We start from the raw sequence: 121,896 nt of genomic DNA on the forward strand, positions 1-121,896 counted from the left end.
AGGAGTATGCCCAAGACCTTCCCAGATGGGAGAAGATAAACAAAATACCCCACAGTGTGGGCCTACTATGTGTGCTGGGGTCCATGTGGCCCCACTGTGTGCGTGGCTCCACACCAGATTTCTCTACCTGAATGCCACAATCATTTTCAAAATAACAGATAGGCAAGGATGGGAGATGGTGTAATTTTTTAGAGACTCATTTGCACTTTCTGATTTTTTTTCCCCACTGTTTTGACAGCCAAGTAAATGAAGGAAATTTAAAAAATAGATATACAGTTGTCAGATTGGTAGATGATAGACGGATAGCTAGATAGGTGGATAGATGACAGATTTATTTTCCCTTGATGGGAAGAAGTGGCGGGGGGGGTGGGGGGGCTCTATTGCCAAGGGAAACCGGTAGCCGGGGGGGCCCCTGGACCTGGTTACTATGGTAACCGGGCTGCGAAGCTATTTAGCTGTAGCTCCTGAGAGAGAAGCAGGGCAGAAATCAGCAGAAACTTAAGAGGACCAAAAGGGGCTGTGAGTTTTTAACTCTGTCCTGCCAGCCTGGCTGTGAGTGAATGTGTGCGCCTGGCTGGCTGTTACCACACTTAGTTCACACACCGGAGAGGCAGGAGCCAGGGTGCAGTATTTTAGAGACATCCCAGGAAGGGAGTGTTTGAACCCAATGTGTCTCAAGAGAGCCACGTGGAAAATATGGACTCTGTGGGGACTGCCCTGTTCAGAGGCAGACTCCACGACTCAGGTGACAATGCCCTGATCTGGACTGTGAGAGCTTTCTAGTCATTATTATTATTGCTATTATTAATATTATTATTATTATTACTTTTCTAGGTCTAGCACTCTACCAACTGGGTCATGCCTCCACCCGCCCCCGGGGGGATTTTCTGATGGAAGGTGTTCAGTGAGAAAGAGTTATCTGCAACTCATCGCCAAAAAGCTGACACGAAGCTATGATTCAAGTGGTAGAACCCAGACTTGTGAAAAAAAAAAAAAGCCCGGTGCAATGGCTCACCCCTGTAATCCTAGCTACTCAGGAGGCTGAGATCTGAGGATCAAGGTTCAAAGCCAGCCTGGGCACAAAAGGACCTGAGACTCTTATTTCCAATTAACCTCCAGAAACTGGGAAGTAGGGCTTGGCTCAAAGGTAGGGGGGTAGCCTTGAGCTGAAGAGCTCAGGGACAGCGCCCAGGCCGGGTTCAAGCCCCATGACCCACAAGGAAAAAAAAAACAACTAAGGGAAAACAGAAGACCCAGGGTTCAAGCCCCAGGACTGACACTATACACACACACACACACACACACACTATTGTGCAGTGTATGAGGCTTGCTGTGACGTTTCCATACACACATATAACTCTCTTTGGTTATAATCACTCTCTCTCTCCTCTTCCTTTCTTACCCCTCCCTTCCCTCTGACCCCTCCCACATCTCTAATGCCCCCCCCCTTCTCCTTCTAGGCCTTCTGTTCTGCCCCCAAATACTCCTGCCACTTCCCTACCCTTGTGTGGCCTAAGTCCATTCTTCTTTAGGGCTCAGTAATATTCCCGGACATTTCCTTGATCCATTTACCCACTGGTGATTCCATTCGCTGAGAATTCTGAATGACACACCTAGATACATGGGTGAGTCTGTGGGTGGCTGACTTGATTTTTGGGGGTATATATCACCCCCCAGACATGCAATCCTACAAAAATTCCATTTCATAGCTTGTGTGTGCATGTGTGCCAAAACTGGGCACCTTGAGCTCAGAAATTGAAACGCTACCACTTGAGCCATAGCCCCACTTCTAGTTTTGGGGGTTTTTTTGCTGGTTACTTTAAGGTAGTCACTCAGCTTTGTCTGCCTGGGCTACTTTGAACCATGATCCTCAGAATTCAATCTTTTGAGTAACTCTGTTTACAGGGCCTCACCACGGGTGCCTAACAATGTGTTGAATTGTTTTTTTCCTTAATGTGTTTCTTGGTCCTCTCTGCCTCTTCATGCGAGGAGAATCTATTCCATTCCAATGCCCGTTTATTGACTAGATTACTTCTCCTTTTGTTTCCTGAGTTCTTTAAGGCATTCCCGATATTCCTTTCCTGTTATGTGTATAGCTGGCAAAGATTTGTTTTTCTCCTAGCCTGTGGCTTGTCTCTTTTTTGGTCCTTGCTGAGCTGAGGTTTTCTGAAAAGAAACCTTCTCATTTCACTTCACTGAGGGAAGCTATTGTGCCAGCGGGGTTCAATACCCTTGAGTTAACTAACAACACGATATCTTATTTACAGAAGTTATTGATTTTTGCCTGTTGATCGGTGAGCTTGTGGCTTCACCGAATTCTCCTACTCTTTTTTTTTTTAAAGTTGATTCCTCAAGTTTGATAGTTGTACAAAGCCAATGGGGAAATAATACGATCACTTTGTTTATTCCTTCACAATTTTTTAAAAATTCTTTTCCTTGGGGCTGGGAGTTTGGCCTAGTGGTAGCCTGCTTGCCTAGCATGCACGAAGACCCGGGTTCGATTCTTTGGTACCACATACATAGAAAACAAAAGCTGGAAGTGGTGCTGTGGCTGAAGTGGTAGAGCTCTAGCCTTGAGAAAAATCGAAGGACATTGTTCAGGCCCTGAGTTCAAGCCCCACAACTGGCAAAAACCAAAAAACAACAAAAAAAATTCTTTTCCTTAAATTTGTCGCAGTAAAAACACATTCAGTGCCAGGGTTCTGGGAGGCTTCGGTCAGTTATCCCAGCTACTCAGGAGGCTGAGATAGGAAGATTGAGGTTCAAAACCAGGCTGGACAGGAAAATCTGTTATCTCTAATTAACTAGCAAAAAGCTAGAAGTGAAGTGGTGGCTCAAGTGGTAGAGCACCAGACTTGAGCAAAAAGTTAAGGGACAGGGCCCAGGCTCTGAGGTTAAGCCCTAGTACTAGTGTGTACTTTACCAGTTGAGCCATAGCTCCACTTCTAGCTTTTTTCATTGGAGATAAGAGACTTTCCTACTGGGCTGGCTTTGAACTGCCATCCTCAGATCTCAGCCTCCTGAGTAGCTGGGATGACAGACTTGAGCCACAGGCCCCTGGCTCAATAATTGCTTTAAATCAAGAATAATAATCAATTTGCTTTGGGGGGCCTTGAACTCCCAGAGAAGCCACCCCCGGCTGAGGACCTGTCTTGCCTCAGTGCACACTCATGTCTTTTGAGGATTTCTTTTTTTTTTTTTTTTTTTTGCCAGTCCTGGGCTTGAGCTCAGGGCCTGAGCACTGTCCTTGGATTTTCTCAAGGCTAGAGCTCTACCACTTGAGCTTCAGCACCACTTCCGGCTTTTTTTTTTCTATGTATGTGGTACCGAGGAATCGAACCCGGGTCTTTATGCATGCTAGGCAAGCACTTTAACCACTAGGCCAAACTCCCGGCCCATCTTTTGAGGATTTCTTATTGCTCTTCATAAGGGAAGTTCTTGCATTCCTTTCCAATGCTTCCTTGCCTTTGAAATTCACACCGCACTGGCGTAAAGCAAAAGTTGCGATGGGTTCTTAGTTCAATGAAGGAATGGCCCAATTCTCTTTTTCTTCAAGTTCCAGAGAGTGAAATTTGGGGTGAAAAGAAAGAATATAGAGTCCCAAGCATCCAGCAATAAGAAATGACTGGATATATTTACTCTTACTGGTTGGTGTGTGTGTGTGTGTGTGTGTGTGTGTGTGTGTGTGTGTGTGTGCAGGTACTGATATTGGGGCTTGAACTTAGAACCTGGATGCTGTCCCTTAGCTTTTTCCACTCATGGTTGGCACTCTATCACTTGAGCCACACTTCCACTCCCCATTTTTGGTGGTTAATCAGAAAGAAGAGCTTCACAGGCATACACACACACACACACACACACACACACACACACACACACACACACACCTACCACGTCCTGGTGCCAGGAGGGGATCTTTGGGAGGTAGTGGCAGGAGGCAGAGCCTTCTCAGCGGGACCAAGGCCCTAATTAAGGAGACCCAGTGGGGCACAGGTTGCAAGCCTGTCATCCCAGATACTCCAGAGGCTGAAATCTGAGGATCCCAATTCCAGCTAGGGCAGATAAAGCTGAGAGCTTCTTATCTCCCTTAAACCAGCCGGAAACCCAGACATGGACATGTGGCTCAAGTGCTGCAAGGCCAGCTGTGGGGAATGGAGTTGGGGCGAGCTGAGAACTCAAGGCTCCAGTACCAGCATAAAATGACAGTGAAAGACAGAGATGGAGAGGCAAAGAAAGGGAGGGAGGGAGGGAAAGGGAAAGAGAAGAGAAAGAGGCAGAGAGAGAGAGAGAGAGAGAGAGAGAGAGAGAGAGAGAGAGAGAGAGAGAGAGAGAGAGAGAGAGAGAAAGGAAGGAGGCCAGCTAGCCAGCCAGGTGGCTCATGCCTAGAATCCTAGCTACTCAGGAGGCTGAGATCTGAGGATTTTGGTTCAAAGTCAGCCTGGGCTAGAAAGTCCATGAGACTTATCTCCAATCAACCACCAGAAAACCAGACATGGTGCTGGGGGCTCAAGTGGTAGAGTGCCAGCTTTGGGCAAAAGATGTTCAGGGATAGCACCTAGGCCCTGAGTTCAAGCCCCATGATTGACAAAAAAAAAGGAAGGAAGCAAGGCAGGCAGGAAAGGAAGGAGAGAAAGAAAGAAGTTAATGGATGGATGGAAGACAGATAGACAGACAGACAGACATTCTACTGCATCTAGCTCCAATTCCCAGGCCCCCAATCATTATGTGTTTCTGTCAGTGTGGTTGCTGTGTGACATGCAGTAGATGATTCTGCAATTCATTTAACTACCCAGACACACCCAGTGAATAAGGGTGAACACACACACACACACACACACACACACACACACACGTTGAGAAAATGAAATTGAAAGGTCAGGTATGACCTGCTACCAACAGCCTGGGCCACATCGTGCCATGCAAGAATGATAAACACGGGGCCGGGAGCATGGCCTAGTGGTAGAGTGCTCTCCTAGCATGCATAAAGCCCTGGGTTCGATTTCTCCAAACCACATACACAGAAAAACCGGAAGTGGCACTGTGGCTCAAGTGGCAGAGTGCTAGCCTTGAGCAAAAAGTGTCCAAAGATAGTGGCCAGGCCCTGAGTTCAAGTCCCATTATAGAAGAAGGAGAAAGAGAAGAAGGAGGAGGAGGAGGAGGAGGAGGAGGAGGAGGAGAAGGAGAAGAAGAAGCAGCAGCAGCAGGGGAGGGGGAGGGGAAAGGGAAGAGAAGGGGGGAGGGGGAGGGGGGAAAAGGAGAAAGAAGAAGAATTTCCTCATCTGTTCTTCTCATGGCTACAGTCGGGAGGACATGGGGAGGGAAGCCCTTTCTGCAAGGTACACAGCCTACAATGTCTGCTTCCTGTTACTCTAAGGAGGACGGAGGAAATATTTGGGGGTCTAGGAAACCATAAACACCATCTTCCGGTGTGGAAGCATTCAAACATATGACTTCTTCAAAGTTCTGATCATGTGCCAAAAAAAAAAACCTTATTATTTTCCCCCTGGAGACTTCTTCGCATTGGGCATCTTACCATAGAAGTTCTGCCAACTTAGAATGTTTGGATCCAAATCTTTCTGTTGTCATTTAAATCTCTTCAAAATAATCCTTCCAGAAATTTCGGGCTGAAGGGTGCATTTGGACTGTGGGTGTATTTTCCATTCTGCATCTGAATTTCTCCCCAAAATGTTTAAAGGAAAATTTTATTTAAGTAACCTTGGAGGGATGCAGGGGGAGGAGTAACTGCTCTAAGATTTCCAAACTTCGGTTCCTTACAAGAGACGTAGGCAGAGAGATCAACTGGGTTCCAGAGAATAAAGATCTGGGGGGTTTTCTACACTATAACATAAGGAAGACAGCATCATAGTTATATATTGTCAAATGTTTCTGCCATTGTAATTCAGTTAGTGAGCACTCAGAAAACCAAACAAAGTATCAATACATCAGCCTGGCACTGGTGGCTCAGGCCTGGCAACCCAGCTACTTAGCAGGCTGAGATCGGAGGATCGTGGTTCAAAACCAATCCAGACAGAAAAGTCTGTGGGACTCTTTCTTTTTGCCAGTTGTGGGGCTTGAACTCAGGGCCTGAGCACTGTCCTTGGACTTTCTCAAGGCTAGAGCTCTTCCACTTGAGCCTCAGCACCACTTCCGGCTTTTTGCTATGTATGTGGTACCGAGGAATTGAACCCGGGTCTTTGTGCATGCTAGGCAAGCACTCTACCACTAGGCCAAACTCCCAGCCCAAGTCTGTGAGATTCTTATCTCCAGTTAATCACACACACACACACACACACACACACACACACACACATCAGTAGAGCTATGACTCAAGTGGTAGATTGCCAGACTTGAGCAGGAAATAACTCAGGGATAGCTTGAGTTCAAGCTCCAGGAATGGCGTGTACAGACACATGCACATGCACACACACACACACACACACACACACACACACACACACACACACACTGAGGTGTGGCTCAAGTACCTTGAGCAAAAACAAGAACCTTGAGCAAAAAGTCAAGTGAGAGTTGGATGCCCTGAGTCCAAAACCCAATACAGGCACGCACGCATGCGCGCACGCACGCACACAATGTCAATATGTCTATGATTTGTGTGTGTGTGTGTATGTGCTCAGACTTTCCTGCTTCAGCTACCTTTAAACCACAATCCTCTACATCTCAGCCTCTTGAGTAGCTAAGATTACAGGCATGAGCCACCAGCGCCTGGCGAGTTCTCTGTTTTGCTCAGCCCAGATCTTAATTATGGACAGATTCCTGGCTGCTAGCAACAGAGGTCGAATCGAACTAATGGAGCAGAAATGGAATTCAAATTCATTAAAAGCGACTTCCCAGCTCTGATGTTCCTAAATCAGTGTCCAGAATCCCTGCGCAGCACTGTTCTGCTGACAAGCCTGCACTGTCCCCCATTCTCTGTTCCCCCCAGACTCTCTGCTCCTGGCCAGCTGGGCAGCCGCTACATCTGAAGCAACAACTCCATTCATCGCACCCTCCGTGTGGGACAGTCTCTCACCATAAAACTCAAGCAAATGAGCTGGACACTGTAGCTCGCACCTGTCAGCACAGCTACTCAGGAGGCTGAGAGCGGAGGATCACAGTTTAAAACCAATCCAGGCCAGAAAGTCCATGAGACTCTGGTCAAAGTAGTAAGAGTGCCTAACCTTGATTGAAAAAAAAGCTGAGTAAAAGAGTCAGGCCCTGAGTTCAAGTCCCTGAACCTCCACTTCATTTGTTAATGACTTAATTAATATAAAATGTAATGAAGGAAGAAAACAAAGGTAAAAACATTCCCAGCAGGGAGTCTAAGGAGAAGTAAAAGTCACCACCACTCTTGGTGATGGAAAGCCACTTTTATGCAAAACGGCTTGCACATTTTTATGCAATTGGGCAACCAGCAGCCGTTGCCATGGTGATGAGCGTCCCCGTGTTGTTCTCACGAACCTACAGACAGGCCCAGGCAGCTGCGTTTATCTGGAGTCCACACTGCAGTCCAGGATTGGGCAGAGCACAGCCCGTGTAGAAAGTGGAAAGCCAGCAATCTGCCCTCCTCCTGCTGTGTCTCCTGTGGCTCCCCTGTCCTGTATGAGATGGAGAGAGCAAAGGCCACAGGTCACAGAACCAATGAGAAAAGTCTGGGGTGTCAATCTCGGTGTGGGAGAAAAAGTGGGGTGTTTTAAGTCTGAGGGGAAAATTGGAAAGTGGATGGGTTTCAAAGGAGGCAGACTGGGTGTTCTCAGTGAGTTTAGGCTTCTATTATCTAGAGAGAAGACAATGGCAAACTATAGTAGCTGTGGGTCCTTGACAAAGAAGGCACGCTTCCTGCCTGCCAATCTCCAGGCATATGCCAAACCCTGGCCTCAGTTTAAACCCGCACGCACGCACGCACGCACGCGCACACACACTCTCTTACATTTTTCTCTGATTATGCGCACTTCGTATTGAAATTTAAATTTTCTCCTTCTAAATCAGGAAGAGGAGAAAAATCCAACCCACAATATTCTAGGGAGAAACCATGAATATTCACCATCTAACTTTTGAAACTGGCATTTGTGATTCAATGAGAAAGGTGGAGGGAATAAGAATGTAACCGAGGGATTGAGTTCCTAACACTGGACGAACAAATGAGGTTTCATTAATAAAATGTGAGCCGGGCACATCCATTCTCTTGGAGATTGATTGACTTGGTGATATCCGTTGACATGGCCGAGGAATTGTAATTAGTGACGTGTTAGGGACTCTGCTTGTTGTTTTGCTTGTAGTTGTTCTTTGAGGTCTGGGGCCTGGGGATCATGAACTCAGGGCCTGGGGGTGAACTCGGGGCCTGGTGGTGATGAGCTCGGGGTCTGGGAGTGAACTCGGGGTCTGGGGGTGAACTCAGGGTCTGGGGGTCAACTCGGGATCTGGTGGTGGTGAACTCGGGGTCTGGTGGTGGTAAACTCAGGGTCTGGTGGTGGTGAACTCGGGGCCTGGTGGTGGTGAACTCGGGGTCTGGGGTGAACTCGGGGTCTGGGGATGAACTCGGGGTCTGGTGGTGGTGAACTCGGGGTCTGGTGGTGGTGAACTCGGGGTCTGGTGGTGGTGAACTTGGGATCTGGTGGTGATGAACTCGGGGTCTGGTGGTGGTGAACTCGGGGTCTGGTGGTGGTGAACTCGGGATCTGGTGGTGATGAATTCGGGATCTGGTGGTGGTGAACTCGAGGTCTGGTGGTGGTGAACTCGGGATCTGGTGGTGGTGAACTCGAGGTCTGGTGGTGGTGAACTCGGGATCTGGTGGTGGTGAACTCGGGGTCTGGTGGTGGTGAACTCGGGGTCTGGTGGTGGTGAACTCGGGGTCTGGTGGTGGTGAACTCGGGGTCTGGTGGTGGTGAACTCGAGGTCTGGTGGTGGTGAACTCGGGATCTGGTGGTGGTGAACTCGAGGTCTGGTGGTGGTGAACTCGGGGTCTGGTGGTGGTGAACTCGGGGTCTGGTGGTGGTGAACTCGGGATCTGGTGGTGGTGAACTCGGGGTCTGGTGGTGGTGAACTCGGGGTCTGGTGGTGGTGAACTCGGGATCTGGTGGTGGTGAACTCGGGATCTGGTGGTGGTGAACTCGGGATCTGGTGGTGGTGAACTCGGGATCTGGTGGTGGTGAACTCGGGGTCTGGTGGTGGTGAACTCGGGATCTGGTGGTGGTGAACTCGGGGTCTGGTGGTGGTGAACTCGGGATCTGGTGGTGATGAATTCGGGATCTGGTGGTGGTGAACTCGAGGTCTGGTGGTGGTGAACTCGGGATCTGGTGGTGGTGAACTCGGGATCTGGTGGTGATGAACTCGGGGTCTGGTGGTGGTGAACTCGGGGTCTGGTGGTGGTGAACTCGGGTCTGGGGTGAACTCGGGTCTGGTGGTGGTGAACTCGGGGTCTGGTGGTGGTGAACTCGGGATCTGGTGGTGGTGAACTCGGGGTCTGGTGGTGGTGAACTCGGGGTCTGGTGGTGGTGAACTCGGGGTCTGGTGGTGGTGAACTCGGGTCTGGGGTGAACTCGGGTCTGGTGGTGGTGCACTCGGGTCTGGGGTGCCCTCGGGTCTGGGGTGCACTCGGGTCTGGGGTGCACTCGGGGTCTGGGGTGCACTCGGGTCTCGGGTGCACTCGGGTCTGGGGTGCACTCGGGTCTGGGGTGCACTCGGGTCTGGGGTGCACTCAGGCCTCGGCGCTGTCCCTTAGCCTTTCATTCAAGGCCGAAGCTCTGCTGGGCCACCATAGGCCAGCCGGGCCACAGGGGCCATGCCCTCCCTCTTCGCTCCCTCCTCCAGCTCGGTGGACTGGGGCCACGGCTCCCGCTGCCCTTACACTGGATGGGAGATGGCGTCCAACCGCACAGTCCCCGGCGAGCAGCAGCCAGGCGACACATGCGCATGCGTGCATGGGGCCCATGGCGCATGCGTGCATGGGGCTCATGGCGCATGCGTGCGTATGTCTGTGTCTGTAATGCTCATGGGGCATGAGCGCCAGATGCCCACCGCGCATGCGTGGGAGATGCCCGCGGCGCACGCGCACGAGATGCTCCCGGAGCACGCATGCGAAGTGCAAGTCCAGCGTGTGTTCTGTTACCCGATTGCTCGAAGCAAGAAATCCAACTTTTCCCCAGATTCGGGAGGTGGAGCGCGCGGTCGGGGCTCAGCTCGGGGGTTCCTCGGCACATGTCCCGGGTGCCCGCCCTGAGCCCCACTTCTCTGTCAACCCTGGCTCTGTGGAGTCATCCACAGAAACTCCAGCCCCAGCCTCCCCTGGCCTCTGCCTGCCCATCACACCGTCCAGAGGGCCTTCCCATTGGTCCACACTTCTGTTTGTCCCGCCCTCCGGAGAAATCTTCAGCATCTGCTCCTACCACCCCTCCTGGGTCCAGCTCAGGCCACTTCCCTAGTGTAAATCATGATTCCTGGATCTGGAAAAACCTGTCTCTAGCTCTCCAGTCTACAATGCAGAGAGACAAGGCTGAGCCCCAGAGGAAGGAGGAGATGTAAAAATGCAGTGCTAAGGCCCTGTGGTCAGTGTACTCAGCTTTCACCACTAGAAAAAGAATCCTTCAGCTCAGAATCCTTGCACACTGAGCCCCAAACATCAGTCCAGGAGTCTTGCACATCTAATTCTGAAATTACCTGCTTCTTCCATTATTGTAACCTCTTGGGTAAATGATTCTCACTGCAACTTCATGACTTCCTTGGTGTAGATTGGGTTCAGCGACTCCTGCCTGTTCACTATTCCCTATCCTCTGGGCTCCACGCTGATTCTGCCTCTCTGTGGCACACCTCACCACCCTGTCCCCAGAGTGCCAGCCGGTGCGGGGAGGGAGGTAGACACAGCCATTTTCTCATCATTGCCCTCAGAGGGCAATTGGAGCAGTGGCTGGGGTTTTCTCCACGCCCTGTCCTGGCTGTGCTGTGCTGGCTGACTGGAGCTATTCTGAGCATTTCAGTGCATGTCACGGGTGAGCTGGAATTCGCTGGTGACGAGCTGGCAGATCCACTTACCCAATAAAGCTCCTGAAAGCTACTAATGAGGCCACAAGGAGACGGGAGACAGGAGCCCACGAGGATCAGGGCTTTGGTGTGAGGCATAAATATCTGAAAATGAGAATTCCTTGGAGCAGCCCTCTTGCTGGCACACTCAGTGCTCGATTACATAAAGAGCCATGGAAGCAGAGCGGTCAGCCCAGAACGCAGCCGTGGCTGGGCAGTGGGGCCACAGTCAGACACTGGTGGCTCACGCCTGTCACCCCAGCCACTTAAGAGGCTGAAAGCTGAGGGTCGCAGTTCAAAACCAGTCCAGGCAGGAAAGTCCATGAGACTTATCTTCAAGGAACCACCAGAGAGCTAGAAGTAGAGCTGTGGCTCAAGTGGTCAAGCACCAGCCTTGAGCACCAAAAAGGCACAGGGACGATGCCCAAGCCCTGAGTTCAAGAGTCAGGAAACAAAGAAGGAAAGAAGGGATTGAAAGGAAAGAGGAAGGAAGGAGGCAGGGGAGAGAGAGGAAGAAGAGAGAGGAAGGGAGGGAGGAAACGAGGAAGGAGTAAGGGAAGGGAAAGAAGGAAGGAAGGAAAGAAGGACAAAAGCGGGTGTTAGTACATACACACGGATGGATGGATGGATGGATGGATGGAGACAGATGGATAGATGATAGATCGATCCTATATTTATATTCCTCAGGAAGAAAATTACATCATTCCCAATGACAGAGCTGGAAAAAAACTATGTTCAATGAAATCAGCCAGGCTCAGAGAGTCAGATCAAACTCAGAAGACCTAGATATGCGTGCACGGGGTCACATGCAGACATACACACTGGTATTAAATAAAATGTGGCATGTATGAGACAGGATCCGGATGGTGTACGTCCTTGGAACAACTCACTCATGCTCTCACAACAGCAACAGCAGCAAGTGAGAGCTCATGGGATATGAGGGAGGGGGTGAGGTCAAACGGAGGGGGACAGATGGACAGACGGATAGAGGAGGGGTAAGTGGAGGCAGCCATTCTATTCAATAGACATTCATGAAGGGACTAGGAAAATTGAGGGGATGAGTGGGGTTGGGAGAAATGGGGGAAGAGTGAAAGGGGGGGGGCATTGTAGCCGGGCATGGTTGTTATCCAAGCTACTCAGGAAGCTGAGATCTGAGGATCCCAGTTCAAAGCCAGCCAGGCATGAAAGTCCATGAGACTCTTATCTCCAATTACCCATTAGAAAGCCAGAACTGGCACTGTGGCTCAAGCGGTAGGACAGTAGCCTTGAATTGAAAAGCTCAGGGAGAGCACCCAGACTGAAGAAGAGAGAGAGAGAGAGAGAGAGAGAGAGAGAGAGAGAGAGAGAGAGAGAGAGAGAGAGAGAGAGAGAGAGAGGGAGAGGTTGTACACACAAACTGATGGGTTGAATTAAAACTCCGTTGTACAACTACTTCAGAGAATTCCTTTTTTTTAAATAGGAAGCTCAATGCTGAGAGAACCCAAGGCTACAGTAATCTGAATGTAAAGTTCTCCTTTTCACCAGGCAACCCAATGAAGAATAATCCAGACAGAAATCTAGAGAGTTCCGTGGCGAAGCCTGCCATTCTTGGACTCCTGTTGTTGCCCGTGCTGTGTAAGTGAGCAGAAAGAGGCCATGGCTGGACTCAGAGCTGGAAACAACGCTGTGGCTCTGAAAGACTCTTACACGATCTCAATATACCACAGCCCTGGGGAACGGGGTCCCAGGAATCCAGAAAGTTTGGCAAATCAAATCAAATAAATAATAAGTGTGTGTGTGTAGGTCATGGAAACACTAAGCTCTCCTCTGCCCGCTTTTCTCTCATGCAGTTCTCAGAAATAATCCGACCCAGGAGCCTGAAAGCAAAAAGGGGCCATGTGACTGAATTCTCACCAGGAACCCTCAAAAGCAGTTGAAACGTTTGAATCAGAACTTTTCTTATTTTCTGCAATGGTGTCGGATGAAGAAATCGATTAATGACCCCAAGATTCTAGCATCTGGGCAAATGACCAGCTCACCATGGCCAGTAAAATCTCCTCACCATGGGCTGGGAGTGTGGCCCAGTGGTAGAGTTCTTGCCTAGCATGTATGAAGCACTGAGTTTGATTCCTCAGTACCACATACACAGAAAAATCCAGCAGTGGTGCGGTGGCTCCAGTGGTAGAGTGATAGCCTTGAGAAAGCCCAAAGACAATGCTCAGGCCCTGAGTTCAAGCCCCAACACTAAAAAATAGACAAAAAAAAAAACCCCAAAAAAACAAAACACTGCATCTGATCCAGAAAAACAACAAATGTTCCCCAAAGCTCACCTTGCTTCTGTGCATGTGTGTGCATGTGTGTGTCAGTCCTGGCCCTTGAACTTACAGCCTTGAGCTCTTCTTTAGATTTAGCACTCAAGGCTCTACCACCCAAAGCCATACCTCCACTTCTGACTGGTTATTTGGAGATAAGAGTCTTACAGACTTTTCCACGCAGGCGGGCTTAGAACCGTCCCTGGGCTCTGCACTCTCACAGCTCTGCCTGTCACAGGTCCAGACCCCGCACCCACAGCAGAACTCCCATACGGGTGTAATCTTCCCAGGAGCTGCCACACCCACCGGAAGTTGAAGAAGACACAGCAGGGACACCATCAGGAATGTCACCTAGCACAGAGAGACACGTGGGCTGTTCCCTTCAGCCACTTTCTCTTCCTAAGCCAGCTCTGACTCCTCTATCTGCCAAGAGGGCATACAAGACAGCACCCATGTCCCCAAAAAGGATTCAGTCCCCACCCCTCCCTACAGAGTGCTAGAAATGCCAGCTTACTTGGGCAGAAAGAGGGAAATTACTGGCTGGTTTTATGATCCAGGGTCTACAGGTGGCAAAGCCAACTGCCAGCAGTATGCAGCCTGGGTCCTGGCCTTGACCACCTCAGAATGCCCTGAGAATGGAGTGTCTTGGCTGTGCGAGGCTCAGCTCTGATTAGTTGACGATCTCAGTTCCATTGGTTGGTGTCAAAGGGATGCTGTATTCTGATTGGTCAAGCCAAGAGTTGGGGTCCACCCCAACTTTGCCCTGATGCTAAGCGAGTCCTCCTCTAGACACACCTAGAACCAAGAATCACATCCCTGGAGCACTCTAGAACCCCCCCAGAGCTGGGTCTCGTTGTGGAAGGAAGAATACTAAATAACGTGTTCTTTTAGTCTCTAAAACATCAGGAGTTCTTGACTGATTTATTTCTCTACTACAGTAACTTCTGCAGCCAGGAGGTTGAGATCTGAAGATCGAGGTTCAAAACCAGCCTGGGCACCAAAGTCTGTGAGACTCTTTTCACCAGTTAACCACTAGAAAACCAGAAGTGGGGCTGTGGCTCAAGGGGTAGAGTGGTAGCCATGAGCTGAAGAGCTCAGAGACAATGCCCAGGCCCAGAGTTCAAGTTCCATGACCAACAACAACAAAAAGAGATGCAAATAAGAGAGAGAATTTCTCATCTAAATGAGAACAAAATACTTTCACTAGCCCCTGCCTTACCTCCCTATTCTCCCAACATGATTCAAAAGGTCAGATTAGATTTGGGGGGCTAGGTCCCCTATAATCTGAGAGTCTCAGGAGGCTTAGATCTTAGGATCATGGATAGCTGGGTAGCAAAGTAGCAGAAATAGCCAGGAGTGGAAGTGTGGTTTCAAATAATAGAGTGCCAGACTTGAGTCAAAGAAACTAAGGCACAGGCCCCAGACCCTGAGTTCAAGCTCCAGAACTTGAACATTAAAATAATTCATTAATTTAAAAACACAGAAGAATGGAACAAAAAAAAATAAACTAGAATGTGAGCGGGCACCAATAATTCACTGTCTGCAATCCCAGCTACTCAGAAGACTGAGAACTGAGGATCAAAGTTCTAAGGTAGGCCAGGCGGAAAAAAGCTGTGAGACTCTTATCGCTAATTAACCACCGAAACATTTTTTTAAAGCTGGGGTTTTGGGATTTGTCACCTCTGAAAATATTGATAATGCCAAGGACGCCATGATGGCAACAAAAGGGAAGTCCCAGTAGACCAACCTGGCAAGTCATCTGACAATTCCATGGACACTGTGGTGGTTCTGCTGGAGGCCGTGGCGTCTTCCGTGGAGGTCAGGGCCCAGGGCCGTGGGTTCTCTAGAGGGGAAGTGGACCGAGGCTATGGTGGCAGCCAGTTTGAGTCCCGGAATGGAGGCTATGGGGGCTCCAGAGATTGCTACAGCAGCTGGAGCCAAGGTGGTGGCTATGGTGACAGAAGTTCCGGTGGGTCATACTGAGACAGCTGTGACAGTTATGCTACACACAGCAAGTAAAAATCCAATTGATCACTAGAAAATGGTACCTTGAGCTGAAGAGCTCAGGGACAGTGCCCAGGCCCAGAGTTCAAGTCCCACAACCCACCCCCCCCCGACACACACACACACACACACACACACACACACACAAAATCTATATTGTTTCTAGGGGTTTTGTGTGTACCTTTTGCTCTTTTTAGTGAGGTCACCCCCATGAAATTGGGTGCCCCTACTTTTGGAATGGACTCTGAATCCGCTCTGTCTGTTAGAAGCTGAGCAAGATGTGGCTTTTTCCAACTTCGTGTAATGTTTGAGTGTAGCATGGTAGAACGCTTTCTGGGCATCACAGACTGTGACAGAGCCCAGCCTGAATGCCCATTGTGCTGTGAGCCCTACAAAAGACAGGTAGATGGCCACCCGAGAGGTTCTTGAAGATGTTTGTGTATATTGTCCATTTTTTACTGGAAGACATATGCATCGCTGATCGATGTTGTATTTGCAGTGGCTCAGGAATTCGTGTACACAGTTTTCTTTGGCTTTACAAAGCCAGTTAAAAGATGGTGTGAAATGATGAACAAAAAAGTTGGAAGTGGAGCTGTGGTTCAAGTGATAAAGCTCCAGCCTGGAGCATAAAAGCTCAAGTACAGCACCCAGGCCCCAGGACCGATCAAAAGAAAAAACCACCACCATAACAACCATAGAATCTGGAGATAGTCCCAAATATAGGCAAAAATTGTACATGGTAAGTAGAATATTTTATAGACATGGCTGAGTTTAAAGTATTCAAACAAGTGATGTTTAGGACAACTTTCTAACCATTCAAGAAAAAAATGAGCCGGACGAGATGGCTTATGCCTGTGATCCTAGCTACTCAGGCTGAGATCTGAGGATCAGGGTTCAAAGCCAGCCCAGGCACAAAATGACCTGAGACTCTTTATCTCCAATTAACCTCTAGGAAACGGGAAGTGGGGCTTGGCTCAAGGATAGGGCAGTAGCCTTGAGCTGAAGAGCTCAGGGACAGTGCTCAGGCCGAGTTCTAAGCCCCATGACAAAAGAAAGGAAGGAAGGAAGGAAGGAAGGAAGGAAGGAAGGAAGGAAGGAAGGAAGGAAGGAAGGAAAATCAACCAAATGAGTTAAACTCATGAACAGGGGGAAACAATGAAACTAGCAAAGCAGACAAGGACGTATGGGCAAGAGTTTTCTACATTCACATTTCAATTTTGTCACAATCCAGAGACAAAAACGTATGACAGATACAGCAACGCAGGACTGCAGAGAGACAGAAACCCATCACAGAAAGACAAATACAGAATGCTCCTAGAAAAGATGCTAAGAGCACCGTACAGCATCACTACAGAAAGTGGCTCTCCTCTGCCCTTGTCTGTAAGACACGGGCTGCTACAGGGAACCTCAGTCTATCAGCCTGTAAAATGGGACTATTACCTTCCATTTGGGATGATAGCATGGGGGTGCAGGGGGAACCTCAGACCTGGAGGACAGTGCACAGAGAAGTTAGACAGGCCCAACCAGCCAGCTGTGGCAAATCACACTCCATGCAGTCCCAGCAAGAGCCATCCTGGTAAATGCTATCTTCTCAGCCAGCCCTTTGAAGCTCCTCCCCAGGGGCTCTGTCCCCTGCTTTGATTGGATGAGAATGATTGCATCAAGACCAATCACAGACTTCCCTGGTTTCTGCCTACAGACACTGGCTCAGGGCCCAGTGGGATAATTGAATTGATTGTCCCATCTCCTCTCTCCAGCAGGAAAATGTGGGACCCAGGCTAGCCAAACCAGCCTGGGTCCAGTCCATCTGAGCTTCCCAGAATTCCAAGACCAGCACATCCCATCCCCTGGCACAGCTGGCTGGGGAAGGGTGGAGGCCATGAAAGGCTTTGCCTGGACAAAGCTTTTTTGATTCTCAGCCCTAGGCCCAAGTCCAGCCTCAGTGGTTCTGATTTTACCAGGTTGGTGGGGGCAGGACAGGGGTGAGGGAAGAGGTTGCACACAGATGTGTCCAGATGTTTCGAAGCTGGGCGCTGGTGGCCCATGCAGGTCATTCGAGCCACTCAGAAGGCTGAGATCTGAGGTTCAAGGTTGGTGGCCAAGCCAGGCAGAAAAGTACATAAAACTTGTATCTCCAGTTAGCCACCAAAAATCTGGAAGTGGAGGTGTGGCTCAGCCTTGAAAGAAAAAGATGAATGAGGGCCAGGCACTGTGGCTCACACCTGTAATCTCAGGAGGCTGAGATCTGAGGATTGCAGTTCAAAGCAGGCCCCGGGAACTAAAGATCGTGAGGCTCTTATCTCCAATTAATCACTAGAAAATGGGAAATGAGGCTATGGCTCAGGGAGTAGGGCTTGACCTGAAGAGCCCAGGGACAGTGCCCAGGCCTAGAGTTCAAGGCCCACAACCCACAGAGGGGGGAAAAATAAAAGTGTCAACCTCCAGCAGGTTCTGTGTTAAGGAAAGAGAGAAAGAAAGACAGAGAGAGGAGAAAGAAAGAAAGAAAGAGGGGGAAGGGAGGGAGAGAGAGAAAAAGAAACAGAGGAGGAAGGGAAGAAGGAAAGAAGGAAGGAAGGAAGGAAGGAAGGAAGGAAGGAAGGAAGGAAGGAAGGAAGGAAGGAAGGAAGGAAGGACCCCAGCTACCGGCCTCAGCCTGGAGACCCGGGGTCCACGGGGGCCCCCGGAAGGCTGAGATCCGAGGGCCGGGAAGGGAAGCCAGGAGAACAGCAAATGCAAAAAGCCCACACGGGGCAGCGGCTCAGGTGGCAGAGGACCTGCCTTAGAGAGCTGCGGCGGGAGGTGGGGGGAGCCTGCCGGGCTCCCGGAGTACAGGAGGGCCATCCGGGTGTGCGTGCGTGCGCGAGGGTGCGCGGGTGTGCGCGGGTGCACTGTGCGTGTGTGCACAGGTGTGCATGGGTGTGAGCGGATGCCCTGTGCATGAGTGCACGGGTGTGTGCACGGGTGTGTGCGGGTGCACTGTGCATGAGTGCACGGGTGTGTGCACGGGTGTGTGTGGGTGCATTGTGCGTGTGTGCACGGGTGTGTGCACGGGTGTGCGTGGGTGCATTGTGCATGTGTGCACGGGTGTGCGTGGGTGCATTGTGCGTGTGTGCACGGGTGTGTGCACGGGTGTGTGGATGCATTGTGCATGAGTGCACGGTGTGTGCACGGGTGTGTGTGGGTGCATTGTGCATGAGTGCACGGTGTGTGCACGGGTGTGTGTGGGTGCATTGTGCATGAGTGCACGGATGTGTGCACGGGTGTGTGTGGGTGCACTGTGCGTGTGTGCACGGGTGTGAGCGGATGCCCTGTGCATGAGTGCACGGATGTGTGCACGGGTGTGCGTGGACGCATTGTGCGTGTGTGCACGGGTGTGTGCACGGGTGTGCGCGGGTGCACTGTGCATGAGTGCACGGGTGTGTGCACGGGTGTGTGTGGGTGCACTGTGCGTGTGTGCACGGGTGTGAGCGGATGCCCTGTGCATGAGTGCACGGGTGTGTGCACGGGTGTGCGTGGACGCATTGTGCATGAGTGCACGGGTGTGTGCACGGGTGTGCGTGGGTGCACTGTGCATGAGTGCACGGGTGTGTGCACGGGTGTGTGCACGGGTGTGTGTGGGTGCATTGTGCGTGTGTGCACGGCTGTGTAGACGGCTGTGCGTGGGTGCGTTGTGCGTGAGTGCACGGGTGCGCGTGTGTGCACGTGGGTGCACTGTGCTTGTGCGTACGTGTGTGCGTGCGCGCGTGTGCATGGGTGCATGGTGTGTGTGCACGGGCGTGTGCGCATGAGTGCTCGTGTGTGCCAGCCCGTACCGGGCAGGGCGCCCTGCGGCTCCGGGCCCTGGGCCTGCAGAGCGGAGCGGGGCGGCGGCGGTGCCTGGCAGCGCGGCCCCGGGCGCGGTGACGTCGCGGGATAAACGCCGGCGAACCGTGTGGGCGACGCGGAGCTAAAAATAAGAAGGGAAAATCTATCTCCAAGGCCTCACTGCGCCGGCGCGGCGCCCGGCTGCGGGCCGGCCTTGGTGCGCGGGGCGCGGGGCGCGGGGCGGGCCGGGGGGGGGGGGGGTCGAAAAACAGACAAACAGACAAACAGACAGACAAACAGAGGCCGAGGACGCGGGCTCTCCGAGCCGGACCTCAGGGCGCCCTGCGCGCGCGGCTCCCCCGCTCTCACCCAGTCCTGGATGGGTCCCCGGGGGCTGGGACGGTGACACAGGCGCCTCCACGAGTGATGATGATGATGATAATAATAATAATAATAATCATGATATAAGAAGGTATCAGGGCCAGTTTTTTTTGGGGGGGGAGAAAATGACAAGAGGAAAAAAGAAACCCACAAAGTATCTGGATCGGTTTTTTTGGGGGGACGCGCGGGGGGCGCCGGGGTTCCGTGGGGCTCCACGGACCCTGATCCACCGGGGCGCGCGTGCGCGGCGGGGAGCGAGGGCGGGGGAGGGGGCGCGGGGCGCAGCCCGCGCGCGGGGCCGCGTGCGTGTCCCTGTCCCTCCCGCGCGCCGCCCGGGCCTCGCCAGCGCCCGCGCGCGCCGGCCCTGCGTCTGTCCCCCGAGGGGGGTGTTTTGGGGGGGGAGGGGCAGGGGAAGAGGGGGGGTTGCGGGCGTGGGAAAAGTGCCGGGTGTCGTCGCCCCGGCTCCGGGGGCGGGGGGCGGAGCGCGCTGCGGGGGGCCGGGGGGCTCCGCGGAACCCAGAAGCGGCTGCCGCCCGGGGCATGGCGCGCGTCTAGAGCGCGGGGATCCTGCGGCGCAGCCGGAGCCGGAGCGCGGCGGCGGGCGGGCGGGCGGGCGGGCGGGCGGGCGCCGCGGGGTCCGGCGCGGGGAAGATGTGAGCGCGCGGGCTTCCGGCCGGCTCCGAACACCATGCAGAAGGGGATCCGGCTGAACGACGGCCACGTCGCGTCCCTGGGGCTGCTGGCGCGGAAGGACGGCACGCGCAAGGGCTACCTGAGCAAGCGGAGCTCCGACAACACAAAATGGCAAACCAAGTGGTTCGCGCTGCTGCAGAACCTGCTCTTCTACTTCGAGAGCGACTCGAGCTCGCGGCCCTCCGGCCTCTACCTGCTGGAGGGCTGCGTCTGCGACCGCGCGCCCTCGCCCAAGCCCGCGCCCTCCGCCAAGGAGCCGCTGGAGAAGCAGGTGAGGCGCCCCCCGTCCCCGCCCCGGGGCCCCCCGCGCGGCCGGCCGGGGTGGGGGGGGGCGGCGCTGCGGGCTGCGGCGGCCGCTCCATCCCCTCCGGGGACGCAGAGGCCCAGGGAGGGGGGGTTCCCCAAAGATCAGACCCCCCCCCCGAGGGGCGATCGCGACTCTGATCAGTTCTCCACCCCACCCCCAGCCTGCCGGCCCCAGCGGTCTGCGCCCCCCACACACACACCCAGCCCCCCAAACCAGGGACGAGTGGTTTAATTCCGGGCGCCTAGGCCGCCAAGGGCAAGGCCGGCGTCCTGGAGCGGCGGCCCTGCCGGGGGCTCTGCGGAGCTGGGCTCGGGCAGGTAGGGGGGGTGGTTGGTGTCTCAGGGGTCACCGGGTGTCAGGGGTCGACCCTGGTCAGAGCAGCCCACCCCAGAGCTCCACCGGCCCATCTCCTCCCCGCGCTGCAGTCCCTAGGGCTACCTGGCCGGCCTGGGCCTGCAGTGGGGAGGGAGGCGGGGAGCCCCACCTTCTGTGGGGAGGAAGGAGGGGTACCTGCATTCACAGAGTGAGAGCGTCCAGATGAGCCTAGAGACAGACAGATGGACAGACAGACACAGACACACACACACACACACACACACACACACACACACACATGGGTACCTGCATTCACAGAGTGAGAGCGTCCAGATGAGCCTAGAGACAGACAGACGGACAGACAGACAGACAGACACATCTCCAAAAGCATCCGGAGGACCCTGGCCATAAAAGTAAAGGATTGGGGATCTTACAATGTCACTGGACGAGACCTCACACTAGCTGGCCATTGCCTAGACCGACCTGGGGGAAGTCACAGAAAGAATTCACTTGTGCCGGGTCATAGCATAAATGGAGCCTACCCCAGCACCGAGCCCCCCCGCCCCCCACTTTGCAGTGCTGAGGAGAAAAAAAAAAAATCAGCCAAGATCTCACAAGCCATGGCTGCTTGCAGACTGATGGCTGGGATTTCTCACACACACACACACACACACACGACAGGGACAGCCATCTGAGTTCAGTAGTCTGTCTTGCTGGCCTTCTGGGGAGTGTGGAAAGGAAATATTTTGGGTGGGGGAGGGGGTGCGGAGAACCAGCCAGAAAGCCAGGCAGGTGAGAGTCCTCAGAGGAGAATAGAGCAGGTGGCTGTGACAAAGGCTGTTCCTCAAGCTTTACAGTGACAGCTCCTGGCCTCTCCTGCCACAGGCTCTCTGCCCTGACCTTCTTCACCATCGCAGACTTGCTCCTTAGCAGCGGCTGGCTGGTCTTTCCTAGCACCAGCCAGATGCCTCTGCATTCCTCAACACTGAGCAAAGCCCACAGGGCGGGTTAGGGGTTAGGAGTTAGGGTTAAGATTAGTGTTTGTTCGTATCCAACTATTCTATGGGCTCCCCAGCCTTCTAGACATGAAAACAGGCCTGAGAATGAAGATCAATTCTATTATGATTGTGTGATTTCAGTTATGAAGCAAAACTTCTCTGGATCTTTTTGTTTGCTTGTGATCTACGTGATTAAGATATGAATATCAACCTTCCTGAGGTTTGGGAAAATGCTGAATGACATAATGTGTATGAAAGGATCCTTGAAATACACTTCAGTGAGCTCTAGATCAATCTTCATTAAATCTGGATTATTCCCATCTGGGCAGGGTTATTGAAATCACCAAATGCTAATACTAGCAGGAATCTTAACGTGTATACAACCCCATCCCTGTCATTTTCCAGACTGCAAAACTGAGGTACAGAGAAGGGCAGGGATGTAGCTGTTAACACACAGATCTAGCAGAGTAAGACCCAGGAACCACACACCATCTAGGAAATCCTGAAAACGAGACCTTACATGCAGTCCCACTCATCTAGGCCTTGCCTGGGAAATAAGTCATGCTACCCATGAATCATGGGTAGAAGGTGAACTAAGAACATGGCCAGTTTCTGAAGCACACAGGTGTTCCTAAGAGAAGCCGGGCACGTAGTTTACACCTGTAATCCCAGCCACTCAAGATCCTGAGATCATGGTTCAAAGACATGCCTATAATCCTAGCTATTCTGGAGGCTGAGATCTGAAGATCATGAGTTCCAAGCCAGCCCAGTCAGAAAAGTCTGCGAGACTCTTATCTCTAGTGAACCAGCAAAAAGGTAGAAGTGGAATTGTGGTTCAAGTGGTAGAATGCCAGGCTTGAGCATCAAGTTTAAACCCCAAGACCAGAATTGGAAAAACAAAATAACTGGCAGGAAACAAGAGAGCAAGATTGGAGTAACTATTGGTCAGGTTTCCCAGTTCCAGAACATTCTAGTTAACCGCTCAAGCTCTTGTGTCTGCATTCATGTCATGTGGCTATGCAGCTGGTTTGGCACAGGTGGAAACCATTCATTCATTCTTTCCCCCAAGAAAACTTTTCATGAAGTCGGTGGTGGCAGAAACCTGTGTCCAAGTTTGGATCCACAGGAAGCTTGAGCCTCAAACCTGCTGGGCGCCTGAGATCCAAGGGTCTCGGTTCAAAGCCAGCCTGGGCAGGAAAAGTTGATGAGCAGAAATGCCAAGTGAGAGCATGATACCCCAGTTCTGACACATAAAATAAAGATGCTTGTTTGTTACCAACAGATGGTTTCTGGGGAGATTACTTGGGTTTAGTAAGGCATGATATTTACTCAGGTCCAAACTGTAAAGTGTAAAAACATGGTGTGTGTATGTGTGTGGATGTATTTGTGTGCTGGTACTGGCGCAGTCCTTAGCTTTTTCACTCAAGGCTCTTACCATGTGAGCCACCAGTCCACTTCCAGTTTTTTGATGGTTAATTGGAAATATGAATCACACAGACTCTTCTGCCCAGGCTGGTTTCAAACTGGGATTCTTAGATCTCAGCCTCCTGAGTAGCTAGAGTTACCACAGGTGTAAGCCAAGGTGTGGCACCTTGCTTTTATTTATTTATGTATTTATTGCCAGCCATGAGACTTGAACTCTGGGCCTACATGCTGTCCCTGAGCTCTCTTTACTCAAGGCTAGTGTTCTATGCTTTGATCCACGACACCACTTTTGGTTTTTTTCTGTGATTCACTGAAGTTAAAGAATCTCATAAACTTGCCTGCTCTGGCTGGCTTTGAACCACGCTGCTCAAATCGCAGCCTCCTCTGTGGCCCCCAGAACCTGGCCATATTCTACCCATAGTCCTTGAGAGCTCAAGAGGCTCAGAGACCGTGCATGTTCGCTGGCAGTGATGGTGTCAAAGCCAAGGAGCAAGCACATAGTAGGTGCACAGGAAATGCTCCTGGAGGTAGACTTGTTAATTCCATGTTCCCTTTCCTGAAGCTCTCATCCGGGACATGTACTTTGGTGCCTAGTAAAGAGAGTGCACAGAAAACCCCAGCGCCTGGCAGCATCAGGTTGGCATGCTGACATCCACAGTCCACAGCCAGGCCCCCTTCCCTCTGGCAGCTCCCAGGGGCCCTGCTGGCACAATCTGAGCTCCTGGCCCAGCTACACACACACACACACACACACACACACATGCACGCACGCACACACACACACGCACACACACACACACCCTGAGGCCTGAGTAAGTGGATTCAGAGCCTGCACTCAGCTTCCTAGAAACTAACCTCCCTTCTCCATTGCTGGCCTTGCTGGCTTTTCCAAGATCTCTTCAAATAAAGCTGGGTGCTGGTGGCTCACGCCCGTCATCCCAGCTACTCAGGAAGCTGAGATCCGAGGATCACGGTTCAAAGCCAGCCTGGGAAGGCCACCAGAAAATCAAAAGTGGAGCTGTGGCTCAGAGTGGTAGAGCAGAGGAGCTCAGGGACAGCTCCCAAGTCCTGAGGATCATGGTTCAAAGCCAGCCTGGGCAGGAATGACGCCTCTTCCAGCCCACTTAGGGAGAGGACCCCGGGACCCCTGCAGCCAGCTGCTGAGTCTGGTATGAGAGAAACTGAAGCCCAGGGACCTTCTGCACACCAGGCCATTGGTCTTTCCTATTTCCGGCCCTCTTTTACAGTCATTTCTGGTGGGCCATCCACAGGCTGGGGGGGCCTTATCCCCCTTCCCCCACTCCACTCCCCAGGGATGCCGACCGAGGGGTGAGTTATGAGGACCAGGACATCTCACAGCCAGTGGGTTGCATGGTGCACAGCCTGGCTGTCCACACCAGCCCCAGATACGCAGAGAACCCATCCTCTCCCCAGAGCCCTCGCAGCTCAGTGGTTGCCATTGAGGGACCATTGCAGGAGTCACCCGCTGTGGGGGGGCCCTCCATCCCGGCCTCTGTACCCCTTTGATTAGGAGTTCGGGCTGGTCCAATTCACTGTATAAAACAGCATCGGCCTTTGCTGCACTTCTCCTTTTTTATTTTTTTTTAATTTTTGACTGATACATAGCAAGAAAACATCATTCTTGCATTTTTGTGAAGCACAACGTTGCTGGTTTTTTTTTTTTTCACCCCCATCCTGAGTCTTGAACTCAGGGCCTGGGTATTGTCCTTGAGTTTTCCCAAAGCTAATGCTCTACCAGTTGAGCCACAGCTCTACTTGTCAGCTTTTGCTGTGTATGAGGTACCGAGGAATCGAACCCGGGTCTTCATGCATGCTAGGCAAACACTCTACCACTAAGCCACACTCCTAGCCCACAATGTGATGTTCTGATGTGCACATATGCACACTGGACCTTGAGGAGGTTGGTTGATAATTGGTACATTAACTTACGCTTTTTTTTGCTTACACTTTTAACTTAAAAAGAGTTGATTCCCACACTGGGACTTGAACTCAGGATCATGCATTCTTGCTTAGCTTTCTCACTCAAGGCTGGTATGCTACTGCACTTAAACCATGGCTCCACTTCCGGTTTTCTGGTGGTTCCTGGGAGAGAAGAGTCTCAGACTTTCCCCCCCAGGCTGGCTTTGAACCCAGATCCTCAGATCTCAACCTCCTGAGTAGCTGGGATGACAGACGTGAGCTCCCCATCATTTCCTTATGATGAAAAGACACAATTTTGGGGGTTCAGCTTCCTGTGTCCTCTGGCCCAGCCTCATCCACCCCTTGGCAAACAGCTGCCCAGCCCTGTGTCTACCTCTTACCCCCCTGTCTCCCCACAATTGAGAGTACCCCACTTCTGCCTGGATTGGTTACCAGTTGGCTACCAAATCTTCACACAGCTCCTTCCCCTCTGGCAGCTCTTAAGCTAAAATGTCACCTTCCCAGAAAGCTCCCCAGGAGCTAGCATGGTGGTACCTGAGTCCAGGGTCACGTCCCATGCATGGCTGGTCCCTTAAAGATCTCACTCACACACACACACACACAGCGCCAAGCACCAAGAGAAAAGCCAAAGCAGAAAATGCGCTTAGGGTTGATGAGATGACAGATGCAGGTGCCATTTGTGGGGCCCAGAAACAAAGGAGCAATGGGGTGGAGGGGCTGTGAGAGACTCTGTGTATGTATGCATGCGTGTGTGTGTGCGCATGCGCGCCCACTCTCGGGCTTGAACTCAGGGCCTGGTGCTCTCCTTGAGCTTTTCTCTCCAAGGCTGGTACTCTACCACTTGAACCACACCTCTGCACCTGGCTTTTTTTGCTGGTTCATAGGAGAGAAGAGTCTCGTGAGCTTTCCCACCCAAGCTGGCTTTGAACTGCCATCTTCACATCTCTGCCTCTTGAGTAGCTGGCTGATGGAGCTGCCACTAAGGGGCCCCTCTCCTGGAGGACTGGCTGGACCTGGGGGACCCCTGGGCATGGCAGCGGGAGGCTGGTGACCCCTGGCTCCCCAGTTCTGCCCCAGACCACAAGCTCAGGCAGCACCCACAGATGGAAAGGTCAGAGAAGTGGGCCGGGAGCCATGGAAGACACAGAGTCCCAGCGAGGCTGAGATGCTGAGGAGAAAGGGCTGTCCTGTCTTCTTTCCACAGACAGCTTCACTGGCCAGGAGTGGGGGACGGGAAGGGAGGAAAACAGGGAGACAGGAAAGAGGAAGAGGGGAGAGAGGGGGAGGAGGGGAGGGAAGAGGCAGCATGTGTGCAGAGGGGTAGACTGAGGCAGTAGCTGGGCAGGTAGCGCCCTATTGCCTGGAGCCCCAGTTGAGGCTGAGTGGCGTGGCGGGCAGGTGTGTAGCCGGGTGCAGTGGTGTGGCGGGCAGGTGTGTAGCAGGTGTGTAGCCGGGTGCAGTGGCGTGGCGGGCAGGTGTGGAGCAGGTGTGCAGCCGGGTGCGGTGGCGTGGCGGGCAGGTGTGGAGCAGGTTTGCAGCCGGATGCGGTGGCGTGGCGGGCAGGTGTGTAGCAGGTGTGCAGCCGGGTGCGGTGGCGTGGCGGGCAGGTGTGGAGCAGGTGTGCAGCCGGGTGCGGTGGCGTGGCGGGCAGGTGTGGAGCAGGTGTGTAGCCGGGTGCGGTGGCGTGGCGGGCAGGTGTGTAGCAGGTGTGCAGCCGGGTGCGGTGGCGTGGCGGGCAGGTGTGTAGCAGGTGTGGGGCCAGAGGAGTGGTGCCAGCTGGACAGCACTTCCTGGCCCCCTGGGGCCCACCCCACCTGCCGGTCTCTGGCCTGTCTTCTGCAGCAACAGCCAGAGGAGGGAGGTGAGCCTGGCTCCTCCAGCTCAAGCCTGGCTTCCCACCAGGGCCGGGCAGGGGCAAAGCGTGGGGCACGCCCTGGCCCTGAGTCCATGACCTCCCTGCCTCATCCTGAGCAGCTGAGGGACCACAGCCACACGTCAGAACAGGCCCGTGGGGCCAGAGAAGGGTTTGAACTTGAACTTGGGGCCTTGCATTTGCTAGGCAGGCACTCCACCACTGCAGCCACACCCCACCATATGTGGGCTTTAGCAGTTTCTCAGGCAGGCCTCACTTTTTTTGTTGTTGAGTCTTGGACCTCCATCCTCCTGTTTATCCTTCCCAGAGCAGTCCCCACCTCCCTTCCTCACTTTGTGTCAGTCCTGGGCTGGTCCAGCGCCTGGACACCGTCCCTTTTTCACTCTACCACTTGAGCCACAGCTCCGCTTCTACACTAATTTGAGATGAAGAGTCTCCAGGACTTTCCTTGCTCAGCCTGGCTTTGAACCATGATCCTCGGCTCTCAGCCTCCTGAGTCGTAGCTGGGATGACAAGTGTGAGCCACTGGCACCCGGCTTTTTGGTGACTTTTCTCTGTGGAAGCCTGGTGACTGTGAGTCCCACGATCAGGAGCAGCACACGCTCCCCCCCCCCCCGGCCCATCCAGCTTCTCGGGAATCTGTGGGAGCTTGGAGCTGGTGCCGGGAACACATGCCAAGAACAGAGCTCACCCCCTGATGACTGTTCAGAGATGGGTGACGCAGGGACTTGACAGGCGCCCAGAACCTGCCAACGCCCAGATGGTCCCAGGAGGTGGACTGTCGTGCAGGGCCCAGCTGGGTGTCTCAGATCCCTCCCCTCCCCTCCTCCACCACCACCATCCCCTTACCCCCCCACCCTACTCCTCCCTCCCCCCTCCAACCTCAGCCTCCATTCACAGATTTAGCCTCCAGCCTCTTTTGTGGAGGCTCAGCCTTTGGGGATGATGTGGTACGTGAGATTTCTAGCCATGGATTTCTCCATATGGACCTCACCCTCACATCGTTTCCCTCCCTGGAGCCTCAGTTTCCCTAGAGTAGGCCCAAACCTCGCTCAGTAGATTGCGTAGCAGCTTCAAGAAAGCCAGGGTCCAGATCACCCAGGACCAGGGCCGAGCCTGCACGGGAAGTCGTAGATGGGAAAGTCTTGGTTCTCCTGGACTCCAAAGCCCTGTAAATAAAGATGCAAATCCACCCTCATGCATATGCATGCGAGCATAATGGCCACGCAAATAGCCCACGCCTTGGTGTCTTCCTGCTCTGTGGTGGGAATGGTGATGAGGATATTCTCCTCTTCGTTTGTGTGTTTGTTACAACTCGAGTGCATCATTTGTGTGGTTGTGCTGAGTTTCTTGTTGTTTTGTTTGGGTGCTGGTATGGAGGCTTGAACTCAGGGCCTGAGCACTGGCCTGGAGCTTTCTCAAGGCTAGTGCTCTACCACTTGGGCCACAGCACCACTTCCAGCTTTTTCCGTGATACCAAGGAATCCAACCCAAGGCTTTGTGCATGCTAGGCAAGCACTCTACCACTAGGCCGCGCTCCCAATCCCACATCTGTTTTTGATTTAGGCTCTGCCATGTGTGCCAATCAAAGCCGCCAGAGAGGCACATTGGAAGGTTTTAAGCAAGTTGAGGAATCCTCAACTGCATAAACTCCCCACTCAGAGTAGCTGTGATACAGGCACTGACAGCTCAAACCTGTCATCTCAGCTACTCAAGAGGCTGAGATCTGAGGATCATGATTTGAAGCCAAGCAGGGCAGAAAAGCCTGTGAGACCCTTATTTCCAATTAACATGCAAAAGGCTGCGCAGAAGGCATGGCTCAAGTGGTAGAGCACCATCTGTGGGTGAAAAAGCCAAGAGTAAGAGGCAGTGAGTTCAAGCCATGGTCCCCGCAAATGTGTGTAGAGTCAAGTCTTGACCCCTTTCTCTCTTTAACTCAATTGCTGGGCACTAAGTCTCCAGTCAAAGTCTGGGCATTCCTGACATGTCACCATGCAAATGTTTCCAGAAAGATATACCCAGTCACTTGACATGTGTCATCCCAGCTACTCGGGAGGCTGAGATCTGAGGATCGTGGTTCAAAGCCAGCCTGGGCAGGAAAAGTCTGTAAGATTCTTATTTTCCATTAAAAAACGACAACAACAAAGCCAGAAGGGCTGAACGTTTTACAAGTTTGCAGACAATGCCCCATAGCTTCTTTCCCTCCCCCTTGCCATTACTGGACCATAGAGCAGAGAGCCAGGGGTGTCTGGTGGCCAGGTTCAGGTCTGGGCGTTGGCCTGGTTGTTTTGTCCTGGTTAGATTCCCATAGGAGGGCATTTGGGCCTCATTAACCAAGACAGGCAAGATGCTGTTTCTAGGAGGGAGGGAGGGTGGGAGGGAGAAATGGAGGGGGCCCTAGTGCAGAAGAGATCACCAAACATGGTGATCCGTTAGCTTGGTCCAGCTGTGGGTCAGTCCTTCCCGCTGCATGGCCTTGGGTGTGTTTTCTTTGATCCCTGGGCCCGGGGGCTGTGAGGCCGTGAGCATCTAGGGACACCTGAGGGACCCGGGAGAAAGGGCATCTTGGCTGGTGAGTGTGCGTCCACGCTGCTGGGGTTCTGTTTGTTCACTTGGTTGGTTTTATTTCATATGGAGAGGGTACTAGGACTTGAACTCAGGACCTCACACTGTCCCTTCACTTTTTCATTCAAGGCCGCTGCTCTACCATTGGAGCCACTCCTCCATTTTTTGTTTTATTGATTGATTGATTGCGGATTCATTGAGGATGAGAGTCTCCTGGGTTTGTCTTCCTGGACTGGCTTTGAACCGTGATCCTCAGATCTCAGCCTCCTGAGTAGCTGGGACGACAGGCGTCCTGGTCTCCATGGGGTTTAACCTGCTTCCTCCCTCCCCACGAGGCAAGGTGCCCAGGGGCCTGGCTGGCGTTTCCTTCTCCGGCTCATTATCTGTTTCCTAGGAAACGAAGAGAGACACTGAGTCAGCCACACTGCGCGCTCTCTCTCTCTCTCTCTCTCTCTCTCTCTCTCTCTCTCTCTCTCTCTCACACACACACACACACACACACACACACACACACACACACACTACAGTAAATGTCACCAGAAGCTACGTTAGTTTGCCTTAGGACGCCCTCTGAATGGCTGACCTGAGGCCAACACTCGTGGCTGCCAGGAGGCTGAGATCTGAGGATCCGGGTTCCAATCCAACCCAGGCAGAAAGAGCCACCAAACTGTTATCTCCAACAAACCGGCAAAAAGCTGGAAGCAAAGCTGTGTCTCAGGGAGTAGAGGACAAGCTAAGGGACAGCACCAGGTCCCGAGTTCAAGCCCCAGCACCCCCCCACACACACACACACAGACACAAATCTGCCTCTGCCTCGTCTGTTCACTGTGTCCCAGCAGGCTACAGCCTGTCGGTGCCCATTCTGCCACTCGTCCTTCCAGTCACCTGAAATGGACCTGAGCCCCATGCCCCATCCTCCGGGAAGCCCTCCTTGATTTCTCCAGCTACCTAAGCCCCCAAAGGTTCCTTTGCTCACAGAAGTGATCCTGTTGCATCAATTCAAGCAAACACATGATGCTTACTCAGTGTTAGGTGCTGTTCACAGAGGCTTGGGGGTGGTTAATTCACCCTAACAACACTGCAGAGAGATGGCTGTGAGGCCTGGAGTTCAAAACCTGGTGCCTTCACAAAATAAAATACACACATTTTTTTTTTTTGCAAATTGTTAACGGATGGGAATTTATACATTTCCTTCCTTCTTGTAACCTAAGCATGGGTTTTAGTATACTGTATCACACCTTTATTTTTGCTTAATTGCTATTCTTTTTGTGCCAGTAGTGGGACTTGAACTCAGGATGTAGGTGCTTATCCTCTAGACTTTTGGGTTTTTTGCCAGTCCTAGGGCTTGATCTCGACCTGGACTTGGACTTTCTCAAGTCTCTACCACTTGAGCACCACTTCCGGTTTTTTCTGTATATGTGATACAGGGCTTCATGCATGCTAGATAAGCATTCTACCACTCAGGCCACTCTCCCAGCCAGCTCCATCCTCTAAGCTTTTTTACTCAAGGCTGGAGTTCTACAACCTGAGCCACAGCTCCACTTTCTGGGTGGCTCATTGGAGATAAGAGTTGCACAGACTTTTCTGCCCAGGCTGGCTTCAAAGCTCAGTCCTCAGGACCTCAGCCTCCTGAACAGCTAGGATGCCAGGCGTGAATGACGGCTCGATCGAGGGGTGCTCCGAGGGCCTGAAACAGCCGGCCACCAGTGCAACCTCTCCCTCTCTCTGCAGCATTACTTCACGGTGAACTTCAGCCATGAGAACCAGAAGGCCTTGGAGCTGAGGACAGAGGATGCGAAGGACTGTGACGAGTGGGTGGCGGCCATAGGTCACGCCAGGTAGGCCTTAGCAGTCCCAGGAAGAAGAGCTCACACAGGGCCTGGAGCTGACCCCGACAGCACACGGCCTCTTCCCTACCCAGAAGGCACAACCGTCCTAGCACGGTGTTTGTGCAGGCATGCGCATGTCCGTGTGTGCATGATGTATGCATGCTTTGTGCGTGCATGTGTGATTGCATGTGCCAATGTGTATGCCTCCCTTTCCTGCAGGAATGTGTGTGTCGTGTGTGCAGGAGGCACAGGTCTCCGCTGCAGCCACCTTGGACACATTTTGACATGCTCCCGACTTACCTGAGCTCACCTGCGTGCGTGTGTGTGAACATGCAGGTTTGCCATGGGCCTCAAGCTGTCGTAGCCTGATGCTGTGGCGTGGCTCTGAAGACTAGAGGCCCAACCAGGCCTCTGTTTCCTCACTGGACAAGCTGGGCAGCTGACCTTTGCTGAGGAGCCCGTGGCAAAAGTGCTTCTGCCAGGAGGCACTGGAAAGCTTGGCAGTGGGTGGGGGGGGGAGGAATTCCTGACTTACCTCCAATGAACCAACAACAAACAAACAAAACAAAACAAAAGGTAGAAATGGAGCTGTGGCTCAGGTGGTAGAGCACCACCCTTGCGCAAAAATAAAATAAAAAATGAAGGCAGAAGGAAGAGCATAAGGCCCTGTTCGTTGTGCAGAGAGTTGATCTTGTCATGCTATTTCCATACATCCACACAATGTGCCCTGGACAAACCTACCTCCTCGATTCATTACACACACACACACACACACACACACACACACACACCCATCCCGTCTCAAAACAACTCCAACAGGTTTCATTGCTCTGCTTCCATCCATGTGTATAAAGGCATTCAGCCACATTCCCCCCCCACCCTTCCTTTAACCCTCCCATCTCCTCCTGCTACTCATCCCTGAACACGCTAGATTATGCCTGTCATGTGTGTGTGTGTGTGTGTGTGTATGTGTGTGTGTCCGTCCGTCCATCTGTGTGTCTGTCTGTGGTATGCACACACGCATGCGTGCTGGACCCAGGGCTAGAACTCAGAGCCTGGCATTGTCCCTGAGCCTTTGTGCTCAAGTTGGCGCTCTACCACTTGAGCCACAGCCCCACTTCCAGTTTTCTGGTGGTGCATTAGAGGTAAGAGTCTCATAGACTTTCCTGCCCAGGCTGAAAGTTTTTGAACCACCATCCTCAGATCTGTCTTCTGGGTAGCTAGGGTGACAGGCGTGAGGCACTGGCGCCCAGTTTTGAATATTTTTTTTCCCATGAATTGCTGAGCCATTTGCATTCCTCCTTCTGAAAATTGTGCATGTGCCTCTGCTCCTGGATTAGATTATTTGTTCTTTTGGCATTTCATTTTTGGAGCTCTTAACTCTGCATATGAATCTCTTTATCCAAGGAATAACTAGCAAAGGTTTTTCCTCTCATTCTGAAGGTTTTCTTTTGAGTCCGGTAATTGTTTCATTTCTGTTTAGAAGTCTTTTTTTTTTTTTTCTGGCTCTGAGGCTTGAACTCAGGACCTGGGTGCTGTCCCTGAGCTTTTGTGCTCAAGGCTAGCACTTGAGTCACAGCTCCACTTCCATCTTTTTGCTGGGAAATTGGAGATAAGAGTCTCACAGACATTCTTGCTCGAGTTGGCTTTGAACCGCAACCCTGAGATCTCAGCTTCCCGAGTAGCTAAGATTTACAAGCGTTTTCTGGTGATTCATTGGAGATAAAGGTCTCAGATATACCTGTTGGGGCTGGCTTTGAACTGCGATCCTCAGATCTCATGCTCCTGAGAAGCTAGGATGACAGGTAGCCCTAGAATCTTTTTTAAGTTGATACATCAACACTTTTCAATTCCCATTTTCATTTCCTGAGCATTTGCGGTCTACATGAATATTTTGCTTATGCCTATAAGTTCCAGAATTTTCCTGTTTTCCTCTAATAGCTGCAAGGTTTCTGGTATTGTATTAAAATACCGTTTCAAATTTATTTTTATGCAGGGTGAGAGAGAAAAGGGTGTAGTTTTCTTCTTCTACATGTGGATATCCAATCTTCTCAGCACCATTTGATAAAGTGTGGTCTCCTTAGCGTTTAGCCTAGTAGTAGAGTGCTCTCCTAGCATGCACAATGAGACCCAGGTTCAATTCTTCGGTACCACATATATAGAAAAAGCGGGAAGTCGTACTGTGGCTCAAGTGGCAGAGCTCTAGCCTTGAGCAGAAAGTGTCCGAGGGCAGTGCCCAGGCCCTGAGTTCAAGCACCAGGACTGGCAAAAAAAAAAAAAAAAAAGTATGGCATCCTTATCAAATCTCCAATAGTCACCACTGGGTCTTCTATTGATCTGTGTGAATCTCTTTTGCCAGTACCATACTGTGCTTACAAATGAATTTTAGAATTACACTTTCAGTTCCTCTGAAGAAGGACATCATAAACTTGATGGGAACTGTGTGAAATAAGCCGACTGTTTTCAGGAATAGAAGCGTTTCTGTGATATTAATTCTGACTTGTGAACGGGAAAGGTCGTCCCATCTTCTGGGGCTTCCATTTCTTTCTTCTCCTTTTTTTTCTAGATGTCTTGAAGGTCTTTTGTCGGGATTGTTCCTAGGTATTTAGTTTTTGGAGCCGATTGTGGATGGGTTTGTTTTCCTGACTGTTCTCGTTTGCAAGGCTGGTTTTGTTATCTATTGAGATGATCATCTTATTGTTGCCATTTATTCTGATAATTGTTGTATTGTGTTCATTGCTTTCTGTTGTTGAACCATCCTTGCATTCTTACAAAGAAACCAACTTGATTATAGAATCAACGTACATTCAGTTTTTGTGTGTTAAGTATTTCTGTAGAGAATGTTCCATCTGTATTCATCAGGGAAGTTGTGATTTTTTTTTTAAACCCAGTTTGGGTATCAGAATAATGAGTCTGGTAATGTTCTTTCTCTTTCTATTTTAAGTTATAGTTTTGAGAGCATTGGTATTAATTCTTCTCTAAAAGTCTGGCAGAATTCAGCTTTTATTCCTTAACTCTTCATTCGTGCTTCAGTTTTATTGTTTGCATCTGTTTAGATGGCTTTATAGCCTTTTGGCTTAAATTTGGTAGGACATATGCTTCTAGAATTTTATCCATTTCTTCTGAAATTTACCATTTTATTAAAATAAAGGGGTTTTTTCCCCAAGAATTCCTAAGTCAATTCCTGAATTTCTTTGGTATTTGTCTTGATATCCTCTTTCTTGTCTCTAACCCTTCGAATTTGGGTGTTCCCTTCCTTCATTTGGTAAGTTTAGTTAGAAGTTTGTCTGTGTTATCTTTTTAGTGGTCGTAGTAATACCGGTGATTGAACTCAGGAATTACTTCTTCTAGGCAGGCATGCTACCACGTGAGCCACTTGTTTTTCGGGTGGGAACTTGTGCATATAAAATGCCACTGCTGTGTTTCCCAAGTTCTGCTAAATTCTGTTTTTATTTGCATCTAGGAATTTTTCCTCTTTTCTCCTTTATTTCTTCAGTGGCCTTTTGATTGCTCAAAAGTAGATGGTTCAGACTCTGTTCAAATGTTTTCTGAGATTTCTCATTCCTGACTTCTAGATGGATCCCATTGTAGTAAATAGAATACAGTCAGCTGTTTCAGTTTTCTTCTTTGTTGAGACTTGCTCTATATCCTAAAATGTGTCTGTTTTGGAGAAAGGTCCATGGGCTGCTGATAGAAAAGTGTACACTGTTCCCATTGGGCAGGATGTTCTGTAGGTGTAAATAATTCCGTGTGGTCTACAGTAATAATTAATTCTGAAGTTTCCTTGTGGGTTTTATTTTAATGTGTCTAGCTGACCCATCTGTTTGGGAAAGTGGGGTATTAAACTGCTTTGCCATGATCGTGCAGAGTTCTCTCTGAATTCATGTGTCAAACAGTGTCTCCTTTATGTAACTGGGTGTTCTAACATGCAGAGTGTACATGCCTACAGTAGTTAAAAGCTCCTGTGGAGTTGTTCCCTTTACCAATACAACATGATCTTCTCTGTCCATTTCTGCCTGGTTTTCATTTAAAGTTTGCCTTGTTAGATATGAGTGTGGCTACTCTTGCTTCCTTTCTTGTTTGGAAGATTTTTTTTTTCCGTCCTTTGACTTGGTTTGTATTTGTCTGTCATTGAGGCACATAGGTTGTTTTGTTTTGTTTAATCAGACTGTGTCTTTTGATAGAATTGAATCCATCAGCATTCAGAGTAATCGAAAGGTATGTAGTAGACGAGGCACTGGTGGCTCACATCTATAACCATAGCTACTCAGGAGGCTGAGATCTAAGAATCACAGTTTAAGGCCAGTCAGGAAAGCCTACAAGAGTCTTTCTTATCTCCAATTAACCACCAAAACCATGGGAGCAAATGATAAGAGTACTAGACTTGAACAACAAACGAAACTCAGGGAAAGCAAGCAAGCCCTGAATTCAAGCACCAGGACTGGTACATGCATACACACACACACACACACACACACACACACACAGTGCCAGGAACCAGTGGCTCATGCCTGTAATCCCAGCAACTCAAGAGGCTGAAATCTGAAGATTGCCTCAAAAGTCATTCCAGGCAGGAAAATCTGTGAGACTGTTATCTCCAGTTAATCACAGAAAACTAAGTGGCGCTGGGGTTCAAGTGGTAGAGTTCTTGCCTTAAGCAAAAAGTGTTCAAGGACAGTGCCCAGACCTCGAGTTCAAGCCCCAGGACTGACAAAATAAAACCCAAAACAAGTGTGAGTATGTGTGTGTATGTGTAGTGTTAGTAGTGGTATATCATTTTGTTGTTTTCCAAATGTCTGGTCCTTCTCTGATTTTCACTTATCTGTTTGCCTGGTGAGTTTATTTTTCTCATGTTTTCATGGCAGCATTTATGTACTGTGCGTGGAGAATTCCTTTGAGTATCTTCTGCAGTGCTGTAAATTGCTTTCGTTTGAAAGGATTTTATTTCTTCTTCAATTATGAACGATGTCTTTGCTGGCTGCAGTAATCCAGGTGGACAGTTATTTTCCTTAAGCACCTGAAGTGCCTTGTTCCATGCCCTCCTGGCTTTTACATTTCCCGCTGAGAAGTCCGCTGTCGCTTGGATGGACTTGCCTTTATGGTGACCTAGAACTTCTCCCTTCTCTCCTCATTCTATATATGTAATGTGGTAAATATCATCTGACATGGGCAAGTTTCAGCCTAATATTTTCTGTCTGGAGTCCTAAAGGCCTCCTGAACCTGGAAGTGCATCTGATAGTCCAGATTTGGCAAGTTTTCTGCTGTTACTTTGTTGAACATGTTTCCTATGCCTTTAGCATGCCCTCTCCTCCTCCTCCTCGTCCTCTTCCTTCCTCCTATAGGTTTGGACTCTTTAATGAATCTCAACTCCATTCTTTTTTCTGTAGCTTTCTTTATCTTATTTCTCTGTTTCATCTATGTGATCTTCAAGACCTGATAGTCTACCTTCTGTTTGAACCAGTTTATAAGGGCTTTATTAATTTTTAAAATTATATTGTAAAGATGATATACAGAGAGGTTACAGTTACATGTCAGGTGATGAGTATATGTCTTTTTGAACAGTGTCACCCCACCCTCATTCTTTCCCCGCCCTCCTCCACTAAGTTGTAAAGTTCATTTCTGACATAGTGTCTGAGTATCATTGCCAAATATCCCCCCATCTCTGTGCTTCCCCTCCCCAAATCAGATCAACTTACATACAAGACAAAGGATAAAGAAATACATAAGAATTTCAACTGAAACTGGGCGGTGGCTCACGCCTGTAATCCTAGCTACCCCGGAGGCTGAGATCTGAGGATCAGGATTCAAAGCCAGCCAGGCGAAAGGACCTGAGACTCTAATCTCCAGTTCACCTCTAGAAAACGGGAAGTGAGGCTTGGCTCAAGGGTAGGGCGGTAGCCTTGAGCTGAAGAGCTCAGGGACAGTGCCCAGGCCCAGAGTTCAAGCTCCATGACCCACCAAAAAAACTTTTCAACTGAACTTCCTGATTTGCAGGGCCTTTCATTTACAGAGTGGATTTTAGCGTTGTTTTATTTTTCAGAATTTCTATACATTTATTGAGTGCCTCTTTCCTATCTCAGATTCCAGACTCGTAAGTAGCTAGGGTTACAGCTACACACGGAGAGCATCGTTCTTCGAGTTCAATATTTGAGACTTCATCTGTGTTATTGTCATTCAGACACTGGTGTGATTATTGATTTTTGAGGGCACGGTGTTTCCTTTTCTTTTGCTTTCATATTCGTTTCCACCTTGAGATATGTTTTTTGGAAGGCAGGCGGGCGCACGTGCGCTTTCTCTCTCTCTCCTTCCCTATCCCCCCCCCAGCACAGGAGCCCAGTTTCTCTTCAGTGAGCTCTGGGCACTTCTCTCTAGGCCTCCAATTTAATATTTTATTTGCAAAATGTAAAGCACAGAGCTCCCGCCACTTGTGTCTGCACAGACACCACCAGGCTGGTGGGAATTTAGGATGGTGCCTGCATACCTGCTCTTCACCTTGGGCTGGCGTCATCAGTGGTTCTACCTGACTGCCAGACCACGGCAAGTGAAGCCTTGGTCAGCACGTGACCAGCTCAGACGGCCACTCAATTCCCAGCATCCAGGAAGCAAGGAAGGGGACAGGAAGGGGCTGAGGACAAGACCTGTGCTTGAAAGCCATGTCCCCAGAGACACATTTCCTTCAATCTGGCCCTTCGCTCCGAAGTTCACCATTTAAAAAAGGAGCCAAGAGGCTGAGACAGAGAACTGAAGTTTGAAGCCAGCTTGAGCTTTTCCTGAGCAGGAAAGTCCACTGCAGTCTCTCATCTTCCTTCTCTCCTTTTAAAACTCCTCATTGGGGGAACCAAGCCTTTAACACAGGAGCCATCGGGGGCATTTTGGATTCAGTGATAATGAAGAGAGAGGAAGAAAGAAGGGAAGGGGGAAGGGGGAAGGGGAGGGAAAGGAAGGATAGGAATAGAACTACTATTTGAACCATGGGGTGAGTGCCATTAGTTAAGACTAGGCTAATGAAGATGCTGCATTTTCCCACTGGCATGAGAGATTTGTGATGTGTGAAAACAGATTCTGCGCTGCAGGCTGAATGTGATGAGTAAAGACAATCTAGTGTGTTGGGAAGTTGGGAAAGCTTTAAAAACTACATTTTCACAAGAAAAGCACAAAGGTCACCCTTTAGTTCAGATGGTACTGAGAGCCAAAGAATTCTCTTACAAGCCCATTGCCTATCTTTAAAGGGCAGTGAAAAGATGAGCTTTGTGGATGGGGACCCCGCCCCAGGTCCTAGCTTAGCTAAAGCCAGTCTCCTCCTCTAGATGGTGATGTCGCTGGGCCTGTCATTCCAGCTACTCAGGAGGCCGAGTTGGGGGGGATCACAGCTCCAAACAACTCCAATTAACCAGGACAATGTCACAAGTGGAGCTGTGGCCCAAGTGGCCTTGAGTAGAAAAAGCCAAAGGACAGCACCCATGCCTTGAATTCAAACCCTAGTAATACCACAAAGACAGAGTCAGGAGGAGGGAGGGAGGGAGGGAGGTTGCTGAGGTCTGTGTGGCACGGGCTGCAATGGCTGAAGCAACCATCAGGAGGCCGTGTGGCCGCATCTTCACTGGTATGCCCTTTGTCCACAGCTACCGCACACTGGCCACGGAGCACGAGGCCCTGATGCAGAAGTACCTGCACCTGCTGCAGATTGTGGAGACAGAGAAGACAGTGGCCAAGCAGCTGCGGCAGCAGATCGAAGATGGGGACATTGAAATCGAACGGCTGAAGGCGGAGGTGACCAGGGGGCCACAAGGTGGACTGGCTGCAAGGGTGGGCCCTCCAGACCCACACCCCAAGCCCATGGGCCGGGGTCATCCCCAGATTCGCAGGCAGAGCAGGGAGAGACCTATCAACAGATCAGGTCCCTGCTACCTGTGCCACCCAGGGCATGAATGAGCCAAGCTGCCAGATGGCCAATTGCTGGGCCCCCGACCACCCTGACTGACCACCATCACTGTCCGCCTGAGGTCCTATGACCCGACTCCAGGGTGTGGAGCCTTCTCTGTCAAGGGCTCTGTGACTGAGTCAACCTGTCACTGTCAGACCAGGAAGTGGCCTCAGCTGGCTCCTGTGGACTCTGAACCAGACCCTCGGGCTGGGAAGGTGGCTCCATGGTAGAGTGCTTACCTCGAATGGGTTGTAAAGTCCTGGGTTCAATTCCCTGGTACCACATACACAGGAAAAGCCACAAGTGGTGCTGTGGCTCAAGTGGTGGAGAGCTAGCCTTGAGCAAAAGAAGCTCAGGGACAGTGCCCAGGCCCCGAGTTCAAGCCCCAGGACTGCAGATTACACCCTCTCCCCGGACCCCTCCTCTGAAGCCACCTTGGCACCTCCTGGCACTTCTGTGTGGCATGCCCTGCTCATCCCCACACCCCCAACCTGGTTGAACCCAAGGGTTGATGCCTCCTCCTCCAGGCCCAGGTATGGCCCTGCCATCTGCTCCCCTGCCACCCAAACTCACAGCTCATGGCCCACGCCTCGTGAACCATGCGGGCTCCCTGTGTGCCTGCAGGTACCCAGAGTGGCATGGTGTGAGCCTGCCTCACGGGGTCACTCAGCAGACACAAAGGTGGACCTCTACCACGTGAGCCGCAGCACCACTTCCAGTTTTCTGCTGATTCCCTGGAGAAAAGAGTCTCTCGGATTTGTGTGGCCAGGCTAGCTTTGAACTGTGATCCTCATATCTCCACCTCCTAAGTAGCTAGGCTGACAGGCTGAAGCAGCGGCGCCCGGCTATGTGCTCCTCTCAAAGAGCCAGACATTCCAGAAGGATTGGAAGGCTAGGGGAGAAGAGCCAGGTCTCCTTCATTCTCTCCATTCAGTATTTTCATCAGCTTTCCAGCACAGGCTGGGGTAATTTTAGCAACCGGGGAGTGGAGGGCAGACAGCACTCTGTTCTGCTCTCCCAGGGCCTCTGAGCTCAGTGGGAGCACCCTTGAGGGTACATGGCGGTGGCGTGGGCCGAGCGAGGAGTGCGCTCTCGGCTCCCTGAGCTTCTATCTTTAGATGAGTGGCACTTGGTGACTGTCAGGGTTTCCCCGTGGTTGAGTGCTTTAACTCAGGGCCTCGCCCTCACGCTGGCACTCTATCTACACTTGACTCTGCAAGTCTCTGGCCGGTGGCCTGTGCCCAAGAGCCCACTGGATCCTGGACCTGCCCGTTCAAATGGTGGAAATCACCTGTTTCCTCCTGCTGCTTTGCTCCGAGACCACTGGGAATGCAAGCTAAGGCTGCTCCATCCCTAGCCCTGCAGGTCCCGGTACCTGGTATAGAACCGCGCAAAACCTCACTGCTTTGTAAATCGTTTTTATTTACCTATTCTCCCAGTCTTAGAGCTTGAACTCAGGGCCTGGTCACTGTGCCTGAGCTTCTTTTGCTCAAAGCTAGTGCTCTACCACTTGAGCCACAATCCCACTTCTGGCTTTTTCTAAATAGGTGATTGGAGATAAGTGTCTCATGCCCTTTCTAGTCCTGGCTGACTTTGAACCACAATCCCAGATCTCAACTTCTGAGTAGCTGGGATTGCAGGTGTGAGCCATGGGTGCCCAGCTCAGTAAATGAAAAAACAAAAAATTGCCAGTCCTGGGGCAATTTTTTGCCAGTCCAGGGCCTGAGCACTGTCCTTGGGCTTTCTCAAGGCTTGAGCCACAGTACCACTTCCGGCTTTTTCTATGTATATGGTACCGAGGAATCTAACCCCAATAAGTGAAATTTAAAATATTTTTCTTACAATCACCGCATGATGGTGCTGTCTCCTTAATAAACTATAAAGTAGGGAACATGGCTGATCTGTTTTAGTAGGGTTATCTAGGATTCCAAAAAGTGGGCCAGGAGTTTGGCCTAGTGGTTAAGTCCTTACCTAACACGCACAAAGACTGCAGTTCAATTCCTTGGTACCACATACATAGAGAAAAGCCCAAAGGACAGTGCTCAGGTCCTGAGTTCAAGCCCCAGAACTGACCAAAAAAAAAAAAATCTAAAAAGTGCCAGGTGTTGGTGGCTCACACCTATAATCCTACCATCGTCCAGACACTGAGATCTAAGAATCACGGTTTGGACGTGTGCTCAAGTCCCAGGAATGGCGTGCACACAGGCACACAGCCATGGCAGGGGAGTCAGGACAGGAGCAGCAGCTGCCACACCGTGGCTGAACCCATCACCAGTGCCTGGGGTCTGCCCCAGGCACATGCCCCACTCCGGGCTAGCCCCGAGCCAGCTCCTGATCCACGGGCGTCCATTGCAGATCGCATCACTGCTCAAGGACAACGAGCGCATCCAGTCCACGCAGTCCACTACCCCCATTGAGGAGGACATGGACATCAAGAAGATCAAGAAGGTCAGTCCCAGCTCTCCTGCTGGCTTCTGGAAACTTCCAGCCCCAGGTAGTCCAACAGGGTAGGGGAGTACTGTCACCTACTCCCCTCAGCCCTAACAACCCATCCTGATACTTTTCCAGCCCGTCCCCCTGAGGCCCCTGTGGGTGAACAAGTGGGCTGGGCCCATTTCACAGATAAGAAAACTGAGGTTCCACTTGAAGGCAAGAGTAGGAAGCCTGTGTACTAGCTTCAGAGTCTTGGGGTCTCTGCAGAACCAAAGTCTCCTGGCCCCTCCCCACTGCCTTATACACACATCCAGACCAGCAGTGCTCAGCAGAGACCACTTCTGTCCCCACCTGTGACCCTGTTCCGAGTTCCAAGGTGGGGGAGGGGGGAAGACATCCCAGCAGGTGGCAGGGATCTGCCCAGAAGCCAAGGTGCCATAGGCCATCCTGTGCCACTGTGGCCCAGGAGAGGAGCCTGGGTTGTTGGCAGCTTACCAAGCTCGAGACCTGGCCCACCGTAGAACAGCAAGTGAGAGGCTTCTTGCTTGTCTGGACCCCAGCTGTGATCTCAAGCCACAAATGTGTCCCGTGGCCAAGTTCAGCCTCAAGGGCATGCATGCATATATATGTGTGTGTGTGTGTGTGTGTGTGTGTGTGTGTGTGTGTGTGTGTGTGTGTGTGTGTGTGTGTATGCATTACATATTTATGTATTTTTATGTTATATAATACATATTTATTGTGCCACTATACATATTTATATATTTTATATGTTATACAATGCATAATTGTGCCACTGTACATTATATGTTATATAATACATAATTATTGTGCCACTACTGGGGCTTGAACTCAGAGCCTCATGCTTCCACTTGGCTCTTTTCACTCAAGGTTGGTGCTCTACCCCTTGAGCCATACCTCCACTTCTTGCTTTTTGGTGGTGCACTGGAGATAAAGGTTAGTGTACTTCTCTGCCTGGGTGTGGCTTTGCACCACGGTCCTCCAGATTCTCAGCCTCTTGAGTAGCTAGGATTAAACCATGGGTACCCAGCTTCCCCCCACACGTCTTTTTCTATTTGTTGCTAGTGCTGTAAGAGCTAAACATTTCACACCCAAATATGTCTCTCTGCTTTCCCCAAACTAGACACTGCTCACACTCATTAGCCACGTTTGACGTGCCAGATTCTATTCTGAGATTCCATGTGGAGGAAGAGACTCTCGAGATCTGTCCCCCTGTGTTGCACAGAGGCAAGCTAAGGCACAGAGAGGCCAAGTTAACATCTCTACCTGGCACAGCCAAGTCTGTGTGAAGCATGTTCAGCCTCCAGACACCAGCTCCCTAGCCCACACCCCCAGCCCCTCCTGGGAACCTCAGCTTTACAGCCCCAGGGTGTGGGTGACATCAGCTCAGTGCAGGAGACAGCACAATGATGGTCTCACCGAGCCGGCCACGGGTCTACAAGGGAGCTACCCAGCCGAGTTGGGCATTTGCTGCCTCACTCTGCCTTCCAGTCCCCAAACCCAAGACCCGTTGGTGGCCTTCTGAACATGGGAGGATGCAGTTGGAAGCCGGCGGAAGCAGCTTGATTCCCCCCAGGGCACCCCGGTCCGTGCCATGCGCACCCTTTCCCATAGGCTTTCTTGTCCTTGAGACCCACTGGCTCTGAAACCTCCTCCTGGAGCCTCAGCAGCCTTGAGCTCCACCTCTGCCCTGAGGTCTTTCCTGTCTTCAGAGACAGCTGCAGGCCACATGGCAAGCCCTGGGGCCTGCTGCCTGTGCCCTTTAAGTGCAGATGCCCCACCAAAGCACCCAGCCATGCCTGGTAGGCAGGAAATAAGATGACTTAATGAGTTTAAGTCTTGTGTGTGTGAGTGTGGGGGCGATCATCAAGGGTCCTCTCTGAAGTCCCACAGCACCAAGCCACTCACTAAGCCCAGCTCCCATGCCGCTAAGTCAGGCACCCTGTGTGCACTCAGGCGGGGCTACCGGGGGCACAGGGACCTAGAGGCCCCGCCTGTGACCCCACACTGTCATCCTCGGTAACTCAGGAGGCTGAGATCTGACACGAGCCACCCAGACAACCCGCGGTGGAGCTGTGGCCCAGGGGGTGGAGCGCCAGCCTTGAGTGCGGCAGAAGCTCAGGGACAGCGCCCAGTTCCCAGGAAGGCCAAAAACATTTATTTTTTTTTTTTAAAGAATGTCTAGTTCCAACACGCACCTTAGAGATCCCGGTCCGAACCCCGTGGAATCCAGATGTCCTGTGGGAGGGCTGTCCACTTTACAGCTGGGTAAACTGAGTCCGGGCGTTCCCAAACAACGGGCCTGAGGGTCCGGCCTGGCCCTCGTCTGGGCTGGTCAGGAGCAAGGAGATGAGGACGACGTCTAGGCCCCAGCCCTGCGTCCCGGGGCCTCCTCCCGGCCCCCGACCCCTCCTCACCGCCAAGGCCCCGCAGGTGCAGAGCTTCCTGCGCGGCTGGCTGTGTCGCCGGAAGTGGAAGACCATCATCCAGGACTACATCCGGTCGCCGCACGCCGACAGCATGCGCAAGCGCAACCAGGTGGTGTTCAGCATGCTGGAGGCCGAGGCCGAGTACGTGCAGCAGCTGCACATCCTGGTCAACAACTTCCTGCGCCCGCTGCGCATGGCCGCCAGCTCCAAGAAGCCGCCCATCACGCACGACGACGTCAGCAGCATCTTCCTCAACAGGTAGCCGGGCGGAGAGGGGCAGGACGGGGCCCCTCCCCTTCCTGTGTGGAGAGCCGCCCCTCCCTACTGCTAGAAGTCCTGCCCACTTCCGGTCAGGAGCCCCCACCGACTCCCTGCGGCCTACTTCCGGTCAGAAGTCCCTACCACTTCCGGTCTGGAAGTGCCACGCCCCAATCTACAAAGGCTCCGCCCACTCCAGAAACTCCTTCCTGCCTTCCCAAGCCCCACTTCCGGTCCACGGAAGCTCCTCCCACCACCCTGCCTTGCCCCCAGTGCCCTGTCCAGCTGTTGGTCCTTGTCCCCTGGCTGTGACGTTCCAGGCCTCTCCACTGTAAACCCCCTGTGGGTGGGGACAGACTGCACACTGCACAGTTCCTGGGGCGTGGCCCAGAGACCAGATGGTGGCTCTCTACAGCCAGGCCTGACTCTTGGCCCACCTCCTTTGTTCTTTGTGTCTGCATGGTTTTCTGGCAGAGCCTAACATAGGTGTGAACATAAATATATCGAGCTAGGTCAGTGGCTCCCTCCTGTCATCCTAGCCACTCAGGAAGCTGAGAGGATCGTGATTCAAAGCCAGCGTAAGCAGGAAAGTCCATGAGACTGTTACCTCCAGGTAACCACCAAAAGGCCCGAAATGGAGCTGTGGCTCAAAGGGTAGATCACTAGCCTTGAGCAAAAAATAAAATAAAAGCTCAGGGACAGTGCCTAAGCCCTGACTTCAAACCCAGGACTAGCACACACACACACACACCTCAATCCTATTGCAGTCAAAGCGTTGCTTTTAGATGCACTGAGAAATGGAAAGAACTTGTGTGACCTGAGTTCATAAACTCAGTCTGGAGCCAAACCTGTACCACTTCTCCAAGAGTGTCTGTGTATTTTACAGGGCTTGCTTCTGAGGTCTCTAATCTGTTGTCACCCATGCTGGGTTGAAGAAGCTTCCCTTTCTCCTTCCTCCTGTGTCTTGAACACTGGCTTTCAGAGCTGACTGGGAATGGCGGTCTGAGCCCTGCCTGTAAAATGGTACTCAGGGCTGTCTAGAAGGATCTAGTTATGTATAGATATATGGGGCTCCATCAAGGACCTCTGAAGGTGCTGGGCTTGGTGACTCAAGCCTCTATTCTTAGCTACTTGGGAGGCAGAGATTAGAGGGTTAAACTTGAGAGGCCAGCCTGAGCAAACCGTTTAAGAGGCTTGGCAATGAGTGTGCATTCTGTGTTTCCACTACAGGGGACACCCAGCCCTGGAAAAAAGTGAGACCCTACCTCAAAAAATAACAGAAAGTGAGTTCGTGTATGGTTCAAGGATGGCGCAAGTGGTAGAATGCCAGCCTGACAAAGTATGAAGCCCTGACCTCAAATCCCAGGAACCCCAAAGAAATTGAGGTCTCCTGACCCACAAGGCGGCCACTTTAGACCAGATTACTTTTTTTCTTTTTCTTTGATTTGAATTGAGGTCGTAGGCACTGTTTCCTTAACACCCACCCCCACACATACACGCACTCTTTACCATTTGAGCTTTTCAGTTAAAAGTCTGACATTTTTGTGCCAGATGGCTTTGAATCACAACTATCAGATCTCAGCCTCTTGAGGAGCTGGGATTATAGGTGTGAGCCACCAAGCTGGGCTCAGATTCCCTGCTTTCATGTGCCTTATGCATCCCTGAGCTGGTCACAGAGTGAGAAGACATCTCAGTGCCCACAATTCCTGACCTTAGTAATGGTTTATTCGTTCAATAAACTAGCTCAAGAGGCTAAAATTCTTCCCCTCTTCCCCTTCCCTTTCCATCAGGAATCCACCCTGGAGCTTCAGTTTGTTTTTTTCCCCTCTCCATAAATGGTGTGCGCTGCCAGAGTCCCCAGACATGTTGAGGAGAGCCTCAGATTGCAGGTGGAGGCTTCAGTAGGCAGCCTTGAGCAGGAGGAGGACTGAGAAGGTGCCAGGGATGGGCTTCCGGCCACTCCCCAGCTGGCCAGGGCCCAAGCTGCCAATGCCCAGACCATGCTCACAAAATGTCTAACACGAAATCACAGAAGCCCTCTGGGGGCTAGTGGTAGAGCGCTCACCTGGTATGCACGAAGCCCTGGACTCAATTTCTCAATACCACATACACAGAAAAAGCCGGAAGTGGTGCTGTGGCTCAAGTGGTAGAAAGGCCTTCTGATGCGGGGCAGGCATGCTTGATGTCTTTCTGACTCCTCTGGCTGAGAGTCCCTATGGGGGGCCTTTGTGGGGACCATGGGAGTTCCCCCTCCGAGTCCAAGAAGTGCCATCACCCACAGAAGTTTCTCATTTTTTCCCAGAAGGACTCAAGGTTCAGAGACACCAAGCACCTTGCTCAAAGTCCCCCAGCTTGGAAGGTGGCATAAAGCAGACTGGAACCCCATTCTCCATGGGTCCTTAAAGGCCCTGTCTTTTCACATAGCAGCGGCCACTGCTGTGTCTTCTGCAGCATTTTCCCATGGCACATCTGGGGACCCCCTGTCACCTTCCTGGCACTGCACCCTGTGAACCTAACAGCCACTGGTTGGTGTTCAGCTCCAATGAGACTTCTTAATGTTGGAGGCCTGAGGTCTGGAGGTTCCTGGCAGATGCTGCCCAGCTCCCCCCACCCCCAGCCCTCCTCGCAATCCGGGGGGCCCTTTGAGGGGCAGGGCTTTCCTTGGCCATCAGTGTATTCACCTATGCGTTCTCTTTCAGCGAAACGATCATGTTTTTACATCAGATCTTTTACCAAGGCCTGAAGGCTCGAATCTCCAGCTGGCCCACACTGGTCTTGGGTGAGTCGCTAGCCCTGGCAGACACCCCAGAACAGTCTCCTCTTTAAACATTGCAACGTGGGATCCACTAAATCACAAAGGTGTGGGGGGGGAGCCCCACACAGGAAAAAAAAAAAAGACAAGCTGTCAAAAGTCCTATTTCTAGGTTGAAGCAGAATATTTTTAGTTTCTGATCTATATTTCCCTTTAAAAATGAATGTACACAGATTCGATGGAGGACATTAAAAAACACTTCCTCCCCTCCCCCCCCAAAGAAGTAGGAAACAGTTAAAAATATCACCCATCTTCTGAAAGATAACCATTGCAAACACATCCCTGGTCCCCATCCAGATTTCGCTATGCACAGCCCTTGAGAGGGTTTTATCCCATTTCTGTAACTGCAAACATTCCAAACCGTACAGTTTTCATCTTGACGTGCGTTGTTTTAATGTTATTTTTTTTTTTTTGGCTCTTAAAAATACAGCCCAAGTGTTTTCTCATGACTAAAGAATTCTGTAGGGCTGCATAACCCTCTGGTGCTTCCAGAATGTTGAGCATCTTCCAAGCAGCCGGCTGCTGTGGTCTGCAATTACAGGCCCTCCAAAAATAAGCCTCCCCAGCCGGAAGCCAGTGGCTCACGCCTATAAATCCTAGCTACTTAGGAAGCTGAGGGCTGGGGATCGTAGTTCGAAACCAGCCATAGACTGGAAAGTCCAAAAGACCCCGATCTGCCATTAATCAAAAAAACTGGCAGTGGAGGTGTGGCTCGAGTGGAAGAGCTGAGTTCAAGCCCCAGTGTCCGGACCTGGAAGGTGGGGGGCGGGGCCGAGGCCCCGGGTCATCTCGCCGCCTCTCCCCCCTCCTTGCAGCCGATCTGTTCGACATCCTGCTGCCCATGCTGAACATCTACCAAGAGTTCGTGCGCAACCACCAGTACAGCCTGCAGATCCTGGCGCACTGCAAGCAGAACCGCGACTTCGACAAGCTGCTGAAGCAGTACGAGGCCAAGCCCGACTGCGAGGAGAGGACCCTGGAGACCTTCCTCACCTACCCCATGTTCCAGGTGACTGCGCAGGCCTGGCCTGGGCTCCTGAGCCTGCCGGGGCGTGGCCTCTGCTCGGGTGCCTCCCTGTGGGCGTGGCCTGCAGCTCAGACCTCTTGTGGGTGTGGCCGCATTCATGGACTTCCTGTGGGCGTGGCTCTTGGGCCTCCTGTGGGCGTGGTCTGTGCTCAGGTGCCTCCCTGTGGGCGTGGCCTGTGCTCGTGGGCCTCCCTGTGGGCGTGGCCTGCAGCTCAGACCTCTTGTGTGTGTGGCTGCATTCATGGACTTCCTGTGGGCGTGGCTCTTGGGTCTCCTGTGGGCGTGGTCTGTGCTCTTGGGCCTCCTGTGGGCGTGGCCTCTGCTCGGGTGCCTCCTGTGGGCGTGGCCTGCAGCTCAGACCTCTTGTGGGCGTGGCTCTTTGGCCTCCTGTGGGCGTGGTCTGTGCTCATAGGCCTCTTGTGGGCATGACCTCTGCTCGGGTGCCTCCCTGTGGGTGTGGCCTGCAGCTCAGACCTCTTGTGGGTGTGGCCTGTGCTCATGGACCTCCTGTGGGCGTGGCCTGTGCTCATGGACCTCCTGTGGACGTGGCCTCTACTCAGGTGCCTCCCTGTGGGTGTGGCCGCATTCGTGGACTTCCTGTGGGCGTGGCCTGTGCTCATGGGCCTCCCCTGTGCTTGGCCCCTGGGGTAGTGGGAAAGTTGAGAGAATTCCTGGAGACCCCATCAGGGACCCCCTTTCCCCGCTGATCCCAGTGCCCCAGGCCAAACCACAGCCTGCTCCCCTCTGGGGCCTGGTTCATGTGTTCATGGCTTCTCTGTCCCTCCCTGTCTGTCCCTCCTTGTCCTCTGTCACTCACAGATCCCCAGGTACATTCTCACTCTCCACGAACTTCTGGCCCACACGCCCCACGAACACGTGGAACGAAACAGCCTCGACTATGCCAAGTCAAAACTTGAAGAGCTGTCCAGGTGAGCCCTGTCTGCAGTGGACCTGAACAGAACAAGTCCCAAGAGGGTGTGGCACTGTGCCAGGCACCCAGCACCCATGACACTTACTGGAGCCTATCTCCCAGGATAGGCTGCAACCAGGGACTGCCAGGCTCTCTGCCCAGCTCCTGGTTCTCTGAGAACCTGTGTCTGGAGTTGAGGATTAGGGAAGTCTGGAAATGGAGAAGGCATTTAGAGTGTCACGGCCTGCTGGACATGCTGGCTCAGGCCTGTAACCCCAGCTACTCAGGATGCTGAGACTTGAGGATCAAGGTTCCAAACCAGCCTGGGTGGGAAAATTCATGAGACTCTTACCTCCAATTACTTATCAAGAAGTGGGAAGAGGAGCTGTGGCTCCAGTGTTAAGAGTACCTGCCTTGAGGAAAAAAAAAACCAAAAACAAACAAAACTAAAAGACAGTGCCCAGGTCCTGAGTTCCAGCACAAAAATGGAAAGAGAAACCCAATTCAGATGCCATTCTCCTCGCAGAATCAGATAACTGATAACAGCCCCGGCCACCAGCTAAATGGCCAACGCTTTTTATCCCAGGATCCAGCAAAAGCCAGGGACACTCTGGGAGTGTATGAAATGTCACCCCAGCATCCCACAGAGGGGGGAACTGAGGACCACAGGAGCCTGTGTCACTCATGCGCTGCTACTCTGGTCAGATTCATCACAGATCCTGCTAAAGCCATGTCCCCTCCCACATAAACCAGAAAATGTCGGAAAGAACTTTGTAAGTTCACCCAGGCTCCTGGTAGCTTGCATGAGCCAATTTCAGCCATCAGTAGGCAAAAACTTTGTTTCTTGGATTAGGCTACTCCTCCTTGTTCTCTCACCCCCCAAGTTGCTCACTGCTTTCCTGGGACCCTGGAAATCCTCCAAAACCAGATTTGACAGCTAAACCCTTATGCCCAGCCACTCAAACCCACCCCCACACCACCACCACCACCACCACCACCACCACCACCACCACACACACACACACACACACACACACACACACCCCAAAACGCTATTTTTAATGCACAGTTGAATGCCACCATCTCCTGGACAGATGTAGTACTGCAGGGACAAGTTGAGTCAGACTAGATCATTGGGATCCCTTCCAGAGGTTGGCTGGGAGCAGACTTCCCCTGAGCCGTGGCCCAAGGCCCACATGACATTAAAGATAATCCAGGAGACGATCCTGGCGGGGGGGGGGGGGGGGGGGGGGGGGGGGAGCAAGTGCAAAGGCCCTGAGGCAGGACAGATCCTTAGTCCATGGAGAGGAGCCAGGTAGTAGAAGAATGAGGGAGAGGCAGATTTCCTCCACGAGGTAGCTGGACCTGCGCCTTCCACCGAGTTCAGAAATCGAGCCCTGACAGGCCCGAGGCTTCCTCGCAGCCACCCTCTACCTCTCTTTCTCTGGCTCCTCGGGCTTGAGGAGCATGGCTGGCGCCGAGGAGGCGCCTGGCAGGTGCGTGCTCCCCTGAGCCGGGCCGATGGCTCCCCTTCTGGTCTTGTAGGATCATGCATGACGAGGTCAGTGAGACGGAGAACATCCGGAAGAATCTGGCCATCGAGCGCATGATCATCGAGGGCTGCGAGATCCTGCTGGACACCAGTCAGACCTTCGTCAGGCAAGGTGCGCATGCGCGGCCGGCGGGGGGCGGAGCTACAGCTCGGCCTTCCCACCCAGCTGAGGAAGGTCAAGGTCACCCACCTTGGGGCCGGGGATGCTGGAGGCGCGGTGGGATTCGGGTCTCCCCCGTCTATCTCAGGTGTGACCCCTTCCAGCGCTCCCTGCCAAGACCCAAAGTGAAAACCTACCAGGGCCTGGGCTGGCCTGGCGCCCTCAGAAGTGGGTGCCCGGGGTTCCAGGATCCTGGAGACCCCCGGGCTGAGAGCCAGCCCTGCCCACCTCCTGGCTGCAAGGAACCACACAAGACACTCTTGTGTGTATGTGCGCACATGCAGTGATGCTGGGGCTGGAATTCAGGGCCTGGGCACACTCCTTGAGCTTTCTCCCTCGACGCTGATGTTCTACCATTTGAACCACAGCTCTACTTACAGCTTTTTGCTGATTAGTTGGAGATAAGAGTCTCATGCACTCTTCTGCATTGGCTGGCCTTAAACTGTAATCCTCAAATCTCAGCCTCTGGAGTAGCTAGGATTAGAGGCTCAAGATGCTTTCTATATGAAGAGTGTCCAGAGTTGGAACAGCATGTGGGCTCCATGCCAGCTACCCGCTTTTCCTAGTGTGGCTTCCCCGTGCGCCTTACTCAGGAGGCAGGCTGAGCCTGGGCTCCACAGCCAGGTCTGTGACTGACTGGTGATGTCTGCTGGGACGCTGGCTGAGCCCAGGCTCCACAGCCAGGTCTGTGATTGACTGGTGATGTCTGCTGGGACGCTGGCTGAGCCCAGGCTCCACAGCCAGGTCTGTGATTGACTGGTGATGTCTGCTGGGACCCAGGCTGAGCCCAGGCTCCACAGCCAGGTCTGTGATTGACTGGTGATGTCTGCTGGGACTGCAGGTGGCAGCAGGCAGACATGTGTCTTACTGGCCCCTCCAGGCTGTCCCTAGCTCCCCACCTGTCCAACCTCTGCCACCCCAGACCCCAACTTAGCCTTCATTCTCACAGCTGGGACCAGGTCCTCAGGGTCCGTTTGTGTGCCAAGGCCTTGAACCCCTCGCTGGGAGTCCAGGCCCAGCTCCAGCTTTCCCACCCCACCTCCTGTCCTGAGGAAGATGGCAGAGCTAGGCTTGTCCAGCCCTCTGCTGCTCCTTCACCCCTGCCTTCGGCCAGGTCAGAGCCCAGGGTCCTCCGGGAAGTGAGACTCAGGGCTTCCTCTCTCCTCAGGGTCCCTCATCCAGGTACCCATGTCAGAAAAGGGCAAGATCACCAGGGGCCGTCTGGGGTCGCTGTCGCTCAAGAAGGAGGGGGAGAGGCAGTGTTTCCTCTTCTCCAAACACCTCATCATCTGCACCAGAGGCTCTGGAGGGAAGCTCCACCTGACCAAGGTAGGGGCCCAACACGGGCCATCCTGCGGGCGGGTGGACCAGGGAGTCAGGACAGGTCAGTGTGCCCACGCGTGCACACACACACACACACACACACCACCTTGCTTTAACCAAGCTTCAGAGTGAGAAGACTACGAGATGGACACCACTGGCTTACATTTACTATCCTAGCTACTCAGGAGGCTGAGACTTGAGGATCCTGGTTCAAGGCAGAAAAGCCCCTGAGATGCTTATCTCCAGTTACTTTGCAAAGAGCCGGAAGTGGAGCTGCAGCCAAGTGGTAGAGCACTAGCAGAGACAGACAGACAGACAGACAGACACTCTTCAGGGATAGCACTCAGGCCCTGAGTTCCAGCCTGGAGACTGGCACATGCACACACATGTACACACACAGCCATGGACACAGGTGTTTGCCTGGGAAAGCCCTCCCAACCCCCCATCCAGTGACATTGGCTGCTCTCTTCCAGAACGGGGTCATATCCCTTATTGAGTGCACCTTGCTGGAGGACCCAGAGAACACGGACGAGGAAGGTCAGTGTGGAGTTGTCTGCGCATACGCACCTGCACAGGGCTTCCCCCAGAACGTTGGTTCCACATTGGCCGCGTGTGTGTGTGTTGGTACTGGGGCTTGAACTCAGGGTCTGGACACTGTCCCTCAGCTTTTTAACTCAAGGCTGGCATCTTACCACTGGAGTCACAACTCCACTTCAGCTTTTTGGTGGTTCACTGGAGATAAGAGTCTCAAGTACTTTTCCTGCAGGAGCTGACTTTGAACCTCGATCCCCACATTTCAGCTTCCCAAGTAGCTAGGCTTACACGAGAGAGCCACCAGGGCCTGGCTGTCATTGGCCCAGAGGGGAAAGACATTGCTCCAAGGCCACACAGCAGTGAGTTGAGGAACAGCCTGGAGCTGGAGTGGACAGTCCACCCTCTCACGTGCACCCTCTATGAATGCAGACTCACTGAAAGAATCTTTAAACTCTCACCTTGCTTTTTTCCAATAAACAGCTTACAAAGGTTTAAGAACTAGCACGTTAGAGACTCTGGCTTTGATTCTCAATTCAAGGATCTTTCCAGTTAAGAGCAGTCATTAAAAAAAAAAAATCCCTGGGCTGGGAGTAGTGGTAGAGTGCTCGCCTGGCATTCACGAAGCCCTGGGTTCAATTCCCCGGAGCCACATACACAGAAAAGGCTGGAAGTGGTGATGTGGCTCAAGTGGCAGAGTGCAAGCCATGAGCAAAAAGTGTCTAAAGACAGTGCCCAGCCCCTGAGTTCAAGCTCCAGAGCTGGCAAAAAAAAAAAAAAAAAAAAAAAACACCTCTGTAATTTACTTTTCCATTGGGACTCCAACCCAGCCCATAAAAGTTTAAGACACCGAAGTTCTATGCCAGCCTGGGCACTGCCTTGGGGTACCGGCCTAGAGTCTGCCCTATGCTGGGGGGGGTGTCGACTAAATTAGCTCAAAATCTTAGTTCTACTTGGCACTGGTGGCTCATTCCTGTCACCCTAGCTGCTCGGGAGGCTGAGATCTGAAGCCTGTCATTGGAAGGCAGCTTGGTCAGGAAAGTCCATGAGACTCTTATCCCCGGTGGCTGCTCAAGAGAGCCAGCCTTGAGTGAGGAGGCTCAGGGGCGGCGCCCTGGCCCCGAGCTCAGGCCCCAGAACCAACCCAAAGGAAAATAAAAGGTCTTCCAGTCCCCCAAGCTCCCACACTCACTCAGCCTAACTTGGTGCTTTGCAACTGGAAGCCAAAGGAGCCGGCCAGGACACCGAGCACTTGGATTTTAAGATCGGGGTGGAGCCAAAGGAGTCCCCGTCCTTCACTGTCATCCTGGTGGCTTCTTCCAGACAAGAGAAGGCGGCGTGGACGAGTGACATCAGCCAGGTGAGCAGCCTCACGGTCTCCTCCAGTCCGTCCTCCTTCCAGCTGCCCCTGAGGGCGGCCAGGGAGGTGGTGGGAAGGAGGCTAGGTTCCGGTAGGAGAGACCGGAGACTTGCAGCTTCACAACACCAACCCAGGCCCAACTCAACCCGGCTCGCTGCCAGGTCGTGGGGGCCGCGCCTGTGACCCCGGCTACTCAGCAGGCCCACAACCTGAGGATCCCGGTTCAAAGCCAGCCTGGGCACAAAAGCCCGTGAGACTCGTCTCCAGCCAACGGCCAGGAAACCGGCAGTAGAGCTGTGGCTCAGGTGGCGGAGGGCTAACAAGGGGAACGCCACAGCCCCGGGGCGCTGGCGTCCACTCAGGAGAGGCCTGAGGACAGCCTGCCACGGCTGGAGGATGAGACAGGAAGCTAAGAGGGGAGAGAGCCGTGCCTGAGGTGCCCTCGTCCAGGGTCAAGGCCAGCGTGCGGCCTTTGCCCACTACCCACCCGCCACAGGGCTCCGGGAAGCGCAGGCCTCCCTGCCAGGATCCCGGGTCAGCACGCCGCAGGGGCTTGTGGGTACCGGAAGTGGGCAGAGCAGGGCGCATCCCGGGTCAGCACACCGCAGGGGTTTGTGGGTACCGGAAGTGGGCAGACCAGGGAGCGTCCCGGGTCAGCACACCGCAGGGGCTTGTGGGTACCGGAAGTGAGCAGACCAGGGAGCATCCCGGGTCAGCACATCGCAAGGGTTTGTGGGTACCGGAAGTGGGCGGGGCAGAGCAAGGAGCATCCCAGGTCAGCACACCGCAAGGGTTTGTGGGTACCGGAAGTGGGCGGGGCAGAAGGGGAGCGTCCTGGGTCAGCACACCGCAAGGGTTTGTGGGTACCGGAAATGGGAGGAGCAAGACTGAGCAGGGAGCATCCCAGGTTAGCACTCTGCAATGGCTTGTGGGTACCGGAAGCGGGAGGAGCAGGGAACTGTGGTTGATGGCAGAAGACGTGGGAGACAAGGGTCGGGGGGGTGGGAATGGCTCCTCCTCCTCCTCCCCACTGCTCAGGGGCTGGGGGAGCTCTGGCCTCAGGGAGGTCCACTGCACCCAAACCCCCTGCTTCTCCCGCCCACCGGCCTGGCCCCTGCCGGCCTCTCCCAAAAGCCCAAAGGCAGGGTGGGATCGGGGAGTGTGTGCGTCTCCCAGGTCCTGAGCCCAGGGCCTGGGCGCTGAACCCCAAAGGCAGGGTGGGATCGGGCAGTGTGTGCGTCTCCCGGGTCCTGAACTCAGGGCCTGGGCGCTGAACCCCAAAGGCAGGGCGGGATCGGGGAGTGTGTGCGTCTCCCAGGTCCTGAGCGCAGGGCCTGGGCGCTGAACCCCAAAGGCAGGGTGGGATGGGGAGTGTGTGCGTCTCCCAGGTCCTGAGCCCAGGGCCTGGGCGCTGAAGCCCAAAGGCAGGGTGGGATCGGGGAGTGTGTGCGTCTCCCAGGTCCTGAACCCAGGGCCTGGGCGCTGAAGCCCAAAGGCAGGGCGGGATCGGGGAGTGTGTGCGTCTCCCAGGTCCTGAACTCAGGGCCTGGGCGCTGAAGCCCAAAGGCAGGGTGGGATCGGGGAGTGTGTGCGTCTCCCAGGTCCTGAACCCAGGGCCTGGGCGCTGAACCCCAAAGGCAGGGCGGGATCGGGGAGTGTGTGCGTCTCCCAGGTCCTGAACTCAGGGCCTGGGCGCTGAAGCCCAAAGGCAGGGCGGGATCGGGGAGTGTGTGCGTCTCCCAGGTCCTGAACCCAGGGCCTGGGCGCTGAAGCCCAAAGGCAGGGCGGGATCGGGGAGTGTGTGCGTCTCCCAGATCCTGAGCGCAGGGCCTGGGCGCTGAACCCCAAAGGCAGGGCGGGATCGGGCAGTGTGTGCGTCTCCCAGGTCCTGAGCCCAGGGCCTGGGCGCTGAACCCCAAAGGCAGGGTGGGATCCGGGGAGTGTGTGGGTCTTCCAGGTCTTGAACCCAGGGCCTGGGCGCTGTCCCCGAGGTTTTCTGTTTGAAGCTAGTGTGCTCTGTCACTGGTTACACCTCCACTCCCCCAGCCCCTTGGTGGGTAGTTAGTTGGAGATAAGCGTCTCGCAGAGGTCCCTGCCCAGGCTGGCTCCATGCAGTCCTCCACATCTCAGCCTCCTGAGTAGCCAGGCTTGCAAGCGTGAGCCACCTGTGCCCGACTGCTTCTGCGCCCTCTCAGGGATGGGAAGCTGAGACCAGGGAGAGGAGATCAGGCTCCAGAGCCACTCGGTGGGCCTCGGGGGATGCCCCGAGCAGACTTGGCCCTGGCACACCGGATGAGGCCACTGGAGCTGACCACTGACCAACCCTGTCTGGGCCCGGGCTGCCTGCCATATGGTAGAGCTTCTGGTGGGCCTGGGTCACAGAATGCACGCGCAGCTGTGACCCTGGCTGCTCTCCTTCCAGTGTGTGGACAACATCCGGTGCAACGGGCTCATGATGAACGCTTTTGAGGAGAATTCCAAGGTCACCGTCCCGCAGATAATCAAGTGAGTGCTTCCTGCCCTTCGTCCACTGCGGTGACGCTGCAGTTGCACGCATTCATGACCAGTGCCTGGGGCTCAGAGGATGCTGGGTCTCTCTTTGGTGGGTGGAGACATTTACTTGTTTGGAGCTCATGTGTTTTGGTTGATGAATTATCTTGGTTGCAGTTCGTTTTGTACCGAGGGATTATTTTCTTATTGACTGTTTAAAATATGGTAATAGGAGCTGGGAGCTCAGGCCTGGAATCCTAGCGGTTGGGGAGGCTAAGATCTGAGGATTGAGGTTAAAAGCCAGCCAGGCAGACAAATCTGTGAGACTTAACTCCAGTTAACCAGCAGAATGCTTGTATTGGAGATGTGGCTCAAGTAGTATAGCACCAGCCTGGAGGAAAAAAGTTAAAAAAGCCCTGGTCCTGAGTTCAAGTCCCAGAACTGGCCAAAAAAAAAGACAGACCCAGTGGAAACCAAATATTCATGACGCAGTTAGTATCCATGAAGTAGTTGAGTTACTGAACCCCCATAAGATGGCTGTGTATTCGTGAGGCATTCGAGCCACGGAATATATTCTTTAGGCCGTGGGCCCTACCAGCCAGCCACTGGTGACTGGCAGATTGTAGGGAAAACTATTAGGGTTAGGCTGGTGGTGAGCTCAAACTCTTCACCACTTCTGCCTCTCTCTGAGCTGTCTCCATGCATGCCCTCTTCCCAGAATTCCCTGCCCCGCCAGGCTGGCTTTGAACCATGATCCTCAGAACTCAGCCTCTTGAGTGGCTGCGATGACAGGCGTGAGCCACTGACACCCAGGTGTTCTTTTTTTTTTAAATAGCATAGTTGGAACTTATCAAATAGTAAGGTGACCCTGGCGCTGGGTGGTGAGAAACAGGGCTGGCAAGGTGGGGGAAGGGCAGGGAGTTGGGTTTCCTTCCATGGGGGGGGATGGTTGTGATACAGGAGTGTGGAGGTTCCCTCGCTTTCCACTCTGGGAAAGAAACTCTGGCTTGAGAAGGCTGCAAGGCCTGAAACTGGGGAGCTGGTGGCTCCGACTTCTCTGGCTGTGTCCCCCAGCAGGCTCTGGATGTCCTACACAGTCCCAGCTTCAGATCCCCTCCTGCCTTGTCACAAGACCTGAAGATCAACATGTCTGTAACAAGAGGTGCTATGTCCCCGAGTCATGAATACTCAATGTCTTGGCACCCTGAAATCTCACCAAGAAGGGCGGTGGGAGCAGGAGAAAAGCAGAGCGGAGTTTACAGTCAGATATATTTCCATCAGATGACACAAAAGGAAAGCAGTCCAGCCCTTGAGGCGGGGAACCAAGCCAGAGCCCTAGGCAGACATCACTAAATGAATCCCCTGCTAACAGGCCTGCTCCTAATCAATGGATCACACATCATTCTCTGTGGTAGGATCTGGAAATAACCAGAGATACCACCCTTGCCACACCCCAGGCCCCCAGGCAGACACTGGCCCCCAAGTGAAGTTGAGAAAACATTCATGGAATTTGGGGGCTGAACAGAGGACTGGCTCCTAGACAGGCAGGCCGGGCAGGCATGGTCGACACAGGGGCCCTCTGGGAAGCCCCTGCAGCCATCAGCTCTTCAGCAACCCTGCCCACACACCCTGGCCGGCCTCAGGCTTCTCTTCCTGTCTGTCCTGTCTGTCTCCTGCTTTCCCAGCACTGCTCCCATTGGAGATCCATAGCCGACCAGCTGGATCCACTCTGTTCCATGCCGCTGCCATTTTCTCACACTTTAACCTTTTCCCACCTCCCAAACTGAGGGTGATAATCTTAGCTTTGTTCTTGATGATGGGATTGTTTGTGTTTACAACAGGACTTGAACTTGGGGCCTAGATAACATCTCTTAGTTTTTCTGTTCAAGGCTGGTGCTCTACCGCTTGAGCCACAGCTCTACTTCAGCTTTTTGGTTTGAAGGGAACCTTCACACCCCAATCCTCACACCCCCACCTCCCCAGAGTCAGGGTCACAGGGTTTCTTTTTCTTTTCTCTTTCATACTTTCCTTACTATAAAAAGAACTCTCCATCCCCTGCTCATTGAAGGCACTGATAAAGATTGTGTATTGATTCATTCACACGCTAAATGCTATAAGTGTTTCCCTAGAAAGTTCTTTTTCTCTAGCTGTAATCCTAGCTACTCAGGAGGCTGAGATGTGAGGATCAAGGTTCAAAGCCAACCCAGGAACTAAAGACAGAAAGACTTCTATCTCCAGTTAATCACTAGGAATCGGGAAGTGGGGCTCTGGCTGAAGGCCCAGGCCCAGTTGAGCCCTGATTCTTGGGCGTGCTAGGCAAGTGCTCTACTGTGGAGCTGCACTCACAGCCCCGGAGGACGTCTTCCAGCACATGAACCAGGGCTCTTGGCCCAGCTCCTTCAGGCACCCATCTCCCCTGAGTGGGGGTCGTTCCTGGAGGAGCCAGTGCACTTGGAACTGTCACTCCTCCCCTGCATCCCTCCAAGCACCGTGGTCAGCCCTTTAACCCAGGCTCCTCCACTCTTCAGGGTAAACTGAGGTAGTGCTTGCTGATCCCATTTCACTGGAGAGTAAGGAGCCAGAAACAAGAACTGGCATCAAAACCATTTTAATCCAAGCCAAGCCGTGTGTTCCTCCCCAGTGCACTACAGATGTGAAGCCTGTTGTTGCCATGACAACTCAGGTGCTAAACAGCAGGTGTCGCTGTCACCGTGACAACTGCAGGGGAGACTGCTGGTCCCCAGGACAATTACAGGTGCTATAAACCTGTGGTCACCATGACAACCACAGGTGCTAAACCCCCTGTCACCATGACAACCACAGGTGCTAAACCTGTGGTCACCATGACAGCTTTCCTGGGTTGAGCTGATACGTCAGTAGAGTTCCGCGCTTTAAGCTCATTCTCATGAAAATTTCAGATTTACCTATCAATACCTATCAATACTGACTCCTAGATTCTTCTAATGACATCTCACCATAGCCGTAAAGCCCTTCAGCGTTTCCTAAATGTGTAGGATGTGGTCATTCTTGAGTAAGGAATACAGGCAGAAAAAGAAATCCAGAAGCACCAGGCCTGATGGCTCAAGTGGGTCATCCTAGCTGACGGCTCAGGAGGCTGAGATGTGAGGCTCATGGTACAGTGCTGGCCCAGGCAGGAAAGTCCATCAGACTCATCAGCTCCAGTTAACCAGCAAAAAGCCGACTATGGAGTTATAACTCAAGTGACAGAGCCCCAGCCCTGGGTGTAAAAGCCACTGCACTGACCACTCCCTGGACCACGAGACAACAGTGATGGCTGGCCACTCCTATCCAGAAGTAGCTAGGTCTGGTGGTGTATGTCTGTAAGCCCTACACTCAAGGGGCTGAAGCTGGGCTGGGAGGGTGGCCTAAAGGGCTCGCCTAGCACGCATGAGGTCCTGGGTTCTATTCCTCAGTACCACATACACAGAAAAAAACCAGAAGTGGTGCTGTGGCTCAAATAGAGCAAAAGAAGCTCAGGGACAATGCCCAGGCCTTGAGTTCAAGCCCCAGGACTGGCAAGGGGGAGAAAAAGGAGGGAGGACCTATATGGATATAACACATTTTATGTGTCTGTTTACCAGCTGCTAGACATTTGGGATGTTTCTTTTTCCCCTTGGTTTTAAGCAGTTCTGGGACTTGAACTCAGGGCCTGGGCACTGTCCATATTTTTTTTTTCACCCCAGGCTAGCACTCTACCATTGAACCACAGCACCACTTCTGGTTTTCTTGTGGTTCCTCGGACAGAAGAGTCTCATGGACTTTCCTTTCCTGGGCTGGCTTTGAACCCTGATCCTTCAGATCCCAGCCACCTGAGTAGCAGGGATGACAGGCGTGAGCCACCCGCGGTGGAAAGCCCCCCTTGCTTCTTAGGCCTTCTGTGGCTGTCACTGGGGCGGAGATGACTCTACCATGGCCCCAGCCTTTGATAAGCCCCCCCCCCCCTTCCCCGCCTCCCCTGCGCAGGTCAGACGCCTCGTTGTACTGCGACGACGTGGACATTCGCTTCAGCAAGACAATGAACTCGTGCAAAGTGCTGCAGATCCGCTACGCCAGCGTGGAGCGGCTGCTGGAGCGGCTGACGGACCTGCGCTTCCTGAGCATCGACTTTCTCAACACCTTCCTGCACTCCTACCGCGTCTTCACCACGGCCGTCGTGGTTCTGGACAAGCTCATCACCATCTACCGGAAGCCCATCAGCGCTATCCCCGCCAGGTGGGCCCCGAGAGGCCGGGAGGCTGGGGACTCTGCAATCGTGGCGATTCAGGAAGCTGAGATCCAAAAGATCAGAGTTCAAGACCAGCCTCTGCAGGCAGAAACTTAGTGAGACCCAATCTCACAAACGAGCCAAGCGTGGTGGTTTATGCCTGTGATCTCAGCTACTTAGGCAGTAGGTAGAAGGACTGGGGTCCAGACCCGCTCAAGCAAAACATGAGATAGCAAAAACAACCGCGACATGGGGCCGGGAGTTTGGCCTAGTGGTTAAAGTGCTTGCCTAGCATGCACGAAGACCCGGGTTCGATTCCTCGGTACCACATACATAGAAAAAAGCCAGAAGTGGTGCTGAGGCTCAAGTGGTAGAGCTCTAGCCTTGACAAAGTCCAAGGACAGTGCTCAGGCCCTGAGTTCAAAGCCCAGGACTGGTAAAAAAAAAAAAATAACCAAGGCAAGTCAGGTACTGGTGGCTCACACCTGTAATCACAGTGGTCCAGAAGCTGAGAGCTGAGGATTGAGATTGAACCTCCAGCTAACCAGCAAAACGTTGGAGGTGGAGGTGTGGCTCAAGTGGTAGAGCACCTAGCTAGCAAGCAAGATACTATGAGTTCAGACTCTTGTATTGCCAAAAAATACAAATAACTCCTGAAGGAGCCCGGTACTCCCCTTCCCCCAGCCCAGACCAGGGAGGACTGCTGGGCTGCTCGAGCTCCCCTGCTCTGGTGGGAAAAGTTTGGGGAGCACTCGTGCTCTCTTTTTTCCTCTTTCCATTTGGCCTCTTCCAGGAGTAGAGAGCCCAGCCCCATGCTTCAATGGAAGGAAGGAAAAAAGAGAGAGAGAAAGCAAAGGGAAGTGGCAGGCTCTGGTCATTCACCCCTTCATCCAGCTACACAAGAGACTGAGCTCTGAGGATCGTGGTTCAAAGCCGGCCCAGGCAGGAAAATCCGTGAGCCTCTCAGCTCCAATGAACTACCAAAGAGCCAGGGGTGGAGATGTGGCTCAAGTGGTAGAATGCCAGCCTTGAACAGAGAATGCTAGACAGGAGCATATGCACTCTCTGCGTAGACACAGCCTGCTGTGAGAGGAAGGAGCCTTTTGAGGGGCACTGAAGGAATCTGGCGGGGATGGGGGGGGGGGAGGGGAAGAGGTCATCCTGACCTTCCTGCCAGCCTTCCTGTCGGCACCATTATAGCTCAGCTGGAGCCCGGAGAGGCCAAGGCACTTTGTCTACCAGTATTGGGATCTGAACCCCTGGGCCTCACACTCTCACTTGGCCTTTGCGCTCAAGGCTAGCACTCTACCACTTAAGCCATAGCTTCACTGAAGGTCAAACTCTCGTGGTGGGCGCCGGTGGCTCACGCCTCTGATCCCAGCTACATGAGAGACTGAGATCTGAGGATCGCAGTTCAAGACCAGCCTAAGCAGAAAAGTCCTTGTGAGACCACTCAAAGTGGTAGAAGCAGAGCGTTGGCTCTAAATGGTAAAGTGCTAGCCTCCAGAGAAAGTGCTCAGGGACAGTTCCTAGGCCCTGAATTCAAGCCCCACAGCCCGGACAAAACGGAAGTGTCTCCTGAGCTTTCCTACCTGGGGCTGGCTTCAAATCTCAATCCCCGGTCTCAGGACTGCTGGGCTCTCAGGCTCGCCTTCCCACCCCACTCCCAAACCACATTTCCACATCAGGCCCCTCAAGGGAGGACGCTGGGTTAAGAGTTGGAGGCGCTGGGTGAGTCACTTCCTGTCTTGGCGCCTCCACTGTCCCTCAGGACAGCTCTAAGAATGAGAGTGGGTACAAAGGTGAACTTAGTTCTCATGCAGGATGGAGGGATGTTGTGCAGATCAGGCCAGATGCTGGCATGGACCAGAGGGATTCAGAAAATAGAGCATCTAATAGCCCCCCACACAAAAAGTCTCCCCCCACCACCCCCCTGAGCAAGATTCCGTATGTAGGCCAAGCACAGTGGCTCACGCCTGTAATCCCAGCTGCTCAGGGGGTTGAAATCTAGGAATCGCTCTTCAAAGCCAAGCAGGGCAGGAGAGTGTCAGATTCCTATCACTGCTGAACCCACCCCAAAAGCCAGAAGTAGAGTTGTTTCTCAAGTGGCAGAGGGCCATACTCAGGGACAGACGTCAAGTCCTGAATTCAAGTCTCAATACTGGCACAAAAAGAAAAGTACTGGGCCGGAAGTATGGCTTAGTGGTAGAGTGCTTGCCTAGCATGCACCAAGCCCTGGTTTCCATTCCTCAGTACCACATATGTAGAAAAAGCCAGAATTGGTGCTGTGGCTCAAAACCCAAGGACAGTGCATTGGCCCTGAGTTCAAGCCCCACGACTGGCAAAAACAAAAGTTCTGTACATACAATCGCTAGGCCCCCAAGCTTGAAGCACGTGGCTACTGCTGCGACTATCAGACCTCCCCCCAATTTCTGAGATCAGAAGCATGACCCCACTGTCCCTACCCCCCCCAGCCCTGCCTGGGACCGGAAGTGGACTCAGGGGTGCCCAGACCTCACACTGACCGCCCCCCCCCCGCCCTCCAGGTCTCTGGAACTGCTGTTCGCCAGCGGCCAGAGCAACAAACTTCTGTACGGCGAGCCCCCCAAATCCCCCCGCGCCACCCGCAAGTTCTCCTCGCCACCCCCGCTGGCCATCAGCAAGTCATCGCCCAGTCGCCGGCGGAAACTGTCCCTCAACATCCCCATCATCACGGGCGGCAAGGCACTCGACCTGGCCGCCCTCAGCTGCAGCCCCAACGGCTACTCGGGCGTGTACTCCACCATGGCGCCCTTCAGCAAGGCCCCGCTGGACACCAGCAAGCTCTACGTGGCCAGCAGCTTCGCCAGCAAGATCCCAGACGACGGCGACACAGCCCCGGAGAAACCAGAGGAGGCAGCGCCCGTCTGCAAGCAGAGTGAGCCCCCCCCAGAGTGGGCTGAGCCTCTGGGGAGGGGGGGCTCTGGCTGGTTCTGGGGTTCTTACAGACCCATGGCTCCAAATGGGGCTCCCGTGGCTCCTAACTGTCATCCCTGCTGTGCAGGAGGCTGAGAGCCGAGGATCCAAGTTCAAACCCAGCCCAGACAGGGAAGTCTACGAGACCTATTTTTTTCAATCAGTGATGGGGCTTGAACTCAGAGCCTAGGCGCTGTCCTTGAGCTTTTTTGCTCAAGGCTAGTTGCTCTCCTGTTTGGGCCACAGCGCCACTTCAGACTTTTTTTGCTGGTTCATTGGAGATAAGAATCTCACAGACTTCCCTGCCCAGGCTGGCTTTGAACCTCAATCCTCAGAACTCGGCCTCCTGAGTAGCTGGGATGACAGGCGTGAGCCACCAGCGTCTGTTCATTCTTGAACATGGATTGTATTCCCCACTGTTACAGTGATTTCTTCAGCCCTTCTTCCTGCTTGTGCCACAACTTCTCAACCCAGTGTATTATTGTTATTGTTTTATTATTACTACAACTCTTATTCTTTTTTTTTTTTTTTTTTTTTTTTTGCCAGTCCTGGGCTTGAGCTCAGGGCCTGAGCACTGTCCTTGGACTTTCTCAAGGCTAGAGCTCTACCACTTGAGCCTCAGCACCACTTCTGACTTTTTTCTATGTATGTGGTACCGAGGAATCAAACCCGGGTCTTCATGCATGCTAGGCAAGCACTTTAACCACTAGGCCAAACTCCCGGCCCCACAACTCTTATTCTTTTATTAGGTTTTCTACACTCTTATCCCAGTACCAACACAAAGGGAGGGAGAGAGGGAGAGAGGGAGGGGAAAAAAAAATCCAGAGAAGTCCTGCTAGACAGGCAGCATATTGGAGTGTCCCCAGGTTTCTGGGTGATGTGAAAGGTTTTGATAAGGCCTTACCTTCCTCCGGTATGGCGCTGACAGCTCTGCTTGACTGTGAGAACTTGTAGACAGGAATGGGCAGATGGAAGAATAACTTAAGAATGGAAATCTGTCTGTCTTTCCTGCCAGACTCAGAAGTCTCCGTGAGAGAAGAGTCTGACGGTGGCCAGAGCCAGAGTGACGAAGGCGACACCGAGACATCGCCAACCAAATCTCCAACCACACCAAAATCCGTCAAAAACAAAAACTCTTCAGGTACGGGTTAGGATTCCCAAGGTTGGGGGGCTTCCGGACCCCCCAGGTCTGGGTATGGTTTTGTAGTATTCTGTCTTGTGCTGGTTCTGGGGTTTGAACTCGGGGGCCAAAAGTCCCCCTTGACTTTTCCACTCAGGGCAAGTGCTCTACTACTTGAGCCAGATATCTACTTCTGACTTTTTGTTGCATAACTGGAGATAAGAGTCTCCCAGACTTTCTTCCCTGGGCGGCTTCCCACTGGATCCCTCTGCTCTCAGCCTCTTGGGCTCCAGGTATGAGCCACCGTGCCTGGCTCCGAGCGTTTTATGAGTGACTCCTGTGGGCTGTTGAGTGACTCTTTCACAACCCCGAGGCTGTGGGTGCTGGAATGTAGGCTGGGTAGATTCTGTTTTTCTGCCTGGACCCCAGGAAACCACCCACGACTGGAGGCTGGAACTAGCTTAATCAGCTGATTCAGTGGCAGAGCAGGGTTTCTGGCTTCCTCCTGGGAGGGCTGGGATAGACGTGTGTCCTGGGAGTGTGTGTGTGTGTGTGTGTGTGTGGTGCACGTGCCAGTACTGGGGCCTTAATCCAGGGACTAAGGGCCGCCCCTTCATTTTTCCACTCAAGGCTGGTACTTTACCACTTGAACCACACCTCCACTTCAGCTTTTTGCTGATTTGTTGGAGATTGGAATCTCATAGACTTTCCTGCCTGGGCTGGCCTCCAGCCAACATCCTCAGATCTGTCCCCTGGTAGGTAGAGTGACAGACATGAGCCACTGGTGCCTGGCTTTTCTGAATCCTGATAGAATGCAGGCTGTAATCTACGGTTTGCTCTGGTGCCCAGCTACAGCCTCTTTGTGTATGTCTGCCTGTGTCAGTCATGGGGCTTGAACTGGAGGCCTGGGTACTGTTCCTGAGCTCTTCAGCTCAAGGCTAACACTGTACCATTTGAGCCACAGTACCACTTTTGGTTTTCTAGTGAATCATTAGAAATAAGAGTCTCATGGATTTCCCTGCCCAGGCTGGCTTTGAACCTTGGTCCTCAGATCTCAGCCTCCTGAGTAGCTGAGATTATAGGTGTGAGTTACAGAGCGCCTGGGTTCTCTCAGAACCTGTTATGAAAAAGGCTGGCCGGGTGCTGGTGGCTCACACCTATAATCTCAGCTACTCAGGAGGCTGAGATCTGAGGATCATGGTTCAAAGCCAGCCCAGGCAGAAAGGTCCATGAGACTCTTACCTCCAGTGAACCACCAGAAAACCAGAAGTGGCACTGTGGCTCAAGTGGTAGAGTGCTAGCCTTAAGCTGAAGAGCTGAGACAACGCCCAGGCCCAGAGTTCAAGCCCCCATGACTGACCAAAACAAAAAGTCTCATGGACTTTCCTGGGCTAGCTTTGACCTGTGATGCCCAGATCTCAGCCTCCTGAGCAGCTGGGATGACAGGCGTGAGCCCTGGCTCTGGGCCTGCCCCTGGGGTGGACCTGGAGTGGCTAAGAATGGAGCCCCTCCTCTTCGCAGAGTTCCCCCTTTTTTCCTACAACAACGGAGTGGTGAAGACCTCGTGTCGGGAGCTGGACAGCAGCCGCAGTGCCCTGTCTGCCGCCTCTGCCTTCGCCATAGCAACTGCTGGAGCCAACGAAGGAACCCCAAACAAGGAGAAGTACCGCCGGGTGTCGCTGGCCAGCGCAGGTACAAATGCAGACCCCCCCCCCAGGCACGGGGTGACAGCAGGGCCCTGTGCTGGGTGTTGATTAACACTGGCGCTGGTAACTCACACTGGTCACCCCAGCTACTCAGGAGGCTGAGATCTGAGGATCACGGTTCAAAGCCAGCCTGGGAAAGACAGCCTGAGACTCATCCCCCTCCCCACAACCCCCCCACCCCCCCAGCAGGGTTCCCCCCCGACCAACGGAACGGAGACAAGGAGTTTGTGATCCGCCGGGCAGCGACGAATCGCGTGCTTAATGTGCTGCGACACTGGGTCTCCAAGCACTCGCAGGTGAGGACACCCTGCTCACACACCCCTGCTCACACACCCCTGCTCACACCCAGCCCCAGCGGCTTCAATGCCCCATACAGGAACCAGCCGCCTGGCATTTCCCACGGACAACCAGGGGGTCAAAAGGAGAAGCCCAAGGGCGTCACCATGTCCTCAGAAGGACCTTCCCAGATTCCCCAGGACAGTTACCCCACAGAAGGAGGGGTCACCCCACCTCAGGTGGCCTGGGACACAGAGGCCTACCTCAGAGTCTCAAGGTCTTCCTGTGAGCCTGGCCCTGGTGGCTCACGCCCGTCATCCCAGCTACTCAGGAAGCTGAGATCTGAGGATCACGGTTCAAAGCCAGCCCAGACAGTCTGTAAGACTCTCATCTCCAACGAGCTACCAGAAAACTAGAAGTGGTGCTGTGGCTCAACATGATAGAGCGTTGGCCTTGAGCAGAAGAGCTCAGGGCAGTGCCCAGGCCCTGAGTTCAAGCCCCAGGACTGGCACCAAAAAAAATAAAAAGGCCTTCCTTGTGTGGGGGATGGCACAGGACTAGAAACAACCTCTCCCGTCTGCTGCCAGGCCCAGAGCACTGTGGGACGGCAGAGAAATACCAACCCCAGCCCCTTCCGGCTCCCCACAGGACTTTGAAACCAACAAGGCGCTCAAGTGCAAGGTGATCGGCTTCCTGGAAGAGGTCATGCATGACCCTGAACTCCTGACTCAGGAACGAAAGGCGGCAGCCAACATCGTCAGGTAAACCTGATTCTCCTAGACCCACTGGCCAGGGACATGAGCAGGGGTCGTTCAGGAAGACACCAGACAGGGACATGGCAGACCAGGCTGGGCATCTGTCCATCCCACCACCAGACCGTGATCTCCTGAAGGCCTAGGCTCACTGGACACCACAGCCACTCCATTCCTCACTGTAGAAAGTTCTGTTGGAGCTTGTCCCCACGGACAGGAGAGCCAGAAGAGCCAGAAGGAACAGATCTGTGAGGGAGGAGGGAGAGGGGGCTCTGGAAGAGGTTAGAGTGGGATGGAGTGCCAGTCCCAGGGCTCGAACTCAGGGCCTGCATCCTGTCCCTAATTTTTTCACTTAGCGCTGGTGCTTTACCACTTAGCCACAGTGCCACTTCCAGTTTTTTGCTGGTTAATTGGACCTAAAAGTCTCACCGACTTTCCTGCCTGGGCTGGCTTCAAACCCTGATCCTCAGATCTCAGCCTCCCGAGCAGCTGGGGTGACGGGCGGGAACTCCCAACTGGCAAGGACACTGGTCAGGGTTGGAGGTGTGGGGCAGCCGAGCAGGCATCGCGTGCCTGGGCTGGGGAAGCGGGGTGTCTGGGGTTAGGCTGGGGTTCACCTCCTTCCTGTCCCCCAGGACTCTGACGCAGGAGGAACCGGGAGACAACCAGATCACCCTGGAGGAGATCATACAGATGGTGAGCAGAACGGCTGGCGCCCCTGGCTCGCCCCCGCCCTCGTGCCCTCCCACCCATGGCTACCCAGGGCCAGTGGCCACCCAGTGCCACCACACCCATGGCTCAGATGCCAGCACAGCCAATCCATTATAATTCCAGAGACCAGACATCAGACATGGGGCAGGAAGAGCGTGGCAGGGTCTTGAACTCTCCATAGGCCGGGGGGGGGGGAGTCCTTCACCTCACCCAGCTTCTGAGAGCCCCCACTCCCCTCAGCTCAGGCCACAGCACTCCCATCTCCCCATCCATGACTGAAGAGCCATTTTCTCCCTGCATCTGCATCATCTTCCCTCTGTGTCTGTCTGTCTGTCTGTCTGTCTGCGGCCACATTTCTCTTTCATACGAGGCCCAATGTCAGATTAGATTAGAGCTGACCAGCACCCCATCTGCACTAAATTAGAACAACAGAGTCCATAGCCACATGAGATCACACTGAGCCAGGCATCCTAGCTACCGAGAGGCTGAGATTTGAGGATCGCAGTTCAAAACCAGTCAGGGCATGAGTCTATGAGACTCTTATCCCCAGTGAACCACCAGAAAACTGGAAGTCACACTTTGGCTCAGGTGGTAGAGAGCTAGCCTTGAGCTGAAGTGCTCAGGGACAGTGCCTAGCCCCTGAGTTCCAGCTCCAGGACTGAAACAAAAAGAAAAGAAAGAAGGCCAGATGTGAATACCCTTAGAGATGGTGTTGACCGCTGACCCAGGGGCTCTGGGTCATAACAGCAGGACACTGGGGCTGGGTGCTTGTCTTCAGGGCCCAGGACAAGAACATTGTCCCAAGAGCTAAACATCCCTGCTAGTGGCTTTGGAACGGCAATGCAAGGTGAACCTGCTATGATACCTCCAGTACCAGCTCACCAGCTACTCCAGAGGATTGGGGAGCCGGCGCTGGCCCGGGGCGCAAGTGAGATCTTATTTGAAAAATAACTGAAGTGGCCAGGTACCAGTGGCTCACGACTGTGACACTAGCTACTCAGGAGGTTGAGATCTGAGGATCGAGGTTTGAAGCCAGCCCACGCAGGAAATTCCATGAATCTCTTACCTCCAATTAATCACTGAAAAAGCCAGAAGTGGAGCCATAGCTGCAGGGGTAGAGTGCTAGCCTGGAGCAAAATGAGCTTACGGACAGTGCCTAGGCCCAGAGTTCAAGGCCCAGGACCAGCAAGATAGGTAGGTAGGTAGGTAGGTAGGTAGGTTGGTAGGTAGGTTGGTTGGTAGGTAGATAGTTAGATAGATAGATAGATAGATAGATAGATAGATAGATAGATAGATAGATAGATAGATAGATAGATAGGTAGGTAGGTAGGTAGGTTGGTTGGTAGGTAGATAGATAGATAGATAGATAGATAGATAGATAGATAGATAGATAGATAGGTAGGTAGATAGGCAGGCAGGCAGGCAGGCAGATAGATAAATGAAAAGGGCTGGGGGAGTTGGTTAAAGTAGTGAAGCACTTCAGATCTTAACAAAGATGGATGGGTGGGTGAATGGACAGACAGGTAGGTGAGTAGATGGGGGCGTGGAGAGATGGATGGGTGGATGATGGATAAAAAGGACATTACATTGAGCCAGCTAGGCTGTAAAGCGAGAGTCAGATGACTGGAGCCACTGGGGGCCAGTGGGCGACTTTACATGTATGCTGGGGTGACAGCAGCTTCCTGCACAGTGACAGGCCCCTCGCACACCAGGCAGGCCTTGTGCCTTCCTCACGCTCCATCCACCAGAGCCGAGCTGAGCGGCCTGACTCCATGCTTGGCTTTCACAGGCCGAGGGCGTGAAGGCTGAGCCTTTTGAAAACCACTCAGCCCTGGAGATTGCAGAGCAGCTGACACTGCTGGACCACCTGGTCTTCAAGAAGATTCCTTACGAGTGAGTGGGTGTCACCCTCACCCCCGCCCCCTCAGACATCCTCAAGCCATCCCCGAGCAGCTCAATTCCCCTCCTCATAGCGTCACATACATAGACGTTTCCAGGAGCATCTCCAATCCAGTCCCTAATTCTAGAGATCCAGAGCGTGCGTGTCTATACTCACACGTGGAGAGGCCAGCTTACACCAGTCATCTCAGCCACTCAGGAGGCTGAGATCTGAGGGTCGGAGGTAGAAGCCAGAGCCTAGGCAGGAAAAGCCATGAGACTCCTGATCTCCAATCAAGGAGCAAAAGGCCAGATGTGGAGGTGTGGGTTAAGTGGTAGAACATTAGACTGGAAAGAAAAACAAACAAACACCAGGGCCAGGAGTTTGGCCTAGTGGCTAAAGTGCTTGCCTAGCATGCATGAAGATCCGGGTTCGATTCCTCAGTACCACAGGCATAGAAAAAAGCCAGAAGTGGTGCTGAGGCTCAAGTGGTAGAGCTCTAGCCTTGAGAAAGTCCAAGGACAGTGCTCAGGCCCTGAGTGAAAGCCCAGGACTGGAAAAAAAAAATTTTTTTTTTAAAAGCTAAGGGACAGCACCCCAGGCCCTGAACCCTGAGTGCAAAACCCAGAAATGACACAAAATTTCACCAAATGGCAGCATCATTTTGTGAGGCCGACCTAACCCAGGCCTTCTGTCCCCACAGGGAGTTTTTTGGCCAGGGCTGGATGAAGCTAGAGAAGAATGAGCGGACGCCTTACATAATGAAAACCACCAAGCACTTCAATGACGTGAGTACCCGCGAGTCCATCCACCCAGATCCCGTCTCGAGCCCCAGCCCAGCCACCCGCCTCGTGTCGCCGTCTGTTAAATGGGTTGATTGTGGAAACATCGCAGCAGTGGAAAAAAGAAAGACTTCCCCTGCCTTGCTGATTTGGGGGGGCAGGAGAGGAACTGGGGCTTGAACTCAGGGCCTTTTGCTGTCACTTGACTTTTGGGCTTAAGGCTGGAGCTCTTCTATTTAAACCACATCTCCACTTCTGGCTTTTTGCTAGTTCATGAGAGAGAAAGAGTCTCATGGACTGGGGCTGGCTTTGAACTGTGGTCCTTAAACCTCAGCCTCCTGAGAACCTGCTGCTCTGGCCCCAGCCCCACCCACCCCGTGACTTTAATAAAGAGTAAGATTGGTCCCTTGTGAAAGCATCTAAGAGACGAGCACCCAGCTACCAGGACATTATACACACATGCACACACACACACACACACACACACACACACACACACACATACAAATGCAAACAACCACTCTCAGGAATCTTTTTTGGGGAAAATACCAAAAAAAAAAAATACAAGAGTTGGGAGTTGGGTGCCAGTAGCTCCCGTCTATAATCCCAGCTACTCAGAAGGCTGAGACCTGAGGATTGCAGTTCAAAGCCAACCCAGGCAGGAAAATCTGTGAGACTCTTATTTTTCCAGTGAACCATCAAAAAGGCCAGAAAAGTGCTGTGGCTCAAGTGGTACAACCCAAAAGCTCAGGAACTACACCCAGGTCCTGAGTTCAAGCCCAGGCATAGAAAGAAGAAGGCAGAAGAAAAAGAAAAAGAAGCATCACAGAGCCAGGATGCTGATGGCTTAATCCTGTAATCCTCTGGAGGCTGAGCTCTAAGGATCCCATTTTGCAGCCAGCTGGGGCTAGAAAGTCTGTGAGACTCTGAACTTCAATTTATCAGAAAAAAAAAAAAAAAAAAACCTAAAGGGAAAACACCCTGGCTCTGAGTTCATGGCTGAGAACTGGTACTATATATTTTTAATTATAACATTTAAAATATAATATATAATACATATTACATATATTTGTATTTTTTAAAAAATCCTGTCCTAGCAACTTGCCACACTTGGCAGTGCTCCAAGCCCTGAGCCCAGGGCCTTGCTTCATCCCAGGCGCGTGATTTCCCTGAGATCTTTGCCCCTGGGAATATTTATTCCCGACTTTGATCATTACCATAAGCAGGCTGGCAGGGGCCCTCGTGGCTGCCAGGAGAGGCCCGCAGAGGAACTCACCCCATCCCAGAAGGTCCCTGGCAGCCAGAGCGAAACAAGAAAGACTGGGTGTTGCAACATCAAGGAGGGGTCCACAGAAGCTTGGCCCACAGAACAGCCTTCCAGGCCTGCACCCGGCCACTCCCTACTCTCAGTCCTGTGCAAGGATGACACAAATACGAAACAAGATTCCAAGTCAAAACAGGCACAGTGGCTCACGCCTGCCATCCTAGCTACTGAGAAGGAGGCAGAGACCTGAGGGTCGCAGTTCAAAGCCAGCCCCAGCACAAGAGTCCATGAGACTCTTCTCTCCAATGAACCATCAGAAAACCAGAAGTGGCACTTTGGCTTAAGTGGTAGAGTGCTAGCCTTGAGCTGAATAGCTCAGGGACTGTGCCCAGGACCTGAGTTCAAGCCCCATGATGGGAGGAGGCCAGGGATGGGGGGAGAAAAAGCCTTCCCAGGGAAGGAACAATCACAAGACCTTGATCTCCAATTAACTAGCAAAAAGCTGGGAATAAAAGTGTTTCCCAGCCGAACACTGGTGGCTCATACCTGTCATCTAGCTACTCAGGAGGCTGTGATCTGAGGATCAAAGTTCAAAGCCAGCCCAGGCACTAAAGTCTGTGAGACTCTTATCTCCATTTAACCACCAGAAAACCAGAAGTAGCACGGTGGCTCAAGTGGTAGAACTTTGAGCTGAAGAGCTCAGGGACATCACCTAGGCCAAGTTCAAGCCCCAGAGCCATCACCCCCTACCAAAAAAAAAAAAAAAAACTTGTGAGGCTTCTTAGTAGTAAAGTTTTGGTTTTGGTTTTGGTTTTTTTCTTTCTGTCTGTTGTGGGGCTTGAACTCAGGGCCTGAGCACTGTCCTTGGGCTTTCTCAAGGCTAGAGCTCTACCACTTGAGCCACAGCACCCCTTCTGGCTTTTTCTATGTATGTGGTACCAAGAAATCAAACCCAGGTCTTCATGCCTGCTAGGCAAGCACTCTACCACTAGGCCAAACTCCCAGCCCTAATTATTACTCATTTCTAATTTTTCTTTTCCTTATACATTTGAATTGGCTTTTAGTTCATATATATATGTATATATATTTATATATATATATATATTTTTTTTTTTTTTAGGGTTTTCCACATAGCACTTCTATCTGAAAGGAACGATTGTTCTTCAGGATTCTTACCCCTTTTCCTTTTCTTCCCTTTTCTCTCTTGTCCTGTTGCACGGGCTTAAAGATCAGTAACCTGATTGCGTCTGAAATCATCCGCAGCGAGGACGTCACGGCCCGCGTGAACGCCATCGAGAAGTGGGTGGCCGTGGCTGATATCTGCCGCTGCCTGCACAACTACAACGCTGTCCTGGAGATTACCTCCTCCATGAACCGCAGCGCCGTCTTCCGGCTCAAGAAGACCTGGCTCAAGGTCTCCAAGCAGGTGCGGCAGGGGTCTACGTCCACTGAGACCCCGTACCAGATCGGTGGAGGAGAATAATTAATAATCACCATAGGAATCGTAGGACCGGGAGCATGGCCTAGTGGTAGAGTACTTGCCTAGCATGCTTGAAGCCCTGGGTTCGAGTCCTCGGTACCTCATACACAGAAAAAAAAGCTGGGGGAAAAAAAAAGTTGGAAATGGTGCTGTGGCTCAAGTGGTAGAGTGCACACCATGAGCAAAGGAAGCTTCAAGGACAGTGCCCAGACCCTGAGATTAAGCTCCAGAGTGGAAATACTACTACTACTAATAATAATAATAAAGTAGATCAGGCACAAGCAGCTCACACCGTCATCCGAGCCAATCAAGAGGCTGAGAGCTAAGGATTGTGGTTCCAAGCCAGCCTGGGTAGGACAGTCCATGAGATTCATGAACTAACTAGCAAAAAGCTGAACGTGGATATTTGGTTCAAATGAAAAGGTACCATAAAGCCAAGCAAAGAACTCAAGACCCATACCAACACACACACACACACACACACACACACACACACACACACACAGAGTAACCTCAAAAGTGGGAAATGGGAGCTGGGTTTGATGGCTCAAGTGGTAGAACACCAGCCTTGAGCAAAACATTTTAGGAACCCACACAGGCTCAGCGTTCAAGCTCCAGGATGGACAAAGAAGAGCCCGCGTTCCCAAGAAGGCCTCCTGACTTTCTTTGTCTCCCTAATTTTACCCTGTCTTCTGCTTTACAGTATTTTGGGGTTTTATCTCGTTTTGTTTTGTTTTTGTTGTTGTTTGCTGTGGTTGCCTTTTTTTTTCCCCCCGGGGCTTGGACGCCTCACACTTGCTTAGCTTTTTCCACTCAAGACTGGTGCTCTACCATTTGGGCCACATGGCCACTTCTGGCTGTTTTGCTGGCTAATGCATTTTTTTTTTTTTTGGTCTGTCCTGGAGCTTACACTCAGGGTCTGGGACTGTCCCCGAGCTTTTTATGCTCAAAGGTAAGTGCTCTACCACTCTGAGCCACAGCTCCACGAAGATAAGCATCTCATGGCCTTTCCTGTCCGAGCTAGCTTTGAACCGTGATTCTCTCAAATCTCAGCCTCCTGAGTAACTCAGGTGACAGCCGAGAGCCACAGTGGCCGGCTTCATTCTTGTTCTCGATTCCTAACTTTGGGTGGGGTTTCCTGGCACAGCGAAGTCTCAGCGTGGCCTCTTCGACCACCAGATCTCAGAACCCCGGTTTTGAACGCTGCAGCACACTGTAGCCCTTCCTGTGTGCCAGTGTGTGTGTGTGTGTGTGTGTGGCGGGGGGACCAGGCCTGTCTCCTCAGCAGGCTGGATGGTCAAGAGCTGCCTGGCCCAGGCAGCCCCAGAACCCCTTGCAGCTGGGACCCCATGGAAGCCTGGTTTCCGTCTGTTACTCAGTACCTCTCTTCCTTCCAGACAAAAGCTCTGATCGACAAGCTCCAGAAGCTTGTGTCGTCCGAGGGCAGATTCAAGAATCTCAGAGAAGCCCTGAAAAAGTAAGTTCTCTATCATTTTGTTGGGCTTAAACACCCCCCCATGCCATGACAGAGCAGGAGGTCTGTCTGTCTGTCTGTGCGTCCATCCGTCCGTCCATCTGTCCCATTGTCCACCCACGAGACCACCCTCCATTCTTCCAAGACCACAAAGGCCAGTCAGCTGTGCCATCCACCGGCTGCCAGGAAAATTACAGGGTATGGTGGCACTGCCAAGGGAGGGGGTTACACAAGGGGCCCTGGAGTCCCTGAGAGCAACACAGCTCTGGAGATGAGGGGTTCCTCCCCCTCCTCCTCCCCTCCTCCCCTCCCCCTTCTCTTTCTCCTCTTCCTCTCCTCCTCCTCTTCTTTCCTTCTTTCTCCCCCTTCTCCCTCTCCTCCTCCCCTCCTCCCCTCCCACCTCCTCTTCCTCCTCCTCCTCATTCTCCACTTCTTTTCCTCCTCCTCCTTCCTTCATCTTCCTTCTTTTTCCTTCCTCCTCCTCCTCATCTTTTTTCTTGTGTTGAGATGGGTTCCAGCGTGGTGGCTCATGTCTGTAACCCAGCTTCCCTGAGGTCAAGATAGGGCGGCCAAAGTCAGAAGGCCAACCCAGCCCATGAGAATTCAGCCCCCGGTCTGGTGGCTGTCAGGGTGTTCTCCCGAGGGCCACCACCCAAGGGCTACCTTCCCCCTCCTCCAGAAACCCCAAGATGCCCTGGGAGAGCCTGGCCACCCCTCCCCTCCTCCTCCAGAGACCCCACACCACGGGGACCCCACTGTCCTGCAGCTGGAGTCTGGGCAGTCCTGACAGCGGCCCTGACGTCCTGCCCACCCCGCCTGGCCAGCACTCGTCCTCCGGCCTCCCCACCTGCTGTGCTCCCATCCCTGATCCCATCCTCCGTCCTCCACCCCGTCCCCCATCCCCACAGTCCACCTGCACAGCCTGACCATCGCCATTTTGTTTGTGTCCTCAGAGTGTTTCCCATCTGTGCCTCGGGGCTGCCTCCTCACCCGGGCTCCCCGAGCCTTCCTCACCGCCCGCCCCTGCCCAGCACTGTGCTATCCGCTCCTCACGCTGCACCTCACGCCTCCTGGCCCATTCTGTCTGCGTCCCCTCCTGCCTGTCCCCTGCCCGCCCCAGCTGTGTAAGTGCCTCCCTCATCCAGCGCCCTGCACCAACCTTCCCCTGCCGGGCTCCAGTGCTCACACCAGGAAGACTCAGGGTTCAAAGCCAGCCTAGGCAGAAAGTAGGTGAGACCCATCTCCAGATAACGGAGGAAAGCTGGAATTGGAGGTGTGGCTGAAGCCATCCTTGAGCAGTAAAGAGCCCACTGAGAATGTGAGGTCCAGAGTTCAAGCCCCAGCACCAGCCTTAGTCCCAGCCACCTTCCCTGCTCTTTGATCCTGTTCTTGTTCTAAAGAAGCCAGGATGGGACTGGAGCGTGGCCCCGTGGCAGAGCGCCGACCTCGCATGCATGAAGACCCGGGTTCAATTCCTCAGTACCACATACATAGAAAAAGCCAGAAGTGGTGCTGAGGCTCAAGTGCCAGAGCGCTAGCCATGAGAAAGTCCAAGGACAGCGCTCAGGCCCTGAGTTCAAGCCCCAGGACTGGCAAAAATCATTTTTTGTTTTAAAAAGGGAGGCACCTCCACCCTCAGGCCTTGCAGGCTTCTCCTCAGCATGGGGCACCCTACGAGACAGACAGGCGTCCTGCCACCCCCATCCACCAATCTTTTCACGACAAGTGGGCACATGGCTCCCTCCTGCCACCCCAGGACCTTGACAGCAACGATTGTGGGTCCATGGTTCAGAGCGGGGCACCATGGCTCATTCTTGTAATCCCAACTACTTCAGGTCAGAAGACTAAGAAGATCACGGTTCAAGGCCAGCCTGGCCTAAAGTTAGCTGCCAGAGAGTTTTTTTTTTTTAATTAAAAATTTGAGAAGAAGAAAATTAGCAAGTCATCTATCCTCCGTTTCCCTAACACCGATTATACTTTTCCTTTCCCATGCTTGCCAGGCACGGATGCTCAGCCTATAATCCTCGCTTCTCAGGGAGCTGAGGTGAGGGGATCACAGGCAGAAAACTCAAAAAGACCCTTATCTCCAATTATCTCCAACAGCAAAAAGCCCGAAGTGGAGGTGTGGCCCAAGTGGTGTAGCACCAGCCATGAGCAAAAAAAAAAAAAAATTATCTAAGAAAAAATCGCCAGGCCACCAGTACCAGCACACACAAAATATTTTTTATTTAAGTCACTTATTCTCCAGTAGCAACATTAGCACATTTACTGTAAATACAGAAACAGGATTCCAATTCTTAAAATGTGATCCAAACAAATCGGGGCTATTAAATTCTGTTTCGATATTAATGCTTGATAATAATATAATATACTCATTTTCTTTTTTTTTTTTTTTTTTGCCAGTCCTGGGGCTTGAACTCAGGGCCAGGGCACTGTCCTTGAGCTTTTGAGCTCAAGGCTAGTGCTCTACCTCTTGAGCCACAGCTCTTCTGGTAGTCAAATGAATAAAAGTGTCGCACAGATTTTTCCTGCCTGGTTGACTTTGAACCCAGATCCTTAGATCTCTGCCTCCTGAGTAGCTAGGATGACAGGTGTGAGCCAGAGTCCAGCACAAGCAAGACTTTCCGAGGGGAGGAAATGGAACTTCCCCCTTCCCTACCACACACACACACACACACACACACCACACACACACACACACGGCTCTTACTCTGGCCTGTGAAGGACACCGCCCTTTTGCCTGACCCCCATGTGTGCTGAGAGGACAGGAGGCCTCAGAGGCCCCTGGAGAGCTAGAAAAGCCAGCATGGCACAGGGAAAGGAGCTCCAGGCAGGCCGGGGAGTCACCAAGGGCGAGGCTGTAGACCCTGCAGAGAGACAGCGTCCCCAAGTACAGGGTGCAGGGACGGAGGCCATTCAGAGTCACCCCACTGCCCCCAAAAGATGGGGCACTCAGCCCAGCCCCTCAGTCCTCGGCCCTATACCCAAGAGTTGGGACACAAGAACCCCTCACCCCCGCCCTGCTTTGTCTGCCAGCCAGACCAGCGTGCAGGGGAGGGGGGGCAGGCCGGCGTCCGCAAGCTTTGTGAACGCATCTCTTCCCCAGTTGTGACCCACCCTGCGTCCCTTACCTGGGCATGTACCTCACTGACCTGGCCTTCATCGAAGAGGGGACGCCTAACCACACCGAGGACGGCCTGGTCAACTTCTCCAAGATGCGAATGGTGAGTGCCTCCAGGCAGAGTGGCAGCACAGCTGGGCGCCATGCGAACCTGGACTCCCCTGCCCACCCCCAGCCTGAGGCCTGCCCCTGCCGCCAGGATCCTCACAGCCCAGCACGGGGCACACGCCTGGAAGCCCAGCTACCCAGAAGGCTGAGATCTAAGGATCGTGGTTCAGAGCCAGCCCGGCAGACGAATCTGTGAAACTCATGTGCAAGTGGTGCTGTGGCTCAAGTGGTAGAACCGCAGCCTTGAGCCAGAAAAGCCAAGCAAGAGCAACAAGGCCCCCGGTTCAAGCCCCAGTACAAATACATACGCGTTATCACTGTCCTGAACAGGAGGCCGGCATCACGCAGGGTCCTGGACCCTCGGTGCTAAGTATGTCCCAGCTTGGGCATCTATGTCTCATGCCTGTCATCCCAGCTACTCAGGAGGCTGAGATCTGAGGATTCAGGTTCGAAGCCAGGCCAGACACAAAAGTCCACAGACTCTTCATCCCCAATGAACCAGCAAAAAGCTGAAGTGGAGCTATGGCTAAAGTGATAGAAGATGCTAAAGGACAGCACCCAGGGCCCTGAGTTCAAACCCTCATGCTGACACCAAAAAAAAGAAAATGCAATACAAGTGTGTTTCCATTCATTTTGTCTGGTGTCCCCAGGGCGAGAGGCATACTGGGGGCCCCAGAACCCTGGGTGAAGAAGGCTCCGTCATTGGTGTAACTGTCAACACCCTCTCCCTTCCACAGATATCCCACATCATCAGGGAGATTCGTCAGTTCCAGCAAACGGCGTACAAAATAGAGCACCAGGCCAAGGTGAGTGGCCGGGGTGTCAGGGAGGTTTCTCCTCCTCTGCTTCAGGTGAGAACCACGTCGGAAGTGGAGCTGTGGCTCAAGAGGTAAAACTAAAATCTAACAAGAAGGAAAGGCCCCGAGTTCAAATCCCAGGACCAACATCAAAATAAGTAAATCAACAAAGGAACAGACTTGCAGGCTTTTTCTCTGGCCGCTTTCAGAAGAATGACAAAGTCATGTTTTTACTTGGCTTTTATAGTCCAGGCTGGTGTTTTACCAACTGAGCCACAGCTCCATTTCTGACTTTTTGCTACCTGACTAGAGATAAGACTCTCACAGAGCAGAGCGTTGATGGCTTACACCTTCCAGCCACTCAGGAGGCTGAGATCTGAGATTAGAAGTTCAAAGCCAGCCTGGTCAAGAAAGTCCAAGAAATTCTTAACTATAATTAAGCACCCCCCCCCCAAAAAAAAAAAAAAAAGCCAGGCCGTGCATGGTGGCTCACGCCTGCAATCCTAGCTGCTCAGGAAGCTGAGATCTGAGGATGGAGGTTCAAAGCCAGTCCGGGCCTTAAAGACAGGAAGTAGGGCTGTGGATCCAGGGACAGCGCCCAGGCCCAGAGTTCAAACTCAAGCCTGCATTCAAGCCCTAGTACCAGCACAAGAATTCATTCATTTCAAAGAGTCACGTGGACTTTTCTGCCCCAACTGGCCTTGAACCATGGTCCTTAGCCCTCAGCTCCTGAGCCACCAGGGTGGCAGGCGTACCCACGCCACCCAGCTGTCTGCCCTCTGCCTTTCTCCAGGTAACCCAGTATCTACTGGACCAGTCTGTGGTTTTGGATGAAGAAAGTCTGTACGAGTCTTCTCTCCGCCTGGAACCCAAGCTCCCCACCTGAGGCGGTGCGGGCCGCAGGCCGCTCCAAGACGCTTGCTAGTGACTCCGCGCTGTACATACATTCCTCCGGTGTCTCCGGGCTCGCCTCCTCCAAGTCTCTGCTTCTTCAAGACTTCCGATCTATCCTGCTCCTTAGATTCCTGTAGAGCTGGAATAGGAACTTCAAAAGCCCCCAAAGCCCAGCCCCCCCTCCTGCAGTGCCTGCTCTTCAAACTGCTGCCCCTCCCCTGGCAGCCCCTCGGGGAGGGAGGGAGGAGGGGGGGCAGGCTGTCTTCCAGCATGTTCTGTGTACTTGTCACACCTGGGGGTGGGGGTGGGGGAGGGGAAGGCCATACCCCGAGTCGTCATTGACGGTGACCCTACTTTGTGAAGCAGCTTTTCGGCCCAAATCCACAGGTTTCTCCACACACACACACATACACACACACACACACACACCAAAACTCCTAGTTCCCCCCGCCCCCTCCCCGTCTGTCTTTGTCCCAGGAACCTGATCAGAAGGAGACCCACACCCCATCACCCCAGAGGCCCGTGAGGGCAGGGAACACAGTGTGGCCACCATCAACGAGTCAAGACAGCTCTGGGGGACCCCCCTACCCGGTGTCCCCTGGAAGGGGGGTACGTACGTCCCAATGTCCCCTGCTGCTCCTGGCAGGGCTAGGAGATGCCTGGGTCTTGGGGCTTCCGTCTCCTGTAGCCCTGCCTCGACGCCTTGGCAGGAATAGAGAAGCCTAGTTGCTTATTCTGTGAATATTATCCTTCTTTTTTTACATTGTACAGTACAGAGAACACACATCCCCCCTGGAGGCAGGCAGGCTCCAGGACAAAAGACAGACGGCCACGCTGTAAGCAATACCTAGCAGCCTGAGAATTCTGTCCAGTCCTCCAGTACTTCAACTGACAGCTTGTTTGGAGAGAAAAAAAAAAAAAAAAGAAATTTCCATTTTTGTAAAAATATATGTTTCCTGATTACCTCTTGCTAATAAATCTATTCTATCTCAGGGTAAATGGTAGCCTCTGATGGTTTTCATTGGTCTATCCAGGCAGACTGGACAGTAATGGATGCCAACCAAACCCCTGGGGTCCTGGGTGACGAGGCCCCAACTCCAGCCTTTGAAGAACCCCAGTAGCCAGAGAGTTTGGTGGCTCACACCCACCACCCAGTTACTCAGGAAGCTTATGATTTGAGATTTTGGCCTCGTGGTGGAGTGCTTGCCTCGTGTATACAAAGCCCTGGGTTCGATTCCTCTGTACCACATACACAGGAAAAAGCTAGAACTGGTGCTGTGGCTCCAGTGGTAGAGCTTAGAGAAAGCCCAAGGACAGTGCCCAGGCCTTGAGGTCAAGCCCAGGACTGGCAAAAATTTGGAAAAAAAAAAAAAAAGGTTTAAGGTTCAAAGCCACTCTGGACAGGAAAGTCCATAAGACTCATCCCCAGTGAACCACCAAAAAAAATGGGAACTGGCACTGTGGTTCACAGCGGTAGAGCACTGGTCTGGAGCAAAAGAAGCTCAGGGACAGCGCCCAGGAATTCAAGCTCCAAGACTGGCAAAAAAAACAAAAACAAAAACATTAAAAGCAAGGAGTATAGATGCAGGGGGGTGTGGCCCGAGTAGCAGAGCAGTCTCCCAAACCACCCAATACAAACAGTGACCTCTAAGGAACCAGACCCCTTCATCCACCAATCACACTTTGCCTGGGACTGCTCAATTATGCAGGCCCCGCCCCTGACCTATTTAAACCTCCACCACCACCATTACCCATGGCTCTGTCCCATTCTCCCTGCCATTGTTGTCTTTGTCTGCATTGCTGTCTGTATTTGGTGGCATTGGAGCAAAAGGTCAAACCTGACATTCAAGACACCATCCAGTCCTGGGGTTGAACCTGTAGCCTAAGGCTCCAATGACAGAGCCAGAGTGTGCACTGGTGAAATTAAAATATCCTGGAAACAGAAAAAAAAAAAAAAATAGGGCTGGGATGTAGCTCAGTGGCAGAGCACTTGCCTAGCAAGTACAACGTCCTGGGTTCAAGCCCCAGTACCTCAGAAAATAAAATACAGTCCAAAATTAAAATAGCCAGGCACTGATAGCTCATACCTGTCTTCATATCTACTTAAGAAGACTGAGATCTGAGGATGGCGGTTCAAAGCCAGTCCAGGCAGGAAAGTCCCTATGAGAGTCTTACTTCCAATGAACCACTCAAAAAACTAGTGACATGCTGGTTGATGGAAGATGGGAGGCTTGCTGTGTCGGTTGGCTTCAAACCTCAATCCTCCAGGTCTGAGTAGCTAGCTGGAAGTGCAGGTGTGAATGACCAGGGCCTAGCTTAGTGCCAGAAATCTTAGGATTCCTGAAGATCACTTCTTAATCTGAGTTGGTGTTATTACAACTGGAAATTATGTAAAACCCAAACTGCGTTCTGAATAGTGGTTCAGGATTATAAAACTCCTTGACTACTTGGATGCCAGAGTAGCACTTTTATTTTTCTCTTAGCTGTGCACATTTAAGAGGTCAAAAGTATCAGTTACAGGTTTTTCTCTACTTTGATTCTCTGGATAAGAATAACTGGATATCTCAGCCAAATAGAGATACATTTTTAGATCACTGGCAACGTAAATGTTAAAAATCTTGGGAGTATTATAGTTGGTGCCATTTCTAGTTTCTAATGTACTGTATGAAGCATGCTAGTTGAAAAGGAGAGAGGTGTGCTCAGATGTACCAGAACTGAGGGGTTTGAACAGGACTTGGTTGTGTTCACAAGGACATTGTCCTGGGAGCTGAAGGAAGAACGCTTTTGGTGCATGCCATGGTGTGCCTTTGGTACAAGCCCAGCAATGAGTGCTGCAGTCCTCAAAGTGGAGTCAGTTCTTCCATGTGAAAGTTCTGGTGACTGAAGGCAGTCAGACATTGTTTGGAGGGTAGTACAGATTGGAATTTGCTACTGGATCCAGCATCAACCACCTTTGGTTTGCTCATAATAGCGGTCACAAGGTTAGAATCACCCTTGATTAAATTACTGATGGGGAAAAAAAGACATCTCTGATAAAAGCACCATGTTCTTAAGTGCTAAAACTCATTTTTGTCTAAAGTACTACGTATAGTTTTATGAGTACATGTAGCTTGGAACTTGCTATCTTACCTGCAATTGGCAATTTGAACTTGCTATGGAATGTGAGATCATATATGTACATTTTGCTTTTGATACATTGTAATATGAAGATTTTGGAAATGTATATTAAGCTTAAAATGTTCTTGATAAAATTGACACTACAGTGTCTTGTCAATAAAAAAACAAAAACAACAACAAAAAAAACAACTAGTGGCAGTATGGCTCAAAGTGGTAGAGCACTAGCCTTGAGCAAAAGAGCTCAGGGAGAGCACTCAGCTCTGAGTTCAAGCCCCATGATGACCAAAAATAAAGTATGCCAGAGGCAGAGTAAAGAAGACCAGGAAGATAATGAAATGAGATTTCCATTAGTGGTTCAGTTGTCATCCTAGCTCCTGAGAAGATGGAGATCAGAGATCATGGTTCAAAGTCCACCTCGGCAGGAAATCTGTGCAATTCTTAGTTCCAATAAAATACTTTAAAAAAAAAAATAGCTAGAGGGCCGGGAGTTTGGCCTAGTGGTTAAAGTGCTTGCCTAGCATGCATGAAGACCAGGGTTCGATTCCTTGGTACCACATACATAGAAAAAAGCCGGAAGTGGTGCTGAGGCTCAAGTGGTAGAGCTCTAGCCTTGAGAAAGTCCAAGGACAGTGCTCAGGCCCTGAGCTCAAGCCCAGGACTGGCAAAAAAAAAAAATAGCTATGGTGCAAATGGTAAAACACCAGTCCTTACAAAAGAAGCTCAGGAACAGCATTCAGGCCCTGAGTTCAAACCCCAGAACTGGCGCAAAGAATAACAACAACAATAATAATAATAATTACCCAGTGGCCCATGCAGGAACTCACCCACAGGCTTCAGACGAAAGGATCTACAGTGGGAATCCACCCAGTTTCCCTCCGGGACCAGCTGAATTCCATTCCATGCAGTCAGGTCCTAATGGGATCTTATCATGCCATTACCAATGGCATTTGTTTACTGGGCAATTCATTTCCACACTTTGAACAAATGACGCATGACCCAGAAACAGCTCCCTCTGCGCTGCTGCTCTCGTCCTTCAGCCTTCTGCCAGCCCTGGGGTTTCTCCCAGAGCCCAGGAACCTTGTGCCAATGCTCCTCCCACAGCTGAATTCACCACTGGAGGTCATTCTGAGGACTGCTATGCAAAGCCAGCTGCGGGTAGACTCATCTCCAATTAATCACCAGATTGGCGCTGGGACTCAAGTGGTAGAGCACTTCTCGAGCTAAAACATTCAGGAACAGCACCCAAGCCCTGCGTTTAAGCTCCAGGGCCTGTCCCAAAAAGAAAGAAAGAAAGAAGCCAAGAAAGACAGTAAGGCTCTGAGTTCAAACCATAGAAAATATAGACAAATAATGAACTTTTTGGATGCAGGATTGGTGGCTCACCCCTATAATCCTAGCTAATCAAGAAGCTGCCATCTCAGGATTGAAATTCAAAGCCAGGCCAGACAGAAAAGGTCCCGATATGCTTATCTCCAATCCATCAGAAAAGTGGAGATGTCTTGGAGAGGTAAAATGCCAGCCCTGAGCAGAAAAAAAGGCAAATCAGAGTGTGAGGTCATGAGTTCAAATCCCCATACTGGCACAATGAAGAATGAATGAAAAATCCCAAGTGAAATCTGTACTTCCTACACCCAACTTACTCACCTCAATAGCTTAAGCCTGTTTTGTTTTGCCAGTTCTAGGCTTGAACTCAAGGCCTGAGCACTGTCCTAGAGCTTCTGGCACTGTGTGTGTGCGTGTGTTTAATTGGAGATAAGAATCTCCCATACTTTCATGTCCAGGCTGGCTTTGATCTGGCTCAGCTCTCAAATCTCCTGAGTATAGCTGGGATTACAGGAACGAGACACTGATACCTTATAGTTTTGCCTGTTTTAAGGGTGTTGAGGACACCTACCTTAGCCCACAATTGAGCAGAATCATCTACCCCAAAGCCTACTTCAGAATACCCCAGTGAATGGTTCACACTGTTTATGGATGAAAGACATCGCAGAGTATCCGTTTACGGCATGGCTCACTAGCTGACTGAGAGTGCAGCCTGAACGGACGACACCGGGCGCCACTCAGGAAAGGGACCCAATCAAAAATCCTGCCTCCTTATGGTTAATCTCATGTAGTTACTGTAGCTGACTTTGTTACCTACTATATTGTATATTCCTTTGTTTATTTGAAATAGGAAAGGGGAAACAAGATGATTGGGAGGGGGTGGGAAGAGGGAAAGAGAGACAAAAACATGAGAAGGGCTTCGAATGTTCCAGAAGTAATACACCCAGTACCTTACAAATGTAACTGTAACCCTTCTATACATTCTCCCAACAGTAAAATACAACTAAAAACAAAAAATCCTGGGTGTGGAATTTAGCCTAGTGGTAGAGTGCTTGCCTAGCATGCATGAAGCCCCGGGTTCAATTCCTTGGTACCACATATATAGAAAAAGCTGGAAGTGGTGCTGAGGCTCAAGTGGTAGAGCTCCAGCCTTGAGAAAGTCCAAGGACAGTGCTCAGGCCCTGAGCTCAAGCCCAGGACTGGCAGAAAAAATACTGCGTTGGCAGGCGTTGGTGGCTGGTGTCTCTAACCCCAGCTACTCAGGAGGCTGAGCTCTGAGGACCGATGTTTAAGCCAACACAGGCCAGGGAAGTCTGGGGTTCTCATCTCCAGAGAACCAGCAAAAAAAATACAGAAGAGGATGAAGTGGTTGAGGACAGTCTTGATCAAAAGAGTTAGGGGCGGCCTTCAGGCCCTGCGCACAAGCTCCAGTACTGGCACACGCACACGCACAGAGATACACACACACACACTCACACACAGAGATACACACGCACACACACTCACACCAGAGATGCACACACACACTCACACACAGAGATACACACGCACACGCGCGCACACACACACACACAGACACACACAGACACACAAACTCACACACACACTCACAGAGATACACACGCACACACACAGACACCCTCACACACAGACATGCACACTCACGCACACACAGACACACACACGCACACACAGACACACCCGCACACGCACACACAGACACACGCACAGACACACAAACTCACACACACGCACACACACACACGCACGCACACTCACCAGGAAGGACCCTGGACCGGCGGGCGCCGCGCCCCATTCTTCCCGGGCAGGCAGTGGGCGGCTCCGGGCCGGCGGCCAGCGCACACGCCCCGCCTCCGGTTCTGCCACCTGCAGAGCCTCGCAGATCAAAATCCACCGCCGGGTCCTCCACCGCCGGGTCCTCCACCGCCGGGTCCTCCACCGCCGGGTCCTCTCCCAGGTCCTCCCACCAGGTCCTCCGAGGCCCAGACCCCAGCCGAGGGGGCGGGGAGGGGGGAGGTCGGGGAGGGCAAGCCAAGGCGGGGTAGGGAGGCGGGGATGGGGAGCAGCAGCTAAGACCCTCGCCTTCCACGTCCTGGAGTTCGAATCCAGAGAGCAGCCCCAGGGCCGGCGGGCCCTGTCTCCCCCCCACCCACTGCACCCCCCCAGCCCCGCAACGCCCGGAGCCCCGCCCACCCGGAGCCAGGGCCCCGCTCCCGAGGCGCCCGCCCCCCCGCCCGGCCCCGCCCACACTCCCATGACGCCCCACCTCGACTCAAACCTCTGGCCACGCCCCCGCTTCGCTCCGCCCACAAGACGGGGCCCCGCCCCCCGCCTCCAGCTCCATTGGCTCAAAGGCTAGCCCCGCCCTCGGGAGGCTCCGCCCCCACTCGGCCCCTCCCCGCCCGCTCCCGCAGCCTAGGCCAGTGTGCGCTGCCGCCGCCGCCACCGCCGCCACCGCCACCGCCACCGCCATGTGGATCGCGCTGCCGCTGCTCTGCGCCGGGCTCGGGCTCCTGGCCCCGGCCCGCGCCGCCGCCGCGCTGTCGGTCAACTCCCTAGGTAGGCCCGGAGCGCAGGGGCTGTCCAGGTCCCAGGGCGGGCATTCCGCAGGCCCAGGGGGGCGGCGCGTGCGGGGAGGGACGGGGAGCAGGGCGGCTCCCCCGGAGCTGGCGCCGAGCCTCGAGCTCCGGGGACGCCGGGGCGGCGAGGCCCCCCGGGGTGGAAGATCCAGCCGGCCGGGCGCCGCGCTCTCCAGGCCGAGCCGTCCCGGCAGACCCCTCCCCGTCCCCCCTGCACCGACCCCGGAGGGAAAGCCCCGGGCCCGGCCCCCCTGCGCCCCGGCTCTCCGCCGGCCAGGAAGGGCTGGGTGACGCCGGGCTTGGCAACGCGCCGTCAAGACCAGCGAGTAAATGTGTAGCTCTGTCCCTGAGGTCACCGTTCAGCCGCTTTGGAGGAAGGAGAGCCGTCGAGCACGGCAGGTTAATGAACCCACAGGGGGGTTGGACTAATGGATGTTTATTTATGAACATTGGAATTTGGTTTTTTATTTTTATTTTATTTTATCCTTGCCAGTCCTGGGCTTGAGCTCAGGGCCTGAGCACTGTCCTTGGACTTTCTCAAGGCTAGAGCTCTACCCCTTGAGCCTCAGCACCACTTCTGGCTTTTTTCTATGTATGTGGTACCGAGGAATCAAACCTGGGTCTTCATGCATGCTAGGCAAGCACTTTAACCACTAGGCCAAACTCCCAGCCCTGATTAATCGTGAACTCAAGACCTGGGCACAGCCCCTGAGCTCTTGTGCTCAAGGGTAGCCCTTCCACTACTTTGAGTCCCAGTTCCACCTCTGGTTTTTCTGGTGCTTCGTTGGAGATAAGAGTCTCACCCGCCAGGCGCCAGTGGCTCACACCTATAATCTTAATCAGGAGGCTGAAATTTGAGGACCAGCCGGGGGCACTAACGTCCGCTAACGTTTGTGAGATTCTTATCTCCAGTTCACCACCAGAAAACTGGAAGTAGTGCTGTAGCTCAAGAGACATAGCCTTGACCTGAAGAGCTCAGAGACAGCACCCAGGCCCAGAGTTCAAGTCCCATGACTGACCAAAAAAAAAAAAAAAAAAGAGTCTCATTGATATCCAAGGCTGGCTCTGAAATGTCATTGTTGTCATTGTCAGGTTCTCAGCCTCCTGAGTAGCTGGCATCACAGGTGTGTACCACCAGTGCCTGCCTTCCTCCACTAAACCCTAAGAAACCTCATCTATCAGAACGGTTGTCTTGCCCTCACATGTTGGTACTGGTGGCTAATGCCTCTAATCCTAGTTACTCAGGAGGCTGAGAGATGAGGGTCACAATTCAAAGCTAGCTGGGACACAAAAGTCCTTGAGACTCTTATCTCCAATGAACCACCTGAAAACCAGAAGTGGCACTGTGGATCAACAGATAGATAGAGCACTAGCCTTGAGCTAAAGAGCGCAGGGACAGGGCCAAGGTCCTGAGTTCAAGTCCCACAACTGATCAAAAAAGAGGGGCTTTTAGTGTCACTTGCTCTTTGGAAACCCCCAGAGGCAGAGGTTAGCTCTAACCTGCTGCAAACCTGGGCCCTCACTGGAGGCCAGATGAGGGCAACTGCTGTGTTGGGCCCCTACACCAGAACTGGGGACCCCCTGAAATCCTGCTCAGGGGTTCCTTAGGGGAGAGACGCCTACCCAGGGGTAGTGACCCCAGCATGGTTTCTGGAGCCATAAAAAGAAGATTGAAATGTTGAAGAGTAATGATGTATATCCTGGGGCGTGACCCCCAAGAATGTGGAAAGAGGGGGGATCCCCGGGACGGCATTGGAGGCCCTTTGTTTCCAAAAGCCCCTTCTCCTCATCCCCTGAACCCACGGATGTAAATGTGTGCAGGCTCACACCTGCCATCCCAGCTCCTCAGGAAACTGGGGATCCCAGTTCGAAGCCAGCCCAGGCAGGAAAGTCTGTGAGACTCTTATCTCCAATGAGCCAGCAAAAAGCTGCAAGTAGAGGTGCTCAAGTGGTAGAACACCAACCTGGAGTGAAAAAACTCAGGGAGTGCATTCAAGCCCTGGGTTCAAGCCCCAGAAATGGCAAAGAAACAACAAAAAATAAAGAGCAAATGTTCAAGTGGAGAGTGCCAGCCTTGAGCAAAAAGAAGCCAAGGGACAGTGCCCAGGCCCTGAGTTCAAGCTCCAAATAAAAATTCCTATTTTTCAAAATTACCGTAGGGTATCAAACCATGATTGAGTTCCATTTTTGCATTCAGAATTAAATAACATTATCTGTGGTATTTTATGTTGTCTTAAAGGTGCCCTGAAGGCCCCAGCATGGTGACTCAGTTCTAATTTTAATTTTCTTTCTTCACAGAGAAGTTTCACTTCAAGTCTTGGATGGTGCAGGTTGGTGCCTACCTTCCTCTTTTTGAAGTTTTTTTTTATGTCACAAGTTTCCTGTTATTAAACCAAACAATTCCAGATTTGAAAGAACAGATGGAGGGGTCCCACACTAGGGACTTTCAAAATTCATGATCTCCAAACCCTAAGAAAGTTCTAAAATTGCAGCCCCCCCCCACCTTTTCTCTTCCCCCCACCCCTGCTCCCAGGGTGGCTGGAAGCCTTTTCAGTCGAGATTCACAGCCAGGCACAGTGGCTCAATTCTGTAATCAATCCTAACCGCTCAGGAAGCTGAGATCTCGCAATGGAGGTTTGACGCCAGACCGGACAGAAAAGTTTGTGACACTCTTGCATCTAATTAGTCAACAAAAAGCCAAAAGGGGAAGTGTAGCTCAATCTCTAATCGGTAAAGGGCTATCCTGGCTTTAAGCGAAAAAGCTCAAAGACTGTGCCAAGGCCCTGAGTTCAAGTCTCACTATGGGCAATTAAAAAGAGAGAGAGAGAAGGAGGGAGGGAGGCTGGGAATGTGGCCTTGTGAACTATTGTTCAAGCCCCAGCACTGTCAGAGAGAGAAAGAGAGAGAGAGATTTCTTTATTTTGTGCTCGAAGCACCTTTGTAGACAGGCTCAAGCCTGTGTACTAGCTACTCAGGAGGCCGAGATCCGGGGATCACAGTTCCAAGCCAGGAAAGGAAAGCCAAGGCAGGAAAGTCCACGAGACTCTTATCTCCAATGAACCACCAAAAAAGCTGGAAGTGGAGCTGTGGCTCAAGTGGTAGAGCTCCAGCCTTGAGAAAAAGAGTTCGAAATAGCACCCAGGCCCTGAATTCAAGCCCCAGAACCAGCACAAAAACGATGATGATGATGATGATGATGATGATGATGATGATGATTGAGGAGATGGTGATGGTTACAGTGATGATGAGGGTGGTGATAAAGGAAGGTGGGGATCTCTTGTGTGTGTCGGGGGGGGGTGCTTGGGGACAGTGGTGGAGTTTCCTTGGCTCGGCACCTGTGCTTTGTCCCCAGCTGCGGCTGTTGGCAGGTGTGTCCTCCAGGCCTGGATTCCCGGCCACGGGTCTCTGGTGTCGGGGGGAAGTGGCTGGTGGCTGGGGAAATGGGCCACTTGCTTTGTGACTTCCTGGAGCTGCCAGTAGAGTCAAGGAGCACCGCCCCCCCCCCCCCCCCCCCCGCCCCCGGGACACGGATGTGACTCGATAGGGATGGTAGAGGGGAAGATCGGGTTCCCACCCCTGCCTGGTAAGCTTCCCGTGATTTACTGGCCTGTCTTGTCTCAGCATCAGAAGACATACAGCGCGGAGGAATACCCACGCAGGCTCCAGACCTTCACCAGCAACTGGCGGAAGATCAACGCCCACAACGAAGGGAACCACACCTTCAAAAGTACTGGGGGGCAGGGGTCACCCTTCCTCCAGGGCGCGAGCAGCTCAGAACCCACTCAGGGATTTGGGGGTGTCAGCCACACAGACTCAGGCCAAGCGCTGGTGGTTCACCTCTGTTATTCTAACTACCCAAGAGACTGAGATCTCAGGATCATGGTTCAAAGCCAGCCTGGGCAGAAAAGTCTGTGAGACTCTTATCTCCAATGAACCAGCCAAAAGCTAGACGTAGAGCTGTGGTTTAAATGGTAGAGCGCCAGCCTTGCGTGGGAAAAGCCAAGTAAGAGTATGAGACCCTTGAGCAGAGAGTTTGGCCTAGTGGTAGAGTGCTTGCCTAGCATGCACAAAAGTCCCGGTTCAATTCCTCAGTATCACATACACAGAAAAAGCCGGAAGTGGTGCTCAAGTGGTAGAGCTCTAGCCTTGAGAAAGCCCAAGAACAGTGCTCAGTCCCAGAATTCAAGCCTCAGGACTGGCAAAAAAAGGGGGAAAAAGTATGAGACCCTGAATTCAAGGCCCCCAGTATCTGCACCCCCCAAAGAAATTAATTAGTAGTCTACAAGCAATATGAGTGAACAAAGGGCTTCATTATTTTCTTTCTTTCTTTTTTTTTTTTTTGCCAGTTTTGGGGCTGGAACTCAGGGCCTGCCACACTGTCCTTGGACACTTTTTTGCCCAAGGTCATTTGCTCTGTCATTTGAGCCACAAAGCCACTTCCAGCCTTTTCTGTGTATGTGGTGCTAAGGAATCGAACCCAGGGCTTTGTGCATGCTAGGCAAGTACTCTACCACTGGGCCACGCTCCCAGCCCCTCATTATTATCAGCCACTTTGAGGTGCCTCTCAACCTCCTCTGCTTCTCTTTCAGTGGCACTCAACCAATTTTCAGACATGAGCTTTGCTGAAATCAAACAAAAATACCTTTGGACATTACCTCAGGTAGGTGTGATTCACTGAAAAGCAATCCAGATATGAGGACGGCAGTTCATAGCTAGGCTGAGCTAAAAAGCCTGTGAAACTCTTACCTCCAACTTAACCACCTGAAAACTGGGAGTGGCGCTGTGGCTCAAGGGCTAGAGCCACTAGCCTTGAGCAAAAGAAGCTCAAAGACAATGTCCGGGTCCTGAGTTCAAGCCCCACAACCAACCAAAAAAAAAAAAAATGAAAGCTGGACGTGGTGGCTCACGCCTGTAATCCTAGCTACTCAGGAGGCTGAGATGTGAGGATCAAGGTTCAAAGCCAGCCCAGGCACAGAAGAACCTGAGTCTTCTATCTCCAATTAACCTCTAGAAAACAGGATGTATGGCTTGGCTCAAGGGTAGGGTGGTAGCCTTGAGCTGAAGAGCTCAGGGACAGAGTTCAAGCCTCATGACCCATAGAAGAAGAAAAAAATAAATCTCGCATACTTTTCTGCTCAGGTTGGCTTTGAACTTTCATATCTCAGCTTCCTGACTATCTAGAATGGTAGGCAGGAATCACCAGGAATTCCACTTGGTAATTCCATTTTAATTACACTCTGGGAAGGAGAAGAAGGAAGACAAAAGGTATTATTTTATGGGCCGGGAGTTTAGCCCAGAGGTAGAGTGCTTGCCTCGCATGCAGGAAGACTGGGGCTCAATTCCTCGGTACCACATACATTGTGTGTGTGTGTGTGTGTGTGTGTGTGTGTGTGTGGAAACAGTATTTTTTGTGTCCTTTTTCCTGAACATAATATATTCGGTTGTTCCAGAATTGCTCAGCCACCAAAAGCAACTACTTGCGGGGGACGGGTCCCTATCCACCCTCCGTGGACTGGCGGACAAAAGGAAAATTTGTCTCCCCAGTGAAGAACCAGGTATGCACACCAGCCTGGGCGTTCCTCTCCTGACAGCCACATCGGTGGGGACCAAGCCTCAGATCACCCCGGCGGCCAGGTCCCCTCCTCCAGCCGTCTTCCTTGGCAAGGCTGGGCAAGTGGCTGCTTTATGAAAATTCCACCGCTGATGGCTCCCGGCTGTCATCCCGGCACTTCAGGAAGGTCATTGTTTGAATGTCTAGGAGATTATTTTTTTTTCTCCAGTGAACCAGCAAAAAGCCAGAAGTGGAGATATGGCCCAAGTGGTAGAGCACCTTTCTTGAGTGGAAAACCTAAGGGACAGTGCCCAGGCTCTGAGTTCAAGTCCCAGTGTACACACACACCACACACACACACACACACACACGCCTGAAATTGACACCTGGCTCCCTCCCCTCTCCCCCTCCCGGTACCTCCATTTACCTGTGAGTTGGCTGTCATGGTAAATGGGCATCCTGTGCCCAACTAGGATCCATTCCTGCCCAGTCCTGCAGGGCTCCAGAGGGCCCGAGGCGGAAGCCAGTCCAGCTTGTCCCAGGCAGAGAGGAGGATACGGCGGGCACAGCACCCCCTGCAGGCCTGCAGCCCAACACCTTTTCTGCATTCTAGCCCTTCACTCACTGGTCAGGTCTGGATTTGGGTCCCTCCGTGTGTGGCCCTTGAGTGACCTTCAGGAAGAGCCTGACCTCTGAGCTCCGGAAGCTTTCCTTCTCACCTAGTCTTGGCTTAGGGCCAAAACTGCATGAGAAAACTTTTAGGGAGGGTGGAGGCGTGGTGTAGTTGGTGGATCACCAGCTGGTGAGCCAAAGCATCAGGTACCAAACTCCAGCCCCTGTTTTAGACCCCCCGTTCCCCCCCCCAAAAAAACCTTGCATATGAACACATGTATTTGTGTGTGTTTGCATGCGTGCACATACGTATACACAGATGTGCCAGTACTGAGACTTGAACTCAGGCCTTTGCACTGTCCTTTTAGAATTTCCCACTCAAGGCTGTTTCTCGGCCTCTTGAGTCACAGCTCCACTTCCGGCTTTGGGGAGGATAATTAAAGAGACTCAGGGACTTTCCTGCCTAGGCTGGCTTTGAACCCGGATCCTCAGATCTCAGCCCCTTGAGTAGCTGGGATGACAGGCGGGAGCCACCAGCACCACTTGGCTTTTTTTTTTTTTTTTTTTAACTTTCCAGGAAGTCGTGGGGCCCCAGCTCTGCGTCCCTCCGGGCTGACCGTGTCTGGGAATCTGTCCAGCACTGGGCCCACGCTGACTTTTCTTTGGCCTCTGCAGGGAGCATGTGGCAGCTGCTGGACTTTCTCCACCACGGGAGCTCTGGAGTCTGCTGTGGCCATTGCCAGCGGCAAAATGCTGTCCCTGGTAAGATGGTGACCCAGAGGGCATGGTCCACCGAGGCTGGGACTCGAACTCAGGGCCTCGGCGCTGTCCCTGAGCTTCTTTTGCTCAAGGCTGGTGCTGCATCACTTGAGCCATAGCTCCACCGCAGGTTTTTGGTGATTGGTTGGGGAGACGAGTCACCCAGATTCTTCCTTCCTGGGTTGGCTTTGCACCTGGATCCTCCAGTCTCACTTTCCTGAGTGGCTGGGACTGCAGGCGTGAGCACCAATGCCCGGTCCATCATGGCATCTGGACATGATGCCAGCTGGATACGGGGTGCCAGCTGGGAGGGGGACAGCTGGCATCTTTGTGCCAAGTCCTTGCTAGGCGGGGGCTCCCTGGGGTGTGTTCCTTCTTCCAGGCCGAGCAGCAGCTGGTGGACTGTGCCCAGGACTTCAACAACCATGGCTGCCAGGGGTACGTTCCTCCCCCAGGACACCCTCTTTCTCCCCCCCCAGTGGTTGCAAATGGTTGAGGCAGGGCTTCCATCCATGCTTGGGCCTGTCTGCCACCACTGCCTCCTGCAATCCATCCCCTTTCCAGGGTGCCGCCTGGCTGAGGGCCCTCTGCACACAGGGAGAAACGCAGACATCCACCATCTTTCTTAGTTGGTGCTGGGGCTTGAACTCAGGGCCTGGTGCCCTTGCTTAGCTTTATTTATTTCTTTTGCTCAAGGCTAGTACTCTACCACTTGAGCCACGCACCCCCGTTCCAGCATTTGGCTGCTGAAATGGAGATGAGGCACTCGGGCCTCACTTGGCAGCGCAGGCTGGCCTCAAACTGCGATCCTCAGGTCTCAGCCTCCTGAGTAGCTGGGATAGTATCAGAGACAGACGGCCAGCCCCAGAGGCTGGGCTGGGGGTCCTCACCTGTGTGCTCTTTCCTTAGGGGTCTCCCCAGCCAGGCCTTCGAGTACATTCTCTACAACAAGGGCATCATGGGAGAGGATACCTACCCCTACAAGGGCAAGGTAACGCCGGGGCCTCCGCTCCCGATCCTCCATGGCCTCCTCCCTCCCGCTGCTCCCTGGCGCCAGCGTTCACAACTGTCTCTGCTGGCTTGAGCCCTTGTCCACATAGGGGACCGGCACCCTGTCTCCTACCCTGCCCCCCCTCCCTCTGCTCCCCTGGGCCCACCCTAGGCAGCCTGCTGACTCCCCAGGGCCCCCAGCACTGTCCCTGCTCCTCATCAGAAGGCACAGCTGGGCATGCGTGCCTGGCTTCCCAGCTACTCCGGAGGCTGAGATGGGAGGATCGCAGTTCAGACCTGTGCACACAGCTAAGTCTGGAAGACTTTTATCACCAGTGACCCAGCAAAAAGCCAGAAGTAGAGGGATGGTTCAAGGGGTGGAGCACCCAACCTCCAGTGGTAAAGTCACGTTAGAGTTGGGCCTGGAATGTGGCCTGGTGGTAGAGTGCCACATACATAGAAAAAAGCTGGAAGTGGTGCTGTGGCTCAAGTGGTAGAGCTCTAGCCTTGAGAAAGTCCAAGGACATTGCTCAGGCCCTGAGTTCAAGCCTCAGGCCTGGCCAAAAAAAAAAAGTTAAATGCAAGTAAGAGGCCCTGGGTTTAAGCCCCAGGACTGGCACCAAAATGAAGGATGCCAGGCCTCCAGCTCCAGCCTTGACTGCCCTGCATACCAGCCTGGTTCTGAGTCTCTGGGGGCTCGTGTCCCGCCCCAGCCACACCTGACCTCCCATCAACCAATCACCATCACCCATCAACCAGTCAGCTCACCCATCAACCAATCAGAAGATCACTCTGCACTCTCCCACCCACTGCTCTCCACTTCTGGCCATGCTGCCTTGTGCTGTCTGCCCAGTGATGCCCGTTCCCAGCCGTCTTCTCACCAAGGCCATGTAACTACTGCTTGGGAGATGCCATCTTCTTTTATGCCAGGCCTGGGCTTGAACTCAGGGCCTGGGCGCTGTCCCTGAGCTCTTCTGCTGGAGGCTGAGTCTCCACCACATTGAACCACAGCACCACTTCCAGTTTTCTAGTGGTTCATTGGTGATCAGAGTCTCATGGACTTTCCTGCCCAGGCTGGCTTTGAACTGCAATCCTCAGACCTCAGCCTCCCAGTGGCTGGGATGACAGGCATGGCGTCGGTGCCAGGCTGGGGGGGTTGCTAGCTCACTTTGGGGTGGACGGACCCTGTCTTGGGCTGAGCCCTCCCTCACGTGCCTTCCACCCTCTGCCTGTCTGGAACAGAACAGCGACTGTAAGTTCCAGCCCCAGAAGGCCATCGCGTTTGTCAAGGACGTCGCCAACATCACGCTGGTGAGTGCCGGGGTCTCCTCTGCGGGGCACTGTGTCCCCGCCATGATGACAGCCTCGAAGCCCCGGATGGGTGGAACGCCTTGCTTCCACCCACAGAAGGGCTGGTGCTTCTGTCTCTAGTCTGGGAAATGCGGTGAGGGGGTGCAGGGGTCCCCGCTGCGTGAGACGCTGTCACCGGGAGGATGGTGGCGTGGGAGACCAGCCAAGGCAAAAAAAAAAGTCGCTGGATCCCTTTCTCCATGATAGCCAGGAGTGATGGCATGCACTTGGCAGCCCAGCTACTACAAGAGGCATAAAATAGAATTGTGGTCCAGGTGACTTCCTGGATAAAATATCTAGATCCTGTCTCCAGATCACCAGTGCAAAAGATTCTGGAGGCATGGTCCAGCAGTAGAGTGACCCAGCCTGCCTGCGTCCAGGCCAGAGAGAAGACCCCAGTACCATTAAAAAGACAAAAAAAAGGGCAGACCAAAACCCCCATTCGCCAGAAGACAGAAGCCTGTGAGAGATGTCAGGTCGTGGAGCGGCCGGGCCCTGCTGCAGCCTCAGCCTCCCCACCTGCTCCTGCCAGTGTCCCAGCAGCTTCTGCAGCGCACTGCCGCCTGATGTAGATGAGGAGCAGACCCAGGGGAAGAGGCCTTGGGCCCACAGTAGCCGCCATATGCCCGAGGCTGTCCAGCCAGGAGGTGGAGGCTGAATTTGAACTGAAGTAGTGGCACTGCCACAACCAGCCTTAGCCACTGGCCCTGGCTACAGACTCCCCTGGCTGGGCTGTGGCCGCTGTCGTCCCGAGAACTTGATTGGAGCCCTCGGTCCTGGCCTGGAGACCCTGCAGGGGACAGCGGTGGGCTGGAGAGAGGTGGAGAGATGTGCAGATGAGGTGCAGGTGTGGTGCACATACAATGCAGATGTGCAGATATGAAGGTGCGGTGCAGAGGCACAGGTGCGGTGCAGGTGTGAAGATGAGGGGCAGGTGCAGTGCAGGTGTGAAGACAAGGGGCAGGTGAAGACGAGGGGCAGGTGCAGTGCAGGTGTGAAGATGAGGGGCAGGTGCAGTGCAGGTGTGAAGACAAGGAGCAGGTGAAGACAAGGGGCAGGTGCAGTGCAGGTGTGAAGACGAGGGGCAGGCGCAGTGCAGGTGTGAAGAGGAGGGGCAGGCGCAGTGCAGGTGTGAAGACGAGGGGCAGGCGCAGTGCAGGTGTAAAGACGAGGGGCAGGCGCAGTGCAGGTGTGAAGACGAGGGGCAGATGTGAAGATGCCGTGCAGATGAGGGGCAGGTGTGCAGACGTGATGCGGTTCCTTCTGGACATTCCTGAAGTCTATTGATGCTAATTCACTGTGACCTCCCCATCTTGACCCGGGGGCCAGGCTGGCCTGGGGTCCCGGCATCCTGCGACCACAGCCTGCTAGTCAGGCGCTGCATAGCTTGAGCCTCCAACCAGATTTTGTGCCAGGAGGGCCGGGTCGGATGGGGGGGGGTCCTCCCCCAGTGCTGCCTTGGCTGTGGGTGGAAGGTGACTGGGCGGGTGTCTGTCTGTCCTGTCCACCACAGAACGACGAGGAGGCCATGGTGGAGGCTGTGGCCCTCTACAACCCTGTGAGCTTTGCCTTCGAGGTGACGGAAGACTTCATGATGTATAAAAGTGGGGTGTACTCCAGGTGAGCCGGGGGGACCAGGGCCACACCTGAGCCAGAGCTCTGCCATCGACTGAGGTGGCTTCCACTGGCGCAGGAAACTGACGTGCAGACATTTGTGCTGGGGGGGGGGGTGGCTCCCGCCTGTAATCCCAGCTACTCTGGAGGCTGAGATTTGAGGATCATGGTTCAAAGCCAGCCCGGGCAGGAAAGTCCATGAGCACTGAGGGCCATTCTAGCCCTTTCCTCACTGACCGCCATTTTTCCTTGTTCCAGTACTTCCTGTCATAAGACTCCAGATAAAGTCAACCACGCTGTCCTGGCTGTCGGTTATGGAGAGAAGAACGGGGTCCCCTACTGGATTGTGAAAAACTCCTGGGGTTCCTATTGGGGGGACAAGGGGTGAGCAGCTTCCGGGGGTCCCATCAGGTGTTGTGGGGCGGGAGCTTGTTGCTGGGAGGTCTGGCTTCCTGTTGCAGCAGGACACCATGCCATGCCAGCCACATGGGTGGCAGAGATGAGGATCCTGGTTCAAAGCCAGCCCAGGCAGACAAACCTGACACTTATCTCCAGTTAACCAGGGGAGAAAAACACCACAGGAAGTGGAGGCGTGGTTCCAGGAGTAGAGCTCCCCTCCCCCATCCCCATCAGAAGCCCCGAGTTCAAGCCCCTGGCTGGGAGCCCCAGCTGATTTGGGGGAGTCACTGGGGAGGAAGAGATTCCTTTGGTGGCTGGGAGGGAGGAAGGTCAGTCTTTGAGTGAATTCACAGGGCCCAAGGCAGGGCTTAGGGAGTGGCAGAACATTCTAGAAAAGCCTCACCCACCCCCTCCCCCCCAGGTACTTCCTCATCGAGCGAGGGAAGAACATGTGCGGCCTCGCGGCCTGCGCCTCCTACCCCATCCCTCAGGTGTGAGCCAGGCTGTGGAGGCGACCCGTGGTCAGACTATGAGAAGGACCGGTGGCCTGCAGTGGAGCAAGTGAGGGCAGTCCACCCTCATGCCCCTGCCCAGCCTGGGAACCCAAGGGCAGAGGAGGGCAGAGAGCCAATGGCCAGCCACGTGCCTTCAGTGCCTTTCCCAGAATCCCCGCCACAGGGGGCCCGGAGCCGCCATTGCTCTTCTGTGGCTTCTGTTCAATAAACATTCGGCGAGCCTGCCTGGCCAGGCCTGGGCTGGCGCTCTGGCCTTGTCCCACCTCAGCTGTCCTCGCTGCCCACGCCCCCTCCTGCCTTCCCTCGCCAGGCCTCGGCCTCGCCCGGGTGCCCACACCTCCTCGTGTTGGGCTCGGGGTCGGGGACTGTCCCTGAGCGTTCTTCTTCAGGACTTGCGCTCTACTGTTGAGAGCCACATCTCCACTTCCGCCTTTCTGGGGGTTCCCTTCCCCACCTGGGCGGGCTTTGAACCCTGACCCTCAGACGCGGCCTCCTGAGTCCACAGATCTTGTCCTCCCGGCCCCAACCGGCCTGGCACTCACTCCACTGTGCCACTCCCGGGCACCCACCCACCCGGCTGACTCCCTCTAGCACTGCAATCCAGAGCGGCTCACACCCATCATCCCACCTGCTCAGGAGGCTGAGATCTGAGGATCAGGGTTCAAAGCCAGCCCAGGCAGAAAAGTCTGAGAGACTTTTCTAATAAACTACTCAAAGGCCGGAAGTGATGATGTGGCTCAAGTGGTAGAATGCTAACGCTGAGCACAGAGGCTTAGGGATGGTGCCCAGGCCCCGAGTTCAAGCCCCAGGATTGACATAAGGAAAACTGTTCCATTATCAACATAGGGTGCAAATGAAGACACGAAGTCAGTGTCAACCAAGTAAAGAAAAACAAGTCCTCTGCAGGCCGTGGAACACGTGCCAGAGGAGCAAAGCCTTCCTTCTCAGCCGGGCCCCACTCCAGGCCCTTTCTCCACCATGAGGTACCAACACTTGCGTCCCAAGTGTCAAGAAAACAAGGCAGGGGAGAGCATGGAGGTGGCGGCAATATCCACAAAATGGCAGAAGGAATCCGTTCAGAAGCTGGACAGGGGAGGGGCAGGAGGCTACCTGACCCAGGAGGGGACTGCTGCCCTCCTTGTGTGTGTGTGTGGTGGGGGGGGGGGGAGCAGTTGTGCCCCTTACCATGGCCCTCCAGGCCTGTCCACCACCTGCATTGCTAATGAGCTTACCCCAAGGGGAAGGCCCCGCCCAGTGGCCGCTATACAGGGGCGCAGGTGCACAGCGTGAGCTGTGCCACAGGGCCCTCATGTGAACACCATACCAGCTACCTGTGGCACAGAGCTAGGAAGGAAAGCTGAGCGGACGTGGGTTCGAACACACCCACACAATCACCCGGCATTGAAATTTAAAGAAAAATTTTTATTGAAGATCTGAAAAACAACTCCTAAAAGATTTGACTTTTCCAGAAAACTGTAGCTACACAATGCATTGCGTCTACCATGTCAACGTGCATCAGACACAAGTACAAAACCAGGAGACAAGCCACCAATCTTCAACAACTGAGCGTGTGGGGAGCGAGGCGGGAGCACCATGAGAACAGAACAAAGCAGGGCGGGCGGGGTGCGGCTCTACACGGCCGGGCCTTTGGCACTTGTAGCGTGGTCACACGGCAGCACACGTATTATCAAAGTGCGTAGTGTCAAAGGGAGAGACCCCCAGCATGGAGGCAGCGCTGTGGCGAGGCGGCAGCGCACAGCTGGCTGCCCTCCGTCACTGGATACACTGGTAGCGACTTGGAAATGAAGAAAAGAAGAAAAGGGAAGGCATGGTACCCCTTTATTTTCTCTGCTTAAAATGGAACAAAACAATGATCAATTCTGCAGTACACTAACATCTTCAAAGTACACTGTACAAGAGGATCGGGAACGTGTCACACACATCCCACATGTGCGCGTTCCACACATCCCGGGCGAGGGCTCACACGGCCTTCCGGTGGTACTCGGGGGGAGCCACTTCATAATCGCTGGCACTGAACAAGGTGGCAGAATTCTTGGCCAGATACCTAGAAAGAAACACTCATCATAAGGCTTTCAGAACTCACACCTGGACAAAGCCCTTGCTGCACACACGCGCACACACCCCAGGCCCTCGTCACACCAACGAGCCACAATCCCCACACGGGACCAGACAGGCAGTTCAGGGGACACCCAATCAGCACTGCCACCACAGAGGGCGCCTTTCCTTCCTTTAAGCTGGTCCTGTGGCTCAGACTGCCCGGACGCCGTGTCAGAGCTTTATTTTTTCCAGTCCTGGGCTTGAGCCCAGGGCCCAAGCCCTGTTCTTAGGCTTCCTCAAGGCTAGACCAGAGCTTTACTTTTTGCTCAAGGTAGAGCCGTAGCTCCATTTGACTCACTAACTTTCTAGCCCAGGCTGGCTTCCAACAAGCCTTTGCTATCTCAGGGCCTGCTTCACACAGAAGGGGGCTTCAGTCCTTCCCTACAGCTGGAAATGCAAGCAACTTGTTTTCGCGTCATCTATTATGAGCCTTGCTGGCACTGGTGTCTGATGCCTGTCATCCTAGCTAATCAGTAGCAGGCCGAAACCTAAGGATTGCAGTTTGAAACCGGCCCGGGCAGTGAAGTTCATGACATCTCTTTCCAATTAACCACAAATAAAAGCCTTGAGCGAAAAATCCCAGGGATGCCGAGCACCCAGAGAGAGTCTTCCGATACACTCGTAATGGCAAAACCTCGCCCGTACCTTCCTCCACCGTAACCCATAGAGCCACCTTCTATTGCACCTTAATTCACACTGCTGCTGGCAACTACTCACTTGAGGAAGTCGTGGAGATAGTTGAGGAGCAACGCCAGGCTCTTCTCGTCCAGCGGCGTGTAGGCCAGCATCGCGCCAATGCGCACTGCATGGACAAACATCACTTGCTTTGAAAACAGCGACAGCACTTGAAAACTCTCTGGGGCTCAAGAGTCCCTGCCTAGGAAGAGCAAGGCCCTGCTCCAACCAATCCCGGCGCTGCCGAGCCAAGAGCTCCAAGTCTTCACGTTTAAAATGCGTGGTGCTGAGCTGAACCTCTAGTCTAAGCTCCCCGTGGGAGTGAGTGGGTCTCAGGAAGTGACTTCCCCTGCACTCCACACAGGCAGAGCTGAGGCCCGGCGCTCCCGAGTGGCACTTACCAAACAGCCGCAGGAGGTGGGGCGCTCCGTAGACATGGGACATGGGCGCGTCGGGGTGGTCGGCGAGGATCTCCGCGTACTGAGGCCTCTCGAACTTGTAGAGCAGCTGGGTGCCCAGCATCACGTTGAAGTACTCCTTAATCCCGGCCACCACTTCGTTCACGGCATACTCCCTTAGAGAGCAACAAGCACGCGTGAGCTACCTCTCCTCCACACCAGCTACGACTCCCACTGCTGCGACCTCTTCCTAAGTGACTGGACAGGGGCATGGACTACAAATACACCAAGGGCCGGGCACCAGTGGCTCCCGCCCCTGAGGAGGCTGAGATGGAGGGATCATGGGTGGAAGGCAGCCAGAACACAGAAGCCCGTTAGACTCCTATCATTAACCACTTCCAGTGGAAGTGGAACTGTGCCAGTGTAGTAAAGAGTGCTAGCCTCGAGCTAAAGAAGCTCAGGGAAAGCAACCAGATCCTGAGTTCAAGCCCCAAGACCAGCACAAAACAAAAAGCTACAAGGTTCGGCAAACTGCAATTCTCAAATCAAGTTTTGGGTTTTTTTCCTTTAGTTTTGTTTTTGCCAATCCTGGGGCGGTTTCTTACCACTTCCTGGGCACTGCCCTTGGACACTTTTTGCTCAGTGCTACCACTCTGCCACAGCGCCACTTACAGCTTTTTCTGTCTCTGTGATTCCGGGCAATCACTAGGTCACGTTCCAAGACCTCAAATCAAAGTTTTTTAATAGTTAAAATGATTCAATTTCAAGCCCGGCATGGTGGCTCACGCCTGAAATCCTAGCTACTCAGGAGGCTGAGACCTAAGGATCAAGGTTCAAAGCCAGCCTGGACACAAAAGGACCTGAGCCTCTTTATCTCCAATTAACCTCTAGAAAATGGGAAGTGGGCCTTGAGCTGAAGAGCTCAGGTACAGCACCGAGGCCAGAGTTCAAGTCCCATGACCCACAAGAAAAAAGATTCCATTTTAAAATGATCCTGTTTATGCCCACATAATAGCTTTAAGTTGCCTAAATTCCAACTTAGACTCTAAAGAACAACAAAAGCTTGTCAGAAAATCCCTATCAAACCAATGAATGCTATTCTGTTTATTTCTGATGGCCCTAACATTGTAGAAACTGCAGATGTTTCACATTTGAAACACAGGCAAACTCTCTTGGGGGCTACAGGAAAAGAGTATACTCTTACTTATTATCTGTGTTTCCTCGAGATTTCTTATAATTTGCATAATCTTCTAGAATGGAATCCACATTCTTCTTAGCAGGAAGATAAAAGAGCTAGAAAGCAAAAGCACACTTTAATACAAATGCCTTTCAATGAGTATATATATATATATATATCATCTATAGTGTAATTTATTTTTTCTTGGTCGGTCATGGGGCTTGAACTCTGCCTGGGCACTATCTCTTGAAGTTCTTCAGCTCAAGGCTAGCACTCTACCACTCTGACCCAGTATCACTTCTGGATTTCTGGTGGTTCACTGAAGTACAGGTTCATGGACTTTTCTACCTGTGCTGGCTTTGAACTGTGATCCTCAGAACTCGGCCTCCTAAGTAGTTAGGATTACAGGCATGAGCCACAGGGGCTGGCTCTGTGCAAAGTAATCATGCAGGTTCTACCCAGGGACTATATATTTTAGTGACTCAGGAGGCTGAGATTGGAGGATCCTGATTGGAAGCCATTCTGGGCAGGAATGCTATGAGACTCTCTCATCTCCAACTAACCAGCAAAAGGAGACATGGCTCTAGTGAGAATCAGTGGTGAGCAAGGTCAAGCAGTACACACACATGTACACACACACACACACACACACACGAGTTTGCCAGCATTACATCTAGTAAGTTAAAGAAACACACTATTCGGCCATGGAAACATGGATGTGGCTGAGGAATTCAACGTATTCCATACCCCATAATCCAAGCCAAGGATTCAAGTCAGGAGTCACACTGTGAGTACTCTCCCCCAACTGCAAGGTTCCCCAAGGCTTGCACAACCATCAAGCCCACACCCCACCAGCCTCACCTAAGCGCTTTGCTTAGATTCCTTCTCCAGTATAAAGCAGTCTGGGGGGCCGGTGTGGCTCACACCTGTAATCTGAGCTACTCAGGAAGCTGAGATCTAAGGATCTTGGTTCAAAGACAGCCCGCCGTGAGACTCTTCAATTAATCTCTAGAAAACCAGAAGCAGCACTGTGGCTCAAGGGTAGGGCGGTAGCCTTGAGCTGAAGAGCTCAGGGACAACACTCAGGCCCAGAGTTCAAGGACCCTAACCCCTGCCCCACAAAAAAGAAGTCTGGTGGTGTGACTCCAGTGACAAAACACCCATCTAGTAAGCCTGAGGCTGAGCTCGTTTATTTTTATTTTTTTGCCAGTCCTGGGCTTGAGCTCAGGGCTTGAGCACTGTCCTTGGTCTTTCTCAAGGAGAGAACACTACCACTTGATCCACAGCACCACTTCTGGCTTTTTCTGTGTATGTGGTACCAAGGCATTGAACCCAGGTCTTCATGCCTGGTAGGCAAGCACTCTACCACTGGGCTAAACTCCCAACCCTGAGTTCTTTATTTTTTTGCCAGTCCTAGGGTATGAACTCAGGACCCGATCCTTGGCTTTTCTCAAGGCTATTTATTTTTGCTTTGCCTGTCGTTAAGCTTGAACTCAAGAGTCTGAGCACTGTCCTTGGGCTTTCTCAAGGCTAGAGCTCTACCACTTGAGCAATAGTACCACTTGTGGCCTTTTCTATTTATGTGGTACTGAGGAATGGAATCCACGGCTTCATGCATGCTAGGCGAGCACTCTACCACTAGGCTATGCTCCTGGCCCCCACTCAATTCTTTAAACCCTAGGACTAGTGCCCCGCAAAGTTCCTCTTCCAGATTTATACAACTGAACTCATGAGGCTCGTGTTAAATATCCCTAAGCCAATGAAAGACCTCAGTAAGACTCAGCTTCCTCTGCAGGTGCTGCTGTGCGACTATAATGCATATACGTGTTCATTTTCACTGACAGACAACACCATTCACATTGACCTTAGTAATCTTCTGAGTAACTTCCAAGTGTGTCAACTAATCAACTAATCACACACTCTGAGTGTCTCAGTCACTCTGACATCTCCACAGCAGGCCCTCTTTACCTCTGCCATAGTAAGAACAGTACATCAGCTCATGAGGCCTGCTAGTTCTTTAGGTACCGTACCTGCTTCTGTCTGGTAATTAAGTCCCAGTCATCCACAAGCCATGGTTTGAGCTCTTCAGGAATCTTCACTTTCACCTCAACTCTGTTCATAAATGTTTCTTCCTAAACAGGAAAAATAAAGGAGGTATTTAAAATAAAAAAAAAAAATACAGCGCTGGGGATCAGGATTTGTGGTACAGTGCTAGCCTAGCATGCATGAAGCCTCTGGGTTCAATTCTTCAGTACCATATAAACAGAAAAGGCTGGAAGTGGAGCTGTGGCTCAAGTGGTAGAATGGTAACCTTGAACGAAAGAAGCTCATGGACAGTGTCCAGGCCCTGAGTTCAAGACCCCCGGGTCAGCAAAAAAAAAAAAAAAAGAAAAAAAATACAAACACACACACACACACACACACACACACACACACACACACACATTTTTATTTTTTCCTCCCCCTGCTCTACCACTTGAGCTACAGCACTATGTCTGGCTTTTTCTGTGTATGTGCAACTGAGGAATCGAGCCCAGGGCTTTGAGCATGCTATTCAAGCACTCTACAACTAAGCCACACTCCCGGCCCCTACATTTTCTTGTTTAGATGGGACTCTGAGAAAGGCCTGTGTTAGCCCCTAGAGACACTAGGTCAATGTAAACCATTCACACAGCTGGGACTGACATTTAAAACCTAATACGAGAATGCTATGCAAAAGGAAAAAAGAATCTGCTTTCCCTTCCCGCTACCCACTCAACCGTCTTCCTGTGAAGAAGAAACTTCATTAGTAAATTTCCTTCTTCTGGAAATGAACACTCTCTTTTCACGTTTATTACTGATCTCCAGATGATTATCCAGACATGACTGCCTTTAAAGAAACACCTTCAACTCACATAACCAATTTAATATAAACCTGCCAGAAAATGACCATTTTAGGAATGTAAGAATTTCATTAATTTTACATATTAGCAACTATATAAGCCATTCCAATTAAAAGTTTAAAATCTTGCTTCCATACTATCTTTGATAATTCTAATTGGAACAATAAAATTAGAAATAAAACACCTCTTATTGCAACAATTCTAGAGCATTTTACTCACATATGTGGAACTGGAGTTTATCAATAATGCTTTTGAGAAGCAAGAATATGTGCTATGACTACAAATTCTAACGGGCTACTAAAAAAAATTGCAAAAGATGGGCGCCTGTAATCCTAGCTATTTAGGAGGCTGGGATCTGAGGAAGACAATTACAAAGGAGATAGTTATCTCCAACCAACCACCAAAAAAAGCTGGAAGTGGAGCTATGGCTCAAGTAGTGGAGAGCTAGCCTTGAGCAAAAAAAGCACCAGGGCCAGTCCCCAGACCCTGAGTTCAAAGTCCCAGGACTGGCACAAACAAACAAAGACTTTTTACAAAAACAAAATGCCTGGTAGAACAGGAAGAATGAGCTAGCCTCAGCCATGCTGGGAGAACCTATCTAGAAGGATCTAAAAGGAGGAAAGGAAATGGAGAACTCACATTCTCAACAGTAGGATCCACCCGAGCCCTCTTCTTCCGAGGTGGCTGGGGCGTCTCACTGGTACTGCCACCATCTCCACTTCCAGGAGCTATGGAAAAACAGGGTGGAGAGTTGTGGTTAAGTAAAAGCCACCAGAAGACACACCTAACACATCCAACTTCTTTACTGCACACTACAGAAATGTTGCTAGAGAATTGTCATTCTTAAGGAAAATTAACTCTTAACAGCTCTACCTATTTAATAAGGGCATCTTTTAATACTATCATCATTCTATCTATTAAAAATCCTATCCTTAGCTGTGCATGCAGGTGGCTCACACTTGTAATCCTAGCTACTCAGGACGCCGAGATCTGAGGATCAAGGTTCAAAGCCTGCCTACACACAAAAAGACCTGAGATGCTTATCCCCAAATTAACCTCTAGAAAACAGCAAGTGGGGCTTGGTTCAAGGGTAGGGCCGTAGCCTTGAGCTGAAGATCAAGGACAGGGCCCAGGCTCAGGGAATGGGCGGTAGCCTCCAGCCTTAAAAAGCTCTGGGACAGCGCCCAGGCCAAGTTCAAGCTCCATGACCCACCTATCATTAAGACAAGGGCAGATGAAAGCCGGGTGCTTTCCCACTTGTAATCCCAGCTACTCAGGAGGCTGAGGTCTGAGGGTCCCCATTGAAAAGTCTGCCAGATCAGTAAGTCCCTCAGACACTCTGATTTCCAATTAACTACCAAAAAGCCAAAAATGTTTCCTGTGCCTCAAAGTGATAATTATAATTAGTCGTGAGCACAATCACCCTTGAACAATGACAAAGCAGTCCTAAATTCAAGACCCACAACAGGCATATAAGGGAAAAAAAAAACTAAAAGCAGGTGAATCTGAGAAAAGGGGACTGACAGGAGGGGGACATGAGAGGGTAATATATGTGAATGCTTCAAATATATGTGTTTATATATGTGTTTAAAAATGTCACAGTAAGTAGGGGGTGGGAATGGGGCTTAGCATGCACAAAGTCCTGGGATTGATTCCTATGTACCACATTCACAGAAAAAGCCAGAAGTGGTGCTATGGCTCAAGTGGTAGAGTGCTAGCCTTGAGAAAGCCCAAAGGCCAAGAGTGTTGGTTCATACCTGTCTCAGATCAAGCCCCAAGAACAGCAAGGAAAAAAAAAAAAGTTTTTTCTAAAAAGGTGAATTCGAATTGCAAACATTCTCCAGGTAAAGTGAGATTAATTTTAAGAAAGCTAATAGTCTTACTTTTCTGCTTGTTCTTTTTGGTTTTCCTGAAAAGAAAAGGAAAGAGTATTTCTTAAAGTTCAGCTAAATATCACCTTTATGAGATTATGAATATTAACTTATTCTACCAAGTCTTTAAAATTTCCCATAATTACTTTAATGCAGTTTTCCCATTTGTATATTTCTTACATGTCAATTCCTTCCTTCACACCGGTCACATCTCCCTTCCCCTTGCTTTCTTTCTTTCCCGTATCTAAGACAGAGCAGTGGCCCTCCAGCTCACCACTAGCACAACTGACTTCTTGTCTATTTGTCCAGTCAAACAAGAAATGACTAGCTTTGCCTACTTAATTTCTGGCCAGGCACCACTAGTTCACAACTACAACCCCAGCTACTCAGGAGGCTGAGACTGAAAATCATGGTTCAGACCAACCTGATACTCTCTTACTGCCAAACTAAAAGCCAATGTAGAGGCATGGCTCAAGAGTACCAGCCATAAGCAAGCAAAAGATCCAAGCAATGCTGGTGCATTGGCTCCCGCCTGTAATCCCAGCTACTCAGGAGGCTGAGATCTGAGGATTATGGTTCAAAGCCAGCCTGGGCACTAAAGCATGTGAGACTCTTACCTCCAATTAACCACTAGAAAACACAAAGTTGGGCTGTGGCTCAAGGGGTAGGGTGGCAGCATTGTGCTTTAGAGCTCAGGGACAGAGCTCAGGCCCAGAGTTCAAGCCCTATGATCCCCTCCCCCGCAAAAATAATGGGCTAGCTAGGGATGTGGTTCAGGGAAGAAGGAGCCCTATCTCAATCCTTAGTAGACACAAAAACTAAAATTAAAACAAAAATTTTAACTTAAAGATGCATAAAATGGGGGCTGGGACTTTGGCCTAGTGGTAGAATGATTGCCTAGCATCCACGAAGACCCCGGTTTGATTCCTCCAACCACATACATAGCAAAATCTGGAAGTGGTGCTGTGGCTCAAATGGTAGAGCTCTAGCCTTGAGAAAGTCCAAGGACAGTGCTCAGGTCTTGAGTTAAAGCCCCAGAACTGCCAAAAAAAAAAAAAAATCCACAATGGGTCACAACTGTAATCCTAGTTACCTAGAGGTGGAGAGCCAGAGTGCCAAGTTTTCTCAGGACCGGGGGGAAAAGCAAAGTGAGACCCTCATCTCAATAAAGTCAGGCTTACCAGGAACAGGGGCAAACTTCTCATCCCAACTACAGGCAGTCAAAGGTGCCAGTGTGGTTTGAGGTCAAGCCAACCAGATAACATGAGACCTTATCTAAAACAGAAATCTAAAACACAAGGACTGGAGGAGTAGCTCTGAGATAGACCAACATGACAAACATGAGGCTCTTGGGTTCCAACCCAGTGATATGGTGCCAAAATCCTGGAGCCAATGTGAAGTGGCTTCCAAAAACAAGAGTAGGAATTTAACATCTCTTCACCTCAGGCATGGTGGCAGCTCTAGGGAAATTTGAGTAAGAAGATCAGCCTGGCCTGTAGCGTGAGATCTTCTAATACAACAACAAAAATAAACTTAAAACTTTGGGCAAGTGACATAATCGAGTATATTATTTTCCTTTTGACTAGCAGCATACCACCAAAGACAAAATGGGTATCAGGAAACCTGGGATGTGGCTGGGCACGGACGGCCAGGCTCAGCTCAAGCCTACATAGCCCCAGCTACTGAGGAAGCAGAGATCTGGGGTTTGTGACCCCGCAGGAGACGTTCCTGAGACGCTTATATGTAATCGGCCACTCAAAAAGCCAGAAGTGGAGCCTCGGCTCAAGCGATAAAATGCTAGCTAGCCTCAGGCAGCAAAGCTCAGGGATACTGCCCAGGCCACAGGCCAAGTTCAAGCCTCAGTACTGAGTGGATCGACATGTGATCTTTACGTTCTTACTAAGAGTTTCACTGATTATTTGCCAATCCAGCCAAGGGAAAAAACTTTATGTACACACCAAGTCCGCGGGCATGCTTATATTGCAATATTACAGGCTAATGAACGAGGCTAATGTCTACAGTCAACAAGTACTGGTTCTTTTCATATTGTTTTACCACTATACATAGCAGAACTACTGAAAAAGTCATCTTTGTTCAAAATTTACCTCAGAATTTATCTTGCTGGTAATTCTATACTACTAAGAGAAAGCACCATGTGTACACAGATGTAACTTATAAGGGCTATTATCAATGTACTTGATGCCACTCAACTACAATGGCTTAATAACACACCAGGGGCAGAGTCACAAAGGATAACGGTACATTAGCGCATTTTTCATGACAAACTACCTGATAACCGAATAACAGTGTCACTGGCCTTCAATTTTCCAGTTCTAACATGTGAGTATTGAGTTTACATCACACTTATAAAACTGCACATAGGGCTGGGAGTATGGCCTAGTGGTAAAGTGCTCGTTTCGCATGCATCAAGCCCTGGGTTCCATTCTTCGGTACCACATACACAGAAAAGGAAGTAGTCCTGTGGCTCAAATTGTACAGCACTAGCCTTGAGAAAAAAACCAAGGAAAGTGCCCAGGTGCTGAGTTCAAGCCCAGGATAGTGCCCCTTACACTTCCACGCTCTTCTGCTGCAGGCCAGAAGTCTTCTTTCCTGGGGCTGCCCCTCTCATCTTCCCCTCAGCATACTGTTCCCTGCAAAAGTCATTTCAGTGCGGTTAAGGAAGTCCTTTTTTGAAAAACACACAGTGGGGCTGTGGTTCCAGACGGACCTGGACTCCACATTCATCAGGGTTTCCAAGCTCACTCTTATTCAGGCACACGTCCATTTTTAGCTAACTGGACACACACAGGGATTTACAAAAGTCTTGCTGCTTCTACACCTACCAATTCTAACGTGGATGTAGGAGAAGGTGACTGCCTTAAACAGACGGTATCGAACCAAAATGCTACCTGCATGTGTTCTGGGATTCACTAACCCAGGTCTGCATTTAATCTGAGCCTTATTTTTTTCTTCATCATTTCCATCCCGATGTACACAGCTCAGCTTTGAAAGTAAGGCAGTCTCTTGCGTCTCTTTCTCTACCCCTGTATGCTTTCTGACATGAGCCAGTCATGTAAAAACAAGTCTCTCTGTTCCCTGTGCTTTCCACAGAACCCAACAAAAGGTACATGGGCAGGATTCATCCTTTTACCACTTCAGGCCAAAGCCACACACAGCTGACAGGCGACAGGAACCAATGTAATGGCATATGACTCTCATGGCTCATTTTTCACAACTTACTGATTGGCCTTTTGAAGTTCTCGCTGTTTCTGCAGATTGGTGTCCACGTACTTGAGGACTCTGCTCTCTGGAACCCACTCATCCCAGCTGAAAAAGAATAGAACAGCATCAAAATCCAGCCCTATGACCCACTCTCCTCTCCTGCAAGGAACTGCTACAGATCCAAGAAGCCAGGCTTTGGGTTTCTTTGCCATCTCTTGATATTGGTACTACAGATCCTTTCTTCATGAAAACGGAAATCTAATGAAAGGCTATTCCCCTCGCAGAAGCAGCATTCCGAATATTAATTGCCAGAGTCCAAAAAGAGGTCATTCCCACGGGGAGTTTGGCCTAGTGGTAGAGTGCTTGCCTAGCATGCACGAAGACCCAGGTTCGATTCCTTGGTACCACATACTTAGAAAAAGCCGGAAGTGATGCTGAGGCTCAAGTGGTAGAGCTCTAGCCTTGAGAAAAATCCAAGGACAGTGCTCAGGCCCTGAGCTCAAGCCTAGGACTGGCAAAAAAAAAAAAAAAAAAAAAAAAAAAAAAGAGGTCATTCCCATCATTTTCACAAATGGCCAAGAATATGGCACCCAAGTCACAATGAAAATAACTTGAATTTAATTATCAATGATGAGGAACAGTCCCTAACAAACTGATAAAAAAAAAAAAAAAAACATTAGGCCAGGTACTGGTGGCTCACCCCTACAATGCCAGCTACTCAGGAGGCTGAGATCTGAGCCAGCCAGGCTCAGGCAGGTAAGTCCTTGAAACTCTTATCTCCATTTAACCACCACAAAACAGGAAGTGGAGCTAGGGCTCAAAGGAGTAGAGGGCTAGCCTTCAGGGACAGTGCTCAGACCCTGAGTTCAAGCCCAAGGCCAGGGATAACAGTACCTACACATTGCAGTGCTGTGAATAGAAATATGCATACAACTCTTGAGACACACTTGCTCTTGATGTGTTAAGAAGAATACATTTGAAACTCCGCAATACTCACCATCCAGACACCTGGGTAGATTAGCCTGTGCATGAAAGAGTTGTAATGGCTTACCAAACCACACCATCCCTCAACTTGGTTCACTCACAAATGAATACAGCAACTTCCCAAGCTGACTAGAAGGCTTTCTAAACACTGTAAAGGTCTTATATCGTTACAATGTTAGTAAGGCATTTTGGCACTTTATAAAATTCCTTGCAACTTCAATGCTGGTGTGGGCTTTTTTTCCTTCCAAAGAAGGAATATAGAACAAGACATTTCTGGGCCAGGAGCGTGGCCTAATAATAAGAGTGCCTGCCTAGCATGCACAAAGCCCTGGGTTCGATTCCTGGCTACCACATACTCAGAAAAAGCCAGAAGTGCTGTGGCTCAAGTGGCAGAGCACTAGCCTTGAGAAAACCCAAGGACAGTGCTCAGGCCCTGAGTTCAAGCCCCAAGATGGCCGAAGAAAAAGACAGAGAGAGAAAACGACATTTCTTTGAGTGCCCAGCACTCTGGGCCCTTTCCTCCCGCTGACGGAGCTCCATTAGTGCACATCAGGTAAACGCTCAAGGCAAAGGCTTTTGTTGAATGATTCCTCACCTCTGACCTCTTATCGAATGTAGCCATAAGGAAAAATAAATAGAAAGCATTCTTCAACATGATTTCCTAGAGAAAACTTTAAACATGCATTTACCTAGAGGTCAGGAGGGGATGGTGCACTGAGGGAACTCCTTCAGGAACAGGAAAAGGGGCTACAATATCCTCACGTGTCTTCAAAGTTTGTTCAGAGCGCCTGGGCCTCACAGCACTTCTGATACAGACAGCATAGTACAAAGTGATCTCAGTAACTGGGTCCAGAATTAGCATACGCTTTCAGATTTATATACAAAGGAAAACTGGAATGTCTGGGTCAACCTACTCCTACAAGATTTTGGGAAAATCTAGAAATACATATAAGTTTTGGAAACAGTAGACTCAAGTTTGAAGGAAATTCCAATTTGAGAAACTGGAATATTGATGTCAGAATTGTTCTTCAAAATGAAGATCTATTTTAATTCTCTATCAAGGGAGCTAAGTTGACAATTGTCCTGACAGTTTACCACCTGACACATCCCTCCCCCAACAACATACAAAATTCATCTAAACAAGCATCTTCACGTAATATCCAATGGACTCTCAAGAGTTTCCCTTATGTGGCACAGCTCTGAAATCCTTTCTGAATCAAAGTAAGATGAAATAAATGGACAATACTTTTTGCTCTGAAGTTATCTCTGCTAGAGTAACAGCTGATGGCTAAACAAGCATACAGATCAAGCATATGCATGTTGGAATTTCCGAAAGGTAGCTTCTGAAAGGTAGCTTCTAATTCCCAAAGTCTATGGAAAGTGTTAAGTATAGTATAGCGGGGCCGGGAGTTTGGCCTAGTGGTTAAAGTGCTTGCCTAGCATGCATGAAGACCCGGGTTCGATTCCTCGGTACCACATACATAGAAAAAAGCCGGAAGTGGTGCTGAGGCTCAAGTGGTAGAGCTCTAGCCTTGAGAAAGTCCAAGGACAGTGGCTCAGACCCTGAGCTCAAGCCCAGGACTGGCAAAAAAAAAAAAAAAAAAAGTATAGTATAGCATACTAGCTAATGTCTGAAGAGCCCTGCCCACCTACTTCCAAAATAAACACAAAGGTTTCTGTCAAAGTTTATTTTGAAGGTTGAGAATTTTTTACAAACCAATTTACAAACCAATCTAACCACAAACATTGCTGATATATAATGCTACGCTCTCCCACAACTGTCCCCAAGTAAAAAACAAAACTGCTTAAAACTCTCATTTACTCCTGTTAGCAGATTACATAATACCAAGGGAATCAACAGTATTTAAGTAATGAAACCATAGCATTTGGTTATTTTCACAATTTCTAGTTAGGTACAAAAGCCAGTCTTAAAATACAGTCCTTGAGCTGTATTTTGAGTCTTTGAATTGATATAATTGTATACAAACTACCTACTATACAAAGCTATTAAAGTGGAATTGCTAAAGCAATTAATTAAAAAAAGAAAAATTCCTGTCAGGCATGGCTACTCAGGAGATTGAGATCTGAGGATTAAGGTTCAAAGCCAGTCCAGGACACTAAGGTCCAAGAGACTCATCTCCAATTAACCACCAGAAAACTGGAAATAGCACTGTGACTCAAGGCTCAGGGGCAACACCCAGGCCCAGAGCTCAAGCCCCACGATTGACAAAAAAAAAAAGAAAAAAAAAATTCCCTTGTGCTGGTCCTAGGGCTTAAATTCAGGACATGGGCACTGTCCCTGAGCTTTTTTGATTAAGGTCAGTACTCTATGACTTTGAGCCCCAACTCTGCTTCCAACTTTTTGGTAGCTAATTGAAGGTAAGTGTCATAGGCTTTCCTGCCCACGTTGGCTTTAAACCACATCCTCAGATCCAGCTTCCTACTAGTAGCTAGGATTACAGGTGTGAGCCACTAACACCTGGCTAAACGTAATTAAGTAGTTATACAAAATAAATAAATAAATAAAAAAATCCTTTAAAATTATATAGATGGGCCAGAGGCCTACTCTACAATTTGGTGTTTACAAGGCTGCTCTGTTAGATTTGAACTGTCTCCACCACTCAGATTATTCACAAAGACTTTATTTCCTATAGGAAATAAGAGGTTTTCATCACAGCACTCTCAATTGATCTGGGTGTCAACAAAAAATCAACATGGAAAATATGAGCCTAAAGGTTGGAGGCATGAATTAGTTGACAGAGCATAGCCAGTAAGCAAATGCATCAGTTTGTGGGGGAGGGGGATCAGGAGAGAAAAAGCTGAGAGAAAAAGGAGGGAGGAGATGACACTTCAAAAAGACACATACTCAAGGGGCTGGGAATGTGGCCTAGTGGTAGAGTGCTTGCCTAGTATGCATGAATCCCTGGGTTTGATTCTTCAGTACAGCAAAAATCAGAAAAAGAGGGAAGTGGTGCTGTGGGGGAGGACGGGAGGAAAAATAGTACTCGATACAATACCTGACTTATGTACTAATATTTCTGTACAACAAAACTTAAAAAAAATAATAGTACTAATGAGCCAGATGCCAGTGGCTCATATCTGTAATCCTAGCTACTCCAAGGCTGAGACGTGAGGATTACAGTTCAAAGACAGTCGAGGGCATGAAAGTCTGTAAGACTCTTATCACCAATCAACCACCAGAAAACCGGAGTGGCACTAGGGCTCAAGTGGTAGAATGCTAGCTTTGAGCTGAAGACCAACAGCAAGAGAAAGAGAGGGAAGGGGGAGGAGAGAGAATCCAACTTTTTTTTTTTTTGCTTTTGTTCTGTCAGTCCTGGGGCTTGAATTCAGGGCCTGGGCGCTGTCCCTGAGCTTCTTTTGCTCAAGGCTAGCGCTTTACCACTTGAGCCTCAACACCGCTTCCTGTCTTTTTTGTTTATGTGGTGTTGAGGAATCAAACCCAGAACTTCAGGCATGGTGGGCAAGCACTCTAACACTAAACCACATTCCTAGCCCAACATCTCATTTTTCACTTGAAGAGAAAGCCACAGGTAAATTTTCCTATTTCCTGGATATAAGAATTAATTTTAGATCACAGTTTTAACTTCTGAAACCTCAAAAGATAGTTCTCTTCATTATTTCCACAAATTCTCAACATTTAAAATACAATATTAAAATACAACTGGGATCATCTTCAGTTACTGATTAAGAAAAAAAAAAATACAAATTATCAGAATGTGCTTTTATGCACTGACATTCCCACCTTTCTACAATACTAACGGAAGAAAACTTAAACAATTTCCTACCAAGAGGGAATCGTATAAAACAAGACTGAATTCACAGGGCCAGGAACGTAACATAAAGACCTTCCTTCTACAACCCTAGAGTACTCATCAAATCAGATGGCACCACCCAGGTACCAGAGAATGAATCAGGTGATAGAGCATTTAGAGAAAGCAACCTGTAAAGAGTCACTGGTAATGTCATCTTTGAAGGACAAAGCATTAATAAAACCAATTTAAATGCCATCCTAGTAAAAATTACAAACCATTCAATTATAGGAATCAATGGGGGAAAAAGGCAACCTAGGGAAAAAAAAAAAAAAGCAACCTGGGCTGAAGTTCTCTGTAGTTCCCATGGAGAAGGATCTGTCACTAAAGGCTATGATGACTAAGTAAAACACTAGATTTCACTGAATTCTATACTTGGAACATGCTAAACCACAAGAAATCACTTTCTATGAACACTATGTTCCTAAACTACATATAAAATGAGTTGGTAAACTCATTTCCAAGTCAATTTTTATCCTCCTTCTCTGTGGGAAATCCCAACTAGTTTTCAATTTAACTTCTTGAAATGCCACGTTAACTAGATGTGTTAAGACCAAAACCTCAGGCTATCCAAAAATGCACCAATACCTTCAGTGTGCTGGCCTGCCAGCCACACATCAACCAGGATAGACAGCTGGTGGATACAGTAGCTATTTAACGTACACAAGATCATAGGAAATACTCCTACAGGTAAAATCTAGTGATATTTTTAAAAAAATAGCTGACTGGAAATGGCTCACTCTTGCTTCAGCGTATTACAACTGTATTTTAAAGAGCTAATACTCACTTTTTATTCCAACCGCTGTAATGTATAAAGTACTTTACTTGCTTGTCCTTTATGGCAACCTTCACACACTGAAATAAAGAAAAAAAGTCAACTTATTAAAAGGCAGTCTAGGGGCTGGGAATATGGCCTAGTGGTAGAGTGCCTGCACAGCATGCACAAAGACCAGTGTTCAATTCCTTGGTACCACATACATAGAGAAAAGCCGGAAATGGTGCTGTGGTTCAAGTGGTGGAGATCTAGCCTTGAGAAAAGTCTAAGGACAGTGCTCAGGCCCTGAGTTCAAGCCCCAGGACTGCCCCCCCCCAAAAAAAATTTATTTTAGCAAACTGGGTTTTAAACTCAGGGCTTGTTCAAGCTTGCTAGAACACAGGCTCTACCATCTGATCCATACCACCCTCACTTCTTGCTTTACCTTGCTTTTCAGGGAAGGTCTCCACTCTCACGATCCTGCTTACACTACCTGTGTAGCAGGGGGTACAAAAGTGTGCCCGGCTTGTTTGTTGACTGGGCAGGGTCTGCTTCTGCCCAACAGAGACTCAAACCACAATCCATCTTCTTAAGCAGAGACCTCCGAGCTATCTGTGCACTGATTGTCTGTCTTCCCCTACCCCATTCTCTGTGTTATTGACAGCATCTCCCTATGTGGTCCAGGTTGGCCTTGAACTCACAATCCTCCTTTGTTCTGGGGTTACTTGAAAGCTCCACCACTTGGTCAAAGTAAGCAAAGAGCTGCAATTATTTAAAAAACAATCTAATCAGTCCCTAAAAAGCAATACACGCATGTTTCACAAAGTCACCTTAATTCTTAGAAGCAGCTGAACATGGGGCCAGGAGTTTGGCCTAGTGGTTAAAGTGCTTGCCTAGCATGCATGAAGACCCGGGTTCGAGTCCTCGGTACCACATACATAGGAAAAAAAAGCCGGAAGTGGTGCTGAGGCTCAAGTGGTAGAGCTCTAGCCTTGAGAAAGTCCAAGGACAGTGCTCAGGCCCTGAGTTCAAGCCCCGTACTGGCAAAAAAAAAAAAAAAAGCAGCTGAACAAATTATTACAGGAAAGTCACCAGTCAAGAGCTCCAAGGCACCATGTTCAAAGCTCAATTACCAGTACCCTCCCTCCCAAAAAAGATCAAATCTGGCTGGCTAGTAATTTTGGCCAACTTTCTTGAAAGAAACCAACTCCATACCTTTGCTTCATAAAGAAGAGGCCCATGAAAGCACAGCACTCGTTCGCCTGCAAAAATAAAAACAATGATATTAATTTGATTCCAACCTCAAACTGACAACATTAGCAGCTGAGAGTAAAATTATGAAAAATGGGTAAGGATACAGAGGCAGCAGTGTAGAATGAACTCAACTCGCTAAAACTTTGGGCTCCTACAGTGAGCTATTTCAAGGTTAGCTGGCTTGGGTTGTTCTAGCCATATTACTTTTCACACGTTCCTATGTGTTTTCTTACCATGAATCACAGAGATAGATTTTACACTACCCTATGTTCAATTGTACTTTTAATGAACAGACACAAAGTCTTAGGTCTTTGGGAGTTATACCTTTCAGTATTCCAATATTCCGTTAGGACTGAAAAGCCAAGTGACACGCAGGGACTGGCGGTAAAATTTAAATGCCATTGCTGTTCATCAAAGAAGCAAGCAGGCAACTCCCGGTACAACCTCAGACTGCACCTGATTATAGATACACCTCACACTTTTATCTCCAGCCCATTTTGTTTCAACAACCACAAGTAAAGATTGGAAAAGGGTTTGCTATTGTGGACTATAACTTCCAAAGAAGTTGGTTAAATTCCAAAGAAATATGCAGCAATACACTTCAGTACTTTTGTTAAGTAGAACTCAAAGATATACTTCAAATCTGATGATTGCACAGCAAATCTGAGTATCTGTTTCCCAACCTATTTACCTGGTCTTTGTGTACTGAGCACTATCAAATTAATAATGACCTGTAAGCGAATAATTTCCTATTATTTCTAACAATCAGAAGAGTGAAGGATGAGCTACTTGGGAGGGTCAGAGAAGGAAGCATTTGTACAGTACATAACAAAAGCAGACTGTAAGACCTGCTATCAGAAACATGGGATAAGGCTGAGAGCGTGGCCTAGTGGTAGAGTGCTTGCCTAGCATGCATGAACACCAGGGTTTGAGTCCTTGGTATTAAAAAAAAAAAAAAAAAAAAAGCGATAGCCTTAAGAAAGCACAAGGGGGGCCGGGAGTTTGGCCTAGTGGTAGAGTGCTTGCCCAGCATGCACAAAGACCCGGGGGGTTCAATTCCTCGGTACCACATACATAGAAAAAAGCTGGAAGTGGTGCTGAGGCTCAAGTGGTAGAGTGCTAAGCCTTGAGAAAGTCCAAGGACAGTGCTCAGGCCCTGAGTTGAAGCCCCAGGACTGGCAAAAAAAAAACAAAACAAAACAGAAATATTGAATAAACATTGTACAAGCTGAAGTGTAAGAAGCAAATGCGTATAACTACAATGGTCAAGTGTTTATCCCTTACATGACGCCCAAATCTGACCAAGAATCTTACTTTACTTTTGTCTGTCCTTTTATTAGTCACTCATAGAGCTTGAACTCAGGGCCAAACCCCCGTCCCTGAGCTCTTTTTGCCTGCCCCTACCTATATTATTTTTATGGGGCAATGTCATCCTCCTGTACTTTTCCCCAGTTTCTGGAATCGTTTTTTAAAACTTGTTATATAAAACTTGTTCCACAGCTGGGAGCATAGCCTAGTAGTAGACCAAGAAGCGTCCAAGGACAATGTCCAGGCCATGAGTTCAAGCCCCAGGCTGGCAAAAAAAAAAAATAAATAAAACGTATTCCACAGCTCACCCAGAACTTCTAATTAGAATCTCCACAGTAAGATCCAGTAGCTGTGTGCATGCATAGTTGTGCAACCCGGGATTGACCTCAAGCGCTTACTAACTTTTCCCAAAGAAGGCTTCAGCTCCATTTTCGGCTTTTAGCTGGTTGACATGGAGGCTCATCAACAGCGATCCTCAGATCTCAGCCTGTGAGCCACCCATGCTCAGCTAGAGATTTCTCCCCTCCCCTCCCCAAAATAAAATAACTTGCCAGTCACTATTAATCACACATGATTGCAATGTCCCCGTCATTTTAAAAAACAGGGCTGGGGGTTTGACCTTAGTGGTAGCGTGCTCGATTCCTCGGTACCACATACATGAAGCCAGAAGGGGGTGCTGTGGCGTCGGTGGTAGAGCCTTAGCCTTGAGGAAAGCCCGAGGGCTGTGCTCAGGCCCTGATTTCAGTCCCCCAGGACTGGAATTAAAAAATAAAATAAACCTGAGCCCTGGTGGCTCCTACCTGTCGCCCTAACTGACTCAGGAGGCTGAGCTCTTCGGGTCGCGGTTCAAAGCCAGCGCAGGCAGGAGAGCCCCTGAGACTCCCAGAAGCCTGGAAGTGGAGCTGCGACTCAAAAGTGGACATACAAACAACTGAGACGGCCCAGGCCGAGGACAATGCCCACGACGACGGGGGGAGGGGGGGAGCACGGCGGGCGCGCAGCCCCGGGATCGTCGGCCGAGCCTTCGCGCGGGCGCCCAGGCGGCCGCCTCCGGGCCACGCCAAACAAAAATAAAGGCGAAGGCCCCTGCATCCTCCCCCCTGACCACGCCCACCCGGCCCGGCCACGCCCACCCGGCCCGCCCGGCCACGCCCACCCGGCCGCCCGCGCAGGCGCACGGCGCGCGCCGCCGCCGCGCTGCCTGAGGAGGAGGGGGCGCGGGGAGGGGGAGCCGGCGCGGCGGCGGCGGCGGCCTGGGGAGGGAGTCGGGGTGGGGGTGGGGGGCTGCGCGGGCCCCTCGGGGGCTCCCGACGCCGGCGGCCATGTTGGCGCGGCCAGGTTGCCGCCGCCATCTTACCAACGCAGTTCCTCCCGCCCCGAGGCTCCCGGCCCATCCCCCCCGCTCCCGCCGCCCCGCCACGTCCGCGAGGGCCCCCCCGCCCGGGCCGCGGCCCCCGCCGTCCCGACCCCCCGGGGCCCCGAATCCCGGCCCCGCTCCGGCATTGTCTCCGCGGCCGCCCCGCCGGCGGGCCTCCCTCGGCCTCCGCAATGCGCTTCCCCGACACAAAGGCCGGGGCCCGGCCGCCCTCCCGGGACGCAGTGGCGCCCGCCCCGCCGCCCCGCGCCACTCACCCTCCTGGAACTTGGGCTTCGGGTCCTGCTTGGGCGCCATTTATAAGTGATTCGCCGCCGCCGCGCCGCCGCCGCCTTCTCCCACCACCCCCGACGACCGCCCCCCACTCTCCACCCCACCCAAACTCGCGTCAAACGCGCCGTCAGCCGCCGCCGGCTCTACATCCCCGGCCCGATTTGCCAGCGCCCGCCGACCTCACCGCGCCGCGACCCGCTCGCCACGCCGCTCCAGCCAACGGCCGCCCGCCGGTCCCCCGCGCATGCGCACGCGGCGCCCCGGGGCACGCCGGGACTTGTAGTCCCGCCGGGCGGCCGCCGCGGCGGGGGAGGGGCGGCCCCCTTCCGCCCCCGAGCACCCGCACCCCCCACGGCTCCGGAGGAGGCTCGGGTGGGACTTTGTGTAGTTGTTGAGTTGGGAGAGGGCGCTGGGGGGGGGGGAAGGGGGGAGCGAAGAGATGGAGCTGGTGATGGGAAAGGCCCGGATGCAGGGTCCCTGGTACCCGGGTGAGCGCTGCAGGCCTGAAGCCGGGGTGGGGGGGGGGGGGTCCTGCGGGGTGGGGGCCTGGCCTGCAGCCCGCAGCAGGGACGGACGTGATGGGGGGGTCCGTGTCGGGGCCCAGGTCCTCAGCTGGGGGCTGATGGCCGTGGGTGGGCTGCCTGGCGGGCCCGGGCGCCCTTTGTGGCCAGGTTTCTTCATGGTGACCCCCCCCCCTCTTCTCAGGACCCCTTGATGGGGGCGGGCGGGGTGGCC

The 121,896-nt window shown here is 51.8% G+C and overlaps 3 protein-coding genes across 5 annotated transcripts; 2 read left to right on the top strand and 1 right to left on the bottom strand.

The window, feature by feature from the left end:
* Window positions 1-20,121: 20,121 nt before the first annotated feature.
* On the top strand, window positions 20,122-81,209 carry Rasgrf1 (Ras protein specific guanine nucleotide releasing factor 1). 2 transcript variants are annotated; one of them, XM_090321785.1, is made up of 27 exons: window positions 20,122-20,457; window positions 31,342-31,448; window positions 39,062-39,209; window positions 41,719-41,811; window positions 44,248-44,501; window positions 47,201-47,280; window positions 48,129-48,322; window positions 49,160-49,269; window positions 50,796-50,914; window positions 52,131-52,291; window positions 52,759-52,822; window positions 54,040-54,176; window positions 56,599-56,681; window positions 60,651-60,899; window positions 63,438-63,808; window positions 64,862-64,987; window positions 66,488-66,658; window positions 66,859-66,968; window positions 67,597-67,709; window positions 68,336-68,396; window positions 70,201-70,304; window positions 70,994-71,078; window positions 73,565-73,762; window positions 75,214-75,293; window positions 78,397-78,514; window positions 79,257-79,325; window positions 80,110-81,209. In XM_090321785.1, the coding sequence occupies exons 1-27, from the start codon at window positions 20,182-20,184 to the stop codon at window positions 80,200-80,202; spliced, it is 3,774 nt and encodes a 1,257-aa protein (XP_090177911.1). In that variant the 5' UTR covers window positions 20,122-20,181; the 3' UTR covers window positions 80,203-81,209. The 2 variants fall into 2 exon arrangements, with proteins under 2 accessions (XP_090177911.1, XP_090177912.1); XM_090321786.1 differs by having other exon boundaries at window positions 66,862-66,968.
* Window positions 81,210-87,089: 5,880 nt separating this feature from the next.
* Ctsh (cathepsin H) lies at window positions 87,090-99,303 on the top strand. Its single transcript, XM_090321369.1, has 12 exons — window positions 87,090-87,230; window positions 89,549-89,580; window positions 90,872-90,977; window positions 91,840-91,910; window positions 92,701-92,805; window positions 94,089-94,175; window positions 94,555-94,610; window positions 95,082-95,163; window positions 96,405-96,473; window positions 98,026-98,132; window positions 98,385-98,510; window positions 98,947-99,303. The coding sequence occupies exons 1-12, from the start codon at window positions 87,143-87,145 to the stop codon at window positions 99,020-99,022; spliced, it is 1,005 nt and encodes a 334-aa protein (XP_090177495.1). The 5' UTR covers window positions 87,090-87,142; the 3' UTR covers window positions 99,023-99,303.
* A 1,138-nt stretch (window positions 99,304-100,441) lies between these two features.
* On the bottom strand, window positions 100,442-121,256 carry Morf4l1 (mortality factor 4 like 1). 2 transcript variants are annotated; one of them, XM_090321656.1, is made up of 13 exons: window positions 121,146-121,256; window positions 118,167-118,213; window positions 116,985-117,052; window positions 113,057-113,173; window positions 111,402-111,488; window positions 110,732-110,812; window positions 108,174-108,199; window positions 106,930-107,018; window positions 105,439-105,540; window positions 103,436-103,524; window positions 102,235-102,407; window positions 101,876-101,960; window positions 100,442-101,105 (listed from the first exon to the last, which is right to left on the bottom strand). In XM_090321656.1, exons 1-13 carry the CDS (start codon window positions 121,183-121,185, stop codon window positions 101,021-101,023), a joined length of 1,089 nt encoding a protein of 362 aa, XP_090177782.1. In that variant the 5' UTR covers window positions 121,186-121,256; the 3' UTR covers window positions 100,442-101,020. The 2 variants fall into 2 exon arrangements, with proteins under 2 accessions (XP_090177782.1, XP_090177783.1); XM_090321657.1 differs by lacking the exon at window positions 113,057-113,173.
* Between the last annotated feature and the right edge of the window lie 640 nt (window positions 121,257-121,896).

The sequence above is a fragment of the Megascapheus bottae genome, chromosome 30 (assembly GCF_031878675.1).
Source record: "Megascapheus bottae isolate mThoBot1 chromosome 30, mThoBot2.hap1, whole genome shotgun sequence".
Lineage (NCBI taxonomy): Eukaryota > Metazoa > Chordata > Mammalia > Rodentia > Geomyidae > Megascapheus > Megascapheus bottae.

Bases quoted from the DNA above. Each gene is read 5' to 3' on its own strand.
- Rasgrf1 (XM_090321785.1), top strand. From the start codon at position 20,182: ATGCAGAAGGGGATCCGGCTGAACGACGGCCACGTCGCGTCCCTGGGG. The intron at 56,682-60,650 runs GTGAGTGCTTCC...TCCCCTGCGCAG, and splicing joins ACCGTCCCGCAGATAATCAA to GTCAGACGCCTCGTTGTACT. The intron at 78,515-79,256 runs GTGAGTGCCTCC...TCCCTTCCACAG, and splicing joins ACTTCTCCAAGATGCGAATG to ATATCCCACATCATCAGGGA.
- Ctsh (XM_090321369.1), top strand. From the start codon at position 87,143: ATGTGGATCGCGCTGCCGCTGCTCTGCGCCGGGCTCGGGCTCCTGGCC. The intron at 92,806-94,088 runs GTATGCACACCA...TGGCCTCTGCAG, and splicing joins TCTCCCCAGTGAAGAACCAG to GGAGCATGTGGCAGCTGCTG. The intron at 95,164-96,404 runs GTAACGCCGGGG...TGTCTGGAACAG, and splicing joins CCTACCCCTACAAGGGCAAG to AACAGCGACTGTAAGTTCCA.
- Morf4l1 (XM_090321656.1), bottom strand. From the start codon at position 121,185: ATGGCGCCCAAGCAGGACCCGAAGCCCAAGTTCCAGGAGG. The intron at 117,053-118,166 runs GTATGGAGTTGG...TCTTTATTTCAG, and splicing joins CTCTTCTTTATGAAGCAAAG to TGTGTGAAGGTTGCCATAAA. The intron at 107,019-108,173 runs GTAAGACTATTA...GTTTTTCCATAG, and splicing joins CAAAAAGAACAAGCAGAAAA to CTCCTGGAAGTGGAGATGGT.